The following is a 144,179-nucleotide window of genomic DNA, read 5'->3' on the forward strand; positions in this document are numbered from 1 at the left end:
CAGTGGCTCGTGTTGTGCTTTCTCGTGTCCTATAGCCACACACTGGGAGGAGGTTTGGGTGCTGGATGCACTTCCACTCCGTGCCTGGCCAAGGAGGATGCTCAGTTGCCTCAAATAAGTCATTATTGCAGAGGAGGCTCAGCTAGAGGCTTGGAAAACACACTCCCCATTTTGGCACCACTCTTCTCTGTGCTGGGACGTCTCAGCATTATGGGGAAATGAAATGAACACAAACAACACAAACTCTGAACCTTGGCCGCTGCTATCCAAAATAAACAGGGCGTGGGCACCCTGTCCCACTTGGCTTTTTTCTGCATCCTCCACTCATGGCTGGGAGGGATGAATTAACCCCACTGCTGCTAAGCTGCCCTTGCAGGGGGATGGAAGGGATGTGCTGCTGCTGGCACTGCTGCTGGTGTCCCTGCCAGCCAGGGGCACAGGGAAGGAGCTGTCTCCTGGGGCAGGTTCCCCTGCTGCCCCCATGGTGTGTGAGGTCCTGCTGGCACTGACTGCACCCCAAGGGACTGAGCTCTCTGTGTGGCCCTGAAGAGTGGGGGAGCTGCACACTGAATCCTGCTCTGACCCTGCAGAGCTCTGCAGCATCTTCTCCCTCTGCCTTGTGCTACCTGCAGGTGCTGTGGCTCCTGCCGTGCCCCACCTCTCCTTCAGCCTCCCCTGTGTCACTGGCAGAGTTGTTTGGTGATCAGAAGGTGGTAACAGCGCCCAACAATCTTTTCAGGTAGGTGTGCAACTCTCACCGTGTGTCTTTGCTGCAGTCATCCCAAGGAGTGACATCTGTCTTTGCTCTGAGTGAGCTGGGTGGCAGGTCCAAGCTGTCACCCTAAAACACTTCTCATCGGCAGTATTCTGGAGCAAGGAAGGGCATTCTGCTGTTGGATCCCCAAAACGTGCTAAGTTTGTGCATCTGCTGTTGAGTTTCCTGACCTCTGACAGTGCAGCAAGGGGAGGAGTTGCAGCTGCTCTGCCAGAGCCTCTGGGTGTCCCAAAAATCCCAGAGGTGTGCACCCAGCCTGCCTAGAGTCCCTTGGACTGAGATGTCCATGCTGAGCAGGACTATTGCTGATGCTCTCTCACAGCTGAGCTCTCCCAGGCACAAATATGACTGTGTTCTGTATCCCCCCCTTTTTTGGTTTTGCCAAGGTAGATTACTATTCTAAACAAAATGGGTTTAGGAGCTTCATTGTCCATTTTTTCTAATCTATCTGAGTTATTGCATTCTCACAGGTCCCGATAATGAAAAGCTGCTGATGGTAACAGTTCTGTGCATTGACAAGAAAGAGAAATGTGTTTAGGAGCCTAGAAGATTACATAGAAAGACAGGTAACCCTCAGTAGCTCAGACAGCAAAGTTATAATTTAGGGAAGTGTTTATTGAAGACACTCTGGGGGAAGAGGTCCATTTTGTCAGGATTTTCACAGAAGACTGGACAAATGACTAGAGAAGGTATTAAGAGTGCCAGTCTGGCATTATGTGTTGATTGATTGATTCTCATTGAAAATTAATAAATAAAATCTGTAAATAAATAATAAATAGCTGTTAGATGTGCCATGATGTCCTTCTCTGAGCTGGCTTCCAGGCCAGTGAACAAGTTGACCCAAGAGGGAGTTTCTATTTCTGTGCTTTTAATGGCTGTACCAGTGTTTGAGCTGAACTGAAGAAATCCACACTAGAATAAAAACTAGAGCCCTTGGCTTTTTGCCATCCACCTCTCTGGCTGTCTGCTTCTCTGTTCCCAGAACTTCCCTGAATTTAGGGGTTTCAGGCCCAGGCTGTGTGAGGGGAGATGTGCCAGGAGCTGGTGAGGGGATCTGCCCAGCCGGCACACGGGGCAGGGCACAGCACCAGCAAGTCCCACTGCTGGCAGCAAAGGCCCAGCGTGGGCAGATGTCCTCTTGGCCAGCTGCTGAGGTTTGAAAGAAGTGAATGGACTGTCTGTGACAAGGAGTGCTGGAAAATGCTTGTGCACAATGGCTTGCTCCAAGTATTGTGCAAGCATGAGTGCTCTGCAGCACCAAACCTAAGATCAGAGTGGATTTAGCTGTCCTGGCTTAGGGTTATGCTACTACACATGTACTGATTAACAGCAATTTTCATGCTGTTGGACTGACAGGTCCTAAGCAATCATGTTGTAGGCTTGTTATTTTTTCCAATATTCCTTTACCCATGCCTAGGATATCCAACCAGACGTATGGGAGCACATCTGGACTCTGAGTATGATTGTTGCAATTGGCCAGTTTTTATGGGCTAGAAAAACAAACTAATGATTTAGGCCTTGGTGTTAGGCAGGGTTTTTTACAATGAGGGTTGTGAGGCACTGGAACAGGTTGTCCTGAGGAGGGGTGGATGCCTCACCCCTGGAAACATTCCAGGGCTCTGAGCAACCTGTCCAGTGGATGGTGGCCCTGGATGAGATGACAAGGTGTCTTCCAAACAAAACCCTTCTGTGATTCTACATCTGCTTTCTCATTCATATCTCTGTTTAGCTCTGAGCTTTATCAGTGGTGTGTGTCCCACAATGCTTCCACAGCCCAGTATTTGTAACACCAACACACACACAAATTAGCAGTTGAGCTTCTAAAACCGATCTAAACATACATGTTTTTACAAACTCAGGTTTCACTTGCCTTTGGTTTTGATTCTTAAAAGATACCTGCTTTGAAGCAGTTCTGAGCTCCGGGAACTTAATTTTGTTTTAATGAGAGTCCAGATTGTCTTAATTGCATGATACTTGGCACTGTTAAGAAAAACAGTAACAATCACAAGACCTTTGCCAGAGGTGTGCCAGAACCTGTGGGTTATTTTTTATGTGTTTTATTCTCCAGCCCAGTTTTCAGGAGTGGCTGACTATTACTGCTTTCCATTAGTGAACACGAGCTTTAGTCATGAGTAACTTTGTTTTCTACACTGGTATGACACATGGTACCTGCAAATTCTGTTTATTTTTTAAGGGTAGCATGAAAAGCTGCTTTGTCATAGCTGACTCATAGCCTCAGTATTTATCATCGTGGTGCTAAGCCCCATCAGTTCATCTGATGTGCGTGAGCACGTGTTGTGGGTACACATCACTGCTGGCAGATTTCTCCTTCCCAACCCATGCCAATTACTCTGTCCATCAGTTCAAAGTTTGAGATGGGGAAGGTGGACATGATAATTAATCATGGACTGGAAAGCTTGTACTGTTTGAGTTGTAATAGTATGTATCAAGAAACAGGCTAATTTTTGGTTGTACCCCACTGGAGCTGGATTCAGTGCCCACTGGAGTCAGTGGATTGGTGTTGTTGGCTCCAGCAACACAGGATACAGATTGTACAGCCCACATCCAGCCCAGACAGAATGGCCCCATCTTTATTGCCACGAGTTTTTTCTGCAGGGCTGAGTCTTTCCAGGCTCTCTTTCCCACTATTCCAGTGTAATTCCCCTTTGCTGGTAAGTAACCAGCTCTTTAAAGGAACTGGGAATGACATCCAGTGGCCCACCTGGGCTTCATTGGGAGGGAGAGGGAGCAGCGGGGCTGGGGAAATTCAAAGAGGCTGGGGATTGTTACATCAATGTGCTGCAGAGAGGAGAATCACCTGTGAAGAGTTAAGGTGCCTCTTTTGGGTTATAAAAGGAAATGCATTAGTGCATTTTTATTTTCTCATCTAGAGGGATGGAATAGAGGCAGGAAGATCTGATGGGACCTGCCCCCTATGGCTGTGGCCAAGAGAGTGCTTGTATGAGTCTTATTGGCTACGTGGTGACAAAAACCTAACCCAAAAGGTATGATTATTCCTTATTTCTGTGTGTGCTCTCCAGGCAGCAAGTACCTTTTTCTTTTTCTTTGCTATGCAAAGTTTTAGTGATGCTTTACTTGTTTTTTCCTGAGTTTTTGTTAATCATTTGACTCTGCTGCAGCCTCTTTAATGCCCTTGTTTTTTTCTAATTCATCCATGAAGAGGTAAATAATTTATATCAGTGTGACTTCTAAAGAAATATTTGTTAATTAGTTCAAGCTATCTCTATTATTTGCCTGTACCCGTTGAACTGGTAGTAGCTATGGACAGACATAATGGACCTCTCTGAGCAGTTATAGTTTTATTTCCTTCTGATAAAAACCAGCCCAGTTTAAGAAGTGTCTGAGCCTGGGCCTTGGTTTTGTTACAAAAGAGAGGTACTCTTACCATGCCTTAGTTAGCATTTGGTGGGAGCCTAGGGAACACAAAGCATTTTTGTAGCTGTGACTGGATAGTGAGCTGGGCTAGTCAGTTAATTATGGACAGCAGAATGGGACTGACCCTCAAAGCCACCTTGGTTTTGTAGATTTGTTGGGTCCATAGATCTGCAAATAAATCTTTCAGGTCTAGACACCACATACAGGTGTGAAATAACTTTTTTGTGTGCTGCTTGGCTGTACTTACAAGGAAGTTCTGTCCCCTTAAGTGTGAGCAGAATGGAATTGATTTGGCTTTCCATTGCCCCGTGTCTTATGAAATGCATGTGGGACTTGCCATACATAGCTTAAGAGAACATTTTTTCAGTGTTGTGCTTACAAAGGTGTCCAGTCCTTCCTATTTCCCAAGTGCTCTTCCTCCCTTTTTCAGTGTAATCCCTCCTGCTGCTGCCTAAGGCTTTCATTATGCTGGGAATATGATCTCAGCCCGAAATCCAAACCAAGGTGTAAACAAAAGAGCAAGTGGCAGAGCTGTTGGTTTGGGGCTGTTTTGTTTTTCCTCAGCCTGTGTTTGTTTCTGGAGAAGTCACCCTTGTGTTTAGCATCTTGTTTCAATTGCTGAGGCGTTCCATGCCTTTGAAGGGTCACCCTGCACTTGCTTGTGGAGTTCTGTTCCTCATCACCCCCATTGCTGCTCACACCTCCTTGGCTCACTCTGTGTGTCTGTGCTCTGGGGAGGGGGCAGGAGGAGGAACCGTGGTGCTCTGAGCTGCCAGGAAAGGAGGATGGAGCTCTCTGAGCTGCCAGGGCAGGAGGATGGAGAGATGAACGACTTTGTGGGCTTCTAAATAAGACAGTGCTGGTGTATCTTCCAAAATTAGCCACAGAATTTTAGGTCTTCCTATCACTCCTGTTAAAGGGAGCTCCCCTCTCAGAGAGCAAATACTCAGTTCCTACAACTTGTGTCCTGCTAAGATACATTAAGAAGAGCAGCAAAATCATTAGCTGCTCCCAAGAGCTTGGTCTGAGAATTTAAAATATGCTGTCCAAGAGGATATGAAGGTTTGAAAGACAACGATATTGTGGCTCCTAGAGTGGTCTTCTAGGCAGCACAGAAATGCAAAGGACATATGTTATGAAGCTCTCTTGAAAAAGCAACTGCAATTCATAAGCTGTGCTCATGTTTCTGGTGAAATTGTCCATAATTCTTTCCATGTCAGCCTGATCAGTTTAATGAATTGCTACTGGGGATTTCTTTCAGCCTTACAACTGGCTCATCAGTGATTTAAAGTCAAGTGAAGGCTGGGATTTCAAAGTCTGGAAGACATTTTGCACTTGGGAATGTTTTCAGCCATTCTTTGAACTTGCATACTTGTCTTTTGTGATCTGGATTAATGTTTTCTTTCTTCAGTCAAACCATCATTGAAGTAATGATGTAAAATTAGTCATGATCCAGTAACTTACAGCATGGGATGTTTTGTCAGCACAGAACATTGTATGTTTTAGATTGTAGGGCAGAAGTCCACTCACTCTGTTTAATTTTTAAAAATAAATAGCACAAGTTGGGATGCTCTCTAAAACTAACAAAAATAGGGAAAGCAAAGATGATTGTTTTCAGGGTTCTAGCTCAAGGGGTCAAAGGTCAAAAGCCTGCAATAGATTGAAGTTATTAATTAACAACTACTTACTGGATTTTACCTAATTTATGGCTTCATGTATTATAACTCTTTCGGTAAAACATCATAAACCAGCCCAGTGAGTAATCATACAGTATGAATTGACAAAAAAACACTTAGAACACAGCAGCTGCAAATTAGTAGACTGGAGCAGGTCGGAATTTACTCCACCGAGCCCTTTGTTGCTAGAATGTCTTCTCAGCTGCTTTAATGCAATAGAGGGATCCCCTGGCTGCTGGACACGAGTGGCTCTGCCAGGGTGTGCTGCCCACGCCTGGGGCAGGCTCAGCTGCTGAAGGGCAGCCCCACAGCTGGCCAGAAATCAGCTGCATCCCTACCAGGGACCTTGTGTGCCTGCCTGGGACTGCTCCAGCTGTGCTGAGGGCTCTGGTGCCATGGCTGTGCTGGACTGACTCTGGAGGGCCCAGAAATTTCTGGGCAAGGTGGGGACCCTCATGGGAGACCCCCAAGAGGCTGGTGATGATGGACATTTGTCTGAGCTTTTATTTACACAGGGCTGTGCAATTTGAACAGAATATTAAACCTCAAAAGGACTTTGAGAGCATCTGCTTCTCCACTAGTCAGCAGAATTTAATATTTAATCATCCTTTCTAACCAGGGCATCATGAATATTTGTGCCCCCTCTAGCAGGAGGGGAAATGGATAGGAAGAGAGGCAAGTCTGAAAAGTGAGTGTGGAGTCAAGAAAGTGAAGACCAAAGGACTCGATGAGGCTTTTTCTTTCCCTGGCAGCTGGTGAACTTTTTTTTGTGTAGGGGCGGGACCCACAGTCCACCTTATTCTGATTTAGCCATATTGCAGTAATAAATGCAATTTCAGTGTGCGAGGCTGAAACAGGCATGGAAATCAATGGTAATTAGACAGTGGCCATTTTACTTGTGGGAGGTTTGATCTTGGACCAAATCCCCAAGGGATCAGGAGGAGTTTTCCATATCTGCCTGACTGCCTCTCTGCCTCCCATCATCATGGCCATTTGCAGTCACTAATAACCTCATAACTTGCCTGTGAGGCATTCTTTGCCTTATGGATTAGAAGCTGAAGTGCTGTACAGACAAATGACTTGCCCAGGGTCATGCAGGAAATCTCTGTGTGAGCCAAGAACTTCAAAACCAGCGTTTCTGAATCATGGCTTGAACATCTCTGTAGCGGCTCTAGCCAGGCTAAGGCTGGGTCCCTGCGCGGAAGGAAAGAGCAGAAAAACCCCAAAACACAAACCAAAGCAAACCCCACGTTCACACTCTAGTAAGAAACAGTGCCTGTAACTCAAGCTTTTCTTTCATGCTCTGACCCCTCATATTTCCCCTGCTGTTGGTTACTCTGAAGAGCCTTTCCCATTGTATTTACTTGGCCAAGCCTTTGGGGTCACAAAGCCTTCCTGCCCGCTGCCTCTTGGATTTTTCTTTGTTTTCTTCTCCTTTTGGTGCTGTGGAGGGCAGGCAGCCAAGGGTGTGAGCAGAGCCGGGTGACATAATGGCTTTGCTGACACGGGTTCTGGTAAGTGCTGCCCGTTCCTGCCCTGCCAGGAACACCCGTCAGGCGGCAGCTTTTGGAAGTCTAATCAGTCCAGACCAATAAGCTGTTGACCCATAAAGGGCTGCAGGAGAAACCCTGCTCATAAGTGTGTGTTTTCTCAGGGAACTTATTAATTAAATGTAATAAGATTTAATTATCTTGGTAATAGGTGGCTGGGAGCTACGGGAGTCTGGTGAAGCACAGGTGAGAGGCTGGGGAGGTTGTGTGCTCACCGTGCAGGAGGGAGGGCACAGGCTGAGCTCAGGGGGACGAGGGGAGCTGCTCCCAGCAGGGCCTGTCCCCAGGGGCAGGATGCTGGTGATCCCTGGTAAGCACATCTGCTCAGTAAAGGGTATGATTCGCTCTCACTTTTTCGCCTGTTTTTTGTCTACCTCCTCTTCTGTTTATTCCGGGTCTGTTGGAGATGCTCTGCAGGGGTAGAGTTGCAGGCATTTTGAAATGCCCAAGCAAATCCTCTGTGCTGGTTTGAGTTTTAAAGCCATCTGAACAGGCTGGATGCACCACTTTATGGTGTCCACAGGGTCGTAAATTTTATCTTATTTTCAGTAATTGCTTTAAACAGGATACTACCCTAAATTTTCTTCATTAAGCAGTCTGGCTCTTTAACTAACTGATGAAGCAAACCCTGATATCTCATTTCTGCATTTTTCCTGCCCACTTTGAGTTCATTAATTTAGCCACACCTCCTCCTTGTCACACTGTCAGAGAAGCAGCTCAAAGCCTAGTGCTCTGAAGGTGACTGTTCAAAGGAACAGCTTGATGGATATACTGAAATTTGGATATATTTTGAAGTCTTCTCTCAAAAAAAGACATTAGGTTCTGAAAGACAAAATATCATTATGAAAATATTTTGGAGAAAATGGTGTTTGTTCAGGGAATTTTTTTTTTTTTTTTGGAACTGTCCTATTTGTTGCGATTTGTAGTGGTCAATATCTGTGATTGAGTTGGAAATTATTTCCCTGACTGGGACTCTTTTGTAGGCACTGAGCATGTCTGTGCACTTTTCCACATCATTCTGGCAGGAATAATCAATGCTGCCTCTTAATTCTCTTGAACAGTGTCAACACATTCGTGCCTAAGAGACACATTCCTTGTGTTAACACATGGCAATCAAAACAGTTCAGTGCTGGATGAACAAACTGAGGGACCTGAACACACAAATCTGTGTGCTTGCTCAACAAGAATATGATCTGATTTTAGTTCTGGAGTGAGAACACAGATGATCTTGCCAGTCCAGGTAGCTCTAGGCAGAGCAGCTGTACTCTGTGTATGCTTGTGTTCCCTGGCACGTGGTGGCAGGAGGAACCGTGCTGGCACCTTGTGGCCTGGATATTTCTGGGAGAGATGGAGCCCTTTTAAACGTGGAGCCTCATGTAGCCAGGCTGTTTAAACCTGCCTCGTCCACGTGTTGTGTGTGTGTGTTGGTCATCAGGAGCTCACTTGATCAGGATTGGAGACTCTTCTGGGCAAGTAGGTCCAGCAGTGCCATGGTGAGCACACCTGAAGAGCTGCACCAGTTTTTCTGGACCCTGTCCTCTCTCCAGGAGTGGCCAGGTGAACAGGCAGTGTGGTGGAGGCAGAGCAAGGCAGGTGTGCATGTGAGGGGGTGTGCACAGGAACCTCCTGACAGCCACCCGTGCACTGGGGCAGGGATTTTACAATATTATGTGATCATGTGCTTTTACAGTCTTCTCTGCCTTCGTGGGGAGCTCCCCACGAGGCAAGGTCTTAGACAGCAAATAACCTCTAAGAACAATACAGGGGCTCCCCCTTCTCCCTCACTTTGTGTCCTGACCTCAGAGCTGGGTGGCAGGGACAGGAGCCCAGCTCCTGGCTCTGATGCAGGCTGGCCAGGGGCTGCCCAGGGGGTTCAGATGGTGCAGTGCCTTCAGGTGGGCTTTGGGACAGAAGAAGAGGAAACCTCTGCTCTCAGATGCTGCTGTTCTGTACCAGAGGTCTCAGACCTCGCTGTGCTAGCAGCACAAACAAATGTCCCATCTCCTGGCACGCTGTAAGCTGAGAGGATTCTGCCATGAACTCGGGTAGGAATCCAAACAGACACATCTGCATTCTCTGGCTTTGCTAGCAAAGATTTGCCAAGTCTCTTAAGGAAGCAGAGAATCCGGAGACTCTGCAAAGCTGCTCTGGCAGCTATTTTATTTTTAATATTTTATTGGGCATCTTTGTCAGGAAACTGAAGCAATGCCACGATATGGTAAAATATTTAACTCTCTTCCAATATCAACATAGTGTGAACAAATGGCCAACTGACACAGAGCTGTATGAAAAGATACACATCAAATATGTGCTTATGTGTAACAGATGACAGACACTTGTCATAACCTTAAGCATAGCAAATATGCTGCTGTCTGGACCAGAATAATTGTTAGAAAAACTCTTCAACTGCATTCTGAGTATTCTCCATTTCAATGCTGTTGAAAGCCATAATGTAGCCAAGATATGAGTATTTTAAATGATTTGGCTTTACGGATAAGAAAAATATCTCAGTAGTAAAATAAATTCTTGCTTTTCCCCCATCTTCTTGAAGTAAGAGTGGACTCCTTAGTACTGATTAGTATTTTGTCAGCTTATAAGTTTTAAGTAGCATTCAGTGAAGACTTGAAATTCTACTAGAAATTCCTATTTTAAAGGAACAGATTGGTAAATTAAAAGAAAAACAGAGGTGCAGAGCTTTATCTGCTTCAACAGTTGGTGTTAGTAAGTGGGAACAAAAAGTCACCTGAATTTTCTTGCACTATTTAATTTGCATTTCTGGGATTTTTAGAATAACCAAATATACATCTTGTAAGAGGTAACTGAATTCAGTTCATGCAAAGAACGTGTTACAATTTTTTTGTTTTGCAACTTTCAAATTTGCTTTGTCTTTCTGACAGAAGCATATAACTTTTCACATTAAGATAGGCTCTCTGCTCCCTTCATTGTCTGAATAAAAGGCAGAGGCTGACACTTGTGCATTATGATTTTTATACTGATGCACCTTTTGATGCAAAACCATTTTCTTTCCCTACATAACAGGTAGCTTCCTTTATGTGGTACTGAGAGCTAGACAATGAACCCCAAGTGATTGTAATACTCTCCAGACACTTCAATTATGTCACTTTTTTAGATTTCTGATGTGGAACAGGATCATCCAGCCTGCTTGAGCAGCCATCCTCCTCCCTTTCACAACATTTAAAAAGTTTTCTTGAAAGGTAAAGTTGTTTCAAATGCTCTAGATGTTGTACCGAAAATGTCTGGGTAAATCAAATAGCAGATGTGCCTTATTTATCAGGAAGTGAATGAAGTTATGATGGATTCTTGTATCATGAACAAACTGGTTGTCTTCCCATCATCCTGGAAGTGCCCCAGTTTCACAGCATATATCTCTGGGGCAGAAGGAATTCAGCAGGTGAAAGCTGAATGTGTTGAAAGTTCATTTGTGTTTTTAATTCTAAAAAAAATGTTTGTGGAAGAGCTGTTGGGCATACTCTGATATGAAGGAATGATGAGCAGTGGCCAAGAATGCAAAGGTCCTTTGGCTTTATTGCCTGGCTCTGGCAAAATCATGTACTGAGGCTCTCCAGGAGAGCTTGGATCTGCCTCCAGGGCAGGTGCTCTCATTTATAGGAAAGCTCACCTGCCTGTTGCAGAACTGTGGGAGTTAGGCATGCTAGCTTGTTTTTATTTTTTTTTGAGAAATAGTGGGGCTGCAGGGAAATGATGAGGCTTTCCAAAACTCTGTGTAAAGCTGAAATCAATGGGCAGTGTGGCACTGTGGCACCCAGAGCCTCCAAGGACTGTGATTCAGTCCCAGCTGCAAGCTGGCAGTGGGGTGGTGCTCAGGACATGGGCATCACTCTGTCCTCATCAGTCTGGCTGGAAGAGATGGAGCAGCTGTTTCACTATTAGGGAAAAAAAAAATCACTGAAAGAATAATAAAATACTGGAATTGTCTTCCTAGGGAGGTGGTGGAATCACCATCTCTGGATATATTTTAAAAAAAGACTGGACTTGACACTTGGTGCTATGGTCTAGTTGTGGTGTCAGGACATAGGTTGGACTTGGTGATCTTCGAGGTCTCTTCCAACCTCATTATTCTGGGATTCTGTGACTGCTGGGATGTCCAGGGGAGGCTCCTGACAATGGCAGTACCCAGGTTTGGATCTCTCCTGCCTCATGCCACTTAGCTCACTTTCCACCTCCTTGTTTGCTCAGCTTGTGGAGTCGACTCTGCACAGAGAGCTCTCTCTGAATTCATATTGATCATCCTCTAATATGGGCTTATCCCACTGTGTAGAAAGAAGAGAGATTTTTAATTGAAGAAGTAGAAAAGAATGGGGTGGTGGCATTTTCAAAGCTGTAGGAAATGTAGATGTAGTACTAGGACAAAGTGTGCTGCAACTGGTCATTGTTGGTGGCAGCACTGAATGAGATCCAGCTGGGTTAAAGCTCTGGCTTTTCCAACAAAGCAGGTGCCTTTTACCCTTGCATGACAGGCTGGGAGTGCTGCAGGTTGCTGTTGACCAGCTCTCTTTAGCACCATCCTTCTTGAAAGCACCTCTTTTGTTAAGACCCTGGGGAATATAATGAGGAAATGAAAGAGGTAAATATATCTTTACTCATCCTCCTGGTTCTGTGAAGGGAGTTTGAATGCACCTTTGAAACCTGCATTGACACAATTGCACAGAGTCTGAGCTAACAGGGATCAGTTTCTGTTGTACTAGGATGTGAGTCTTGAGATCAGCCTGGCTGTGAGCCATTGGAAATATTTTACTTGGTATGAGGAGAGGTGAATGCCAGGGTTGTATGGCCGGTCTAGCTGAAAAAAGACTCCAGGTAATCTCTGTTGAGGATTTTCAAAGGGAAGTATTTATCCTTGTGCCAAATGTCTGTACCTGATATGTCTGACCTTGGGTGTTGTGCATTTCTCCTCTAAAACGTGAGATTTGAAATGCTGCTGTTCTGATTTGCTAGTTTTTTGGGTTTTTCTTTTTTTCTTTTTTTCTTTTTTCTTTTTTTTTTTTTTTTTTTTGCCTGAGAAGAGCAGGTGTGGGTGTACTTCTGCTCTGTTTCAGGGCAGCACAGTGAGAAGTGAAGGCAAGCAAAGCAAGGTCCTGTGAGGGGTGAGAGAGGGGAGACTAGCGTGATCTGCCTGGAGTTGTTCAAGTTACAGCTTCCAGCCCTGCAGTGGCTCTATTTGGGTAGCTCAAGGTGTGTGCAATTGGCCTGCCAATCAGTGCATCTCAAATGCATTAAAAAATGCAAAATAGGACTCGTCCACCTAGAAATTGTTCTTATAAAAGTGTGGCCATATACGTAGAAGAATAAAAAGCTTTATGGGGCAAGTCTATATCTGCTGGATATCACTGTGAAAACAGAAGTGCTCAGTCTCTTTAATTTTTTTTCAAAAAATAAAAGAAGCCTCTGTTTAACAATGTCTTCAGAATTCTTTAGGTTATTGTCTCAGAGCAGAGGGACCAAATTGTGGAAACATTTAGTTTTTCTAGAAGCAGAGAGTGCAGACCTTAGGTCTTGCTAGAGCCACCTGAAAGGAGGCTGGAGCAAGGGAGAGGTTTGCCACTTCTCCCAAGCCACCAATGAGAGGATGACAGAGAATGGCCTAAATTTGCACCAGGGGATGTTTAGATTGGATATTTGGAAACATTTCTTGATGAAGAGTGTTGTCAACCACTGGAACAGGCTGCCCAGGGAAGTGGTTGAGACATCATCCCTGGAGGCATTTAAAAGATGTGTAGATGTGGCAGTAAGGGACAAGGTTTAGTGGTGGACTTGGCCGTGCTGGGCTAATGGTTGGACATGATAATGTGTAAAGGTCTTTTCCAACCTAAAAGATTCTATGATTTTAGTTCTATGCTCTTTCTGAAAGTCTTCAACATTTAAGGAAACATGATGAAAAAATCACAAAGCTGAAAGCAAGGTCTATGAGGAAGGGAGCAAGGATATACTTTGGATGTTCTCTCAAGACAATTTTGAACTGAGAAACAGTGATGAGCAGGAGGATTCTGTTTTGGAGGGGAAAAAAAAAACCATGCTTATTCTTTTATTTCCTGTAATCCAGATCAAAATTTGTAATGACCTGAATGTTCAGACTTAGGCTGAAAGCAAACCCAAGTAGTGAGGTGGAAATGCATTTTTCTGTGGGGTTTCCTTGTATGTAAAAGCAGAAAGTTTGAGGTGATGCTTGGCATGCAAAGCAGAAAGCAGAAACAAGCTGTGAAGGGGGCAAGAGTCACGAGATGCCTGAGCATGGGCTTGCTGAAACTCTAGAACTGGAAGAATAAAAAGTGGAGGTGCTTCATGCTCTGCATGGGGTGATCCCAGCAGGCTGTAAAGTCTTGATTAAAAGGTTGCTGCAAAATGAGACGTGAAAGGGTGGATCTATGCACACTAAAGAAAACTTTAAAAACCATGGTTAGAATGAAAAAGAAACGAATCCACATACTTGGATTAGGAATAGGATTTTCTGCAGTTTCCCAGACAATGCTGGCATCATGTGGCCACTTTACTTAGCTTGCCTTGTACTAAAATATTTCTGAAAAATCCTTGCTTTCTCAGCATCATTCTGATTGGGATTCCTAAAGAAAAAAAAATAAAAAAGCTCATGAACACACAGAGTTAAATGCTCAGGGACACCGGGGATGTCCCGTGCAGGGCTAAGAGCTGGGCTCACTGATCCTTCCAACTCAGAATATTCTGTGACTGGTAAACTCAGCTGCTTGCCTTGCCTGGATGTCCTGACACTATCTCCATCTTCTGGAAGACACGAGGAGTCTTCAGTTTGGGGTCTTTTACTTCCTGACCACTGAGCATGTTTTTAAAGTGATCAGCCAGCCTCTTTTAACACACAGGACAGATTTTAGTTCTGCTCGACTTTTGAATCTAAATGAGAGGAAGAAATTTCCATGTGCATGGCAGGCTGTGATGGGAGTATTTTCCAATGTGGGGACGTTTGTAAGGAGGGGGAACAATGTTAAAGGACAGAAGGTTGGCAGGGAGGGAAAGAAAATGAAACAACAATTCCAAACAGGAAGAATGGGGACAACAGGAGAAGTGAAGCTCGTTTTTGAAAGACCAGGAGCAGGAGGGATGATGCAGGGCCCAGGGCATACCTACACAAGGAAAAAGGAGTGAGAACAAGGAGGAGAGCTGCAGTGATGCTTTTCATGTGCTCTCTGCAAAGGAGCAACATCCTGTTTAAGGATCTTAGAGGAGTCTTATGTGACTGCTGGGAGAGAAAAACTGCGCATGCAATTCTGAGTTGAGCTGATTAGTTTAAAAAATCAGGCTATATGGGAGTATTTTTCCATCAATACTGCTGGTATTTTGAAGAACAGAAACTTGAGTAGAATAGCACCTAATGCTACGTGAAGTAGAATCCTCTTGCACTGCCCAGGTTCAAAAAACTTTGCAGAAGTGCTTCTGGAGCTCAAGTGAACAATGCTTGGGTAGAGTGGCTTTAATCAATGATACTAGCAGCTTATTAACATGCATCTCAAGTCAGCTGGCAGCAACAGAAGCTGGTTGGGGGAGTTCCCCTTTGAAGTTCTGTACATCCAGATAAAATGGAAAACTTGGCAAAAAGCATAAACAGTTGGCAAAGTGTTTCAGCTTGTGTAAGAGATGATACAGCAATATTGAATTTATCATAAGACAGAGCAAATTAATAATTGCACACAAGTACAAATGTATGAGGTAGTGGTGCATCCTTGTATATATTTCTGTACTTATAAACACTTGCGTGTATATATATGCACAGAGACATTCTTATGAATTTAAAAAAAAAAATCTCATAAAAAAGAAATGGAAGTATAAAATGTAAAATAAATGATAGAGCTGTCCAAGCTTGTAAAACCAAAGTCTCAGTCACAAATAAGTGCATTGAGTCTGGATGCCTGATAGCAGCAAGTGGAAAGTCAGTTCCTAGGAAACACGTGCCTCCCTCCAAAGTACACAGTGCTTGTTCTGTAAATGCAGATATTTCTTTAAATAAATATTGACTATAATTATGGTGCTGTCTTAATGGCTTTAATGCGTTTAGGTGACATGAAATCTTTAATCTGAATTGACTGAGATTTAATGTTTAATCTTCTTCAGACTTGTTGCTCTTTGTTAAGATATCTAGCTTGGATTCTGACAAAACTTCAGCTGGGAGTAGGATACAAAATTCTGTAATTCTTGCTAATAGAGTTACTTGGACATCTGCCTTGGGTAGTATAAAACAGATGGTTAAATGTTTTTGCATCTAGGTGACAATTCAAAGCAGATCGCTAAATTTCTTCCTTTATCATTTGGAATATAACTGCAGTTTCCTGGGAAAGGTTTCTTTATCTAGAGTAGACCCAGGAAAATCAGACTGATTGAATACAGTACTGCAGATCCATTAATGCAGGCTCTGCCTTTCTGTGGTAATACTTTTCTGCAGCTTCTATCCAAAAAGGAAGACACTTTTATTTATTTGGCTATATGTGGTTAAATATAAGGAGTAATATATGCACATACCTATTCTGTGTGAGGCTTGGTAGGCCATTTGTTCATAAAGACTGCTCTTCCAGCTCTTATTCTTAGAAGTTTTCATGAAAAGACGAAAAAGGTGCGTGCTGTTTTGTGCTCTTTCAGTGCAATCTTAATCAGAAGACTGTCTGCATTGTTAAAAGTTGTTGGGCTGGATAAAAATTGAACTCTCCAGCATGCAGAGGTTTTACTGTCAGGAGTATGACTTACTGGAAGCTATTAAATACATTTTCCTGAGTGTTTTGAAAGGGTACAAATGGCTGAAAAAGGAAAATTAGAAAATAAGTGTGGCTGGGGAGAAGAGAACAGGCTCTTCTGCTTAAATGTGGAGCTGGGGAAAGGGTGAGATTTTGGTAGATTATGCTTTCTCTAACTGTAGCTTTGCCTTCTCAGTCCTCCTGGTTTGAAGAATTAGAAATTAATTCCTTTATGTTTTAGAGGCTTTTGCACAGCTCTGTGGGTGAAACTGGGATGTGTCATTTACAATGACCTAAATCATTCTGGGCCACAATATTCCTGATGTCTGTGCAGTTTTAGCAGAGCCACAGAGAGCAACCCCTGGCCTGTGGAAGTGAGGTGCACCTTTCCAAGGCAAACAGGCTCACGCCTCTTCTGCCACAGAATGAAACTTCCTTTTGTGGTGAAAGAAAAATAATGAGCTGGTCGAGGGTTTTTCTAAAGTGTCACTTCCCTGTTTCACTCTGGTTCCTCAGTGGGGGCAGAGCAAGGAACAGCTTAAGATACCATCAAACACGCTAGCAAGGCATGCTTTATCTTCTCCAGAATATTGTCTGTGAGCATGCCTTGCAGGGAGACTGACATATCACATGCACTGTAAAAGCACCTGCCAGAAATGGGCAGTATTAAAATATTTGTTGTTGTTGATTTCAAATCTAAGTCTATTTTCTAGGAAAGAATGAAACCATGCTATATGTTTTAATATTTTTTCCTTTTCGAGGGGAGGAAGGAGGATACCTTCTTAGCTGATTCTGGTCACGGTTTCCTACCTAGTTTGTTAAAGATTTAAAGCCTTAGGGGGCATGCCTCCAAGTATCCTTGGTGACAGAAGTCAATAGGAAGGTTTCAGCCTTAATTTTTGAATGAGACACGTCACAAGAAGTAGAGTCCAGACTGAGTAATCAGCTCAAATGCCCCATGGAAAATTTGACTGAACTGGAAATGATGTCAGATTCCCCCATTAACTAAACTATTATTTCCTTAAACTTCTAAACAGGTCATCACCCTGGCAGTGGTAAAAAAAAAAAAAAAAAGGCAAACCAAAAAATCCCTAAGCCCTAGAGAAACCAGGATTTCTAAGACTGCATTGCTGCAGGAATTGTGGGTTTTACTTTTTGGGGAAGAGTGGATAGACGTGGTAGAAATTGGAGATCAAAGCAATCTTTAAGGATAACTTTGTGTCTGCATCCAGGCTGGATGCCCTGCTTTCCTGGCTGTATCTGTTGCCACTCAGAGCGAGGACAGGCAGGGAGGAAGGTGGTGCTTGGTGAAGCCCATGGGAAGGGAGCAGCCCTGCTGGAATCCAGGTGAGCATCAGCAGGAAGGAGAGCTGCACTGGCTCAGGCTGGCACTGCGAGTGCTGCCTGCTCAGAGGGAGACATGAACAGTGAGATAACCCCAGCTCTGGCACGTGGGGAACAAAGGGGTCTTGAGGCACCTGTGGGACCTCCAGCAGCCATTTACAGAGGCTGACGGTTTTAGCTCTCCTTTGGGAGGCAGAGGCTGCAGAAACACGATGCCTGTCTGTTTTTTGGGGGCAGAGGAGCAGGCAGGTGTGGGGCTTGGGCCAGCTGCTCCTGGCATCCCTCCTGGCATCCCTGCTGGCATCCCTCCTGCTTGCCTTGCCTGGCCTCTGTGGCACTGCAGGCTGATGGAGCAGCTTGCAGGGTTGTTGGAACTCAAAATGTCTCTCAGACATTTTTAGAGGTTCCAGGCCTTGGTCAGAAGCATTTTAGACCCTGGCAGGCAGCTGCAAACAGCTGTGATTTTGAGTTTGAGCCATAGAATGAGTTACCAACTTTGGGGGTGGAACAAGCAGTCACAAAGGGTTAGATAGGATAGTAAAAGTAGTTACAAAACAGAGGGGAAATTTTTTTAGTATTGTACAGGGGGGTTTAGCAGCTGTCCAGGGGGGTTTTTACTTTGTCCATGGGGGTCAGAAGTTCTAAGATGGAGGAAAGTGGGCTGATCCTGTTCTTCCTCCTTCTTCTTCCTTGCCTCCATGTTCTTGGTGATGCTGGCACTTATGGATTGATTTAGAGTAGAAAAGCACCTTGTAACATAGGTAGTAGGTATTGGGGGAAAACTGTAAACATATAACATGTAATGTACCATATAAAAGACAGCAGCAGCCCTGGTGGGGAGAGAAGAAGACAGCAGACAGAGAGGATGTCAGGGTGTGTGTGTGCCTCTGCCTGAGCTGTGAGCAAACCACAGCAGCCCCAGAAGAAAATCTTTTAGATAACTCACAATAAACTGCCTTGAGACCAAACAACAGAGACTGCTGAGCCTTTCTTTGGAAGCTCGGGTTGGGGAGAGACTTTTCCACCACATGGAGCCCCAGAGCAAGCCCGGGGTTCTCACAGCAGGGCTGCTCTGTAAATGTAAAATGTGTGCCAAAGCAACCTGAGGGAAAGAGTGTGGGAGCTGTGCCTCGGTGGTGAGGCTTGGGAATAAAACCAGGTCATTCCACAAAGGGCAGCAGGTGTTTTATGGAATTCTTATGGAATCCTGGCTGCAGATGGACTTGGTGCTGTTGGAAAGTAATTGGAGGGAAAGTTCAGTATCAAAAAAAAACCACCCCACCCTGTTTTTTCTGGTAGAGACACATAGGATTTTTTCTGCTAAATACATCCTTTCTCCTTTCCCTTCTCTAGCTGTGTTTCTACCTCATTCTGACCTTGCAATATCTTTAATATCTTAAAGTTTTCTTTTGTATCCTTGCCATGGCATGTGCTCTTTTGAGCAAGTCACTGTGAGCTTTGTAGGCATTGTTGCTTGTTCTCCACACAATTGCTCTGCTGCAGTGAGGCTTCTGAAACTGAATTTGTTTGCTGCTGTTCTCTTTCACAAATATTTATTATAAGATATATCAAGGCTGTAATGAGACTTTTAAATTTAAGAGGTGGAGTGGGTAATGGAACATGTGAGACATGGAGCTCTTTTAACATCTCTGAAAGAAATCTGGATATTTTGTGTCTCTAAATGTTTTGCCTTGGTATGCTTGAGCTGTCTGTAATTTATAATCAATTCAACCCTTCCAGCATTTTTAATGAGAAAAAATACCCCTAATCTATAGCAATAGCTTCAAAATAGTGTATCTTACCCTGGTAATAAAAACATTCTACAATATTTTAATCTAGTATTATGGAATACTCTTGGGTATTTTTTTAAATGAACATAAGGCCTGAATGCTGGGAGATGCTCCATGAAAACAAATTGTATTATTAATCAAACCAAAACACAGAATTCCTCACATAGTGATTTTAAAATGCCCAAGACAGTCTTTAATTGAAATGTTACAGAAAATAACAGACTGAGAAACTGTGTGCTTGTTGTTTAATTAACTTTACAATATATGTTCGGAAGCTTGTTAGATGGATCAAAATGTAACTATAGGATGTATGAGTGTGTTGGCAACATAAATTCATTTATGTGTTGTCCAATAATAAATTTCAACTTAGATTAATAAGCACCTTCTTAATTAACAGTCTTCCCTTGTTGCATGCAGAAATGGCTGATGCTAAGTGCCATTTCCATTCACTGGCTCCCATTAATGCCAGCACTTGCTCTTCCTTATGAACATTATCTATCAAACAAAGAAACAGGTTTTAAGAATCATTTTTCTCTCAGCACCTGTCATGGAGTTGATTTTTTTTTTTTTGTTCTCTTATCTAAATCCAGGCTGTATTTTAGCTTTCTGTGGCTGTGAAAAGGGTGCAGGAGATGTAAAGAACTCCCTGGAGGCAGGCACCAGAATGGCCTTCTCCACTTGGTGGTTCTGCTCTGCATCTATTTCAGAAAAGCTACAGGAGGTCATCCAGACTTTGCCAAAAGGTGCAGTAGTCTTTTGCAGTAGTGGTGGGTAGTGGGTGACTGGAGAGGAGCACAAGGACAGGAAAAACCCGTGATGATGCACTCCTGTGGTGTCCAAATCACATTGCTGTGCCTTTGTTCCAGCTGTGGATGTCCACGCTACTGCAAGCTACTTCCAGAATTGTCCTTTTGGGTCAGCAGACGTGCTCTCCCCTCTGCCATCTCAGCAGCTCCAGCCCAGCTCTGCCCTGACATTTTGGTGGTGTCCTCACCACGCCAGCACTGCCTATGGCTGCTGTGGTGGGGCCACAGGACAAGTCAGATATGAGCAGTTTCTTTGCACCTGACAAAGAAACTCTTTTTTAACTTTATAGCCAGTTGTGTGGGATGGATTGTAGTATGGTTCTGGCACCTCTCTAATACCAATATAATATATTAATATAGCATGGCCTGGGTTAGACAGAACCATAAAGTTCATCTTGTTCCAAACCCCGCACTGGACCAGGTTTTCAATCCCCCATCCAACCTGCCACTGAACACTTCTAGGGATGGAGGGTCTCCAGCTCCTCTGAGTAACCTGTTCCAGTGCCTCAGCAGGCTCATTGAAAATCAATTCTTCCTCAGCTCTAATCTAAACCTACCATTAAAGCCCTGTCCTGTCACTGCGTGCCCTTGTAGGAAGTTCCTCTCCAGGTGTCTCGTGGGCCCCTCAGATCTGAAAGTCTGTGATGAGGCCACCTCAGAGCACTGCTGAGCATTGTTAAACAAAGGAGGATTGAGCTGGAATAGATGTAAGGAAGACTTTTTTAAAATGAGGGTGGTAAACCACTGTAATGGCTTGTCAGAGAGGTGGTAAATGCCATTCCTGGAAACATCAAAGGTCAGGTTGGACAGGGCTCTGGGCACCCTCATCTAGCTGAAAAAGTCCTTGCTTCTTACTTCAGGTAGGTTGGATTAGATAGTCTTTAAAAGCTCTTTTCAACCTAAACTATTCTATGATGCACCCCAAAAAAGCAAGGGAGGATGGTGAGCAATAATCTTGCTCCTATTCAAATACCATTTGATATCTGAAGCAATGTTTAGGACCACGTCCCTGCTGCTTTATTCCAGCAGGGCCCCCCTCTAAAAAAGTGTCTTACCCACACTCACCCACAGAATTTGGGTCAGGGCTGTCCCAGAATCCCTGACAGGACACCCGTGGGGGTTGCTGGGCTGGGGGAGGGAGGTGCTCTCAGGACACAGGGTGGTGGTATCACTCACTGGTGATAACAGTGAGGGCAGGCAAAGGTTTTCCTCTCATCTCAGCCACCTGAGCCAGGTGCATAGCAGTGTTATCCTGCCATACCCAGAGCTGCCTCTGCTTTGTATCTTCTGTGAGCCATGAAGCCCTGCTTTTAGTGGGAAGGGTCCTGTCTCTGTTGGTGCCAAGGGAGCTGAGTGTGGCCCCGTGTGGGCTGCAAACATCAGCCTGAGAGCCAGGGCTGCTTTCTGCCTGCTGATCTGCCTTGCTGCTTTGTCTGCAAATCTGGGAAAGAAAACCACCAGCAGGGAGCTGGATAAATGGGCTGCTTGCTCTCGTGCACCTGGCCAGGTGAGGTCCAGCAGCACTGAGGGCATCAGGACTGCACTAACAGATGTGCCACAGCTGGATCTCACTGCCACAGCACTGGGACTTTTGTTGAATATACAGCAGAAGCTTTCAGTAACCTGAAAGCTGCAATAGATGAGAATGTTTAGACAAGGACAAAGTAAATATTAGACCACAGTAGTTGTAATTTATTAATATTTACTTCTCTAATTTGCCCAGCTCTGTTGTAAGGTCTTTGACCCTCTGAAGTTTCTTAGCAGCAGGCATCTGTTTTGGGTGTCAGAGGATGTAGTCTCAAAATCTCCAGCCCATCTCACTTAGTCTGTAGCATGTTCTGCTGTGCTCCACAAGAGAGCAGAAGCAAAACTGCTCACTCGGAGTGTATTAGGAATGAAAGGAAGCCCTAGCCCAACAGGATGCATTCCCTGAAGGACAGATTTAAATCATAAGCAATAACCATGCTACCAATCTCCTTATTTGTTTATCTGCTATCTTTCCTTTTAATCCCAAGCAGTATAAGCATCTAGCAGATAAGGCAAATCAAGTGGCATTTCCATTTTGCTTTTAGTTTCTGGGGGCTTTGTGCTTGGGGAATATGTTTCCCACCTTTCATAGCACCCTGCAACAGATGTGTTCACCTGTGCTTGCCCAAAACTTTGATGTCTTGACATTGCAGAAAGTTATTCCTAGTGCCTGTTAAGTACAAAACATTCTTTGCAGTAAGAAACTTTCACAATTCTGTACTTCTGATCTGTGGTACTGACTCACAAATATGAGCAAACTGTAAAATTGTGCTGGAGAGAAGTGAGCCTGCCCTGGACATCCATCATGCCCCTGACTCAGATGTTATTTCCCTCTGAGGTGTCTGGCCCTGCTTCAGCCGTGACTCAAACGTTTGTGGCACTGAACAGCACAAATAACAGCCTGGCCTGCTGGGGAAAGCTGCAGCTGGCACTGATTATGATATATTAGTGTGCTTAATATAAAAACAGTTTGATTTTTTTTAAATCACTTTTTTCTACTTGTCTAATAGGGACATGGATGCTCTCACTGGTGAGGTTAGGCACCCTTGGAGAAAGGTGATGTGAGAATGCTCTGAAAAAGTACAGCTTTTGCCTTTTTTTGTTTCTTCTTCCTGTTTGAGAACGCAGTAAAGGCTTCAGCTGCTTTCTCTTTAGACAGAATCTGTCTCATCTCTGCTTTTTAAAGCTGTGCCAAGAAAAAGAACTTTTTGGGGTTTGCCTGAAAAATGCAGTAGAAACCATCTTCATGTTAATATCTGCAAACTGTTATTTTTCTTTGCAATGAGACTGGGAAATGGGTGATGTCTCAGATAACCCTGGAAAGATATAGCTGGCAAAAGCTGGCTTGAGTGAAATTGCTAAGCTGCATTTCAGCCACAAAAATCTTCCCTAACTGATTCCTACAGAGCTTGTGAGGCTGACCGTGAAGAATCATGTTTTTTTCGTATGTGTAAACAGCATTTGGAATAAAAAAAGTATTCAAATGACTGACTAAAATATGTCAGTGACTGGCAAACTGGAAAAACTGCCTTCCTGTCTGGCCTCCCTGCTTTTCCTGGTGGACAGGCTGTGCCCTCAGCACCTCGTGGGAGCAAATGCAGCTCGGGAGAGGCAGGGTGGGGTCAGCTTTATCCTGCATGGATAGAGCTGGGGATCACTCTGGGGCTGGGAAAAGGATCTGTGCAAGGGACAGGATAGGAAATAGAGACAACACAGGCAAGCAGACCTTGGTTTGAGCAGTGTTTTCTAGTCTATCTGCTCCTCACAGGCATCAACTTAATATGAACTTATTTTATAGCAAGAAGCTATAGTGCCTTTGAAGTCCCTTAACTGAAGAAAGTTTTGTTACATTTGCCTTTTCTCTGCTAGCTCAGATCTTGGTTGTTCTCATCTGCTATTCTAATTTCTATATGAGTGGATGCTTCGGGGAAAGGCAAAAAAATAAAATGAGCACCTTAAAATGTAGTACAAGTGTATAAAGTGTGGAGAGCTGTGTGTGAGAAATGCTTCCTTGTCTGCAAGGGTGATCTGCCTGTGTAGTGAAGCATGAAATTTGGTTATCATCTTATTCCAAACTTTATTGTAGGCTGTGGAGCTGAAAGCATTATTAATGTAAATAAAATGATTCAGCCTTTCCTAGGTAACATAGTACTCTTTAATTTTCAGAGGCAGAGAGTCCTGCAGATTGGTTCTGTGCATCCAAGCTGGCAATTGTTATTCACCCCACAACTTGCTTTTGCAGTAGTTAAGGGATAAGGGACCCACAGAAGGTCTCATGTTCTGACCCAATGCATATAAAACTGAATGCTTTCAGAGACAGTGTTTTTGGTGTTTTTTCTTTTTTCTTTTTTTCCTTTTATATTTTTTCCTTTTTTCTTTTTTCTTCTTTATTTTCTTTTCTTTTCTTTCTTTTTTCCTTTTTTTCCTTTTTTCTTTTTTTCTTTTTTATTCTTTTTCCCCCTTTTTATCTTTTTTCTTTTTTATTCTTTTTTCCTCTTTTTTCTTTTTTTTAAATTTTTTCTTTTTTATTATTTTTTCTCATTTTTTTTCTTTTTTTTTCCAATTTTTTTTCTTTCCTCTTTTTTTTCGCTTTTTTCGCTTTTTTCGCTTTTTTCGCTTTTTTCGCTTTTTTCGCTTTTTTCGCTTTTTTCGCTTTTTTCGCTTTTTTCGCTTTTTTCGCTTTTTTCGCTTTTTTCGCTTTTTTCGCTTTTTTCGCTTTTTTCGCTTTTTTCGCTTTTTTCGCTTTTTTCGCTTTTTTCGCTTTTTTCGCCCTTTTTTTTTTCTTGTTTCTTTTCTTTCTTTTTTCTTTTTTTTTTATTTTTTCCTTTTTTATTATTTTTTTCCTTTTTTTATTCTTTTTCCCCTTTCCTCCCTTTATTTCCCTTTCCCCCCTTTTTTTCCTCTTTTTTTTCTTTTTTTTTTTTAAATTTCTTTTTTCTTTTGTTGTCTCTGTGTGCTGCTCTCTTTACAACCGAACCCCTTGCGTGCCTGGTCCGAAGCGCTCCTTCTGTCCTGGCAGAGCAGACACGACCAGTGGATGGTGGTGCGGCTGTCCGGGTGTTTCGGCGCCCGCAGCCCGGCGGCCGCGCCAGGGATGAGCGGGGAGCCGGCCCTGCAGATGGCAGCAGAAGAGCGCTGGAGGCAGAGCCCTCTGCTCAGCCATCCTCCACCGAGTCCTCTGCGAGGCTGAAAAGCGAGGCAGTGAATCCAGAAACTCAAGCCATGTGCAGAGGTGTTGGAGTGCTGTGCTTTGCTGACAAAAAATAGCACTTCGGAAGAAAGTGAACTGTAAAGAGGCAAAAATCCTTAAATGCAAAGTGCATTCTAATAATGTATTGCAAGGTGATGTCCTCTCAGCGTGTCCTGTTCTTGTCCTGAGTAAATAGTGACAAAAGAAGCTGTTGGTTCCTATCATGGGGTTCTTAATTGTGGTTCTGATGAGTGCTCTGGTTCCCAGACTGAGCTCAGGGGTGCCTTTGGCAAAGAGAAACAGAGTGCCCATACAGACTGGGAGAGACCTGCTTCCAGAATGCTCCAACTTAATATTTAACAATTTCTCCCTTGAGACACGAGACCAGGAGCCCTCAGACAGAGAAAGAAGTGAAGTCACATCATGGCTCTTTGTTGAGTAGCAGGGGCTGTTGCTGCTGCAGCTGAAGGGGAATTGCAAAAGCTGTAGGACTCTCAAAATTCCTTGTCCTCACTGCTGTTCTCCTGTATGTGTTACAAGGTGGGAGGCTTCAGCTCAGAATTTCCACCACTTCCAGGGTGAAGCTTATTCTGGGAAATCTTCAGCCAGCTGCTGGAGCTAGTTATGTGTTGCTACAGGACACGAGAAAGCACAACACGAGCCACTGCAATGGCAAGGTAAAAAAGAAGGTTTATTTCTTGATTCTAACTTTTTATACTTTTCCAAAGGTGACAGTGGATTGGAGAGTGAATGGGCCACCTCTCCAATGACATTGGACAAACCACCAGTACATCAACTTCTTCCACCCCTATGAAGGAATGCAAAACAATAGGTTGTTAATAGAAAATGTGTGGGAAAGTTTTCTAACAGAATGTAAACTCAGAAGGCTTTAGAAAATCCTAAGAATCAGGGTGACAGTTATGAGCCTGTTGTGCATGGTTAGCTTCTGTGCCAGGATCTTGCTCTGGGTGTCTGTTATGATTATTTATTATTGTGGGTGAATGTAATCATTCTAGAAGGCTGAAGAGGCCATTTACTGTATATAATAATGGCTGATTTTATTTGTTGGTATGTTTTACTGTTATTAAAAGCCCTCCCAGCAATGGATCTAGTGTTATGGTATCAATCAAAATAAGACTGCTATGAGAAAAGGTTATTGCCCATGCAACACAGCTCTTCTGCAGCAGTATTTTTATTATGTATTTTTATACACATGCAGGTGGTAGTACATAACCTCTGGAAAATGTGCAATTAAACAGAGTACTTGCACTCTTTTCAGAAATCATAGTAATATGCCAATTTTGTCTGCAGTCGTGTTTCTGGTAGTGGTTTCTTACAATCACCATAATAATTGAAAAAATGGGCAACGTTCTATATAATGGGGTTTATTGGGCATGTTGAGCAGTAATACACAGCTCAGTGAACCTGTGTGTAGCCAAGTAACTGTAAGGTGTGGCTGCAGTACCTGCTGGCTTGAAAACAAGCTAAAAATGCTTTAAGCATAAGGGTCAGCAGGATGGGTGCTTGGCTTCATGTTTATCACCTGCCCTGTTGACCTCTAAAGCACCAGACAGGCAGCTGGAAGGGTATATTCCCCCCCAAATATTTGCTTTAAATAACAAAAAGCTTCATCTAGCTCCTGACAGTTTGCAGCACTGTCAAGTCAAAATAGTCAAGTACTTCTAGCCAGATGAAATGTGGTGATCTCTGCAGTGCCATTGGCACTGGTTGCCTGATCCAAACTGGTTTGATACCCAAGGCTGTCACAGTACCAGTGTGTAGGAGCAAACAGAGTGGGTCCCAGTACAAAACTTCATCTGTGGTATGAGAAAGGTAGGGTTTAAACCTGTAGGTTTGGCTTGGATAGAAATTGGAAAAAAGAACTGTCTCAGAATAGTACCTGTTGCTTAAAGGATGTCGCCAGACGTCACCTGAAGTATTTTGTGGTTGATCTTGATCTGTGTTGCTTAAAATATGATTTTGAGAGAATTACATCTGCAGTGGTCACAGCACTTCTTGGCACAAGAAATATCTGGATTTGAAATTTAGTTCTGACAAAGGATTCCAAAATTTTGTGTTAGGGTAGCAGATCAGCAGAAAGGACAGAAGGTAGGTCCCACTGTGCATTAGCTGGAAGTCAGACACTTCTCCTGGAAGTTGACCTCGTCTCAAGGATCCATACATCCAGAGATGCTGGCTGTGTTCTGTGCTCAGTAGCTGTTCCAAGCACTGGACCACCCTAGGCCATGCAAGGGAAATCACACTGAAACCATTGCTTTGTCACAAAAAATCTTAAGATTTTAATTCTTTGAGCTCAGCTTTTTGCCTCTGTTAAAAGTGGCCATCAGTTGGTGAGGAGAGGGGAGTGGCTGACTTGTTGTGGATTGAATGGAGCATTAAGGGAGTGACCTTTGCAAGATTGTTTTCAGAAATATTTCTGAAGTAATATTCCCGTCTTTGTCCCTTTCATTTTAGACCCTGGGCTTGCAATACACTCCTTGAATGCTCTCAGGAGCTTAGTTTTCATGCTGCATGTCCCTGTAGCCTGGCATGCAATGCAAGAACTCTGTCTTAGCTGGGATTTTGTTGTTGAGGTGTGTCTGCAAGTTCAGGCACTGTTGTCTGGAAAAAACAATACTGGCAATTTCTAGCAAAGTATAGAGGCTGGCACTGAGGCAAGGAACATTGGAGTTTCTTTCTGGCCATAAAGTTTTGTAAACAATGAGACTTCCCTGTGTATTCAGTATTTCCAGAAGACCTCGGGGTGACTCCTTTGTTCTACCTCTCCCTGCACAGCATCTTTGTTCAGGACCACTGCAGGAGTGGAGGTTACAAAAGGTGGAGAAGAACTTTGAAATCGTGTGGGCCATCTTGTGAAGACAGAATGAACTCTCTGAGCCAGAGAAGTGTGTTTTAGATTAAGACAGCAATACAACAGGTACAGAGATGAATGGAAATGAAATTCACAGCATTTACAGTGGTTTGCCACCAGAATGGGAGAACTAAGTGAGCCTGGAAAGTGTGTTCTGGAGCCTATACCACTGAGAAGTTACAGAAGATAGTAATTGAGTGTACTAGTGCTGGATTTTAAATTTCCTGGGCTCAAAAGAACTGCAGGTAGCTAGGAAATAAAAAATAGCTTGAGAAACCAGGAAAATCATGTGTAATAGAGAGAAATAGCATAGAATAGAAGGGAAAGAGAAAAATATAACTCAACAGAACAAGCATGAGATACTTTGCTTAAGCAGGAACAATGAATTGCACAGAAGCAGGATGGGGGAGTAACTCAGTGGGTGTAACTCGGGGGGGGAGTAAATCTGGTCTCCCCTACAAAAGAAGAGGCGGGCAATGGTAATTTATCACAAATAGCATATGCATCAGTAGTGTTATGACACTAAGAAAAGAGGCAAATATGTTACTAAAGTGTATAACAGGCAGGATTATGGTCAATGAGATGTGCTGAGCAGACACACTGCTTCCCACTGCTGTCCTGGCCCTGCTGGAGTTGTGTGTGGAGGGTTCAGGTGTGATCTCCTGGGGAGGCCCCAGCAGAGAGCTCAGCCAGCTGGCACACATAACCTGTGGCAGGTCAGAGCAAACTGATGGTGTTTGGCTCAGAAAATGGCATTCCTCTGTAGGGTGCTGTAGAGAGGGGCAGTGATGTGTTCCCTGTCCCTGTGGTGGGTGCAGGGAGACCTGATGGAGCTGAATTGCTGCCTTTAGTTTAGGCAAAGTGTCAGGGAAAATCTGTGGTGGTTAAGATGGAAAGGATGGCAAGAGGGACTCGGAGAGCACACTCAGCATCTGGGGGTATTCAAGAACAGAGTATGCACCCCTGTCAAGAGTGACACCAGGAACCCATGATCTCCCTGTTATTTGGGTGCCTCTATAATTTGTTATTGGAGCGCTGTCTCCATCTTTCATCATTTTTAGGGCTTGTTGGATATTCCCATTTGGAAATACACCTCCACCCCGTGCAATCCATCCCTTTGGCAGCCAGCTGCCTGGAGCTGCTGGCTGCCCTTTCCCAGCCCGAGTTTGGGAGTGCCACGGAGGGAAAGCCAGGCTGCTGCCTGGCAGGGAAGAGCCAGGAGAAGCTTCCCGAGGCAGGGATGTGCTGGGCTCTGTGCTGGCAGGAGTGCTCAATCAGTAAGAGAAATGTGAAAAATGCAGATTGAATGATGGGCTCTTTGCAAATACTGAATTGGATAATAGGTGTGTTATGGAGGGTTCTTTTGTAATACTGCATTAATCGTTTTTAAGTAGTGTGTTAAATATAGTTTTAAGTTATAACAGAATGTTAAAATAGAAACTGTGCCATGTAAGATATTTTTTCCTAGCTCAAGAAAGTGATAAGATAATCAAGAAACTCTTCACACAGAGATAACAGTGACAGGACACCTAAAGAATTACAGCCTCCTTATGGGAAAAGACAAACATCCTTCCACCTTCTCTCCATCTTTATGGAACCACCAGGATTAAAGGGAAGAAGTTGACAAAACCCAGACAAATTCTTAATTTGCAAGGAATTTATGCATCATTTTTGAGATATATGAATGTGCAATAGGTTATTGCTTTTAAAGTTATTCTTTGTTCACAAGGCGTGGTTTTGGCAGCTTCGTGCCCCAAAATATCCAGATGTCCATAATTCTTTGCTTTTTATTGTCTTGTATTGTCCTAATCCTAATTGTCCAAATTTTTATTACTCTAATTTTATTACTATTTTTATAACTATTTTTTCAGTAAGAAACTTTTAAATTTTTAAAAAAACAAGTGATTGGCATTTTTCACATGAAGGTTTGCTGATTTCAATCAGTTATTGTTCACTTTCCAAGCCTTGGAAAGCAGGAGCATGATCCCCTGGTCATCCTTCACAGCCCTATTTTTTTTTTTTTTTATTTTCTTGAAGATCCAAAGTTCATTATGAATGCCAGTCCTGTTTTTCCAATTAGCTGTCCAGCCTCTGAGTATTACATAGCTGTCACTTTAGGTACTTGAGCACCTTTTCATACCTTCATGTTTTAGACTTTTTCTGTTCTCTTGAGAATGAAATTTGAAGCATCCCTTAGATTCTGAGACCTTCCCTAAGAATTTGAGAACTTAGTCACTGACAGAGTAAACTTGCCCTGTTCACTGGCCACCTCTGCTCTGAATTCTTAATACTGAGTGCTTGAGCAGCTGAGCATGTGACAATTTCAAATGCAATGTGACATGGTTAACTCTTATTGCTCAAAATTAGGAGAAGATGCACTTTTGTGTAAGCCCCTTCAAGTCCTATCACCTTCTGAGGAGCTGGGAGCAAATCCTCAGGATTTATGGTGTTTTGCTTTGTTGGGAAGAACATTTGGGATGCACTCCAGGTCTCTGAGAGCAGGATTCTGCATGGCTGAAAGACCTTTTGGTTTGACTGCAAACTGGTCCCACGCTGCCAAGAGATCTGCAAACTGTGTCATCCCTCTTGTTCCCTGCAAATGAAAGGAAGCATTTTGCTATTAATTCACTTTCAACTATACTTAAAATGAATAATAACAATCTCATTAAGGGCTGACAAACCTGTCTATTTTAGAAACTTTTTTTTAACAAGGGATGATTTGAATTTCCATAGATAAATTAGGTGCTAGCCTTGAGTAAGTACAAATTTGTAGATAATTAAAATCGGGATTAGTGAGAGAAGAGGTGAAAAATGGGGGTCAGATGCAAACCATCATGGGTCAGCACTGTCAGTTTTGCTCTTGCATTTTTGTGCTGCTCAAAAAATGGTTTTTGATTCTGCTGGTTAGAACAGGTTTTTAATAGTTTGGTGAACTGAGCTACTCATTTCTAAACAGGGCCTTATCTCGGTGACAGTGATAAATTCTCTCACTTAAGTGAAATTTGCAGACTAAAAGGTTTAAATATATACCGAGTGTCCTTCCAGCTTTATGGAAATGATCCACAGACACCTAAAATAGGTGCAAGGAGTTCAATTTAGTCTAGGAAATATATACATTTTTTTTAATAGGGGGATATATTCCTTAATAATGGATAAATTCCTTAATTTGGGATTTCCTTATGGATGGTGCTTTAAGTGTTAATGTCTGTTTCTTGTGCTCATTGCCTATCTTATCTCTTGGTAGCCATTTTGTATGGGTGATAAAATGGGGATTCAGCTCAATGTGCTTTGAAATGGAACTGTTATTCTTGGAGTATAGTAAAGTGCTTGAGGTAACATGCAAAATTCATGCAGCTTCATTGTTCAAGGAATGAGATAATCATTTATGAGGAGTGCAGGATTTAGAAGTCCTTTCAACCTCCAGCAGATTGCAGTGGTCCCCAGCTTGAGACCTTTTTGTGATATAGTTAAGGGTAAATGCTGGAAAATATGTTTGCACACTTCTGGTTTGAGCAATGAAGAGCTTTATTTCTCACTGCTGTTGGAGCACCATTCTTACAAGTCTGTACCTAATTACTGCACCATTATAATGCTACTGTCAACCTATAGGTACTAAAAATTTTAAGAGATTTAATCCTTCTTATGGATTTATTTTTGTTACATCAAAAACTATGTGACTTTGTGTTTCAGTGGGAGTTATTTAGTACCATGCAGAAGAGAAGTCTGGGGCAGAGGACTCGCCTGTAATTTAATCTAGGGGGTTTGGAAGAGAATGAGAGCTTAGAAAAAACATCTTGTGCTTTGAGTAACAGAACTTCTAAGCATTGCTGAAATTGAGCCTCGTGTATTGCTCAATACATAACCTGGAAGTAGCCTTTTAGCAGAGGCAGAATTGAAAAAAAGTAAAGACTGGTCACAAAATCTCCCAGCAGATGCGATAGAGGGAGGGGACTGATGGCAAGAAACTTGGCTGTGTTCTCTAGGCAGAAGTGAGGAATGCCTTCATTCCTTGGGGGTTACTTGGCTCTAGACCAACCTGATATTCTTTGAATTCTCTGTAATCACAGAGTCCACAGTGACTCTTCTGGTAACAAGAGATCAGTGAATTCAAGAGACATGTTCAATTTGAATTTTTACTGTTTCCCTTTATGTCATGTATCCCAGAAGTGCAGAAAGGGGCTTGTTGTAAAAGCATGGTCATGTTCCTCTGAAGACCTCAGGAGTACAGCTGGAATTTGGCTGTTTGCTGAGATTTCTTTGGTTATTTTTAGGAGGAGGACATCCATCTTCTGAGGCTTCATCCTCTAGCTTGAAGGGAGTAGGGGGCACTTAAGGTTCTGACAGAGGGTTCATGAACCCTTACAGGGGTAAAAACATGTAACTGTCCTTTGTTTCTAATAGCCACAATTTTTATGGAAAGAAGCTCATTTCTCTTCTGTTTGAAGAGCTGAACCTTTGCTTTAGTTGTCACTTAAACCCAACCAATGAAACAAAACAAAAAAAAAACCAACCAAGCTTCTGCACCCCCCCTATTGCCCCCTCAGTCTCCCCAGTAACTAAAACCCTAAAAATAGAAATGCAGTTTGCCACTGTGGTAACTTGCAGGTTGAAGATGATTGGAGTGGAGAGGGGAAAAACCCCATCACCTGCAGAGCTTCTAGCAATTCATTCATTTTCTTGGAGAAAGTGAATATTTTCCCACAAGATATAGAGGTGTTAAGGAAAGCTCAGTGCTCCACTGCATGTTTCCTAGAGGTATCAGTGACCTGGTTCCTACCTTCTGCAATAATTCAGGATTTTAGATGGGAATCTTCCCCTCTGTCCTTCAGTCCATCACTGTAATGCCTACTGTAGCTGCCAGGTTTCTGCCCCTCCTCATTACTTGGCTGCTCAAGAGGAGGAAACTGTGACTTCCATATTTACAGCTTTGGTGGAAAATAGCTAATTATGGATAGCCATTTGATGTCATTAGAAAAACTGGAATCATATGTAGATATTGCCCTTTTAAGATGTAGCTGAAAAGAAGCCAGGGTACAAAACCAGTAAATTAGGACACTTATTTTTCATCACTTGTCTGGAGTTTCCATGTATTGTGCTGTTTACAGCAGTGTGAGAAAATGAGAGTTAAAAACGGAATATATTTCTCTGTGATGGCACAGTTTGCAATAATTTAAGCATAGCTAAAGTTTCCTGCAAATAAAGAAGAGGTTGAGTCTTAGGAATTTGCTTCTTGTGTTTTAAAATTGCTCCTGCAGTTGTTGTAAGTGCTTGGAAAGCAAGATTACAACATTATTAGAAACTTGTCCCTTGGGGCACATCTTTTATAGTATTACCACTGGGAAAGAGATGGTTGGGAGGGAAACATTTATACTGAAACAGCAAGGTCAAGAGATATTTTTCTAAGTAATACAGTACTGAATGTCCAGCCTGGTGCCCCTTCACTGTCACAAAGAAATCCTTTGGTAGGCAGAGTGCCATTCATTTCCAAAGTGCCCTCTCACCTCCCTTACTTGTGCACTGGAAGTATTTTTCCTTTCTAATTTTACTTAGCCATGAGAGTCTCCAGCTGAACCTATTCAAACATGGGTGTTCTGGTGAACCTGGATGTACTTTTTTGGCTTTTCAGCATTCTCCCCCTGGCCATTTATTGTCACATGGCACCTATGGAGAACTTTCTTCATCTCCCTGACAGTCCATACAAAACAGACTTGCTCTGTTTGCAGCAGCATTCCAGCTGTGAAAGTCTCTAATGGGCTGCAGGATTGAAGAGGAAAGCAGGAAGAGCAGGCTGTGGAGAGGAAGGCAGGTGGTGGGACCTGTCCTTTGGTTTCTGTGATTCTTTGTTAACTTATTTAGGTCTTGTAGCTTTTTTTGGCTGTTGGTGTTTCATTAAATCTGCAGAAAAGGTGCTTGGGGTTCCACAGAGCTACTGTAATTTCCTACCTGCAGATATAAGGATTGGGATCTGTCTTCTCACTCCAAGTGGTTTTTGTTCTGCATCTAAGGAAAATCTGTGGGATATGTGCTGGTTTGCAGTGGACAATGTGATCCTCATTTTTTGTTTTACAGTAAAGTATTCCAGCTTTCTGAGATTAAAACCTTTCCTGACAACCTATTTTGGTTTAAATATCTTTCTACTTATTGGTCTATTTTCTTTCATGAGGGTTGAAAAATCTTTTTGAAGAATTTTTTTGATTCCTTTGCTTATTTAGTTTACTGAACCTTCTGCCCCCAGCCTAGGTGCTGTACAGAAATAGGTATTCTCTCATCAAGTTCTTTCGGGTTTTGTATCTGTGAGGGAGTGTTTTTACCTTTTCCTTGAAACTTCCTAATGCTGAGGTGGTAGAACAGATCAGCATCCCAGAAATGTCAAAACAGATGTAGAGTATCTGGGAGATCTCAGAGTTTTTTCCGCCCTTTCCTCAGTGAAAACATTTTCTAGTTTTAATTATGAGCCCTGGATGTGCATCTTGAGATTTGCAGCATCTGGAGCACGGTGCAATGATTTCTGCTCTGTGAGAGGCATGCAAATAAGCAGCAGCTTAAACTTGCTCCCTTCTGCATGCAGGCTGTCTCCTCAGCCCATACAAATACCTTTGTATATTGTGTCAGTGTAAGATGTATTTTCAGGCTCCCTTAGCTTTCAAGGCAGAGGGAGGGATTCTCTTAGGGGAAAACCTTACATGGCTTCAGTGGTTTGACTTCTTGAATTAAATGAGTATTTTCTAACTGGATAAACTCAAGTGAGTCACACAGCTACATATGAGAGGGGAGGGAAGATTGGCACTGAAATGGTTTGTTTATTGCTAAAACCCATGGCTAATATTCTTCATAGTACCAAGTTTTCACTCCCACTTCCCTGTCCTGTCCATCACTTCATATATTGCCGAGGATAGCTCTAAATGGAACAGCTGTGCCATCTGCCTCCAAGATTATTTCAGTCCTCCCTGTTTTGGGATGAATTTCATAAAGTGTATTGCACATGCAAACATTTAATTGAACAAATGGGAAGCCTCTCCATTTAAGAAAGCTTGCAAATGACAAGTAGTGTCCAATTTCCATTCTAATGGTTACTCTGGGGCTTTAAAATATGTGTGAATTCATCTAGCAGGGGCTGATGGTATATTGGAGGCAGATGGCTTGGTTCTGCAAAGAAGAAATGTAAGTGGCTTTTCCTATAAATCTTATTTTATTTTTGGCAAAGGGTTGACACAATAAAGATGTGACTATTACTGAGAGTGCTCTTTAATAATCATACTACCTTATGTTTTCCCTCAAGAATATAGTTAACTGACTAGAAAAAATGATTCTGAATTTTTATGTTTAACTCTAACAAACAGTTTGGGAACACCCTTTTCTTCCTCTAGGAACAAGACTGAAGAGTGGGCAGGTGATTAAACAAAAGGCAAACACCAGGCCTTGCAGAAACACTGCAACCTCTGGGAAGGTGTTGGACCTTGTGAGAAATTCAGCCCAACCACACTCGATGTCCTTACCTATCTGAGGACCCTAAGACCAAGCCTAGACCTCACCTTCCCTGTAGATTCTCAGATTATTAAGGTAGTTAGGAAGTGGGAAAGCAGAAAATATTTGAATTTTTTCTCTTAAAGCTGTGCTGGTGACCTTTGCTTTAAGCTTCGATGTCTTGCACATCTTCATGCTCACAAAAGCCCAGCTGAGGATTTCTCAGTGGTTTGGCTGGGTGGGCAGGGACAGGAATTGCTGAATGCAATGGAGATGAACATGCCTCTGGCATGAGTAAAGGGGGAAGGTCTTCAGAATTTTGATAGTGCTTGTCTGAATTTGCATTCAATGAATGCATGGAACTTGGATGTCTAATGTAGGTTTAGCTGTTGCCTATGGCTTTGAGACACTTAGGATGGAATAAAACATGAACAAATATAAATTTGTCAGTAAACTTAACTGCACAGATCTTGTTAGCAGGAGCAGGAAGGGTGGACACCCCAGTTTCAGTAACTGAGAATGTCTGCAGGTTTGCCATGAATTTGCTCAAAGCTGCATGGTCATCACACCTTTCTTCTCAAGGTTTACTGAGCTCCACTTCTTCCCTGATATTGGCCCTGCAAAATAAACTCTCATCATTTAGTTTCATTCTAGCTCAGGATTTGGATGTATGCATGGATTTTTTGTGGATTCTGATTGTAAAAATGTTACTCGGATAGTTTAGTGAGCTCTCTATTTGGAAAGCTGTGAACAACTGAGCTCTGGGGTTCTATCATAAAATTAAATGAGAAGAGAGAACTAAATGTGCTACCTATCCCATGGACCAGCACTTGACATTCAATACAAAGAAGACTTGAATTAAATCCTAAAGCTTGCAGTAACTGTTGAAAACCCCACAATAGCTACACACAGCCACCACATTATCCAGCATAAAGTCTAGGCTTATGTGTTTGAATTTGTATACTAATGAATACTCACATATATCTTAAATAGTAAGATATTCTTCTCAGGGCTTCTTTTATAAGAACAGACTGGATTATTGAGTTTTCAAGTGGCATTTTTTTATTTGTTACTTGAGACAAGTTTTACTAGAAAGGAAGACAGACAATGAAACCTTGACAGACTCCTTAACTGGGATAGTTTTGGCAGACACCAAACTAGAGTTCATAAGCATTTTCTGTAGTTCTTTTTCTAACTGTAATAAGCAGGTATTGACTTTGTTGTAATCAGCATCAAGATTCATTGACCAGAGAGGTAAACAGTGGTGAGAGCAAAGCCAGGGTCAATACAATCCTCAAGGGATGGTTAATCTCTGTGGGCTGAAAAGGAAGTCAGTATTGGTAGTATTACATTATTCCAGTGTAAAAATTTTTTATATGCATGCACAAAGGAAAAGAGGAAGGATAATCCAGAAATGTAATGTAGTTATTTCAATGTGTAGCATTCAGGTAATAAAAGTTGATTATTTTACAACTAATAGTATTCTACAAGTAATTTTTTCTTGTGGTGCAGTCTGAATTTGGATCAAAAGCAAATGAAGGCTCTGAGACAAGGTGACAAGCAGATGACACTGCCCAAATGTTTTCTCCATGGGGTGGGCATAACTCTGACAAGTGCTAAATACTGTCCTGTTAATGCAGCAGGCTGTAGGAGTTGCTGTCATTTCTCACTGCAGAGTTACTAAGTGCTTGCTGCTTCTCAGGCTCTAACAGCAAGGCAGGATCTACATTAAAGCTGGCTGGTAAATGGATCTGTGCAGACCAGGTCTTCTGGTCAGTCTTCCTAAACGATTTCCTGACTTTTAACTGAGCCATGGTTTTGAGCAGTGCATGGTTTTTTGACATCTTGCTCCCTGTTTGTCCCCTCCCATGGCCTCTGTTCAGCTCCTCTTCTCTGGTTTATCTCTATCTCAGCTTGGGTAGAAATCTTAGAAACTAGCTTACTTGATGACTATTCCATAGCTTTGAATGCCATGCCATTTGAAAACACTGCTGAGCTTTTGGAGAACTTATTTGGACGGGCTCTTGCAATTCATGATTTGTACAGTACAGCAGTAACACAGCACAAAAGAGCCATGGGCTCACAGGGATGCCCAATAACTGCTTATGAATGCCTGCAAAATGAGAAGTCTTGCCTTTGTCCTAGGGAGGTCATGGTCTGAAGGTGCTTCTGGGCTTCAGAAACAAAAGTAAAGGCATTTTGAGAGCCTCCCTGTAGCACTTTCCCTGCTGCCTGGGTCAGAAATGGGATTTGCCTTCTGATGCAGCACCCTGCCAGCCCTGCTGCTGTGCTTCATGGGTTGCACTTCTTGATGTGCTTTCTGTCAGCTCCTAGACAGCCAGGTAGAGATGGCTTTTCACTAGAAAACAAAGGTGGCTGTTCCTGATTTGTGGTTTGTTATTCCTCTTGTATGGATATAGCAGCTGAAAGTTTCTCTCATTCACTTGGGGAGTAGAAATAAAGTTGTGTGACTTGGGAACCTGCTCAGGCACACTGGATAACAGACAGGGAACAGGAAAAGTGAGCAAGCTCGCAGGCAAACCCTTAGGGTGAATTTCCTTAATATAAATTATTCAGTGAGCAATCTGCAAACAGCAAAGATATTTGTAGAGAATGGATTTGGTTTTGAATGACTCAATAAAGTAAAAATAAGTTTGGAAACACTGGCCCACTTAAAGTAAGTGGACTGACTCTTTTCTCTCAGGATTTCAAAATTCACATGTGTTGGAATCTTGGATGATGAGAATTTTAGACTTTCTGTGCTGAAAGGCACAGACTCTCAATAGAGCTCTGCATTTGACCTGAGGCTGTGGAGAAAACTTCCAAAATTGATTGATAGCACTGGGATTACAGGTGTATAGTTGGTTAGAAGTGTGTAATATCACAGGGTGGGAAACTTAGAGTTTAGGTTTTTAGATTATAGTAATAAATATGAAGCAAGATGGAGGTTTTGGGGCAGAGGCAGAGGCTTTCCAAAAACGAAATGTTGCATCCAATATTGAGAAGTGCAAGGAAAGAGGGTGCTGCTATTTATCTAGATGTGTGTTAGAAACAAATGTAGCTACATAAAAACCCATGAAATAATTGAACTTTTCCATCCAGAGTTAACAGAGCTAAAAAACAGGAGCTGCACAATTGTGGCTAACTTTATTAAACCTAGGGTTTCAAAGAGCTTTGTTGAAAAGAGGAAGAGAAGGAATGATACTTCTGAAAAACATTGAGGGTTTTGGTGTTGTGGTTTGTTTTTTAATATTTTTTTTTAAGAGAGGGGATTGCTTGTTTTCATGTAGCTCTTTGAAGTAGTTTCCTGATGCTCTGCAGACATGGGATTATATCCCAAAATGAAGAAAAAACCCAAAGAACCCTAACACATTTCATCTACTATCATGCTAGGGTTTCTATTGTCTGGCATCTCTATTTAATAGTAGTAATGATAACCTCTCTTACAATTTCTACAGAAATTGGACAATTCCTCTTTCCTGAGGTAGAATTAATTGTATTTTAGGCAAGGAAAAATTGAGCATAATTGTGATTTGTTAAAACACCCACTTTTAGAGAATTCCAACATTAAGGAGTAGATAGATATATTATTGACAAGAAAATATTTGAAAGAATTTGATAGAAAATATTTTAAAAGCCTTATGTAAAAAACTTCCTAGGAAGGAAACTGTACCCCAAGTATTCATTGCTGTGTGTGCATATTGTGAGTGCTATAAATTGTGAAATGTATACCCTTTTAATCTGTCATGAGAGCATTGATTTATCAAAAATTGATCGGCAGCCCATCACAGATTCTGCATCTACTTTGTGCCATGGAATTGTAACACAGTTTTGTTTGAAAGATTCCTGCACAATCCAAGTTTCTTCTTTTCAGTAATACAAATGAGACTGAGGTATGTATAACCTGGTAAAAGAGAAGAAATGCTTTTTCTAAAAGCCCAATATTTCAGTGCAAAGTGTTCATTTGTCCTGGAAGCTGCTGCTGGAGATGTTGTTGCTGTTAGCACTGAATGGATGCTCGATTTCCAGGCTCACAGCAATGAGCTAAAGAATGTTGCACCAGCATGAGTGTGTGAGTCAGACGTGGCACTGGGCTAACAAATTCATGTGCTGGGCTCAGTGTTAATCAGCTTCTGCCCTGTGAATTCCTCACATTTGCTTGTAAAGTGTGTGCTATCCATTTTTTATGTAAAGAGCAGATGTGCACTTCCAACACATGGCGCAATCAGACAAATCCAGAGGACAGCAGAGCACATATTGCCCATCTTTTATTAGATTATTTTATTATTCTGTGTGCTGATAGCACACAGAGCAGCTCTCTCAACTTGCCTGTCTGTTGCTTTGGAATGCCCCATCTCTTTTCTTGCACATTCCAGTTAGAAGTTGGTAACAGTTTCATATTACTTCCATTTGTCAGAAACTTTGTTCTTTTCAGTTTTCATCTATCTGTGTTCTTTGTGATACAAATTCAGTAGCTGTAGATCTCTCCCTGCCTGTCTCTGTTCCCTTGTTTTAACTTTGGAAACAATGCAAGACCTTTTTTTTTTTTTCCCCGTGTGAAAGCCAGAAATAGTTTCATTCTGGTAAGATCTCTTGGAAGGATGGTTTTCCCTCACTTCTGAGTTTTCTTAAGGGACTGAGGGCAGGCTAAGTGTATTGTAAGTCTTGTAAGAGCCCCGTTGCCTGAATTCAGCTTTGCTGTACTTTGGTGGCAGCAGTCAGTACCAAAATGTGTAAGATGTGTTGCCCACATTGCAGGCTGTGTTTATTGTGTGTTAAATCTAATTCTGGATCCTTTAGGCACATATACCTCCTGTTCTGCCTGCAGGCTAAAATGCTATCCAAGCCTCTATTTTTTTTTAAGGTTATCCACATCAGAGGCTGATCAGACTTTTGCCCTTGCTAGCTTGTCCTTGTGGCTTCCTCCTGTGCCCTTCACAGTGAAAAAAGCAGTGTAAATTTGTTCTCATCCTGAGGCAATATTCACCTGGGTATGCCTCGCTTCTCCTGATCCAAGATCTTGGAATAAGAAGTCTTCATTAGGACTTGGAGGTTGGAGAAGGTTTTCACTGCAGAACTCTCTCATTGATCAATCAAAACAAGTGGCCAGAAGTAAAAAAACCCCCTTAGTTAAAGTTGAAAAATAATATTTATTTATACTGAGTTTTGATTATACTACATATCTGTTCTTCACTCCAAATACCCTCCAAAGCAAATGCTGTAACTTCCAATGCTGTCTGATCAGAAAGCTTCTGAATAATGACACTGTAAACGCATGGAAACTCAGTAAAAAGATTGTTTGCAGAGTCTCACATGTGGCATTGCCAAATGCTGGGGCTAAATGAAATAACTGGCAGCTGCGTGCAGAGCTGTATCCTCATCATAAACATATGGCCAGAGCTCCCAGAGGAGAGTAGAACAGAGTTTGTCAGGGTTTGAGATGACCTTGCTGGTGTCCACTTGGGAAAGTGGATCTGGCTGGGTTTCTCTGCCCCTCTTCTACTTTGTTCCTATTTGCCCAGAGGGTTAAGGTGAGGGGACCAGAGAATTGTGTGTCATGGCTTGGTGGGACTGTGGGAGGTCCAGGGGATAGGAGTGCCTGCCAAGCTCCTCCAGAGCCCCTTGTGCCCAGGCTGTGCCTTGTGCCCAGGCTGTGCCCTGCCCTCTGGTCTGTGTGCCCCTAAAGTGGCACACAGCCACTAAAGGGCTGTGACACTGCTGGACAGCCTGGAGAGCAGCCCTGGGTAAGGGCTGGTAACCAAACTCCTGCCCTGGGGCTGCTGCTCATACAGGAGTGGAGCTGAAGAATAACAGCAGAGACTCCAGGCTCCTGTGTGCTCCCCACCCCACAACATATGCATTGTCTTTGAAAAACTGGAGAGGGATTTCTGGGGCCTTGTGTGAAACATGATTTCCCTCCTGTCCATTATATGTGTATCCATTTTCATCTTTCTTTCTGTTTTGTAAACCCCCTTTTGTCATTGGGCATTTCTGCCTGTCTCATCTTATAGGTGTGTGGTGGGAACCAGCTAGCCTTTTGTTTTCTGCAGATGGAAGGAATATGACACCAATGTAGTTTTCTGGTATTTTACCAAAATTAATATATTTCCCTCTCTGTCTCTTCCCCAGCGTTAGAAGAGTGATGGGAGTGATTTGCCTTGGTTCTTTAAATCTGTGGCAGGAGACATCAGGGAGAAGTATATAACTGCATGTTCTGCAATGGCACAAAGCTGAGAGAAAAGCTGCAAGGGTAATGTTCTGTCCTTAATCTAATAATGTTCCTTGCTCGGTATTAGTAGAAAATTACTCTTTCTGCATTCCTTCATGTTGCTCCGTAATAAACAACAGCGTAATACTGAAAATATGAAGTAATTTAGTAAGTTCAGGTTTTGTTGCAGATAATGGATAACTATGCTCAGGAGTGTAGTAAGTCTTGAATGACAGTTTGGTTTGATTACGGAGCCTGAATGCAATGTTCCGTGGCACTGCTTTGCTGTGAGGCCCTGTCAGCTGCAGGAAGTCTGACTGCCTCAGATCTGGTGGAGCAGTCCTCATTCTGTGGCCTCCTGTCTCCTCAAATCTGTGCCCCAGCAGTACTCGGGTGGAACCTCTGGAGAAAATTTATGTGGGATAGTGAGAAGCCCTGGTGGCTCAAACCCATCATCTCCACCCAGTCCAACCTGAAACAGCCTCTGAGACAGTGCTAAGGAAGTGAAGGTTTGGTGCAGTCTCCATTTTCAGGTGTGATGTGCTGCTCAGACTCATGCCAAATATTGAGCCATTAAAATAAATTCTGTGGTTTCATTTTTTTCTTTTTTTTTTTCTTTTTTTTTTTCTTTTTTTTTTCTTATTAAATTAGGGTTTTTTCAGGTATCCTTGCATTGTCTCTTGGCTTCATTGTAATGATCAGTGAAATGGTTTCTAACAGAGTAGAAAGATGGCAAAGTGCTGTTTCTGTTAGAAAGTCGAAGTTATTTAATAATTATTTCTCAGACACTGATAGGCAGATGGAATGTGTTCCTTCTCTCGTGCCAGTTTTTTCCATTCAGCCTCAAAGCCACTGTGCTACTTTGGCAGGGTGGCTTTGAGCAAAGCAAGAAGACATTTGCCAGCTTTCCAATGAAGCACTGACACTGTCCTTTAATCCTGCCCTGAGAGAAGTCATGGTATTTTGCTTTTGCTTAATAGGGGGTGGCCAAATGTTGTGACATTTTGTGATGTGTGGGAGCTGGGAATGAGATTTTGTCCTTAGGCACTAAATTAGTTAAGTGTTACATTTGTTTTGCAGTCAATAAAGTTCAGTCCAGGTTTACTGAACACCCTATGGGTGTGGAAGGGGTTGCTGTTTTCTTTGTGGAGATTGCCAATTTTAACAAAGATTGTGTTGCACATGATTACTTTGTTGGGTCTCTTCACAATTTGCTGGTTTCAATTCTTAGATTTTTTGGTACGAGGTTAGTTTTTTTTTTATTTTTACATTTACACATACTTTAAGGAGGTATAAAGTGAAATGGGTTTTCAATTATGTTTTTTGATCTTTTTTTCCTTGTACCTCTTTGACAGAGATCCTGGGACAGGAGGAACTATTTCTCAATTATAAGATAAATTGCTGGAATGCTCTGTGCTAAAGATTGAAGCTATAAAAAACTACTGTGGTGGGACACCACAAGGACATAGAACTTGCTCTTTGCTAGTGCCAGAGAGAAAGATTTGAGGCTGGAGAGGTCATTTGGATATGCTCTTAACACCACTGTCAACTCATAAGAATGCAGTAAAACCAGCATTGCATGAGGATCACATTTTCCAAAGTGTGCTGTAAATGGTCAAAATAGGGGCTTCTTTGTATCCCAACCAGTGGATATAATTTATTTTGACTTTCAAAAGGCTTTTGTTATACACATTCATAGAAGATGGCTGAGAATTTTTGGGTGAAGTGTGAGAGGAGGGGGGCCCTTTGAGAGAAGGAACAAAGGCTGAGAATAAATAGCTAATTCTCAGTGTGGAGGGAGGTTAATAGTGGGGCAGACCAGCTAAGATCTTGAAAGGAGTACTGGGAGATCAGAGAAGCTGTTTTAGAGAGTCCATCACCTAACTTTAACATCTCACCCACCACTGAAGCTAACTTACACTTCTAAGGAAACTTCTTTTGTCTCCCTAATTAGTTTGAATGTTAAAAAGCAGCTGGAACTTCTGCAGCTAAACTGAGGCCAAGTGGATGAATATTGAGGTTTCAGGGTCCTATGAAGGCAGGATAAATACCATGTGATGAGGGCACTTGTTAGGCAGAGCTCCTGCCATCTCTCCATGCAAGTTTGTAGGATTTGATTCATGTTTTATAATTCTAGAAAAGGCACTTAATGGGGAAAACCAGCTAAACTTTTTGTTTCTCTTTGAAGAAGGTGTTTCTATACTGTTAGGCCCAATAACATCTCTGACAGACACCAGCTGTTATATTGTGTGTTTTCCTGGTTGATTTATTTAGATCACACCCGTGCATTGAACAGCCAGTGAGGGCACCACTAATATGCAGCCTGTGGATACAGAATGCAGATGAGAATTTTGCTCTAAGGAGCTGTAAGTCAACATGAAAAAAGGATGAGCATCACCTTTTTTTATCCACTTCTGTGGATTTCTCTAATGAGGCTCATTTTTGCAGAATGCTGTTTGGATTATGCTTGTCATGTGTTTGAGGAGAGGAGATAAGGACTGGAATGAAGTAAGGAATAGAAGCTGATTTACTTCTGGTCCCTTTAGATTTGAATAATACTTATTAAGTCAAGTATTTGGCCCCAATTCACTTGGCAGGATGAGCTCTCTATACTAAGGCTATGTGCTATATATACACCTCAATGTCCTTACTTACAACGAGCTATTAATGCACTACAGTTGAGTAAATAATACACAATCAGTGATTTATCCTGCAAATAGAATCTTGTTTTTCTCCTTTGGAAAATCCATGAGCAGCAGCACAGTCATCTTAGCACCAAGGTCTGTTTAAGTGCAGCACTTATATTTTGCAAATAAGCACCTTAAATTCTTTTTTTCAGCTGTATCTGCTAGCATGACACAGTGGCATAAACATACTGCAAAGTGGATGCAAAAGAGGTCCATGTGGTCCAAGGAAGTTGATTGTGTATTTTGAGACTTAAATATATATATAGTTATGTATTAAAAATTTGTATGTAGCATTCACTCAGATCTCAACTCATTGCTCTTTTACTCAGGGGAGAGTTGCTGAAGATGTCATGTCTGTGAGCTGTTTGGTAATATGCTGCCTAAATTAAAACATTTGCTTTGGGAATAGCATTTTTTTTTTTTCTTTAATCTAACCTGTGTATTTTTGGTCAGAAAATGTATCCAGAATGCAGCCAATTAGAGATTTCCCTGATGATGTAATGGGCATTGGTTGCCTGAGGAGAAAGTGGGTGGAGGTGTCAGAGCACTGCAGGTCTCCACTCCATTCCCTGCATTTCATCACGGCTTTTAATCAACTCTCCCTGCCTTTTCTCTCAGAACATCAAACTGATTTTAGGAAAAAAAAAAGTGCTAAACCAGGAAAAGAAATCCATTCTTTGTTCTTGAAAAGGTGACAGTGAGCACAGACATGATCCCTGTGCGAGTGCAGGTAGAATTTCTCTAACACGGCCAGATTTGTCTGTAGCTAATAACGTGATGGGGGCAGGTCATGACTAAACTGTGTCCGTGTCTCTTCAAGGGGTTAAATTGTACCCACTGAGGCAAAATGCACAGCTTGCCCAGAGAAGGCAGGATCTGGCCCTGGGTGGTGGAGGAGCTGGTATTACACGTGAGAATGTCAGGCAGAAAGCCGCTGGAGTGTTAAGTGTTAATTTTTTTCCAGCTGGATTTAAGGAGTTAAGTCCTGTGTCTAGGACCTTCATAATGGACTCCTTTGCCTCCTTTGGGTGTTGGGTGTAAATGTGTAATGGGTACAAACAGCACTCACACAGAGGTAAAGACAGCAGGCTTGTATTTATTTGGATCCATCCTTAAGCAATGGATTGAAAGCATCCACAAGCATGGAGAGCAAAATTAGGATATTCAACAACTACTGTCCTTTCAATTAAGCAACAGGCTGAGTTTTAGCTGAATTGTTAAACTTCCTTATGACTCTGGCTTCAAGTCACCTTCTGTTACTTTGCTTTGGGTCTGTTGCATGTAGATGCAGTATCTTATGCTGGAATGGCTGAGGAGTCTGCTAAGACCATCTGACCTGCATCATAGAGAGCTGACACACATCAGAATACTAAATTGTCTTTGGTGCCAGTAATCTACACAACCCAACAGGCTGTGACTGCATTAAATTGCTATGATTTTTGACAGAAGAGACCTTGTTTGCATAAATCCCTTGAATACCGATGGGAGTGTGATTACAGCTTTAACAAAGGGAGAGGTTGAATACAAATTTGGGAGGGCCAGAGTGTTTAGTATCTCTTATTGTTTTCATCAGAATTCTAAATCTTATTCATGCTGGTGACTCTGATCTTTATATCAATGCACAAAAAGAGAAGAACAGAGGAGCAGAAAGACTCTTCTCTTTTGACTGAAACACTGATTTTGTTATCGTGTTACCAATGAGGGTCCATTTGGGATATTATTCAAGCACAGAGATCAGTGCTAGCCTTTTGTAAGAGCCCTTAAATGTTTGGAATATGTTTGCCCTTGAGGGAGATAACCTACTGCAAAAAAGTTAGATTCAAAAAAGAAGATAAAGAAGGTGGGATTTTGCTTTGCACATTAATGCTTGTTGGCAGAGAGGTTCTGCCTTAAGCTTAAAGCTACCTGCTTTCTTTTGTAGCCCTCTATACTTAATAGCTGGGGTCTGTTTTCTTTGTCAAGTTTTGTTCATGGAAAAAAAATGGCAATTAGCTACTGGCTGAGGCAACAAAGCGTATTTGTTTGGGATTAAATGTGGTGATCGGGATGTGTCTTGTTATTTGGTTTCTTTTGAGATCAAAACCACCAGGCATGTGGGCTTTTTAACCAAATGAGTGAAACAGACTGCTTATTATACTTAGGATACCCGTTCAGTTTTATTTTCTACGTCCCTTATGACCTCTTGTTGCTTCAGGGGTGGTGGGGTGCCTTGCAGACAGACCTGGACAAACCTGAGAAGAGGCTACCCACAAGAGCCAGGTGCTACATCTGGGCTGGGGCAATCTCAGACATGAGCACAGACTGGCAGGGGAATTGAGAGCAGCCCTGTGGAGAAGGACTAGGGTGTTTTCACGGATAAAATTCTGGAATGTGAGCCAACACTGTGTGCTCACAGCCTAGAGCCACATCCTGGGCAGTATGGCCAGGAGGTGCAGGAAGGTGATGCTCCCCTCTACTCTGTCATTGTGAGAACCTCAGCTGGAGAGCTGCATCCAGCTCGGGGGTCCTCTGCACAAGGAAGATTGGAGTGACCCCAGAGGAGGGCTGGGTGGGCAGAGGGGTGGAGCACTCTTCTGTGAAGAGAGGCAGAGTTGGGACTGCTCAGTCTGGAGAAGAGGTGGTTCCAAGGAGGTATCACTGTGCCCTTCTGGTACCTAGAGGGGGCTTCATTAAAAAGAAGGAGAGCAACTTTTTATGTGTACATATAGTGAGAAGACAAGGGGAAATGGTTTTAAACTAAAAGAGGAGAAATTTAAGGCTAGATGTTAGAAGTTCTTTAATCTGCTGGTCATGAGGCACTGGCAGAAGCTGCCCAAAGAACTGTTCCATGTACCATGTAGGTACAGGATTTAGATGCCCTTTTCTAGTTCTGATCATTGTTTGCTTAAAGTGGTTTAAGAACTGTCCTGACTACCTGGAATGTTCCATATGCAAAACTACTCTCCATATAGGCAGTGTAATGGTATACTTAATATTGAGTACATAAACCTATGGGCATAGATTTTGCCTACGGACTTCCACAAATGGACTGGGTCTATTTCTGTCTTTTTTCCCTGCTTATCTTCCTTCTCCACCTTTCCAAGCTAGAAAAGCTGCCAACAAAGGACATTTCTTTTTGAAGGAATAAGGTCTGAGTAATTAAAATAACCTTTTTAAGGATTGCCATGGGTCATTAAATAGCACTGTAGAGAAAAGAGACATATAAATAGCATTATTGGTTTTGTGCTTTTATCAATCAATACATACTGCCTCAGAAGTGAGCACTTTACTTTAGGCCATCAGTTTTGACAGTCCCAAAGAAACAGTTGTTAAACCAATGCTCCTAATCAATAAAGCAGGGTTTCTAGGTATGCATCTTTATTTTAGTTACCTTTATTTGTGCCAAGTGTATGGACTGCCATAGGTAGCAGCTCATATACTGCAAAGGAGATACGAATACTATTGATCTTATCCAGTTCCTCCAGTGAATGTACTGCTCTGTGCTTCCTTATTTTCTCCAGCACTGTCAGTCCCATAAATGCTACCAGGGGACCATAAGCACAGGAACAAGAATACTGGCAGTGCCAATTGCCCCTCTAACAGCAGGGTGCAGTTGTGCTATGTTGTCCAGTGTTTTTTTTGTCACAATACTGACCAAGATGGGTACTTCAGCAGTGCTCCTGTGGGCTCCAGCTGATGCAGAGGTGCCTAAATGAGCACGGGCAGTGTAAAGGACTGGAGTGTGGGTGTGGGTGATCCATGTGTGTAGCAGTGACAAAAGCCATAGGAGTTGAGGGAGCTGGGGAGAAAAACCCTGCATTTACCTGCCTTGCCAGCTCCTTAGTGTCAAAATCCTGCTGTCCTTAGGTGCTCTTGCAGCTGTGGGAGAAGCTGGAGTGCAGCACTGAGCTGTGACCCCTCTTTGTGCTTGCACAGGTTACATGAGAGCAGTTTGGCACAACAGCAGTTCCCCTCACTGGTCACAGGAAAATGACAGGTTGCTGTCCAAATATTTCACTGTATTAGCCCAAGACTACTTTAAGGGTTATTCTGTGTGATAATTCAAATCAGAGTGATCTTTGAAACTATTCTTTTTCTTATTTTTTGCTTTCCAAATAGAATGATGTTTTTAAGTAAGGAAGTGTTGGTGTCCTCTGTTATATTTAAAAAAATAAGTTAAAAAGATTAGAAATATTGAAGTACTCAATGTCTTGCTGCTCAGTTAGTGCTGTGTTTTCTCAGATTACTTCAGAGTTAAGATGATGCTGTTTCTAAATTACTTTTAGTAAAACTGGAGTTTTAGACCCATTTAAGCTGAATATCAGCTCTTTGCAAGTTCCTAGTTTTGACTTTCTTGCTATACAGTGGCATGGCTAAAAGGGAAATATCTGGGGTTCATTCTGATTCCCAGTAGAACACCTTATTCCCCTGTCACCTATTTAATATCTTGGCTCTTATCTGGGGCTCTCTAAGCAATTAATCAGGAACCACTTTAAAGGAAGTCAGTGAAAACTTGTCACACTCCTTTATCATATGTTGGCTTCAGTAGCATTCATTTGTGAAGGGAGTTCTCATCTTCACATTTTATTTGCTTTCATGGGAATTAGAGCCATGAATATTGTGTGAAGCCCAGATCCTCACACAAAGAAATGAAGGCCCCATGGCCAGCATTCATTCCTCTCTCAGCTTCTTCCATCTTCGTAGTCTGCAACATAACACCTTCCACACACTCGGTTAATACTCAGATTTTGAAAGCTGAATCTTGCAGGTTTTCAGCTCTGTACTCAACAAAAACAAAACAAACAAACAATATATATATATTAAAAAACAATCAAGCCTAATGAAGCATCTTGATATTCTAAAGCACTGCTTCCCATAACCAAAAGTAGCCAAATGATGGGTGCCAATATTTACCTTGCTAGGGAGACAGGTGTTGTCTGCAGGCAGAATGTAATTAGTGATTAAAGAATTTTTCTTGTGTGCAGAGTCTGGGACTGCCTGAATATATAGAGGTTAATCATGGGAGATATTGAAATAAATAAACAAAAAAAATGTACAGTCATCACCACTGTTTCAGAAAATGAATGGGACAAATTATGTGCTAGATTTTTTCAAATTCTAGGTTGTTGATTATTACATTTAATGGCATACTTGTTTCACCCTGTTACTGCATTTTATGGAGCAGTACTTTTAACAGGGAATAAATGTAGAGCAAACATTCTGTAACTTGAATTTGTCTAGTTTTGATTTGAAATGTTGCTTGTATAAGCCCCCGTTGATAGGCATGAAAGCAGATATTTATTTTCCATTTGTTTGATGAAATCAATGAGGAATGTGCTTCAGGCCAAAACTTGACCATCATGTCCAAGCCGAGTGTGAAGCATGAATATGGCTTGAAAATCAGCAGTGAGAGAAAACACGGCTGGGGTCCCTGCTGCATTAGTGTTTCTCACTTATTTGCTTTTTGTTTTCCATGTGAGAGCTTGCAGAGGGGCCCATCTTGCCAGCTTCTTGACAGGGCTTTTGCCTGGTCCCTCTGTGGAATGAAGATTTGCATCTGGCCCAATTCCCTTTGGCTAATGGGGAAAAAAGAGATGCTGTCTGTGGCTCAGCCCTGATAACTCAGGCTCTGAGTGCCTGTGTGAACTCAGTACTTGCCTGCCCAGTTCTGGATCTCTGGGACTAGAATCCTCCCCCAGAAGCAATCATCTGCTTTGGCTTGTACTCAGCCTGCACTGGATTGCACCAGGCCAGCAGGGAGAGTGGGAGAGCTGTGAAAACCTACCGGCACAGGAGAGAATATTTCCTTTTTCCTTGTGGCAGGAAATATTGTTCTCCCTTTGCAAGCATCTTGAAGAGCCTTGAGAAAGACCTTGCAAATGTTGGCTTTGTCTTCTGTGATGAGCAGGAAAAAGGAGGGGAAGGAAGCTGTCCTTTGCTCTGGCTGTTGGAGGGGAAGCAGTTTATAAATAACGAAGCACTGGGCACTTACGTGAGGTGTGGCATAAACACCTTTCTCTGCCCATCTTGCAGGTGAACAGCATTGTGGATTTTTGTTCTACTCTTAAAGAAAAATGGGGAAAAAGTCCTGTAGAGATGCCAAGACTATAGTACAGCCTTCACACCTTGTGGCAAAGAGTTATGGCTGTAGATACTTCAGGTTTCACAAAGGCTGTGTCATTTCTTGCTGACATGTGGCACGGCTATCATTTCTCTGCTTGGGCAGGGCTGTCTCATCAATCAGTGCTTGTGCTGCTTGCCCAGGCTGGGAAAAACATATTGTAATAATGACAATAATAATAGCAATCAAAATAAAAGGGCTGCTAGAGGAGCATGATGGGCCCTCCTGTTGAGACTGCGTTGTAAACATATTGACAAATAGAAATGTGCTTCAGTCCATTTAATGCTCTGTTTCCTTGAATACATTTTGATGATATAGGACTGCCATGTCTTGTGTGGAGTGGAGAGTTGCTTCATGTTTTGTTCCATTTATGTGTGCTGTAATTATGAAGTGGAAATGGAATTTCGAGTTGTCTCTCACCTGGGGTATGAATCTTCTGCTCAGTGCAGCTGAATGCATGCATGCTTGTTTTCCCAGCACCAGCAAATAACTACATTAAAAGAGTGTTAAGGCTGTGAAATAAGTGTGCAGAGTAAGAGCTGAGGAGTGAATCTCCAGCCCGGTGGTGTGGGCTTTAAAGGAAAATCAGGCTCCTGAACCACACCCATCTGCTACTCAGCAGAAGTTTAATACTTGGGGTATGTTTCTGTACTTATTTCATTACTTGAATTACCATTACATTCCCTGGTTTTAAAAGTCCTGTGTCAGCTGATACTGGTGGGCTGGTGTCTCTCTGGATATGATATTCTGTTTTTTCTTATTCTTGGAAATAACAGAAAGCAAAACCTGTATGAAACGACACGGGTGTGTCAGCAGTGGCTGCCGTGTAAGAAACACTTGTAAATTTATTCATGTGAGCTTGTACTAGATATGTATTTGCATTGTATAGTTATATACAGCTAATCAATTTATGTAATTGGCTATTGTCAACCATATATTTGTATGTAAAGAAATACATGCTCTTTACCGACCATGTTTTAGTTTTTTTAATAGATTCTATTGTAAAAGGAACCTGAATATGAAGAACTCGGCATTCAAAATAGCTGCTTGAAAATGTGGTGATTTTTATGCAAGAAATTTAAATTTAAAGTAACCTTTAAAGTACCTTTCTAGTTAATGCAAGTCTTGGAATTCTGTCTGGAGTTGTTGCTGTTCACTGCACGTGGTATTGTGTGTACAACTCCAATGGTATTTGGAAGATCCTGATTTAAGAAAATTGAATTAAGTATCTGCCTTCTCTTGTGAGGCTACTAGTGCAAATTGCTGAATTTCTGTTATATGGTAGCCTTTCAAGTACAGTTTCACAAATGGAAAAATAGTATAGCATTGTAAATTAGGCATGTTTTGACAACTACTTTTGGCTTTATAGAATTAATTTTGAGCCTTGGCAGGGCTTTTCTTTGCATTTTGAATGTTTATTCTTTTCATGTGTTCTGCCTGCTTGAGAGCACAGTTGTTCCTAGAAGTTAATGGAATTTAAACAGGAACAAATGCAGTAAGATTTTTCTAGTTAATTTTCCCAATTCTACTTCTAGATAAAGTGTATCAAAATTCAGGGTATTTGTTAATAATATATTTAAGTTATACTAGCTTCAAATATCTTGGTATTTCATAATGAATATTTTAATCAGGGTTTTTCATCTTGTCTTTTTAGCCTCTAGGAACATGAATTTTGCTTTCCTTTTGTAATTATTTCCTTTTTTTGTGTGTATGTCTGGACTCTTATCTCTTCCATAGAGTTGAAGCACTTAAGAGCTGGTGCCTGAAAAAGATTTGGAATAAGTGAGTGCTGCTAGATCCAGCAGTCAATGTTCTATTGCTGTAAAGACCAACCAGTTTTATGATCACTTTGTCAGCTGCTGAAAATATGATGCTGTGGTTTGCAGAGTAAATTTAAATAAGGCTGTACAATAAATTCTCTTAAATTGCTTCTGAATTAGGCAGAATTCTCAGATTCTAGGGGCAGAAGCAAAAACTGTGGGGAGACATTCCTGCTTAAGACTCTCCCTTTCACAAAGGAAAGCTGTTCCATACAGAAGTTGTACTTATTTCTGAAGTCTGAGCTTTGTTACGCTAACTTTTGCCTGAAATAAATAAAAATATCTCCTTTACATAGCATGTAAATCTTAATTGATGCCAACTGATTTTATTTATTTTGTTTTTTGGGGGGCCAGTGTCATGCTCAGTCCCTTCAAAACAGATTTCCTCTGATCAAAGAGGTTGTGTTCTACCATTTGTAACTTTGGCCACACTCAGCTTCTTTACTGTTTGGAACTTAAAACCAGAGGCATAATTAACCACTAATGAGGTATGACAAAGAGTTATGTGCCTTACCCCACTAATAATGTATGACTAAGCATTGTGAGTTTGTTAGTGTTCATCTAATTACAAATTTGATATTGATCATTGGAGTATTTGATGAATGTTTTACCATTTGGGATAGCAATTGAAGGAGGCTGTTGTTCAGAAAGCTGATTGTGAAAGATGACATGAAAGTAAGGACATTTGTTTCTGTGCTTGTGCCATTTATGTAAGGTGAATAAATTCCTAAAAGGAATGCATAGATCAAGCCTGCTTTTGGCTGTTTATCTAAAACTCTGACAACTGTTTAATTTTTTTCTGCCAGCACTAAGATTACAAAACAAAATAAAAGAGAGCAAACAACTTTTCAAGCAGGAGTTAGAACCTGAAATGCAAACAGCAGGGGAGGTGTTCTGTTGTGCAAAAGCTCAGATTAGAACATTAAAGGGGTTCCTCTGGTCTTCAATGCAGATTTGAAGTTAGAAATCAAATTTATGCTGTTCTGAGACTGAATTGCAGCCTAGAGTGGAAACATACAGATGTTTCTGATTGTGATGGAGATGCTAGTGACTGAATTCATGCTATGCAGCGTGATAGAGAGGACTCAGAACTTTGGTTTTGACATTTAGAAAATACGATGATGGTAATTTTTCTGCCTGCTATTACCTTGATGGTTCTACACTTTGGTACATTGCTGGGTTTGGAACAATACCAGTTTTCACATGAGATATTTTTGTTGGTGGTGTTTTCCCTCTGCTTCATTGGTGTTTGTTTTTCCTGGAGGTGTTTAATGACAACTCCAGCAGAGAGATTTCTCAGCAAGAACACTTGACATGGTACAATGTCCCTGTTTCACTGGTTCCTGTGAGTGCATTTCCAAGGCCCTGGCATAGGTACTTTGCAGCTGAAAAGAAATGGATGATGGAGTATTCATCTGGAGGCTGGTAACTGGGGTAATTAGTCAGTGTAACAAGGAGTCCATGCTATTGATGTGTTTATATCCTTCTGGTGTATATAAGACAAGTAAGAATATTCCTGATTATTCAATAATTTGACTTAAGAAATCAAAATAAATGAAGAGTAGCTGTTTACTAAGATGAACGCTTATGATTGATATAACCAAACACTATTCACAGTCTCAGAGATGCAATTTTATGTATTTTCTTGATGAGAGAAATAAGCATCTTTAATCTGGGAGCAGGCCAGCAGCTGTCCTGGCTCAGTCCATGGGGTGATGGGCCCCTACATCTCCCATGCATGACCAGCCAGCTGTGCAACGTGGCCATGTGAGGCCTGCTGCCTTTCAGGGGGACATGGGGGGCAGCTGCAGGAAGGGCAGCAGGAAACCAGGCTCATTTCCTTAGGTGTTACTGAAAAGGAAGCTCCAGATCTGCAGCTGATGGGTGGCACATCACCCTGTTCCACACGTGACAGCCCAGCCCCACCTCTGTGCTGAGGATGGTGGCATCACTGCCTGGCTCACAGAGAATGGGAGAGAGATCTGTGTGGTCCTGCCTGTGCCTCCCAGAGGGGCCTTGGGTCTGGATCCTTTTTTGTTTTGTCCAGGGCCACTGATGAATGCCATGGCTCAGGTCTGCCTCTTGTCCCAGAGCCTGGGAAGTGGTGCTGAGGTGTGGGAATCCAGGGCTACCCTCTGGCTGTCCTGGAGGATCTGGGACCTTGGCAGGGGTCAGGAACCCATGGACAGAGATCACAGACAGTGTCTCTGGGGGATCTGTACAGAGCCACCAGAGACACTGTCTGTGATCTCTGTCCATGGAAGAGTTTTCAATCTTACAGGATGAATTACCAGCTCTGAGGGTTTGATATAAGTAATAATTAAGTGTGGCACAGGTGCAAAAGTAAAATTTTAGGATTCTAGATGAGGGTTCCAAAGGGGACAAGATGGAGGAAATTGGGTGTGTCTTGTCCTTTTTCTCCTTCTTCATGCCCTCCATGTCTCACTGTGGTGTTGGCATTTTTCTGTTGGTTCAGGCTGGGGACACACTGTCCAACGTAGGTGACAGATATTGGCACGTTCTTGTAAATCCAGCCCAGGGAGTTTCTGGTATTTAATGTTTGTCACATCCCACTGAGGGCAGAGCCCCACACGCTGCCCTGCAGGACAGAGCTGGGCAGGGCAGCAGAACATGTGAGAGATAAACAGAATAAACAACCTGGAAACCAGCACAGACCAATTATGGCTTCTGCTTTGGCAGAAGAGACTTTCTGCAGTCTCAGAATCATCAATACCACAGATTCCAACACTGAGGGCCACCAGGGCTGCTGGTGCCTTGCCCTTTGCTGCTGCCTGGGACTGGGTGACTCAAGTGCCCTAAAATACCATGTGTCTTTGGCAGTGCTTTCCTGAGGAATCAGGTCCTGGAAACCAGTGCTTGATTTCCCTGTTTATCTAAGGTGTTAGCTCTGCAGGGGAAATAATGTTAGTATTTCTAGTAGCTTGTGACAGGAAATATCTCCTTGATATCTTGCTTGCAGAGCATAATGAAACAATGCTGTGATGGCCCAAGACCTTTAGTAGTGTAATAACTGTGGTTTTCTGCACAGTGGGATCTTAAACATGGTACATATGCCATTTCTTTTGACAGACATGCAGCACTTGAAAAAGCTGGGTTTTCAGCTACTGAATGCTTTACAAACCGGTATTGTGCTGGTGGTAAGAAAGATTTTCAGTGAGATGTTAATGAAATTTAATAATGTGGATACCAGCCAGGCCAGCCAGAAAGGTATTTGCAACAATCCAGAAAGGTATTTGCAACAGTTCTACATGTAAAACAACATGAAGCATATGCAATGCTTTCCTTTTCCTTTGTGATGGGAGGAGAGAAGGTGACAGCCATCAAGCAAGAGCTTGGCTGTAGAAGCACTGGGAACTGATTTGTCTTGGGGTCATCATGCTGCAGGACTGCAAGGCTGGATTTGTTCTGCTGTAGGAAAGCATGGAGAAATTATGATCCTGAAAAAGGTTTCGGCTGGTGGAAACTTTTTCTTTTTCCTTTTTCTATGATATTTTTAAAACCAGGGAGGAATTGTAGAAATTTTATTCACATTACCCACATTAATGCAACATGTCACCCTTCAGTGAAGTCTCCTGTATGCATCTCCTGAGTGAAGAGAAGAATGGCCATCTAAATGTTTTGCAGTAAAATAGGAAGCTAAATTGATGGAGGTCAGGGCTACAAACTTTTGTGTATCAGGGAAGTGTGAGTTCTGCAAAGAGCTCAACTTGATTCCCTTTGGGATGTCCTTCAGAGTTTGTGGATTCCTTTGTGTTCTGCCCTCGTGTGGAGGAAGGGAGATGCTTGTGGCAGTGACTAAAGCTAATGTGCCAAATGGAAAGTCTTGGAAAAGGTGAATTTGAGGAAGGTAGGCACAGCCTTGTTTACCTGCCTATACCACATTGCCTTCCTGCTTCTCTCTTTTCAGAGTACTGGATTGTGTTGCTAGCTTGTCTGTACCAGCGCTGCTTGTAGATTACATACTATTTTTCTTTTTGCCCTCTGTGCTTGCTTCCAAATGCTTATCCTTCTGCCCTGATCTACACAAGACAGATAGGCACTTCAGCTTACTGTGCTCCTACTTAGTGTTTAAAAGGCTTTAGTCTGGATCTAAGCTGAGGTAATTTTTCTCCCAGATGCAGGTAATGAAATAATCATGTTAATATAAGACACCCTAATTTAGTAGAGCTACTAAATCTACTTCATCAACTATTTACTGGTATATTAAGAATGCACCTGCATAAAAATAGGCTGAAGTCTCAGTGAAGTCTCTGCCCATGTTTTTCCTAATACAAATATTTAGATAGAAAACTCAAGGGGACTGAATTGTTAGGTTGGCTGATAACCTTTTTCTTAAGGGCATGGGAAAATTGTGTGACCTAATTGTTACTCCTATAGGTGTATTTTAGCTTCCATACTTCTTCATAAATTTACCATGCTAACTTAAGTCAATAAATGAACTCAGATGAAACTTATTAAAATCTAACTCTGTCCACATCATTAATTGCATGACATTTTATATCCCTAGAACAAGCATCTCTACTCTAAAAGAACCTGCCCACAAGGTCATCTGTGTTTGCAAAGTTATGGATTATAAATCTGGCCCAAGTATTTATGCTGATAGTAATTTTTGTTCTTCTCTTGCTCATAGTTCATAGTATGTTTTTAATAATGACATTATGGAACTTACTTTGGTCCAGTATGAGCATTTGTGTTATTTACAAGCTGAGAGCCCTCGTCTGGTACTATTAATGTAGATTTTTGAAATAAAGTAATAAAATATAGAAACAATATGAGTATAAGTAGAAGTAAGTGAATTCTGGAAGTAATTTCTTCCCAGCATTGGTATGCACACCCAGTGTATTGATCTGTGTTAATGTGATTATCTCTAGGCAGTGCCTGGGTACTGCAGCTCCCTTCTCTGGAATCTCTAAGTTTTCCTCACTGTGCAAGTGGATGAGGCTGCTCTTGTTACACTCTGTGTCTTGCTGCAGAGATGGGGGCTCTGCCTCATTGCCTGGTGGCTTTCTGAGTGTATTCATGCTCTGCTTGTACTCCTCTAGGTTTTTGCTGGCTGTGTCACTGCTGCCAGTTTGTTCACTCCTTGCTGCCTTCTCCTGCACTGACTTGTGTCTGTGTTCTTTGCAATACCCTTTGTGGCTTTAGATGTTACAGTTCCTTCCTCACTCATTGCTGATAATGTTCCCTTCTCCCCACAATCAGTAATGTGTCCTGCTTAAAACTTAAAAGATTCTCTTCCTTATTTTGCTTCCTCTCATGCCAGGTAGGAAATCCTGGCAAATGTCTCTAAATGCACTGTTCCCCTCTCCATTAAGGCCTGAACACATCTTGGCTCATGGTCTAAACCTCTTCTCTTCCATTCCCAGCAAAGAAGCTTCAGTGTGGCAGCATGGCAAGGCTGGGAGCAGGGATAAATAAATCCCTTGTGGGATTTACCTGGCCTCTTTTCCCTGCTGCCCCAAGGACCACAGCTCCTGCTGCTGCATGGGGTCTCCTGGCTTTCCTGGCTGTCCTGTCTGTGAGCCACATACTTAAATATACTGCAAATATAATTACCATGCTTTTGGGACAAAAGATGCTGTCCTCTGGGTGTTTAGGCAGTCTCTGGCACAAATGTAGCATTATTACAGTAGAAACAGTGTATAATTGTCAATGGATTTTAATAGAGTGCTTTATCTAGTTAAAGTTCTTTAACCAGAGCTTTAGCTGAAAGAAATTAGAAATACAAAGTTGAAAGAGATTTGAAAATGTTATTTATTTAAGAGAAATGAGTTTTAGTGTGGGCTTTTTTTTAACTAGTGCATTACATTGTATGTTCTTTCCATATATTATTTTGATACACACTTATAATATTTGGAATTAAACTAGACAGTAAACTCTCCAAAGCACAATTGTTTTCCCAAATGTATTTGTCTTGCAAGTAGCAGGCTTTCATCTTAAGAGAGCAGCTTCTTGCATAGAATAATAAAAAGCAATAGTAGTTACTTTTGTTTGGACGTAAAGCTGAAAATTATGTGAACTGTACAGAAGAAGTGTAAAACCAGTAGGCTTTGTTTATGATCTCCCTTCCCATGTGCTAGCTTAAGCTATAAGCTACAAGTATAGTTGTGGTCTGTGGATATACTGCTTTAAAACAGATACAAGATCACATCCTGATGCATCTGTTCAAATATTTTTATGATCATTAGTGGTTACAGTGGTAGATTATTTTAGTAAGAGTTTTAATCTACTTTACTCAGATTCCATTTTTTACTATTGATAATGTTGCCACAAACTTACATCTATTTTGGCATCACAAATGTGACTCTGTCTCTTATGTGATTGTCTCCAAGGTTGTACGTGGGCCCTGTTGAGGGGAAAATAATTTATTTATGTATAAAAAGATTTATTACATATGTGGAGTTTGTGTGTTCATGTTGGGCAGATTCTTAAAGTGTGATCTTCATTTTCTGCAGCTCTGTGACTTGATATGAGCTTTCTAGTTTTCTCCAGTATTTCTTTTAAGTTAATCATAGGTCTGCAGCTCTTCATTGCTACAAGGATGCTCTTGAAGCTGTGATTTGTATTTTATTCAGGGGTAGCATTGCTAAAGTTCTTGCTTCTTCTCTGTTTTGTGACCCATTGTTATTCATATGTTCTTTTCTCTGTTCTAATTTTAAAACTGTCTGCGTTCCAATTTAGCTGAAGTGTTCAATGTATTCCTTTTTATGTTACTTAAAAGTTTTAAATAAAAGCCACTATTTCTTAGTGGCTTGATTTCAGAAAGAGATCTGATGGAGCCAGCTGGCTGAGAAATGGATTTCTCCATTTCACAAGAGAACTTCCCTACTCTTCCCTACAAAAAATGATTTCTTTATTTCTCCAGCACCCTGATTTGAAATGGAAATGAAGTTCCAAATGTTCTGTGGAATTCAGTTTCTGAAAAAAATATTTCATATATATCAAGCTAAAAAAACCTCAAAACCCAAACTCTGATCCTGTTTTAATAATTTATTTAACATTTTACTTGTGATATTTTCAACGACCAATATGCTAATGTTGTGGGCCCTTTAATCTGATTTTGTTTTCACTGCTCAAAAAACAGACTCTCAGCCACAGTGTGAGAATACACAGAAAAAGAAATAAAACACCTGTTGAACACTGCTTTACTTTACTTAAAAAGCCATGTTTTGGTAAGATTTGCTGTCCTTGTGTAGCTGGTAACAAGCCTGAGAGTCTGTGCCTATCCCTGTGTAGTTTCAGCCCTTGCTGCTCAGCATTCAAAGGCACAAAAACACTTGTGCAGGTTTGTTGGAACTCAAAATGTCTCTCAGACATTTTTAGAGGTTCCAGGCCTTGGTCAGAAGCATTTTAGACCCTGGCAGGCAGCTGCAAACAGCTGTGATTTTGAGTTTGAGCCATGGAATGAGTTACCAACTTTGGAGGTGGAACAAGCAGTCACAAAGGGTTAGATAAGATAGTAAAAGTAGTTACAAAACAGAGGGGAAATTTTTTTAGTATTGTACAGAGGGGTTTTAGCAGCTGTCCAGGGGGGTTTTTACTTTGTACATGGGGGTCAGAAGTTCTAAGATGATGGAGGAAAGTGGGCTGATCCTGTTCTTCCTCCTTCTTCTTCCTCACCTCCATGTTCTTGGTGATGCTGGCACTTATGGATTGATTTAGAGTAGAAAAGCACTTGGTAATATAGGTAGTAGGTATTGGGGGAAACTATAAACATGTAATACGTAATATATCATATAAAAGACAGCAGCAGCCCTGGGTGGGGAGAGAAGAAGAAGACACAGACAGAGAGGATGTCAGGGTGTGTGTGTGCCTCTGCCTGAGCTGGGAGCAAACCACAGCAGCCCCAGAAGAAAATCTTTTAGATAACTCACAATAAACTGCCTGGACACTCTCATCTTGTAGGATAAACTTACAAACCACGTTTGGTGTGGTCAGTGTGGGTCCTGGAGCTGAGCAAAAGGCAGAAGGCTGTCTCTCACAACAGGACTGCTTTATCATAGAAGGATAAAAATCTCCTTTTATACCCTGAAATGCCTTTCTTGGCTGTAGCCATGCAGTGTGTCCTTAGTGCAGCGAGCTTTTTGTGCTGCCACACATAACTGTGGGCTGTAAATTCCTCTGATCTGGTACTGCTGCATTTAGCAGTAACAGTACTTTTAAATCAAATGACTTCTGAGTGGTTATCTTGATTAAAGCACTTGAATGAATAAATAATTCAGTGGACTTAATAGTAAGGAAAGAAATAGATCAAGTGGCGCTGTAATTCTTGAGAAAATATATTTTCCTCAACTTTTGATTTTATGGATTCTTTTAAAATATATTTAATCACAATTTTTTTCATGTTTTTGTTTTTTTGCAGTGTTTTTTAAGTGTGCCAAAATATACTTTGATCCGTTGCTATGGTATTTAATAGGCAATTCTGATATTTAGCCTAGAGTATCTTTCTATAATGTACAGACTAATGAAGATTTGCAAGCCTTCATTTCTTCTGTGCTTTCTCTAGAAAATGTGTGTGAAATTTAGAGCTTAAACTTTGCAGCTCTTTGTGCTGGTTTTGCATGGAGGAAGCTGAAAATTAAGATATGTAATGCTGAACCACCAGCACGTTTTAATTTCCAGTCCTGAGAAGTTGTCTTGCAGACCCCTGTACAACAGCACAGAAGGGACAAAGCCACAGGCTGGGTAAGGTTGGAAGGGGCACAGTGGGTCATTGGTCCAACTCCCTGCTCCAGCAGGGACATCCCAGAGCACAGGGCTGCATCCAGACAGGTCTGGAATATCCCCAGTGAGGGAGACTCCAGAGCCTCTCTGGGCAGCCCATTCAGTGCTTGGTCACTGCACAGTAAGGAATTCAGAGTATTTCAGAGAAGAGCAGCTCAAAGTGGGGATTAGTTTTACCAATTCAGATGGATCTACACCTTCAGCAAGTGAACAAAAGAAGGGAGCAACAGCTTCGAGTTCTCTCAATGAAAAACGTGGGGGATGTTGTTTCTTACCTTGGGAGAGACACTGTGCTACTGGAAATACATGTTCAAGCAATCAGAGAGAGAGTAACAGGTTCCTTCCCTCTCACCCACCAAAGAAATACCTGATCTTATTTACCTAAGGTAAGGGACATAATCCTCATTCTCCACTGAAATGAACAGCTTTGGGAATGTCTAACTTGTTCAGAGATGTGACAGAATGGAAAAAATAAAGAATATGTCCAAAACTTGGAGCACTCCTCCCCCTTATAATTCTGTGCCTTTTGCTAGAGCAAAAACAATTTTGAAGTACTAGTGATCGTTGGAACACCGCATTTAAACAGAAAACAACAACTCAGCAACCTATTCACTTCCCTCAAACTATACCATTTTTTAATTACTCTACTCTCTAGCAGAAGATAAATAGCTCCTGAAGATAAACAACATTTTTTTATTGAATTTTGCCCTGACAAACAAATAGCTCCCTTGGAATCCAACCAGGTCCTGGGATGAAGATAACTCCTTACAAGAGAAAATTGTGCCTGCTACACAATAAAGAGGTGATGTAATAGACAATTAATACCCAGTCTAAATTGCTGACAAGAGCAAGGTGCAATCAAATAAAATGAAAGCACTAGAGAGTGAAAAGTGAGAGGAGTTAACATAGAATTTTGTACATATAGGTCTTACTCTAAATACAAATTATAGAGGAATTAAAAGAACATAATATGTAGAGGAGTCAGATGACAAGACTGTTCCCTCTGATTCCAGCCTTTCTCCTGAAAAAATCCAGTGAGTGCTTTTATCATAGGGCATTTGTGGACTGATGATGTATGGGTGGGAGAGAAAAACAAGCCTGACTCATGGTAGAAAGAATGTAGATATGTTATATGGATTTTGTGTGTTGCCATAAATGAAGACATTAAATGTCAACTTGAATGAAAAGACTGTTTTTAACTTATATTATCCCTCTTGTGATGTTATTTGTAAAAAGGTTCGGTGGTGGTGATAGAAAGCTGCTTCTGCAGTAGCTGCTCTCTGTTAATTCAGGGATCTGGCTGCTTGATTAAGATGTTGAAGACTTAGGTTTAATTCCTCTCTTGTCTGAGAGTGTTATTTCTATTTTCTTTCTCAGGACAGTGCTTTAGGCACTGATCTAGAACATATGCTGAACTGGATTATTCTCTCACTTGCTGTAATTGACATTAGAGTCTTCATTTAACCATTTCAGAATGAGCTGGGCACAAAACTTGTTGCTGCTAACCCAGGTGTAAATTTTATGCCTTGACCTAATGGAGTGGTCCCCAAGGTGGAGCTGGAGGAGGGACATTGGCTCTGTTCTCTGGTGCACTGGGTAAATGCCCTGATAGCTCTGGGGATGGAGTGGGATGAGAACACAGTCTTGGCAAAACCAATGAGATGGCAGCACAACTGCTTTTGTCATCAACTGATTACAATTAACTCTTTGCCATATGCGTGAAGATGCCCAAGAGGGGAAGCAAATATTTATCCAACAGGGCACAAAAATGCTCTCATTCTCAGCTTTGGTAATGACCATGAAATCTCCATCTTGAGTGGATCCAAAGCCATGTCCTTTTCAGCTGATGCAACCACCAGGCTGGGAACTCCTCCTTGCACAAGGAGAGCTGTTCTGGCACAGGTCCCTGCTTGGTGGGAGCCTGGGGCAGAAAGGTGTTCTTGTGCTGGGTGCTCGCAAATGACCTGAAGATGAGTGAAAATCGATGCACCCTTGGCAAATTATGATTTGGGAGCTCATTATCTCTTTGTGAAACTCATTTTCCAGCCTACTGATTAGGCTTATAAAAGCACAGTTTTAATATGCCTCCTGCCCTGTTTTTAATTCCCTGGCTGACAGTAAAGAAAATTCTGACCAACTCTCAGGACAATTTATGCTTTTCTTTTATCTTGATGGCATATTGATCCTGCTGAATGTTCCTTCTGCAAAATAATGAACATGCATCTTAAATGCAGTTCATAGGGGTTGTGTAGTAAGCTTTTTTCCTCCTAGGGGCAGTTTGCTGCTTTTGTATTCCGAGAGCAGGTGCATCCTAGGAGGAATGGGTCAAGGCTCTTCTTTGGCAAAATCTTTCTGATCTCTTTCACTCTTTTTTTACTCCTTTATTAGAATTTCCTGACATTTATTGGCCTTATTGTTTTGAAGTTTTAATCTTGCATTAAATGCTAGAAAATTGTCCTAGTAACTACAACAGTGACTGAACCTGACTGGGAAATATCTTATTGAAAATGGTCTTAGAAATCGGCTAAACATGGGAAAATCTGCATTTATTCCACTAACACTGCACTTGATTTTTTTTTTTTTTTTTGGAAAATAAGTGGCCTAAATCCCCCCTGCCTCCAAAAATAAGAGACTTCCAAGAGAACCTTCTAGTGTAATGTAAATCAGGCTCTAAAGCTGAAAAGCCCACTTCTGCCAAAGGAGACACGGGGAACCATTTGGCATGGGGAGCTTTACTGGTGCATTAAAGTACATTAAACTCTCATCCTACCTTCCTTGGTGATTGCTTTCCTCCTTGGAGGAGCCCCGGGCTGTGGGTGCATTCGTGGTGTGCAGCAGTGCTTGGTCAGAGAGCCCCTTTGCCAGGTCACTTTGGGCTCTCCCTGAGCTGGAGCAGCAGCTGGGACTCTCTGCACGTAATTTTTCTCCATTGTGAGCAGGGCCTGACTCTCTGAAAAGGAAATAAAGGTCTCAGGATTTGTCCCAGGAATAATGACAACTTCAGGCATATTTCTTTGCAATGCAAGCTAAAGTAGCTGTATTTTTCCAACAAATAATTATTGCCTCATTCACCCTACACTCTGGAACAGGCTGGCAATCACATGAATGAGGGAATCTTTCAGCAACTTCGCACTAAACTCGAGAACAGATGAAATAAGGAAACCACTTAGGGGAAAATGACCTCTCTGTGATAGCCCTTTCTCAGAAATAGAAGATTTGCTGTTCAGCACCATCAAGTGTGTAGAGAACCAGCTGAATGGGAGAATCTGTCCACTCCTCTAAGTACTTAATGGGACACTTATTTCCCTTTTCTAAAGAAAGGCTGGTGACATCTGCATTTAGCTGAAGAAGCTAATGGCAGAGGGAGACAGGAAAAAGGCTGTGCTGTAAAGCAAGAGCACCAGGTGAATATTCCTTTCAGGTCAAAAACACCCTTTCTTTCTCATCTGAGGGATGAGGGGGCCTCTGCAGATGAAAAAATGCTTTAACTACTGAAAAATTAAGAATAATCTAGGACAGGAATAAAGACTATGGGTTTGGCTGGGAGGTGAAAATGTGTTCATAAAGGAGGGTGCCTCAGTTGTTACATTCAAGTGTGTAGGGTTTAGGATTCATCTAATGCTACTGAAGAGTGTGCATATTTGGAAATTGTAGCCTTAAAAACAAACTTGCATCTTGTGTGTGAAAAGTGTAACTCTCTATGATTGGTGATAAGATAGCAAATGGTAACATGGTGATTTTTTTTTTTTTTTAATGTGTGATAAAATAGAAATTTTCTGTATAATCCAAAAGAAAGTTGAATTCCAGATTTATTTTCACACGGAGCTGTCAAGTCTGTAATTGTCAACACGAAAACTCATTTTCAAGACAGCCATGGGTGAGCTAAGGTAATCTGTGGTGTAGATGTAGATCAGATGTAGGTTCTGCCAGTTGGGGCTTAAAAATCTAAAACTAAAAGGCAGAGCTGTGAAATAAAAAGGAATTTTCCATGAAGAAATGAGCTGGTTTTAATGTTGTTTTAAAGCAGAGGGAGTATGTACTTGTTACCACTGAGCAGGCTGGTTTACATAAATCCAGAGAAGCTGAAGGAGTCTTGTGTGTATTTTTTATTCCAATTCCCAATTTATAACCACAGCCATTTCTAATTCACATTTACCTCTGCTGACACTGAAACATGTTGCTCTTTTGATATATATAGTTGTGTGCTGGTAAAACTAACAGGGATTTGTCTATCCCAGTTTTGTGGTCTGTACCCAAATGGAACTGATACCAGGGTTATTTGCAATCTGTTCAGGTCACTTTTTTGTCTTTGGTAAAACTTTGCCTAAACTGGATTTGGGTTCTGTGGTGTTTCATTGCAGGTATATTTTCATGATAATTTTTCCCACTTGTGCTCCCTGTTCTGCTAACAGTTTGCATTGGAGAGATTTAAATTACAATTGCTATGGCAAGATAGAAAGTGAACTAGATAGTTTTGAGGTTGAATACTATTCAGTTAAAACTGGTGTGCACTTGCTCTAGATGCCAATAATGTAAACAGCCATGGCAATTTTTAAGCCATATGTTTGTATGAGTATATTTGATTATGACTAGGGAGGAATCTCTCATGCAGTATTGATTTTTTGCATTTTTTTCCCTTGTGGTTACAGCACACATTGATTAGGTACAGTAAGAATTATATAAGTTGTTAATCCAGTTTAGCTGGGGTTTGAATTAAATCTGATCTTTTAGAAAATAAACTTGGGTAATAATGTGAATTTCTTATGTCAAGGGGCTCAACATGGACTTAATACTGAGAAATGTCTAGAAAAGCAAGTGTGTGTGTGTGGGAGGGTTTAAATGAAGATGAATTGAGCTATGAGAGACACAAAACAACTGTAGATGGAGTTGGGGGCTGTTTGGAGGCTTCCAAAATTTCACTGTCAGAAAAACTGAATGTGTGTAATGATGATGATGATGATATCTTGGGAGGAAATCCATGAGAATATTCTCAAATATAAGTCTATACACAGATATATGTCCCAAAAATATGCCAAAATTTGTCAGGTTGTTTTATCAGAAAGATTTGCTTGTTTGTGTTTTGTCAGCTGAGGTTGTTCTTCTAACTATCCTTTTTTTCAGACATATTTTAAACTTTTGATGTTGACATATATGCTACAAAAATATACGGCTAGAAAAAATTACTTTCCTAATTGTACCTAAAACTTCTGTTCCTAAACAATGGAGATGTGCTTTGGCTGAATTGTTCCAAATGTCATTTAAGCTGCAGAACTAATTTCATGGACTCTCCAGCAATTAGTGTGCACATTCAGAGCTCATTTCCAAAAGATCCAGAATCCCACTTCACAGAGCAAAGCATTTCACTTTTAAACTGAGAGTGGGAATTTCATATGACTTATAACATTGAAGAATCTTTTGTCTTGAAATAGCCCCTGTGCTTCAAGCTAGCAATCTAGCTGAGGTTTGTAGAATTTGGTATTAGCAGTGAAGTTTGATGTGGTCTGTGTTTGGTAGAAGCTAGCTATCAGAGGATAATAGTAATAAAACCCAGTTTTTTTTTTTTTTTTCTGGTTAATAATAGAGGATTACCTTATCAATCTTATTTTTTTTTAAGATAATTTCAAATCTGGCAAAATATGTGGTTACATTGTGGGCAAAACAGCAGTAGAATTTGGGTTACACATGGACTGGTTAAAATCTTTGAACATAAACTTTTATTTGAAATTTGTTCTTTTCTACTGAGTTTTTCTATTCTCTTGCAGTTTCTCTGTCTCCTCACTGGTATTTAGATATGGGTAGCAAGGTGTGGAGGCTTTCTAAGTTCTGGAGAAGAGTGAAAAAGAAATGTTTTTCTTACGTGTTATACCTTTCTATATGAAAAGAGAAAGTTCTTTAGAAGCTAATTCATAAAATTAGTAATCAAACTGTATCCAAATCTCCTTTAAAATTATAGTTTAGAAGAATCAGCCTGTGTGATTTCAAATAATACATAAAATATGAGTGAGATGGGCAGAGGATTTTGTGGAATGGAGACAGATTTTTAGTTTGGAAATGAGCAAGATGTTGCCTAATGAGGTACATTTGGAAAGCTTATCGTGATCTATTCATAGAAGTGTAATCATATATTTGTTCTGGCCACAATAACTGTTGGAAATGATACCGAAAACTTTCAAAACCATTGAATATTATACAGGGTGAAAACAGTATTCCTTATGAATACACTCTTAGATTAGAGCATCAAATATTTGGGGGCACATTCTCTTGAGGGTTAATGGTGAAATAGGGTTTTTTTGGTTTTTCTTTTTTTTTTTTTTCCCTGTCAAATAATTTAGGGATTTTTTTATTTTTAATGTAAAAAATAGAGGAATAGCACATTATATAGCAGGGGAATTACTGAATTCTCCATAGAGAACTTGAAAAGGAAACTTGGATTTTTGAGTGCGTGTGGTATATCCTTTAGGTCAGTTATAGGTACAGTGTTATAGCAGTGAAGGGCTCATTTTTACTAGGAACAGAGATTTGTTGGTTGATAACTTCCTGTAAACAAGAGTAGCTAATTAGACATGAAACATGTTGGGCTGTTATTCCACCCTGCCTATGGGGTTTTAATAGATTGAGGAGAAACCAGCTGCCCTTGCAGGTGGCAGAAGCTGTTTGGGGTTGGGAGCATCCCGGAGATCCGTGTTTCCCTGGAGGGTTCAGGCGAGAGGCGCTTGCCAGCAGAGACTTTCACAGCAGTGCCCTGAGGGGTGCAGGGATGCTGGGCTGCCTTCACTGTGAGGACCCCGGGCGTGGTCTGGGGTCTCGTGTGGTGGAAAAGTCTCTCCTCCAACCCTGCTTCCAAAGAAAAACTCCACAGCCTCTTGTTGTTCGGTCTCAAGGCAGTTTATTGCGAGTTATCTAAAAGATTTTCTTCTGGGGCTGCTGTGGTTTGCTCACAGCTCAGGCAGAGGTACACACACACCCTGACATCCTCTCTGACCCCGACTGCTTCTTCTCTCCCCACCCAGGGCTGCTGCTCTCTTTTATATGGTACATTACGTGTTACATGGTTACAGTTTTTCCCAATGCCTATTACCTATATTAAATGGTGCTTTTCTATCTTTTATATGGTACATTACGTGTTACATGGTTACAGTTTTTCCCAATGCCTATTATCTATATTAAATGGTGCTTTTCTATCTTTTATATGGTACATTACGTGTTACATGGTTACAGTTTTTCCCAATGCCTATTACCTATATTAAATGGTGCTTTTCTATCTTTTATATGGTACATTACGTGTTACATGGTTACAGTTTTCCCCAATGCCTATTACCTATATTAAATGGTGCTTTTCTACTCTAAACCAATCTGTAAGTGCCAACATCACCAAGAACATGGAGGTAAGGAAAAAGGAGGAAGAACAGGATCAGCCCACATTCCTCCATCTTAGAATTTCTGACCTTCATGTACAAAGTAAAAACCCCCCTGGACAGGTGCTAAAACCCCCCTGTACAATACCAAAAAAATTTCCCCTCTGTTTTGTAACTACTTTTACTATGCTATCTAACCCTTTGTGACTGCTTGTTCCACCTCCAAAGTTGGTAACTCATTCCATGGCTCAAACTCAAAATCACAGCTGTTTGCAGCTGCCTGCCAGGGTCTAAAATGCTTCTGACCAAGGCTGGAACCTCTAAAAATGTCTGAGAAACATTTTGAGTTCCAACATTTAACCACCTCTGCTCACACACGTGGGCAGCTGGAAGTGTGCCCACCTCAGCCACGCTGCTCCTACAGCTTCTGGAGGAGCTGTGTCTGGAGGAGCCCAGCCCAGCTCCTCCGTGGATAGCTGGTGGTGAGCAGCTCCTTGAGTAAGTCTCACCTAGTAAGGACCTGTCCCGTGGTCTTGTGCTTTGCCTCCTTTATTTGTTGAAAACCAGTCTGCAGCGAGGGAAAGGTGGGATGGCACCTGTCAGGATTTCATAGTGTACATACTGCTGCAGAGGGAGGAAACCCAGATGTTGCAGAAGCTGTGATTGGTGTCAGTGGAAACAGAAATTGCACTGTGATTTATGATGATTTGATGCTTTCAATAATCTCCTCTGAAGACCAAAAGGCAAGGGATGGCTTTTGTTATTGGACATGTCATAAATAAATAAAAACATAAATAGAGATTCTCATTTTGGAAACCTACTCAAGGTTAGACTGTTCTTTAAATGCACTTGTTTGTGAAACTGATATTGCGTAGGGAAATTTCAGTTTGTACGACGCTCCAGTGTTAAGAGGAAAATCTTCTTTCCTCTGCCACTGCTCTGACACTGAGGATGATGATGAGGAGGTGAGTCAGTGCATCGTGCTGGTGCTGGTCCTGCTATGTCTGCTCTGGGTTGCCATCAATGTACACAGTGTGCTCTGCAGCACTTCGATGTTGAAGAGGAGCTGGCCAAAGTGAAGGAATGGCAGAGGCAGGGCTTTTCTCTTTTAAAAACTGCCCCACACCCCAACAAATCCAGGCACCTCAAAGCTATCTCTATGATGTAAAAGACTACAAACTACTGTTTTCTCTGGCCAGAGGTGTAACAAAAGCTTCCAGTCATAGATGGTTATGATATAAACTGAAGGGAAGGGGCAGAAGGAGGAAGAAGTCTAATGCTAGAAATGGGAGTTAAAGACCACCCCCCCCCCCAAATCCCAGAAATAGAGGAGTAGATATTGTGAAGCAGGCTTAGTTTCTAGCAGCTTGATCTTTGCCTTTGTGTGCACTTGGCTTTGTGTGCATTGATGTCCTGTTGGTAATTATCATTCTGTTGTCACCTGTATTCACCATGACACCCCGATATCACATTTTCATCACAGCGTGAAATGTCGCTCTTTTTGCTTTTGTTTTGATTAGTACTATGAGTTTAGCCCAGAGCTGAAAAAAAACACAAAAGACATTTCTCACAACACACAATGGTACATTGATAGCCTTGCAGTTTAGTTACTGATCCTATCTCAATGCTTCCATCTCTCTCCTTTCTCCCACCCCTCTTTTCAAGCAGACAAGGTTTTCCCTCAACAAGCTGATGACAGAATAATTTCTCCAGGTCGATTGTTTGTCCCACATGGTCCTCTGAATTTCTTCATACAAGTGGAGAGAAGCAGATCAAAAGCCTGCAAGGAAAAAAAAAAAAACAGGCAGAGGATTGAAAAAAGCCACCATAAAGAACCTACTCAAGTTTCATTCTGATGATGAACAGGCTTGTAAAGTATTCTGAGACCTGTCAAATTTTCCCATCTGAAATCCAGACCTATTTTAAAAAGAATTTTCATAATGAGTGTCTCTTTTCCTCCATCCACAGGCTCAGAGTATTTTCTGAAAAAGTTCTGCAGGGCAGAGGAGTTGAACAGTTGATCACATGCAGGAGCACGGGATAGATGGAGTACAGCTGACTCAACAGCTACAGGGGATTTGGGTAAGTGCCCACCATGTCAGCCAACTAGAACTTACTAAAATATTGGTTAATATCACGGTATTCATTACTTTTAAAAGGAAATTCTTGCTTTATCACCCGTCAGACAAATTTAACCTCACTAGGAAATCTCAGTGGTAGTTTGTTGGGGAAGAAGTATGCAGGGAATGGCTGGGGCAAACATGAAGGCATTAGGCTCCAGCTGGGATTGACTTTTGCAAGTTAGCTTTTACCTGGGGGTACACACACCAGACCTGTGCCATTAATGTTAGGGGAGGAGGGTTCTGAGCCCCGTGCAATGTGGAGGCTATCAGTGCATGTCAAACCCACTCGTGGTGCTTTCAGGAGGGAAACAATCAATTGCTTGAAGGAGCCAATGTTATCCAGCTTGTGGTGTCAGGCAGCCTGTTCCCACAGTCATTGCATTGATGGAGGAAAATTTTGATAAGCAGGACTCCTTATCTGGCTCCGCTGCAGTTGAATGATGAGTTTGTTGATTGGAAATGACATTGTTTCTGGTCACAAAGCTGGTAATTGCACCACCTTTGTTTATTTTTAAAGTAATGATAACAGTGATATACTCTTCAGTGAGGATCGCAGGCATTTGAAATCAAGTCTTTGGTTAAGCTGATGAACTGATACTGTCCAAATTGACATAGTTACTATAATTGCCTTGTGTACTGTGGGGGGACCCTTAAGAGCTTCAGAAGACAGGAATGCTGGCCCTGCTTGCATATTCTTGATCAAAGAACGGTTTTACCAGTGCATGATGATTTGTTTTCTTTCAGCTAGATCTTCAGCAGTACACCTTGGGCTTGTTTTACAGGTTGGCTCAAAAATTACTTCAAATCTTGTTTTAAGTCCCAAAGTGCTACAACACAGACTTGAAACATGATGAAAGAAATAGCCATGAGTGAATCTCTTCTATTTCACAATAGAAATAGTTTTTCTTTTTTAAATATAAATTTGGGAACAGAATCTCTTTGATTTCATAGTTTATGAAATCTGTGGTATTACATATTTTCTTTGACCAAGATATTGGCAGCGTTATTTACTGCTAATTTGTTTAACTTCCAAGGATTAGATAAGGTTGCACTCCACTGCAGCATTATTCTACATCTTTACTGCTTAGTTGTTGTTTCTAAAAGCGAGGAAATTGAAGTAATCATGATGGCATAATCTCTTGGTGCTTTTTGTCAGGGATGTCTAATTTTACTGGTAACTTTTCAAGCTGCAAACAGATGGCTGCAGTATAATCTACTTGCTAGTGACATCAAGCATTATTTTACTAAGATTTATATTTATATTGCTATCTTCAAAAGCATAAAAAGCGTAATTAAGTAGAATGATACTCATTTAGATCTTTATCTGCCCATGTGGTTGCAGGGCTCTGGGGTCAGGCAATGGGATTAAGAGCATTTCATCACTAGATCAGTGTTTGAATCCAGACCATGGTGAGAGGCAACTGAAGGCCAGTAGAATGTCATGACACTTCAGGGGCCTCTATCAGATGATTTGTAATTTATCTGGAAATTTGCTAGCTGGTGGAACCCCTATAATAATCAGTGGTCCAAAAAGGAAATCTGTAGACTGAATGTGCATGTGTGGAGAATGCATTTCTTAGGAAAAGCTTCTTAGTTTCAGGTTTTAGGGACAGTCTTTGTACACTACCTGTGCAGGGGACGTGACACAGCTTTCCCTTTTGTGTTTCAGTCCAAGATGATCCTGGACTTGCTTTAGTCTCAGTGATTGTCAAATTGCAGTGTCTCCACTGAAGGAGAAACACCATGTAGACCAGCTGCAATAGAGCTAAATGGTCCCATTTTTTTTCTCCCTATTGGATTAATTAGACAGTATCTTAAATACTGTAGTTCTGAGCATTACAGATACTTCTATATGTGCTTGCCAGCCTGTAAGTGAATGTGGCACAGCTGGTGTTTATCTGATGGTTCTTGTTTTGTAATCAGTTTGTTTGCAGTGTTTGGTGGCTGAAGTAAGATAAAGAAAATCCAGCATGATTTTTATTTTAGTTTTATGATGTGAGGCAGAAATGCAGTGACCTCAATGGGGAATCTATCAATGCTTAAGTTGGTTTATGTTCTTGGTGTTTCAGTTGAATCCACTTAGATTGTACTAAAGAGTTTAACTATAAACCACAAAATTTAAAAAAAGCAGAGCACAACAAGCCAAATAATGTGGATTTTATTAATTAAAAGCAGGTCTTGATTTGTCAGGAACATCCAAATTTGAGCTAAAAATGATCTTTTCAGACTAGTCATTGCAATAGTCTCCAAATCTTATACTGAGCTTAATTTCTTTTTTTCTCAGGTATCTTGCTGATGTCAAAGTTTTTCTGATGCAGTAGAAAAATATGAAGAGTGGGAAAGTGAGAGAATAATCTGTTCAAAATTGTTTAATTCAGGTCCAAGGCCTTGACAATAAATTTCTTCCTTAAGACTAGTTTTCCTCACAAATCTGCTTTCACTGGCAACATTCTGTGCTTTATATCTGCACGAACGTCCTGTGGGAAACACTGGTTAGTTCATGCAGGCTGGAAGAATAGAATAGAAATGAATCTTTTCTGTGAGGCTCAGGAAATGTAATTTTCTGCATTTCTATATGTGGAACTTAAAGCTGATTTGGGTGTTCACACTTTATTGAGGTATCTGTGAACCATGGATTTGAAAACAATTTCAAAGAGAGACTTATATTTTTTAGCTTAACTCTCAGATATATAATTATGAACTTTTGCTGTATGATATCATTAGCATGATTTGAAAAATGCTAGCATTTCCTTAGGTTATTAAAATAAATGTATGGCAGAGAGATATAAATATACTGTTGAGGCTGCTTTTGTGGGACTGCAAAGCAAGTACTCTGGCAATATTTAAACTAAAATTCAACTGTAACTAAGCAGAGCTATGGTGAAAGTAATATGGAACAGTGTAGGGGGAAGATATCACATTTTAAGAATATTATTTTACTAGTGGATACAGGAAATGCTAGAATAAATCTGTTATTTAGCACAGAATAGCAGGTAAAGAGTCTACTCCATGACCTCAACACTTGCAAGTGAATAAATTTAAATAGGCCTAGTAAGTAAAGATCTCTGGCTTGTTCAACAAATAGTTGTTTAGATTTATTTATACTTTTATGATTGTATTTTCCCAGTAGTCAGTCTCCTTGGAAGAAGGTATTATTCTGCTTTGTATAAATCTTCTGGAAATATTTCATAAAGGTATAGTATTCACTTGATCACCATTCTCTTTTCACATTGTAAATATGCAGTTAACTTAGTTTATTTTCAGACTAGATTTAAAAAAAGTGCATCCAAGGATTGGTTGTAAAAATAAAGACATACATGTATACTAAGGTACAATGTTTAAAAGTTTATTAGGAATGTTTTGAAGTGTTGGAGGGTAGGGCTTTTTTTTTAAGAGCTTATTGGCAGTACTGTACACTAATTAAATTTCCCTACTCATTAGGCAGGCAAAAAAACTGTCTCAGCTGGAATTCTGCCTATCTGAGGGTCTGAGATGAAGCTCCAGATGGACCTGTGCTAGTCCCTCTCTCTAAACACACCTCGTTTTATAGATTCAACAGCTGTAAGACTTCTGTTATTTACACAACATGCACATTTATTTCTCACTAGAGCCAAAAGAGTCACAAAAAATACTGAGCTGTGAGTTCTGGAAGCAGATGGAGGTTTTCACCCTTTTGGTGTTCAGAAGGGTTTAGAATGATTATTTCATTTCAATTCATAAATACACTATGTATTGCTTCCACATAAGTGTTTTATGATCTTGAATATGAGTTGCCCATTGTAGTGTGAAAATCTGAGCTCTTTCAAATTAAAGTCTAATGATTTTGATGTGGCTTCCTTTTGTGGAAACTTAACATCTCTTTCTTGGACCCTTTGGCTTTTTTGTTCTGTGAAAGAGATTATTGAAAAAAATATTTGAAAATAACACAAAATTATTTTAACTTATGCTACAATTTTTTTAAACTTTTGTACCAAAGCAAAATCTCTGTTTTTCAAAAACAGCAAAAATATCTTCAGTCTCATTTTCCTTGGGCACACTATGGGCACCTACTTGACTCACAAAACATTTTGGCATTTAAGACTGTAGCTATGATTTAGAATTGGTCAGGGAAAGCTCCTGTTTGGTTCTGGTTGTATTTTGATTAAGAAGTTATTCCAAGCTTTGACCTAATATTTAATTACAAATCTAATATATTACGGAGATAATTAAGGATTCCTTTTTATAAATCTCAAGAACTGAGGGCAAAAATATGACTAGAAAATATGTACAGGTCATTCTGGGGCCAGATAATTGATGCTGAGGCACGTTTGTCCAACTAAAATGTATTTTTAAATCATAGTCTTTCTCATTCAGTCCACAACTGCTGTGTTCTGAATAGCTACAAGAGAGATTAGTTTACTTATTTAAAACAAAAATATTTTCACATTTTCCGTGTGTGAACAATCAGCTGGTTTTGTACATCCTGAGGTGCACAGATTTCTGATGTTCTTAGCTTTATTATTTCCTCATATATGCCACATTATTACATTTGCTGTGAGCCCTTAAATACTGTAATTTTGGGGCTATACAGGCTGTTCATAGGTTTAGTAGGAAACCTGAACTTCAAGGCTCATGTGTGTGCTTCTGTGTGTTTGCACTTGTCATGTACATATATGTGTGTGCGTGTCTGTATATACTTATTTTTTCCATTTTGCAGGTTTTTCTAGCTGTCAGAAATGTGGTGGCACTATGGGGTCTGAAATGACAGAACACTCTAAAAAAGATATACGTGTTTCAGAACCAAAGATTATCCACAAACATAGGAAAATATTGTAGCTGAAATATATCTTAAAGTTCTTTGCACCTCAGTTACCCGTTTTTCTATTAAAAAAACTTTTAAAAAGGCAATTATCACCTTTTGATAGGCTTGTGTTTAAAAGAGTTACTGTAAAGATCTAAGTCCTGTTTTATCTGCATCACGAGACCCAAGGATATAAAGTGGAAGTGAAAATGAGCTGGATAATCTATTTCAATAGGATGTACAACTTAAAAGAAAAGTTCCACTGAAGAACTTGAGGTAGGGAGATATTCCTCTGGTTTTGCTCACTGGGTTACTTTTAAATGATGGCAAACACTCTGGTGTGTGTTTAGAAGCAAAGGGGCTCTGGAGGACCCGACAGTGGCACCATAAATGCATTTCACAACTTGGGTGCACGTGCAGAAGCTGAATGCAAGCCAGAAGGACAAGGAACTATTCTGTCACAAGATGACCAAGATGGATTAGTTGAACTGTGTACTGATAATTTGAAAATACTTTTGTGAGCAGAACTAATGTTCTTACTCCGTCACTTGTAGATACCTGATGTACATTGCTAGACAACATCTAGGCAGTTACTAGTATACTAGGCATGTATGAAAACACTTACAAATGTGCCACCAGCTTATTATGTGCTCATCACAGCTATAATTTTCTTTCAGAAATTTTTGTTATTACTGTTAACTATTCTTTTGGAAAGATGTGTCCAGTCAGAAGCCATGATGCTCACCATATTCCGCTGAACTGCCATACCCTGTGAATTAAAATTAGAAAATTAGCAGTGGACTATAGGAAGTTCTTATAAAATACAGGAAGACTATTTGAAATAATAATGTGCTTAGAAGTTGCAACTGGCTCACAAATGCAATTCAATAAAAATATAGGGCTGAATCAGTGAATGCTGTTGACAATGGAAAATTTAAGATCTTTTTAGGGAGCATGGGAGAGAAGACAAATGAATATCAGGTCATGACAGAGGAAAAAAGAGGAAATTTAAATCAAACTACAGCTTTTCAGTGGAATTAAAATCCTAAATTGACTGCAAAAGCTTGTGATGTTTAAATCATAAGCATCTTTACTTGGGAATTCTCTGCGGGTTTTTTGGCATGGTGAAGTTTATCAAAGCAGGGACAAGGGCTCTGTAAAGTGATAGCAATTAAAGAGAGGACTGCCTGCTGCAGCTCTGACCTCTGCAGTGATGTGCAGCAGAAAGGAGGGCCTGGCTCTTGGTGCCTCAGTGAAACGTGGGCTGGGTTTGTTGTTTCAGAGTTTAATGAACAGAAAGGGTCAGATTTCCTTTGCAGTAAGTGTTGACATCTGTTTAATCCTGGATAACTTTTTAAAAGCCAAATAGGTTTGTTGTAGATCAAAGAAGTCTTTTTTTTTTTTTTTTTTTTAAACCAAGAAGAGCTGCATTCAGAAAAGGCACACTAAGAATTGCATACTAAATGAAGAAAAAAAGGCAAATATCTTCCTCATGAATTTCACTCCATGATTATAAATCATCCCATTCCTGACCACTTGCTGCTGTTTTATGGTTTTGTACGTGGACTTTTAGTTTCACATTTATACGCCAGCAAGAATATCATGTTCCTGTTACTATTTTGATAAAACTTTTATGCTTCTATAATTGTGACATGGTCAGCCATATTGGTATGGTACAAAACTTTTGGTTAGGATGCCTTATACATTTTGAGGGGGCTGAAGTTCAGAAATTTCTGTTGAGCAATAGCTTGCTAGGAGCCTTTAAGACCAGACTGGAAAAGCAAGAATGCCTTAATTGTGTCTGGGGTGGGCAGATCAGTGATGTTGGCCTCTCAGGATGCTTTCTAGCCATGCAGTTCTCTTGAAAAATAAAAAATAATGCATATTCCTAGCTTATTTAACCAAAAGCAGCAGGAGTCAGCTCAGCTGGTGATGTGGATCTGCATGTTGATTCATATGCAAATGAGTCAATAGCCAAAAAGCAAGTAGGACATTATTGGTTGTGTTATAATCTGAATTGTTCTGAATACAGCTAGAGAAATAATGTTATAAATACTTAATGTCTTAATTCAGATGTCTTCCTTAGCAATCATCTATCCTTCCTCCAAAATGCAGCAGTTTAAGTTATGTTTAATAATTAAAATTTTAGAATTTATTATAAACTTCTGCTTTTCATCTAAAATAATATTTACAGCTTTATCAGTGGCATCTTTCATTTAACTCTTTTCAAACAGTTTTTTTTTTTACTAGCAGAAAACCACGGTGGATGTTAGAAAATTAAACTCAGATTTAGATCTTGGTAAATTGCCCTTGATGTATCCATTGGAATGGGCATCAGAAGCCAGCCCATATACAAGAGATCAGTAGTAGCCACTTTATGGATGTAACTGCTGTATGTGCAAGCAGAGGTAAGGCTGCAGAGCACTGGAGAAATGCCAACTTTCTGAAAGAAAAGATGTTTCTCTCAAAATAACGTATGCATTCTCATAGTAAACAAACAAGGAAAACACTGCTGTGCTTCTTCATCTGAGAGTGATGGACAGGGTGAAGAGATCATGAAAATACAGAGGTTTCATAGCAACCCAGTTGGAAATTTTATTTTCTTTCTTATGTTTTCACAATTCTTCATCAACATTAGCTGCAAATGCTGCCAATCTCCACAGGAATCTAATGGAAGAAGTGTTAAGAGTCAAAGAGTGCTTTTGTTTGGAATTTAGTACCCACCTGAAACAAAAAGGAGGTTGCATTGTTGCTGTAACTCACTTGTTGAGAAAGTTGTGAAGAGCTAGGTGGGAGAGCTGCTTTTGGATGCGATAATAGCAAAAGTTACACCTGACTTCCCAAATGTTCATGCTTTGCTGGAAGCTGCTGTTTCCAATTCTGCATTTTATTCCGTGTCCTTCCAAGCAGGATTACACAGGAAACATTGGCTGTACACTTGGACATACCTTTGACTTTTTAGAAGAATTTGGGTCAGTGTTTTCTTGAAGTCGATCTGTTCATGGACAAAGCACATGGGAGTGTCCTCTAAGGGTCTTTCAACGCAGAGCATTAAATGAGCATGGTTTGAAAAGTAGTGAAAGCTTTGCATCATTGAGGAGAAGTAGCTCAGGCTGCTGTGCAGCCTTGAAAGCTCCAGTAAGGAGCAAAGGTTTGTCTCAAATGTTCCATCCATGTGCTGTGGCCAGCTCTTCCAGCAATGCAGGACAGTCCCTTGCCATGCCAGCTATGGCTGCGTTCAGGTGTGCAACATCTCTGGAGTTTGCATGTGTTCCTCATCTGCAGGTGATCTGTAGTCTCAGAGGAAGCAATTTCCTAAGTCTTAGAACTGCTGAGTTCCTGCCTAAGCAAACATTGCCACATTTGGGGTCTACATCAGCAGCTGTATTCTCTAGAATGACAGAATCTTACACATATAAAAAACCCAAACAAAATAAACCAAACAAAAAATTAGTGCACTTGGATCCACTGACAAAAATCTCAATGTTTTGGGATACTTTTGACAGACATGCATAAAAAGCTGGGGGGTTTTATGTTGTGGTAAATACCACAGGTATTACACCTTGGAGCTTTCCTTGCAAAAGGAATCATTACTGAGAACATTAGAAATTTTTGTGTTCTGATTGCCAGATACAATCCAAGTAGATGCAAGTATCTGTACCAGCTCTTTGTGTAAGCTCAATTTAATTGCGTTTGTGCTGCAAAGAAAAAATATTTGGCAAATAGATCTGAACCAATTTTTATTCTAGGATCTTGAGCCTGAGAATTGCTGAGCATTTATTTCTATGGTTTTCTATCATTTGGAACAATAGTTTTATCTTAGCCAAGATGTTTTTCTTAAGGAGTTTTACACTGAAACATCAAGATACTGTTTGATTTTAAATATTTAAGCAATTCTACTCTATCAATATATTTTAAGGTTGTTTTTTTCCATTTTCTATTATCCTCGAGTGCCTTTTATTTTGCCACAAGTTATGATTGGAAGTTGTAGAAGTTAATAGAAATCACACATTACTCAGGAGCAGAGCCCTGCTGTCTGTGACCTCTTTCCCACAAGCTTGTGAGCTCCAGTTCCTTTGCTGGAGACCATTGCCTCCTGAGTGACAGAATGTTTGCAGTGAGCATCTTTAATGCCATGAACAGATGTCTGCAATAACCACTTAATGTTTTGCTAGGTTTTGCAATGGAACAGGTATGGTTGCTGCTCCTGTTGACAATTAAAGTGCTCCCAGTGACTGCTCAGTTCAATGGATACAACTGTGATGCTAACCTCCATAGCAGGTTTCCTGGTAAGTATTTAATAGACTTTTTTTTCTAATGGCTCCTTTATTGTCTTGGTTCAAAGCAGTGCTTATTTTTAAATACAGAGCTTTAAATCTGTCTAAGGCCTGGGGGTAGGACTCAACATTAATTGAGTGTTAGCTGTTTTTGTGAAAATGAACTTGCCTAATGCTGCACTTTGCTTTCTTCTTAATTGCACAATGGGTCAAATTCAGCCTGGTAGCAAGGCAAACAATTCCCCTCAAACCAGAGGGGCTTGACCTGCTTCTGCCAGTGCTCTGAACTGCCCAAGACATTCACCAGAGCTCATATTGTTGTTAATGTTCTCTATAGATATAGCACTCTCACACTCCTAAATGGGTTTTCTTTCATGTTAAGATTTTATAGTTTTCTTTTCCTGGGTAAGATAATATAATTATATCCTTTTAGTAAAAGAAAGGAATATGTATCTCTTTTAAGCAAAATTACCTTGATGGCAAAATTTTAGTGCCTCACTCCAACATCAAATCCTTGCCTAGGGATAGGTGAAGCAATGACTTTTGTCTATGGATGATGTATTTTCCTTCCTCTAAGAAAATGGGAATGAAGTCATTTTGGGGACATTGCATGCTCAGAGCTGTTAATACAATGAGAAATAGAAATGAAATGTCAGTCTTGGTGGCATGGTATCAGGGTTTACTCAGGCAAAGGATCCTTTTAGTTTCTATTATATTGCTGATCCTTCCTGTTTCAGTTGTATCATGGGCAGAATGATAATAATAAAAAGAAGGCAGTGAATACTGTCGCTCTCACATCTTGTTTTTCTGAGATAGCGATTGAATTGACTAGCTCAGTAATGAAAATTCAGTGTAGTATTACACTGTAATACCTCTCCTGTTGTTGCCTTCTGAATAATAAAAGTTTAGATTTTTTTTTTTTCAGGAAGGGTCAGTTCTTTTATTAAATTTAAGTCAGCAGAAGGCAGAAAGTTGGTTTATTGATTCCACTGTTACTATCACGCTGCTAGGTGTTTTGTTGACATAAGGAGCAACAGTGGGTTTGATTCTTTTCCACTTAATCAATATGAACATGAAGAAGAGAGAAATGAGACATGCAAAAAAGATCAAATCGATTGTCTCCATTCCTGAGAAAATCACAGTTTAGCTGAGTATTTTGCAAGCTACTTTATATATATATATATATATACGTATATATATATTCCTATTCTATTCATAATATATATATTCCACTTCTTAGAGTCAATTTTTACAGGCTTGCCTCTGAATTGTGAGTGAATTTTGTCCACCTGCTTCAGAGCTACCTTTTGAGTTTCTGATGTAATTGTGGTTATTTGGTCCCTGTTTGAGGCTTCTTGAGATGTTTGCAACAGAAAGAGGGAAGTTTATGTTGCTCTTTCTGTGTTTTAAAATTTTTCTCTGGTCATTTTTTGCACCTGCTCTGTACCAATGTTTGTTTGCAATGTGATACCTGCGAATTGAATTAATCTCCTGTTGAGGGTATTTAGGGGCCTCTTGCAGTTCTGCCTCATAAAAATGAGTCATATCAGATTCCATGTCTGCCAAATCTCATTGACTTGGGAGAAAATCTGTTTAGGTTGCAGGCAAACAGAATTTTTTTTAAAGTAAATTCTAATCACCCCTCACTGGCCATATGAGCTGAGAGCAGAGATTCAAAGGCCAGGATTTGATCAAGTCTTACTGTTAATTTTGAGATCTAGGAAATAGCAATAATTCTGTTTGTTGGTTGTGCACCTGAGATGGTGGTGAAAGCCAGGAACCCCTTTTACCCCAAATTTAGCAGGTGTTGTTTCAATATGCTGTTCAATGCATATTGAAATACATGTATATATATTCATATAAATATATTCAGTGTTCAGTGGGCTGGGGCTGTTCAGTGGGGCTGAGAGGTGCTGAAGATGGAGAGAGGCTCTGCAGGGAGAAGGAGCTCATTCTTCTGTGCTGGCTTCCCCAGCTCCTGGCTCAGGTGTGGTTTTGGGGATGCTGCCTCAGGGCTCTTGGGGCTCAAATGTAAGGGGAGAGGTGAGAGAGAGGTCAAAAAAGGGAATATTTAAAAACTGGTTTCTTCCAGGCTGAGATGTCACTCACAGAACCTGGCTCTGGACAGATTTTTTTTCCTGTTCCTTATTTGTTCCACACAAGGAGTCTTTATTGCTGTCAGCTGGAACTCCAAGCGTGATGTGCAGATACTGGAGAAGCCATTGGGTGTTGAAATTATCTCCTCTTTTTCTTTAAATGTTGATAAGAAACAGAAGTTCTCTACAACAAAGAGGACAAATGAAGCCTTCCTGGAGGAACCATGGAGCTCATCCATTTTTCATTTGTTTGTTCTTTTATCATTCATCGCTTAGGTGACTTTTTGCATAGGAATAGTGCTGAATAAAGAGGATGACAATCAAACAGAACTTTTGTTTCTGCACTTTGCGGGTTTATTTTAGACTGCAGGTATGCAATAGTCATCAGGAATGAAGGAAAAATAGCCCCATTTTTGGTACACAGAAAATGCAGTGATTTTTTTGTGCCAAAGCTAGATGTGCTCTAGAGAATATATAAGTAGGTTAGATCTTTCCATCATTCAGAAAGCTCACATAGAGAAAAAACTTTAGTTCTGCATTGCAGTAAAGCATAGTTTTTAGAAGGCTTCTGGGGCACAGAACCATGGCAATCTGTCTCCAGCTGGGACATGCAGTTTTGATTCTGGGGGTTCTTGTCTTGAGTTCATGTTGAGAACTTCATAGGAACTGAGGAAATGTTGCAGCTTTTCCACATACACTATGCATTTTAATTCAATATCAAAGCAGGGATTTGATCAAAGAGGAGGTTCGTGAGGAGAAACTGGTTTTGGACTACACAGATATTTTCATTCCCTTTCTGATGGAATGACTTTTATCAATGGTATTCTGTAGAAACTCTTGTCCTCTGGGTTTTTTTGCTGCCTGCTCTGTGTGGAGGGGTACCAGAGCAGAAGTGGGCAGTGGAGCTCCCAGCATTTGCCCCCATGGGTCTGCCCATAATTCAAGATGGTCCCTGTTCCTGTAGGATCTGTGCACCCCTTGGGCTTCACCCCTTGCTTTGGAGACATCCACGAGCACTTCTGGCTGTGTATAGCTTGTGTGATTTGAGTCAGAAAGAAACCAAGTGGTTTGCCTTTATGGAAACTCTGTGACAGAGAGGCCATTATAGTTAAGGCTTCATCAGTTGGGTCCCAAAACCTTCAAACCATCGCTCCTCTGACTCAGAAAACCAGAGGCTTTTAATGCAGGAATGCAAATACTTTTTGCTTGTTTGTTTCTTTTAACTTATAGGAATGATATTTACCTTCCCAAATTGTCAAGAAATGAGCTAGATATGTAACATCTAAGAGGGCATTAGATCTGTTTGGGACTGGCTGCAGATAGACTTCAGAACAAAAAAGGTTTTAATTCCAGAATGGATTAATTTGGCAGCAATATTTCCTCATGAAGTAGTGGGCAGAAAAGATTGAGTCTGGAAAGGTTGTTTATCCTCCTGTATCAAGCACAAGTTGGTTTTGTACGTTAGGGTCTCATTTCCCATAGTGTCAAATGACAATTTTGCAAGCAGTAGTGGTAGCTTAATTGGTAAAATTATTATTCTGCTTTTTGAAAAGGCTTGAAGTGAGTTATGAAATTAACTGAGCTACTTTGTTACATCCTGCAATTCATTATGAGCTGTTTGTGCATCAGTCTGAGGAAACCTAAATGAACACTTTGCCATTCCCCGTTTTGTGCTGGCCCTTCTACCTTGGTACACTCATTAAAAGGATGGTAATAGTCCTCCTGCAGTGGAAATGCTGCTTCCCGATCTTTGTGTGTTACATTAGTGGGATTATGATTGTGTACCAACCAGGAGAATTTCATGCCAAATCACTTCACCTTCTGTCTTGCCTCCAGTACCTAAATTTCTGCCCAAATTTACACCCAGTGAGTAACATTTATCATGGCATTATCTCAGGACTGAGTTTGGCCTGTTATTTTCTGCACTTGATTGTTTTGGCTTGAAAGCCACCATTAAAGCTGTCTAAATTAAACTGCTTGTGCTCCTTTACCATGAGGGAAGAGCTAGTTCATTGTAATGGAAATTTTATTTCTTCTCTGCTGTGACTACGCAGTGAAACAATTCGTTTTAGCAGGCTTAATGGTACAGTATTGACCGAAGTTGTTCTACAATTTTAATAGCCCTTAATCTTTAAGCAGATGCAATAAATTAGTTCTATAAAGGAGTAATGTCTGTGTTTAACACAGTGCAGTATGTATTTTTGTAAAGCACTAGGGGGAAACAGCCCCCCAACCTTCTGTGGGCAAAGAAGACCTTAAAGAAGAGCAATGTTAGAGCTTTAAAGCAAAACAATCTGGTGCTTGTGCCTGCATCTGAACCTGATGCTTTTCCATTCAGAACACAAAAATCTTCAGAACTTTTGAATAAAAGGTCAAATTGGCAAAGACAGTTTTTTTGCTGTTCAAAAATTGATCAGTTTTAACAGCTGCTTCTTTCTGGGCCTTTTGTGTTGTCATAATGCACAGAATGAAAGATTGCAAGATGCTTTGTGGTATTGATCATAGTCTTTCAAGAGCCAACTGATTTTTCATTAAAGCTCAAGTTGATGGTTCTTAAAAAAAAAAAGCCCCAAAGCCAAAACCCAGGGAAAACCAATTTTGGAGAGATCATAATAAATTACTCTGATATACTGTTGATTGTACTTCAAAGTCTGCACTGCCTGAGACTGTGATCTCATACACAGTGGACTCCAGACAACTCAGAAAAATGTGGCCAGTTTCCATGCCAGAATGGGTTAGGAGGCAGAGCTTGGCCTTCTCTATTTCTCAAAATTGCTGGAAATTTCTGTTCCAGAGGGGGCTGCTTAATCAGACTCCAAATATTTAACCACTTGCTGTTTTCTACTCAGTTGCAGTGTTTCATTTATGAATGTGCTACTAAAAGATTTGCTGTGGGATTAATGTATTTCTGGCTTGGTTACACTATGTTACTATATTACTTCTTGGTTTTTTCTTCAGCAATATGGTAGAGTCAAATCTGTTCTTCAGATTAATGCAATTCTTTCCTTTATATTCTAATATTTTCCTGAAACTGAAATCTAAAAATTTATTTGATTGGAAGTCACAATGCTAGACTAACTGCTACAATAGTTGTATAATGATTGCTTCAAATCTTCTGACAATGTCTTTCCCTGTATTTTTCTTGCAGCTGAGCGAGATATCAATGTTTTCTGTGGAGTACAGACAATTACTATGAAGATAAATTTTTGCACAGTTCTTTTTTCTGGCTATTCTGAGACAGATCTGGCACTGAATGGGAAACATGGGGATGCCCACTGCAGGGGCTTCATCAATAACAACACCTTTCCAGCAGTGGTCATTTTCATAATCAATCTGAGTACTTTGGAATCCTGTGGAAACACTTTAGTGGTAAGACCAAGTCAAAGCAAAATTATAGCTATGTATATATAGGATCAAGTGAATGCCCTTGGCAGCATTGTGTCTTTCATAGATAAGAGTTAATTGGTCTTTTCCAGTTGGAGATATACTGCATACATTGAATAAACGAGAGGAAGTTGGTAACTTATAAGGGACACACATCTGTCCTCTGATTAGAAAATATAATTATTATTTAAGTATTTTTTCAGTGGAAGAATGAGATTTTCCCAAGGTGTTTGTAAAACCCTTGCTGACCATGCCTTAGATTTTGCAGAAGTGGAGAGTCTGACAGTTCATGTCTATCACATTGAGTGATATCAAAATATCTATGAATAACTTTAAAAAACAAGTTTAAAAATGTATTGTTTTGAAGGCTTTTATTCTCTCCAGAATTCTTATTTGCACTTCATCCCTGTCAGTTTTTATAACAAACCCCCTGTTTTGTTGCTAATAATTTTGCTGAAATGTTTGCTATGCTCTGTGACCTCTTTGCCTTAGGCTGAGTTTTCTTTTAAAATTTCACCAAACAACCAGTTCAGCCAATTCAAGACTCTTTTTTCCAACTAGAGAACCTCTATGACTTGCAGTAGAATAATTTTCCAGGAAGCAACTTCTTCCTGCTCCTGTGTAGCTGGTCACCTTGTAAACTCCCTGAACTTGCTTGTAATTGCAAGAGCTTGATGTTTAAAACCAAACAAAAAGACCTCTCAGTCTGATAAGTCCAAATAATTGGAGCTTCCCATGAAGTCCCCACTAGGCTGCACTGAATACAAAGACAAAGTAACTGCTAAAAATATAACAAAAAATATTCCCCCATCCTCTGTTTATTCATGCTGTGCCCCCAGCTGAAGACAAAAATGGAGCAGGGAGCATTTCTTATCATGTTCCCCACACTGGAGTTTTACAGTGCCCTGCATTTCTTGGCAGTGTTTCACAGCAAAGACCTTCAAGACAATTTTCAATAAAAGAAAAGACAACAGTTCAGGCAGAACTTGTGTAAAGCCCATGTCTTTCTCTAAAACCCATGTTTTTCTGTAATACAGCAGACTCATTTTTTTACTTGATGGGGGGTAGGGTGGTGAGGAAGTTAAAAAAGCTTTAGTTAGCTCTACTAATTTAGCCTGTTTAGGCAAAAACTTAGATCCTGAACATTCTATTTTCAACATTTTTGTGCTATTAAGAAAATTATTAGGTACGCTATGGGCAAAATGCATGCCTGCTTCTGTCTTTTAGGTGTGTTTTTGTCAGACAAAGAAATCAAAATTCCTGCTGTGTGTCCTGTGCTACTTACTGCAAAATGTTACAAATCACGTGCACCTCAGGATGATTCTTCCATAATCAATTTTTTTTTTAAGAAACCATGTGTTTTAAAGCTACTGAGAACACCTGCTTTGCTAATACAGTTGTATAAAAGAAATGCTGCAGTAGAAGTCCAGTGCCATGTTAGTTTGCTCGGTTGTGTCTGTGCCTGCTGAGAGAGGAATTTGTGATGCTCTCAGCCCTCATTCAGACCACTAGCTACAGATGGAGTGGGGCTGGACTGATACCAGCAGGGAAGTTTTCCCCTGTTTTCCTCTCAGTTTTCCCCTCAGTTTTCCTGAGGGCTGTGTGTTCTTGCAGGCTCTGCACACCCTGAGCTGAGCAATACGGAATAGCACACGCCCATGGATGCAATTCAGGTTGCATTGGCATTAATTTTGTATTACTTTTCAGCCCTGTAATTTCTGACAGTTTATAGTTTATATTTAAGATTTACAAATATATAATATAAACAAAGCCACGCTCAAAGTTCAACTGTTTGGCTTGTGGCTGCTTATAAAGTCCCTTATTTTTGATGTGCCCATCCTGAAGCTCAACAGTGAGAGAGTATTTTTTCTGTAAACAAAATTGTTTGTGTATTGGGCTTTCTATTGGGTATAGAAGCTCATTGTAAGGTAATACTTTTTAACTGTAATAGGAAAGTTGCTTTAGTTTTTCCCAATAAGTTGCATTAATTCGTTGGGAATGTAGAGGAAAAAATATCTACTGAAAGTATACTTGCAAGATTCATAATTCTTTCCAAATGTTGCTCAAGTCTGTTCTAAGAACAGGGATACAGCTTGTGAATTTTAAATGCATGATTCCAGGAAGGTGAAAAACAGAAGATGGGGAAGATATTATTAAATGAAATAATTTTTGCAAACTTTAGTGGAGATGTTTCAGGGTAAATTATGGGCTAAACCATCAGCATCCTTAAGTTAACTTCAGCTAATAGCAATTTTCTCTCTTCCTCCATAGGTATCCTCAGCTCGAGGTATCAATGCTTATGGAAATACCTCAGTGGTACAGATAGGCAATGTTTCAGGCTATATTGATACACCAGACCCACCCACGATTATCAGCTATCTGCCTGGGCTCCTGTACAAATTTAGCTGTAGCTACCCACTGGAGTACCTGGTTAACAACACCCAGCTGGCCTCGTAAGTGTGCCTGATCATTTCTGCCTTTTCCTCCCCATGCTTGTGTGAGCATCTGTATGTGCATGCCATAACAGCATTGTCCATGTAGCAATCTTTGGCTGTTTAAGAGTAAAAGGAAATAAAAAAGCACCAAAAGAAGAAGCGTTGCAAGAAAAAATAAAATTCTGTAGCGTTATTATATGAGATAATATAATTCATGGAGACCTGCTGTTATGGAGAGGCCATTAGATAATGTGAAACTTCCCTTAAAATTCAGGTGTTCTTATCAAAAATTATAGCAGCAAAAAAAAAAAATTCTTCATGAAATAGTTTGTAAACTTTTAAATAGAATGCAAGAGAAAATATTTCCGTGAGTAAACCTTGTGCATCATGTGAAGCGAGTTCCTTTTTATCACTTTGCCTCTCTGCTAATTATTTTTCTGATTCGTGTTTTCAGTAGCATCCATTATTTTCTGCATAGTTAAGACTGTCAGTATTTCCACTATAAATTCCTGTTTCTGAAGTTTATAACCCAAATGCATAAATTAACTCCTTGTGATAGGACTCATTGAGGTTTTTTAATGATAAAGCCCACTGAAGTGTGCAAAAACAAAAATAAGGTATCTTTCTTCATGATGGTTTTTGGTTTCTGGTTCTGTTGTAGGTCATCAGCTGCTATTTCTGTAAGAGAGAACAATGGTACATTTATCAGCACTTTGAATTTGTTGCTTTACAATGTAAGTATAAAACACAGTATGACCTGGACTAAATGAATCTCTGCGCTATGTGGGTACAAACTGTTTCAGCAGATGAAAGTATAGATTCCTCTTCATAATTTGCTGTTTCCTTCCTGTTCCTCCCATGAGCCAAACCTTTCTTCCAGGCATCTTTCTTCTCTGAATTCCTTTTTCCTTTTTGTTGGCATGTACCTGCTGGCTGTGTTTGTATGGCTGGTCTTTGAGGACAGACACAGTCTTGTTGTCCTGCCCTTTACAGGAAATTCCTCAATTTGCAGCTCTGGCTTTCAGCTGGCAGTGCCACATGACTAATCAATTGTAGCCACAACAATCATACTCCAGAGTGCATATTTTGTTTGCATTTATTATGTTTCTCTGTGTGTGTATAGGTGCTTTGTGCTTAAACAGAGACTACTCTGAGGAATTCTGTACAATTATTCCAGACCTATTCCCACAGCAATGAACTGTAGCACTTTGGCTGTGGTATTTTTATGTTCAAGCCTCATCAGAGTGTTTCAATCATCTGTGATTGTTGTGAAAGATGCATCAGTTCCAAATCTATAGCCTGATGCATATATTGCCTTACAGTGTGGACTTTAAAGATTTTAAGGGTTAATAATTATGACAGTTTTCATCCAATGCTTCTTCCTTATGTTTTAGATAATTGGAATATCCATTATTATAAAAGCTTTTACCATGTAAATGATTTGGTGACACTGAAACATGAAAAATGCAAGGACCTCTATTTAACATTAATCCCTGAAATTATATTTTTGTGTTGATTAAAATTTTTACTCATACATTTTAAATACCTGATTTAAATATCAATTTTTCAATCTATCAAGCATCATTTTTGTAAATTATGAATCCGATTTTTTTGCATTATTATTCATGCCATCGTGTTGCTGAGTTATAATTCATGCAACTGATTTAAAAGTCAATGCTTTATGCTTTGAACATAATGAGCTATAAATATTGCAACAGGACATTTTTCAATGGCACTCTCTAAAAAATCATGTTTGTTTGAAAGAGCAGAGCTCCAAATAAAAACCTATAATCTGTTAAAATGATGATTATAGTTCTCTCATTTTTAAATAAACCCATGATCAAAAAGACGGGGCAGAATAAAAATAGGCAAATTTCTCATCAAGCCAAGTATTGACCACTGCATGTTGATGCCTTTCAGGGCCCAGGTCAGCAAACAGGCAGGAATAAATGCTGCTGATGCTCACATTGAGCACACTTTTTCCTCAGATGTCCCCAAAATCCAAAATGTGCTTTAATCTTCCCCAGCCCTGTAAGCTTGCAAGCTGAGCATGACCAGTGGTGCCTGTTCATCCTGGCAGCAGTGACACTGCTGCCCCGTGAGCTGCAATCAATGCTGCCAAGGCTGGCAGACTCCAGTGCTGGATGTGCCCTTCTCTTCCCTTCCCAGGCTGCATAAATACCTGGGCAGCCTGTGCACTGCCTGCATTTCTTCTCCCTGCTAGGAGAGCCTTGGCCACCTGCTTCTGTCTCCTGGGCTCACTTATCGCTGCTGCAGTCCTGGTTTTGGGAGCAGCCCCTGGGCTCGTGTCCACCCTTGCTATTAGAGAGTATGTGTACAGGTTTGTTTCTTGACTGCAAGCGCATTCTTCAAATTTAGCTGTAGTGTTCTTTCTTAATGTTGACTTATTTCTTAATGTTGACTTATTTCCTAATGTTCATCCCCTAAGCTCACCTCTGTCTTCTGTCACAAAGTGCTGTTGAGATTTACTTGGTGATGCTAGTACATGTCATTGGTAGGAAAGATAAGAGCTGTTGTGGTAGACTCAGAGTTTAATAGCAAAATGTTTAATGGGCTTTCACAGAGCCTAAGTGGCTATGTGCTTTTATGCCTTTTTGCAAATGTCTCTCTAAATGAATAAAAACTACTCTTAAAGAATAAAAGAGCAGCTATGGAGTGTAATAGTGAGGGTCTTGCACTTTTTAATCAGTTGCAAAATGTGGCAGAGCTAAGTGTTATAGAAATGTATAATTAACTTGAAAGAAGACAAACCTACCTGAAGTCCTCTGATACTGCATAGATTAGATTTTGGGTATGCTGTTAATTTTGGCATTTGAAAAAAATCACTTGGTCTCTGGTGTAAACCTTCTTGTTGCTGCCAGCTGCTGCTTGACATGGCCTCGATTGCCACAATGAACTGATTTAAATCCTATCTACCAGTTTTTTTTCATATGTATTGAGTGTTTTGAACTTTCACAAGAGGTTTCAACATGCTGAGACACTGTGCTATCTGCATTAGCACTGTGTTTCACATAGGTGACTTTACCAGGTAGTGCATTTTGACATTCTTGATTAATATCTGTTGCACAGATGTTTCATTGTATTGTTGCTAAAGTGATGTTAATGATTTAGATTTTGAGCAAAAAGCCCCAGTAAAACAGCTATATTTAAGTAGTATATGGGGAATTCCCAACTTTTATGTTGAATACAGCTTTCTTGAAACAGCTCTTTTGAAACAGATTTTAAATGAAAATGTTTGTTACTTCTAGTTTTCCACAAGTCAGCTTACATAGAAACCACACTTTGCATAAGAGAATGTCTTTGTTATCCCAGATTAGAGCTTAAAATATATAACATCTCATAGATAGCATTGCTATCTCCATTAGTTCAAATAACCTTAGCAACCTTTCCTGGGAAAGAGTGCAGTGTGACAACCCAGTAGAGCTCCTCTGTTAGAAAACCAGAGCAGCTCCTTGGTGTGCCTGTAGGCTCTGGGAGATTCCTGAAGTGTCGATGAATGATGTTTTCCTTAATCACCAATTCAACCACCTTATTAAATCATATATTCTCCCAGATTGTTGCATGGGGCAAAGCCAGTCTTTACAGACAAATCTGTAGGCAATTTCTCTGGCATTGCTCCTTGCTTCTTCCCTTACAGAGGACAAATTAACAATCATTCTACACAGAAGAGTCAGGAAAATTACTGAGAGCTCAGTCTGGATGCAGATGGGTTGTTAGAGTGGAATTTCTGTTACAATTGAGGCAATATTTGTTTTACAGGATTCAACCTACAGCCAGCAGCTCCTTATTCCAAGTACAGGTTTACCTTTGAAAACCAAAATATATGCAGCTGTGAGAGCAACGAACCTTGATGGCAGGTACCATGGAGGGTGTTATATCTTGTCTTGCTTGCTTTTCAGCTCTTGTTACTTATCTGATTTAGAAGCACCTGTCTTTCCTCATAGCTTTTTGTATTTCAAAATAATGGTTGGTGTTCAATAATCACTGCTCTCAGCTGGCGGATGTCAGGTCCTTGGCAGTGAATGCATATTTTGCTGCTGTTCTCGTTATGAAAGTTTTCCTGAATTATACTTTAAACCCTATATTGCTTTTACTTAAGAAAAGGCCTCTGTTGGACCAAGGGCTGGAATTCAGGACTTTAAAAAGTGGGCTGGTTTTGATTTCTAGTCCTTTGTGGCCATGATTTCTGGAGGAGGCATGCAACATGTGTTGGTGTGGTGGTTGATTTACATGAAACCAAATGATTTGATTTATAAAGTTCTGCTGCTATGTGGTGCTGTTTAATCTTCTAAGCAGAGGAAGAACCAGGATGACTGGCTTGTGACCTGTTTAATGCAGTAACTCAGCTGCACTACCTGTTGGTGTGCTTTTTGTGCTGTCCTTTCATCTCCCCTTGCTCTCACCCCCCGTGCTTGCATTGCCAGTTGCCCTCATCCATCCCATTACTCCCCGTGCAGGTGGAATGTTTTGATGGACTACTGCTACACCACACCATCTGGCAATCCCAGTGATGATCTTCGATATGACCTTTTCTTCAGGTAGGTCCTGTGCAAAACCAGTATTTTATTGGTCCTTCTTTAAAAAAAAAAACTATAAATCTCTTCAATAGTGATGCCTTAAACTGCCTGGAAAGTTTAAGCATTTAAGTAGGCAGGACTAAGGGCTAGGTTTATAGATAAAACGTCAAAGCTTTGTTTTGTGTGGACAAAAACATAGAAGTAAGTGCCAAGTCATAAGAATTATGGAGGTAGAAAAGCATATATCCAAAGTAGTTCTGCAAGAGATAACAAACATGATAACATAAGTGCTTAAAGTGAATGGCTAAACAGGCCTTCATTTACCAAAGGTGAATGTGGTGAATGGCAGTGATGTAAAACATTGGAGACTTCAGTCCAGGAAAGTAGTTAAGCAAATGATTAAATATAAATAGATGCTCCTACTTCTACTCCTGGTAATAACATTTATTTGAATTGGAACTTTGGAAAACATCTTGACAGTATCTCAGATTAAATTTTATCCGTGACACCTAATGGAGAGGCACTGTCTTCATTTGGAGTTATCTGTCTGTACTGGTTAACATACCTGATTGCTTTGTGCTTCAGGTCTCGAGTGTCTGTGACCACTGGAATTAAATGGCACTTTGGTTTAGCTGTGGTGCTGCAAAACAAATCAGTGTTTTTGCAGGAATGTGTTTCAGCACGGGAGCCTGCAGCCTGACAGGCAGATTGTCTGCAGATATTTGCACTCTGCTCTTTTCCAAGGAATGGAATGTTCATCTTGCTGCTTAAGCTATCATATTCCCAGCTAAGGGCTTCAAAATGCTAACAGAGCTGCTCATCCCAGTTTCCCTCTTCTCCACAAAAAACAGCTGTGACAAGGACCCGCAGACGACGATCATTGAGAACGGCAAGAGTCAAATGGGGCGCTTTTCCTTCGAGGTGTTTCGCTTTGTGAAGCACAAGAACCAGAAGATGTCCACGGTTTTCCTGCACTGTGTGACCAAGCTGTGCAGAGCAGATGACTGTCCCTTTCTTGTGCCAGTAAGTTGTAATTATCTGGGTATAAATCCTGGAGTTCTGCTTACAAGTGTTATGGGAGTTTGGATGGTGCAGAATCAAACTGACTGTAAAGACTGAAGTAAGAATGTTTTTTGTGTCTGAAGGAATGTGAAACTACTGATGAAGGATATGGAAATTAATGCTGGCATCTGGAATTAAAATAATACTAGTCCTGCAAAACGCAGGTTATTGAATAGATGAGAAATTACCTCTTTGCCTTGTGGTCCTTAATTTTTAAAAGTAACAACTCTGAAATGGCTTTCAGGTTGATGTTCGTAGTATAGTAGTAAGGTATCCATCATCACCGTGGGCATCTTAGAATAAGTTTAAAGAATTTCTTTTTAAGAATAAAAAGAAATATCTTAGAATATAGTTTATGGAAAAGCTAAAGCTATAGAAAGTGCTGTTATATTGAAAATTTGTGGAAGTTTCTCACAGTGAAGAAAAACCCCATTCCCCTTAAAGTATATAATCTCCTCTATCATGTGAAAACAACTCTTGTGCTAAAGTTCATGATGTTATGTGTATTTAAAATTAACTAATTTTAGGAGAATCAGGAATAGCAAATAAATTTTGGAAATGGAAACATTTAAATAAACACATAAACACAAAGTTCTGTGCTGTCTTCAGAACACTGCGTTGTTTCCTGCTGGATGACTTCCCCTTTAGAATTTTAAAGTGTGGTCAGTTCAGTATGCTCCTGAAATTTTGTATGTTATTTTATATTTTTATGTTACACATTTACATAATTAGTTTTGCATCAATTTATGTTCTGAGGTTTTTGAAGTTCTTTCACAAGAAGCTGAAACTAAGGAAATGCTTGGTGCATGCTTGAGCACTGTAGATTAAGGTAGATGGTAGGTTTAAAGGAGGATTCCAGATGAGAGTGTTGGGGGTTGTTTTGGTGTGTCATTGCTATTTAGAACTCCATGGAAGATGGGCAAACTCTCACTCGAGAAGCTTGCTAGAATGAGGATTGTCAAGCAAAACAGATTTGTTGGGAAAAACTGTAAATATAGCTTTGGGAAATTAACTACTGAAGATTTAATATACTATAAGATGGATCTTGTACACAACAGCAATGTAGTTTTGTAAACAAAGTGAGGCAAAATAAAATGGGAAGCCAGGAATTTATAAGACATGCTTCTAGGCAATATTACAGATGTCTTTATTGCAAAGTGATTTAATGCATACTAAGAAATAAAATCAAAGTTGTAGTATTGCTTTCCAAAGAGTTCACGTTACATCAAGAAGCACAAAAAGGCCACAGTTGAGTTCCACTCTGAGTGTGTGATTGCTTTGGTTGACCATGCAGATCTGCAGTAACAGAGAGAGAAGGGACACTGGTGGCAGGACGACGTGGCGCCCTCACAGCACATCTGGCAATGCTGTAATCTCTGCTGGCCCCATCATTACCAGGAGTGGTAGGAACAAAAAAATCTTTCTCTATGGGCTGCAGGAATTTCGGAAACCTGAGGAAATGTTTTGCACTTTAATGTAGATCTGCAGTGACTTTTTGCTAAGTATTCTTTTACTACTGCTGAAAATTTTTATGGCATTTTTTACTGCTTTGTTTGATAGAAATTCTGAGCTAGGTTTTTTGTTTGGCTCTCACATGCTTCCTCCTCCAATAAAATCACTGTGGGATACATTTATACATATAAGGCCATTATAAAAGTCCAGACTCAGTGGGTTGACTTCTCTTTTTGTCAGATATCACTGGAGATAATAGAATTTAAGATACTGTGTTCAGTGTTGCAATTTAATTTGGATGGATAATGAATATTCACTACCACTTTCTATTCACCATTTCTCCAGCTTCCCCCTGGTTTTTTATCTACATGATGCTTAAAATTAATGCACACTATTCTTAGATTCAGCTATAAGAAAGAAATGGGACAAAGCCATTGTAAATTTTAAATGGTGGGCCAAAATCCACTGCTTTAAATTGAGGGTTAAATTCCATGATTTCCATTTTTATTGCCAATTGTTTTAGGAAAAAAATTAAAAGGCGGCTCTAAATGCAACCTCCAGTCTCTTAAAAAAATTTATGTGAGTGCTGTTTAAATTTTACAAATTATAAATATTTATAAGTAGTTGCAGTTAACTGATTTCGGCAGTCTTAGATTTAGGATGCAGAGAGTAGGACTGAACCTAGTCTAGGAAATCTAATTTAAAACTGGAGAATAAAATCCTTCTTTAAATGCCAAGTTGTTGTACCTGTATACAAAGGGAGCAGCTGACCCTCCAGAATGGGGAAGCACCTAACAAGAGACCATGTCTGGAAGAAATAGGTTCTGTTATGAGCAGCAGATCTGCAATGAAAATTAGTGATTGTTTTTGCATTATACATGGTCCCATGTGAGTTGCTGCCTTCTGATTAGCCAAGTAAAAGTGAAAAGAACTAACTTCAAAGTTGCATACATGAGTACATATGGGAAATGAATGACAGATTTCTCAGCCAAACAAGTGTGCTGGAGTAATGCTGCCTTAGGCAAGGAATGGCAACTAGATACAACTTCTTATACAAGCAGCCCCTGGTAGGTAATATAGCTCATGATTCAAATGCTGTGGATGCTATTTTTACATTAAAAAAATTCTGATTAATTATCTTTAAATATTGCATAGCTTCAAGCAAAGTGATCTGATGGATGTTTAATGGCACCAAAGAAAGTATAAACAATTTTATAATTTCATGACAACTGTTGAAGTTGTTTAAATGAAATCATGAACAAGGCTGAAAAAGGAAAAGATTTTTTTAGGTGTACTCTAAAGTTGGGTGAGTAAAGCTTTTTTGGTTTCTCCATCTTCATAGTGTGCTTTTGGACTCGCACTGACAGAAGGATGGTTTAATGGGAACTACTTGAAAAAAAAATGGGATTAAATTCTAAGCTCTGCTACAGATTTCAGGATTGGCATTGGGCAAGTCCCTCAATCTCACTTGCATTTCCCTTTTTCTTCTGGGTCATAAAGAAGGAATTAGTCCTGCTGTCAATTCCCCTTGTGAAAATAAACTCGTAAGAATCAGGAGGTTTATGAATACTATTATTAACAAACTAAAAGCGGGAAGATCATATGAGAACTTGACCAAAATGATCTGGATGATGAATAATCTTTGGATAAATTTGGAAAAATTTGGATAATTTTTAAACAATTACATTTTGGGTCAGGAATACTAGGGTGTAGCTCTGTAGGACGGCACAGATGTGCCCTTCCCTAATTTAGGGTGGAGCTGCAGCTGTCCCAGGGGTGACCTGTGCACATCAGCACCTGCAGAGGTTCCTCAGGGCAGCCAGGTCCCCCGTGACCTGCCACCAGCTGTGCTGGCAGTGCAGCTGCTGATCCAGCTGCTTGGTGCTGCTGCAGAACAGTGATGGTCCTTCTCCTATTTCTAACACCTGGCTCTTTCCAGAGAAATGTCATTCTTTTTTGTTAATCCAAAAGAAGCCATTCCAGGAGATGTGCACAGAAGAAAATGCTTTAGTCTCTGCATGGGAACAAAGCAGGTACCTACTTGTGGAGTTGAAATTACATAGCTTTTGATGGATGTCTCACTTAAGCCTGGGAGACAGCTGCTCAAAACAAATGTATATGTGAAATGTGCTCACAGACTGCACAAAAACCCCCAAAATAGTGACAAGAAATGTAATTCTGAAATGGACACTGGTAAGTAAGTACAAACTGAAGACAAAATACAAATGTTACCCTGAATATAAAGCCACTATGTAACTGCCAAGAGGAAAATGAGCATGGTGAACAGAGCTTTTTTGTAATAATTTGATTGCTAACATATTTTTTCTTGTAAAACTCAAGTTTTTCCTATAGAGCTATTTTATAATACGTCTAAATGAAGGGACTTACATTTAACATGGTGCTTATGCTTGTGTTGTTACTGACAGAGACAACAGAACTGGCCACCTTTTTAATTAAGAGATTCCTGATTTAAGGTGGTGTTGGTTTGTTTTTCCACAAGACATTAATTTTTTTTAATTAATATTTTAATATCTCCTGATATTAAAAATGAAGCATGCAATGGAATGCATGCAATGAAATGCATGCAATGACATGCAATTAATGTTATTGTCATTAATTTAACAGAGATACTAAAAGCTGCTAGTTAATGGTGGCAAGTAGACCTGATGTATTTTTAAAATAAAGCTACAACTATTGGCTTTTGTGTTGCAAGAGGGGAGGAGGTAGGCAGAGGTATTTTAAAAATATGACACATGCCTTTTTTTTTTTTTTTTTTTTAAATATAGATGAGATGCCAACCAACAATTCACAGCTTGGTAAGTTAATCAGAATTCCAAGAAGCATCAGAGAGGGTTTATGAGGGAAGAAGCAGAAGTGAGGATGAACCATTTTGATTAATAGCTATGTACTGGGATTTTGTTTTTCCTTTTTTTTTCATTTTATTTATTTTTGTTGCTTAAATGAGTCAATACCAATATGCGCTGACAAGGAAGCAATTGGTAAGTATGGAATTCTCAGTTTAATTTGTGAGTATGGAATTCTTAGTTTAATTTGTGAGTATGGAACTCTCAGTTTAATTTGTGAGTATGGAATTCTCAGCTTAATTTGTGCACCCAGTGCCATCTACACTGATACTTTTAATTCCTGTGATGAAGTTGAAATGAAGATCTGATGCTGCAGCATATGAGGGTGAAGGGTACATTATAGCCACCAGATGCAAAACCAGAGTTGAGCAGTAAATCTTGCCCATGCCACAGAGGAGTAGAGCAGGAAAATTGTAATTCTGGTGCAGTCTAGCTTGGTTCACATCTAAAAGCCACAAGTTCAGACCTTCAGCTTCTGTTCTCCTGGTGTTTGACCTTGCAAGAGCCTGTGGAGAAACTTGGGTAGAACTTGTGCCCTGCTAGGGTGGGGAAGGAAATAGGCTGCAGGGGAGTTCAGCTCTCTAAGTTTTTGGGTGCTTTTCCTTTGGGCACTTGGAACACTTGTTTCAGCCTATCTGTTCTCTGCTGGTGACAAGGAGTGGCTGATGGCTAAAAAAAATGACCAGGTGGAACATTGGGCCATTCCACCTTGTATTTCTTCATAACAGGACTGAGTGGAACAAGGAATCCATTCTGTCCTCTGAAGTCTAAAATTTTTTGTTCCTTTCTTTACTCAATTTAGAACATATAAAAGCAGCTGCTGTTCTTGTCTGTCATGGAGGGTTCTCCCTGTAATTAATGGCTCCCTGGTGTGCTCCTACCCATGGATGTAATTAAAATAATAAAAAGCAAACTCTTTATTTGCTACACAGAGTTTGTTGTGTTGATGGCTGCTGCCTTTCCTTCCCATCCAACACAAGAAGCAGCCTCTCCATCCCAGAGCAAAAGCCTTTCCTTGCCTGTTGCTGTCTCTGTGGAGAGCAGAGGCAGAGCGAGGTGGGGTCACTGCTGCAGCAGTCAGGAAGCAGCACATCTTTGGGAAGGGGAGGGTAACCAGAGCAGCATTTCCTGCTGATTTCCTTTCAGCTTGTGGGGAGCAGAGTGGGGTTAACAGTGTTGAGGACAGCTGGCTGCTTCTGGGAGGAGCAGTCTGGTTTCTCACATGAAGGCTGTGCTGTCATTTCACCTCACTCTCCACCACTGGTAATGGCAAATGCTCATTGGTACTCAAATGCTTTTCCCCCCTCCTGCTGGAAAACACAGTCCTGGTGGTGGATGTATGTGGCCCATTATCTCAGAACTGGTCCATGAACAGCTTGCTGAACTGCAATAAGTATTAAATATGTCACCTTTTCTACCTGATAATTGATAAACATATTAAGAAGCCCTTTCTGAAGGTGTACAACAAGTTTCCTGATTGTCTGATATCTGGTACCAGACATGTCTGCTGATTTATATAGACTTTGAATTGAAATGTAGATAATGATAGTGGGGAAGAAATCCTTTCATTACCTTGATTAGGCCACAAATCCTTACACATCTACCTTGATAGTCCTTGGATCATTATAGTCTTGCCTTGAGTAATTCGCATCAAGGCTGGTCACTTGCAGATGAGGGATAATGCCTTAGAAGACACATGTCTTTATCCCCCAGCACGACTGATATTGAAAGAATTAATGACTGTTTTCAAAATATACTTAGATAAGCTTTATCCAAGTAGACAGATGCCCATGCATACAGTTATAGTTCCTTCATTGCCACTGTGCAGTATACTGGGTGTAGGAGGGGAAGGCAGAAGTGTTTGGCACCCGTGACAGATAAAACCACATCTCACCTGAGAATTTTTCTTCTCCTTGCAGCTCATCCAAACGGGGCTCCTTTCCAGATGAACCCAGTCACCAGCGCACTGATTTCAGGCATTGTGGTCCTAGGAATTTCAAGCATTTTCTTTTTTGTCTGTTCTCTGACCCTTCTGCACAGAAACTGGCCCAACAGTTCGGTCCTGAGTGGCATCCAAAACCCAGTTTTCAACTGAAAGTGATGATTTGTTTGCACTTTTTGTTTGGGGTTGCCTTTCTCGTCTGTGAAGTATGATTGCATTCAAAAGTAATATTAAGGCAACACTTCAGTGGTATCCAGCTTCTGTTCCAGCTATTCTATACTTGTAGCTTTTCTAGATGATGTTGTGTAGGCAAGCAGCAGTGATGTTGGTAACAAGGCTAGAAAATGTTGAGAATCTCAATTGTGTTTGTGGTCAGACTGCATGACATTTGCCCATGAATGTGCTGACAATAGAGCTCACATCTTCTTCAGCTCAGTAAGGTGTAAAAGCTGAAGAGGCTGCAGATGAGAACCTTTCCAAGTGTGCCACTTTAATACAAAGGCTGACATATTCAGAATAATTCATAAGTTCATAAACACCTAGTAAGATAAGAATAACTTCGCTTTTGTCATTACATTTTTCACAAAAACAAGTGTGTTTCAGGAGGAATTTGTTTTCAGCTCTCTTGGTTAAAAATAACCTAAGAGAGGCTTGTAACAAGTGACTTTTACTTATTTGTAATTTGGAGGTATTTTCTTAAATATATCTTCTATTGGCTTGTGGAGGTATCAAGTATCACCCAAATGTTCCTCACAGAAAATTATTTTTGGAGCACAGTTTGGCAACTGAGTAAAACTCTCACTAATATACTAATTGTTAAGGGCTAGCTTTGCCCTGTGAGTTTTTCAGTTCTCAGATAAAGCTTTCATTTCCACATGAAGAGTCATCAATCAGTCTATTTGTTTAGAAGATTTTTTGCACGAGTTAGACTTGTTCACTGCATAGATGAGGGGAAGAAGGCAACAAAAAGGATAACAGGCTACAAGAAGTACTGTACTGTTGCCTCTAGTTAATCTGATGAACATCAGACTTAACCTGAAGTGAGTGTGAGTGGCAGTGTGTGCTCAAACAGGAGCACAAGGCAGTGGCTCAGCTGTGTAGAGTAGACAAAGATGCTGGCACTAGAGAGGCCACCATAGACACAGCATATTAAGCTGGACTGGATAGACAGTTGGGATTCTGGTCACACATACAGCAGTTAAATTTCATTTTTCATGTACTGTACATATTGGCCTAGAAACACCTCATTGATATTTATCATCATCTTGTGTTAACTGTGTCTGTGTCTTCACTGATGTGACAGAACTGGCTAATGATCAGGGCTTTTTGGCTCTCAAGGCTAAAAACAAATACAGTCTTGTTCTCAGTTTTCTCTGATCCTGCAAATGCTGTATAAAGGCCTGTTGTTTGCAAATTCCACCCTGCTGTAGGGCAGTATCCCTAACAACCAATACTGTGCCTGTTTTCCTCCAGTCTTAATACCTCAGAAACATTTTTGCACTTCAGGGGTTAGGTCTGATGACATGTAAAACACGATTGTCTAATAAAATTATTTTAAACGTTTCAGACTGGATGTTTTGTTTGTACTGTTCCCCCCCACCCCTGTCCAGTTGTTACTTTTGTACATTCTTCCAGGGACCTCATTCTACAAAGAGGAAAACTGGACCTGCGTTTTTAAGTTGGTTTGGTAAGAGCTTTCATTATACAGGATAAATTAATATCTTTATAGATTTACTGACCTTTAAAGGAGTATGGTAAACACTGGAGATTTATATTCCAGCCTGGGGATAAATAAATTCAGATAATCTATTTTAATTTACTAATAAAGACAACCACAAGAATCCCATTAATGTAATTACTACTTAGTAAGGAGCAGATTTAGCTGAAAGTTTCCAGTGATGGAGATAGCCATTATCATCCTTAGAAAGTTGTTTCAGCAGTTAATTGTTAATTCACTAATGTGAATATGCCCATCTTAACTTAGCAGCCTTTAAAAAATGTCAGGCTTATGTCTACTGGAGAGAGGGAGAGACCCTTTTTCTAACACAAATCCCATACATTTTGGCCAAGACCACAGAAAAAGTAAGTAAATGGTGCTGGAAGCAAAAAAAGTTGCTGATATAATATCATACTTGTCCTGTTTGATTTCTCTGTGTTTCTGGAAGACTCTTGCTTTTCTATAAGGAAATGTATTTCATAGTAATTAACAAAGTCTTGTTGACCACCTCTTTTGAGGCTCAGGTAACCTATTGCAAAAATGGAGTTGCTACTCAATAATGTAATATGCAGAATGTTATTCTTCTATTTGTTAAAATTTCTGGAGTGGTTTGTTTTTTGTGAAGAACCAGGTAAGATATTTGTGTAACTTTTCATTGTGTGGAAATTGTTAGGTACCAAAGGGTGATCTCCCTCTAGCTAAATTAGTGACAGAGTTCCAACAGCCATCTGTAGGAGTCATTACTGAACTTGCTACGGATTGTGAATATATTTGTCTCCATCATTCATTAAAAGAGATAAATATGTGTTCCTCCTTGGTAAAGAAACATAGAGATCTACAGCTGGAAAATGATGCCTAAACCAAGGCTTATCCATTTACAGATCTGACATGGGAATGATTTATGAATTGTAGGGGAGCTGAAAACTTGAGCCAGGCTGGCAAAATATTTCTAGGAAGGTGAAGACTGAATTTGTAAAAACACCCCCATTCTGTTTTGTTTGAAAGCAGTGTACAGGTATTAAGGACCACGTGGTATCCATAATTTGTGACCTCACAAATTTCACATAACAGATGAGGCAGAAGTTGAGTGGATGTACCTGAAGGTTACAGCCTACCTTTTGAAAGCCGAATGTCAGGCGAGAGGGAATGGGGAATAGATTGAAAACAGAAATTACCTGTAGTGGGCACTTGAAAGATCAAGTTTCAAATGCGCTGAAGCACTCAAACTAAGAAGACACTTTGTACTTGTATGAAGGAGCTCTGGTCTGATACAAAATGGGAGTTTTGCAAGTGTTAAGTGAAACAGAATTGCTAAAAGAATAGTGAGTCTGATGATGCAAGCACTTCCTTCCTTTAGAGGTGCCTTTATGTGTGTTTTAATGTTTATTTTGCCCAGAGGTCAGGTTTCTACAGGGAAGCACAGTGTATTGAAATATTCTCAAATCTGTCACCCAGATTGTGGAGCAGACTAAAAAAGAGACTGAAATTTGAAGCTCAGTTCTAAATCCAGTAGAATTTAATAAACCTATAAAAGGGTGAAAACACTTCCAGGCTTGCCCCGTGGAAGAGAGAAAAGGCATATCCTACTGGAGCTGTGTACACCAGTGCTTGGGATAAATTCAGTTGATGTTTGAGAAACTGGCCTTGGCCAAGGAACCTGGAAGTAAATCACATTTCCTGCTTCATTCAGCAGACAGTATTTCTCACTCTTGATATCTGTTAGGCTCCACAAAGGTGCCAGAAGAAGCAGATTTGCCCTGATTAAGCTACTCATCTCTTCATCTGGAGGAGGCATAGGTAGGAGTATTGTGGTAAGCTAGGAAATGTTCCAAATGCTGCAAATTGGTCCTTCCTCAGGTTACCCCCATGTTTTATTTCAATGCCACCTGGACCTTCCACCATGCCTTTCAGGAAGAAGGAGGTAGGATGGATGGGAAGAGACATCAGAAAACAGCTCTGCACAGTCTAGACCTGTGGTTGCAGTACTCTCATGGCTGTTTGACATAATATCTCTTTTGAAATGTTTTGTTAATTTTTCTGCTATTAGTTCATTAACTCTTTCCTGGTCTTTTAAAGAGAATGTTTGTATAATTAGGAAGCACACCCTTGAGATTAGAGAAATAGAAAATATATAGTTGCAAAGTTGTTAAGTGACTTATTTTGTGAAGAAGGTAAACTAGTCACATTTGGTAAACCGAGGAACATGCTGGCCAGCCAGATTTACATGCTGCTATTGCACTTGTAACCTCTGCTTTTGGACTTCAGGGTGTAGCATGAAAAGTACTTTGTGCTAAAATGGGATCTGCTCCTGTCTTTGCAACCAAAAAAATAACCATTCAGCCATAGCTGAAAAGTTTGCTGCAATCCCCTGGGAAAAGGGGAAATCGTCACTCTTTTGAACTCCTAAGATGGTGCTGGTTATAGACATTCACTGTCCTCACCTGAATAGGCATAAAATGCTCTGCTTGCATCTGTTGTGTACAGACTCCAGTCTCTGAAGTGTGTTTATTGAACTTGCTTGTTTTGCATAAATAAAACAAAAAATAAAAATAGCTTTGCATCAGTATGTTTTAAACCCATTTTCTGGACTGAGGATTGAGTCAAGAGAGGCCCGGTGCTCCTGCCAGCAGTCTGCTATATTCCTCATCAAGCCAGAGATGCTGAATGACATCCAGCACAGACACTCTTCTAAGTGGGTAAAGAAGAATCTGTTCTTGTGACAGTTTTCTCCTCAGTGTTGTAATCCTTTGTCTCTTGATTCAAGCTGAGCTTGAATCAAGCTCTATTCAGGCAATTTTATTACTTTTATCAGGTAGTAATATCTCTCCGCTCAGCAGCTGGTTTGAGGGATAGGCCTCATTTTAGTGTAGTTTTTAAAACTACTTTTAAATTCTTTTGTTTTTACTTTATGAGAAGGAATTAGTGAACTGGGCCAGTCAGTACATTACATGTTACATATTTACAGTTTTTCCCCAATGCCTATCACCTATATGAAATGGTGTTTTTCTATCTTTTATATGGTACATTACGTGTTACATGTTTGCAGTTTTCCCCCAATGCCTATTAGCTATATCAAATGGGGATTTTCTATCTTTTATATGGCACATTATGTGTTACATGTTTACAGTTTTTCCCAATACCTACTACCTATATTAAATGGTGCTTTTCTATCTTTTATATGGTACATTACGTGTTACATGTTCACAGTTTTTCCCCAATGCCTATTACCTTTATTAAATGGTGCTTTTCTATCTTTTATATGGTACATTACGTGTTACATGGTTACAGTTTTTCCCCAATGTCTATTACCTATATTAAATGGTGCCTTTCTACTCTAAACCAATCTGTGAGTGCCAACATCACCAAGAACATGGAGGTGAGGAAGGAGAAAGAGGAGGGACAGGACAGGCCCAGATCTCTCCATCTTAAAACCTCTGACCCCCACGTACAAAACCAAAACCCCCCTGTACAGCACTCAAAAATTCTTCCCTCTACTTTGTGACTACTTCTACTCTAATATCTAAACTTTTGTGACTTCTTGGACTTTCTGCAAGGTTGGTAAATCATCCCATGGTTCAAATCCAAAATCACAGCTGTTTCCAGCTGCCTGCCAGGGTCTCAAATGCTTCTGACCTGGGCCCGGAACATCAAAAAATGTCTGAGGGACATTTTGAGTTCCAGCACGTGACATGTCAGGAGGTGAGTAGAGTATCTCACTTCAGAGTCAGCCCCTGGTTCTGGATGTTGGGGCTGCACAACTGAGTCAATGCTGTGTGATGGAGTGATGCCTGGGTCTTCCCTGTCTCCCCCCAAAACGCTGAGCACTGGTTGCATTGGAGGCACAGCACTGCAGTTAGTGTGGGCAGCACCAGGGGATGGGTGGGCAGGACAGGGCTCCCTGTCATCCTCCTCAGGGTGTCCTGGTGCTCCCCAGGTGCAGGGCCAGCCCTGGAGAGCTCTGTGTGTGTGTGCTGTGACTTGGCAAAGGGTGAGCAGAGCCCTGGCACTGCTCGTGCTGCTTGTTTGTGCTGCTGCTCCTGCAGGGTGCTGAGCAGCACGTGAGCTCCACGCAGACTTGCTCTGCTGGGACTCTGATTAAATACAGAAACAGGAGTGTGAGTTAGTGGGGAAGCACTGAGAAAGCCTCTGCGTGGATAATTGTGGTTTTTTTCCCAAATAAAGGCAGGGCAGGAGATGGGAGGTGTCAGGACTGTGGCCTCAGGTGCAAGGGCAGCAGCCCCTGCAGAATTGGCTGCCGAGATGTCAGGCCACAGGAAGAGAAGCAGCTTTATTCCATGTGTTATGTGGCAGGAATTTTTAATGTTTATGGTGGCTGTGGGGCAAGCAAATATCTGTGGTTGGCCAGGTACACTCCAGGGCAGTTAATGCATAATGTAAGCTCTGGGGTATAAGCTTGGGAGGACTGAGTCATCCTGGGCAAATGCTTACATCAAGAGCATAGATGTTCAGATTGAAACCTTAAGCACTCATCTGTTTTTTTTTTTTTTTTTGTGCACAGGTCACTTCTACAGCAGCAATATGTGCTTTGCTTCAGTGGCATTTGAGTGCTCTCAATTCTGTCAGCTTTTTTATCAGTGCTTACAGAACACTGCACAGGTACAGTGCTCAGATAGAATCCTCTTCCTGGGAGCCACTATTAAATTAATTTCACTTAATAAAAGTGTTTCTGGTCTGTCAGGCCTAAAACATCACTGTGATTTGTGCTTTCACAGCTAATGTGAAACTTAGACATGCTTTGAGTATGGCCCTGTTTCAGTTGCTACCCTAATTTTAATCCTTAGAGTGGAAATTGCCAATAGCTTATGATGGTGCTTTGTATTTTCTTAGCATTTTTTAAATCTTCAAATTCTTTAAGCCTATTAGATTCTTCATTCCCTCTGCAGGCGTTACATCCACTGACTTTCTTGTTGGCCCTCCACCAGACTTCTTCCAGTTTACTGACGTTTTCCTTCTAATGTGGGGATTAGAAAATGACATAGATTATCTAGCTTGTGCAAAAAGGGATGAGTAGTGGAGGGTGGGAATTACTTCCCTCAATCTCCTGGCCATGCTCCTGTTCAAACAGCCCTGGGCACTGCTGACCTGCCTTGCTGCCAGGACCCACTGCAGGCTCCTGAGCAGCCTTCTGCCCACCAAGATCCCCACTGCTTTTCAGCAGGCTTGTAACATTCAAATGAATGTTCCTTGTCCTAGCACGACAGTTCCTGATGAATTTAGTTACAATAATTTAATTTTATTATACATAATTGAAAGACAAAATAGAGGGAACCAATTAAATTATAATAGACCAGAAATATTTTGGGGTTTGAAACAATTGCAAAAGCTCAGATGTTCCACAACAATCCAAATGAGTTTGTCTTGGGTATCTAATAATTCCCAGCCTGTGGCACTGCATGACACTCCCATGCAGATCCAGGACTCAGTTGTACTTGTTGAATTTCATTATGTCCCTGTCAGCCCATTCCTCCAGGGTGGTGAGGCCCCTCTGCATGGCAGCCCCACTCTCAAGAGTATTGGGTGGTGATCCCAGTTTGTGGCACCTGAGAACCTGACTATGCTCTGCTCTGTCCTTCTCCAGATCCTTGCTAAAGGTATTAAAGAGGACAATCTGGAGCAGGCTTCCACAGTACTCCATTTGTTGCTGATACCAGGCAGGCAGTGCCTGCTGCCTGCTGACCTAAATCATTCCTCATTTATCCAGCTGAGAGAGATTGTTGCTGTCAGTTCAAGGTTCATGTTCTGCTGATCTTGTGTGATGGGGACAATGACAATGCTACACAGCAGAGGTGGCTATATTGTTTATTTTTAATCAGGAAATGACATCAGAAATCCAATGCTGACAGAAAGCTAATGGTACAAAGCACTATGCTCAGGCACGGTGTATTTTCTTGCAAGGGCACTTATTTTCCTTGAAGCCTTGCTTTGCCTTCTGGGTACAGGCTGAACAGTGAGCCAGGGTATTTCAAGCAATGTTTGAAAGGGAGTTTTCTGCTGAGTGCAGCCCTATCTCCTTTGCTAAAGAAGTTAAGTTTCCAGTGAATAAGGCAGGGAAATGGTCTAAAAGCCCATGGCTGTATGGGGAAAGCAGCTGATTCTGGTTTTCCCAGCTGGACAGTGCTTCTGGGTCAGCCTCTTGCTGGATGTGGCTGGGATGGCAGGTTAAACTTCTCTCTTGCCCTCTTTTGAAAGATAGGAATCTTCTGTCCCGTGGCTTCTGATGACAGCTCAGTCCCTCTTTCCTGTTGCTGCTGGCTCATGCCACGAATGGTGGCAGGACTCAGAGCCCTGCAGCTCATATAATCCATCCTGATGGTTTGTATCAGGTCTGTCAATCACTACAGCACTGTACAAGGCTATTTCACTCACCCCTATGAGCTCTGAGGAAATGGCTTTGTGCTGGGGTGTAATATCATGTTTTGCTTTTATAGTGCTCTATGTTGCACTGCAATATGAGGAGATTGTTTTTTCTTATCATCTGGTGCCATTATTTTCTTGTTCCATGGACAAAGGCCATACAGATGCCCTTTGTATGTGTAATAAACTCCTTGGCAGCAAGAAGGAATAAACTGGGTTTTTCAGGAGCATTGACGGAGCAATTAAAAAGCCAGGTGTTTATAAATAGGTGTCTATTCTCTTAAAGGTGTTATTCTCTTCTATGAATAAATAGGTGTTTATTCTCTTCTATGAAAAACTTTTATTCTCTGTGGGAATGCATGCTGGTTTTGCACAAAAAAAAAGGATGAATTCAAGAAGCAGTTTGCAGTTTTGAAGACTACAGCACTGTTTTGAATAAAAATCCTTATGTGTCTGTGGCAAGATAGTCCTCATGTTAAGGCCTGTTCTTCCAAAATCAGCCCTAGAGTAAGCTGTTTTCAAGGTGGGGATCCCCTGGCTCTGTGGAAAGGCAGCAAAGCCCCTGCTGGAGCCAAGGTTGTTGAAAAGAATTGTCAAATACCAGTACGTGACAGGAAAAGAAAAAAAGAATCACTTTTTCCACAGTGAAGCAGGTGGATCTTCCTGTCATCCCTCTTCTGGAACCTCAGGCCTGGCCATGGATTTTCAGGTGAGACATCCTACCTGGGTGCAAGTGGGGTGCAGCACCACCATTAGCTTGGTGTTATTTCAAGGTTGCTGCTGTGCTGTGGGTTAAAACCAAAACTGCTGGAAGCCCTGTAGATATGGGGCCTTTTGACCATTCTGTTTCAGATTGAGTCCCTGTAAATACCTTTTGCCTCTGCTTTTCTGATTTATTTTCTTGGAGCTCAGAGTGTGTGAAGGTATCAAAAAAGTGAGTTTCTTACATTTTAAAAAGGCAGCAGTTCTGTATCTATTAAAAAGTTCAGTTAACTGTTTATAGAACAGGTTTAGGCAGTCTTTCTCACCACTGGCCTGATTTTTCAAATTATTTACTAAGCATCCAAGATCCTTCAAATTTAGAATAAATGGGAGATAGTTCATTGCCAAGCAGTGAAAACATGAAAAAGAAAGAAGAGCATTCCTTGCTATCCTCTCTCATATTTAATGATTTCAGGCCAAATAGATTGCCTTTATCCTCTTTAACCTGCACATCTGTAGTGTGTTGTAGAGCACCTCCAGAGTGAGCAGAAACTTAAAGCAGAGCAGAGAGGAAGTACCAGCTGATAAAGTGTCACAGGAAGCTCACAGAAAGCTGAGCACTCTCTATCAGGTGTGATTGTAGCAGAGGAATTTTTGGGACCCATCACTGAGTAACTGCTGAACCCTGAGCTCCTCAGAGCACGAGCAGAGAGCCCCAGGGACCTTGGCTCTCTGGTTTGGTTTGGTTTCTGGTGTTAGCCTGCCCCAGCTAGAGAGGCAGTGGATGACACACACACAAGCTTATTCTAGTTCATGTTTTTCTTGTATTCTTGGTGTCCTGTGTGAGAATGGCAGGAGGGAAACAGTGTGCAAAGACCTGTTAATATCATAGATGCTCTATAAAGCAGGCACCAACCTCCCTCTCCACACTAGAGAAGACAGGAGTATTTTTTATTTGTGAAATTGTGGGGAGTGGAGTAAAGGAGAACAAAAGGCCTCAGCATGGTAGCAATCTATGCCTAGGAATAAACATAGAAATATTGTACAACGAGAAAGAAAAAAACATCCTAGGGAGAGGTTACTCAAGCCAACAAAACTCCTTCAACATTAAATGATGTATGAGAAACTCAGAAGTGTAATTTGAAGACAGATGTCTTGCCAGTCACACTTCTTTGACTTCTTACAACAATTTCTGTCAGCAGATACTGCAAAGTCAGTACCATTTCATGAGCTGCTATTGCTGTTGCTTCGCTCTGTTTTTTTTTTTCCTTTGCTGAAGATTTGCCTTTTATTACCCAAGACTGATTCTTGGAAGAGTGACATTTGAATAGCTGAAGCTGCAGTGACCTGCTTCTTGTAACAGTTTGATAAGAAGCTCCACAATGGGTCATGCCTCTAAACAGCTGTATCTTGCAAAAACATTTGCTTTGTGGGAATTTTAATCTCATCTCTGCCCCTTTGTATCTAACTAAACATGTGAAAATAGAAAGATTTTCCAATGAGTGAGCTTGCAAAACTGAGTTTGTAATGAGTTAAATGGTGCAGAAAGTGAGCCCTGACTGATATCTCAAAATATGAGAAATGCTGTAAAGTCACAGCAAGTTAATTCCTCCTTGGAGCAGGGTGTAGGGGTGGTGGCAGTGTGTGTCTGGGCTTGGCATGCTGGTTTTGCTCACACTGCTTGCTTACCTCCATCTGCTGCCTCTGATTTGGAAAAGATCCTTCTCTGCTTGCACTGCTCTCTACATTTCCCCCCCATCCTCACACCTTTCCTCCCACTCCCTAATTTCCTTCCTTTATTTCTCTCATAATCATTATGCCTTCCCTGCTTCTTCAAACCCAAAGTAAAGACGAATCTATAAACCTCTACTGATAGTTTAAAATCAGTTTCTTGATTTTTAGATGAAAACTGGATTCTAGCACTTGCTCCTCTTCAACATGACAAAGCAGAGAAATAATGCATAGTTTATGGAGAAATCAAAAATGGAAAGATAAGTATATAATACTTTGACTCTCCCTTAATTATTATTAACTTTCTTTTTTTTTTTTTTTTTTTTTGTCAAATAATGCTTAATAGTTCTTCCTAGAGTTAACTTTTTGGTTGGTTAATATTGAGGTTGTTTACATCAATAACTTACTGCTATGTAAAGTAACAAATTTGGAAAGGTTCAGGACAATGATCTTTTGGCTGTTTTTCAAATCAATAGGAATAAATGAGGCATTTCCATTGAAATTACATTTCATTCAGGAATAATTTCATGAAAATAGGCTGCTACAATTAAAAGTAACTTAGATTACTGATGATCCATTCCACAAAATCTTTCCCCAAAAGAGAACGGACAAAAATGTCTCTCCCCAATAAAAATACATCCTCAAAAAAGATCTTTCTCATTGTGCTTGTTCATTTGAATAGAGAAAAAAATCAATTTGATGTTAAAGCTTTTCTGTTTACAAAAGAAGTCCCCCCTCAACACAATCAAGTTAACTAATGGCAAAGCTATTTTTCTGCTAAGAGGCTGCATCATTAAACTGGGAATTAGACAAATGAGATCCTAATGTCTTTTAATAAAAACAATACATTTCTCCCTTCACTCTAAACCCCTGCAGTCTTGCATATTTTTTGTACTTATGCCACTGGCTATGTGGAGCTCAGTTATAATTGCTCACCTTATAACTCCTTCTGACACTTATACCTAGAGCAGATTGCATTACAAAGATGTAGATGTATTCTGATTGCATGGAATATTTTTTAGTTATTCTAGAAATGTTTTCAGGAGAAATTAAGGTCATTTTGAATGGCTTTTCAACCACTGAAAATGTGAATCTGTTATGGATTTTATGCATATTATGCACATCTCGCTATTCCGCATTGTTCCATTAAAAATGTGCATTTTGGAAAGAAATGGCAATGTGTAGGAATAGCATTTATCTATGCAACAGTTCTGTTCCTTGGGCATACTGAGACATACTTATATCCTTTTGTGAGTAAAACTAAATGTTGTGACTTTTATTTCTTTTCCTTGCAGCTAATGTTACAGAAAACTCCCCCATGCATGTGGAGCCAGATTCCTGTCTCATCCCTGAGCTGGGTTTGGTGCCTGCCAGGGGGAGGCTGTGAAAGACAGGGAAACTGGGTAAAGGGGGTTCTCTCATCTTGCAAGTCATGATTAATTTGTGAATCATGTTTAGACATTAATGCCTTGTTCATAAATCTCATAGAGGTGCTAAGCTATGCTTCCTAACTCTACAAACCCATGTTCATCATCTCTTCCACCTGTTTGAAATTTCCTTCCATTTGTCTTCTGTTGCTTAAGCAAATCAGTTGTTTGATATCCCTGCTGGATTTTTGGCTTGTCTTTTCCGTGTGGTTTGTTTTTTCTTTTTTTCCCCTAATATGCAGGGCTCCTGTAAACTCCTTGGGATTTGTTTCCTCCTGTAAACTTACTGGTGTTTCACACAGAAAATCAGAAGGTTTCAAAGACAAACAAGTTCACATGTTGGCAGAGTAATCACAGAATCATGAAGGGTGGAAGAGACAGTCACAATCACTTAGTCTAACATGGGTCTTCAACACTGTTGGAGAAATGCTAGGGATTTCTTTTATTTCCTTTGTGTGCAGTTCTTTTTCCAGTGGGAGAAAGGATTTAAATGCTGTTCCTGAGTGTGAAGTGAGCAAACATTCAGCAGGGAAAGCGCTGGCATTGCTCTTTCCCATTTCTAGCTCTGGTTTTCACCTTCAGAGTGCTTTAAGCACTAGATCAAACACTGCAGTTCCTTGTCCTATAGCTTTCCCTGCTTTCCCTGCCTGCAGTGGCATCTGTCAGCTCCTGGCTGTCAGGGCATCTCTCCAGGATCTGCTGAGGTGAATGAGTGTGGCCTGGTGTTCTCAGCAGCCTTGCTCTTTTCTGGTTGTTCTGAGGGAAAATATTGAGATGGTGCCTTCCAAAATTGCTGTTCCTCCCCAGCCAGGAGCACTCGGGTAAAGGAGCCTGGTCTGTGTGTGGAGCACGGTGCTCCTCATCACAAGTATGGCCAGAGTTTGGGCCACAAAGGTGGGCAAAGGGTGCCAGTGGAGTGCATGTTGAGTGGATGGATGGGTCCTGCTTGGTCATGAAGAGGAGGATAATGACTGTGGTGCTGCTCTTTTAAATGCTTCTCTGAGCTTTCCATTTTAAAATTTTTATTTTACTCTCTTTGGTGAGAAAAGCAGACTGAGCAGAACTGGAAGGAAAAACAAAACCCTGACATAGTTCTTGTGGTCCTTCTGGTGGTACTCATGGATTTGAGTTCAGCTAGATTGCTGTAGGGAAGGCAATGTATGAGTTCAGCAAAGGGAATTATTTGCCTTTGAGCATTCGAAGGCAAACCCCAAGGGTAAAATGTGTGCCCAAACCACTGCCTGCCAGTGTGATAAAGGCTCTGAGCAGAGTCAGCACAGCACCCAGGCGTCCTGCACACGTGCAGGCAGAAAGCAAATGCCAACTTTAAACCTGAATTTGCCCCTCTCTTAGGGGTGGTGACGTTCAGAACCAACTTCAAACTTCAGGTGATGTTGCTGGGGAGCTGCTCACTCTTTTCTTACTCATCCAGACAACAAGTGCTGCAGAATTTATTACATCACTGCTAAAAAACGGGTGAGGCTTCGTGTCTATCAATGCCCTACTAGGTGGCATTGGGCAGGCAGACTTACTCGTCTTTGTTCTTTGCAGTTTCTGTGATTCTTTTAGAATCTTTGTTACCTTACTCTCCAAAGCTGCTGGGTTGTATAAAATACAAAAGCATGCTCTGCACAGTGAATTGTAGAAATCTGTCTCTGCTTACCCTGAGTCAGAGGTGAAACTCATGACTTGCTTTGTCTGTCATGCTTCATCAGTCACAATAGGAACAAAAAAATGCTTCATTATTTTGATTAAAACCAAATAAGCATGAAAATTGCCCACTAATTACCATCCATGTCAAGTAATTTTCTCCTACGCAGTAGTTATATTTGTTTATTATGCATGTTTATTGCAGTCTTCTGACCAGTGCTTATGATCAATACCCATTAAGGAAGAGGATACAGAAAATTCAGGGTCTGACCTGCAAAGCCCAGTCAGAAATATACAGTTAAGTTCAGACTGAGAAATATAACATGGTAGTATTGTGAGTTTTGTCATCCTCTCCTAGGTTCTCAGATACAAAACTCTCTTGGCTTTCTGAAAAGCCTTTTCTTTTGTGAAATAGTGTAAGTCCATAAAATTGGTATAGTTCTTTGGATAGTCTTGTAATTCATATCTCACTCACTGTCCTCTGGTGCAGCTCTGAACATGAGTCTCACTGTTCATTCCTAGTCTTTTCCTATGGACAGTCTTGCCAGCTCTGTGTTACTGTATGCCCATTGATTATTTTTTCTGTAAAAAGGTTTCCTTTTCTGGAGTTGCATGGTTAGGTGAGATTCTCAGGCTTTGTTCAGAAAGTTCCTGATCTCTCTTAGTGGTGGAAAGGATTTTAAAAATGTGATCTCTAAGGGCTCAAAGGATGAAAGAGTGAATGCCAGAGGTATTATTTTTAAATTTTATGCCTTCTGACATCTGATGTGGCTTTTCATGGCTTGAAGAAGGCATTACACCCTTAAAGCACCTGACACAATTCCCTTATGATGGAAAGGCAATAATTTTGCTGCTTTAGCAAAAAGGCTTGGCACTTAGGCACCTGAATCTGCATTTTTAATGCCAAATGGGTGTATGCTGCTTTTGTGGAAGCAAAGAAGCCTGTGTCAGTGTGAAAGAGTTTCCCTCTGCATTCTGCTGATTGCTTTGCATGGGCTGCACTGGCTCTGGGAAATGGTGCCACACAGGAGAGCCCTAGCATTGAGGCAAGGAACCTTCTGTTCTACTTAAGACCTCATGCTGTAATAGCTGTGGTGAGGTAGATTCATTTAATTGTTAGTATGGTGAATCTTGATTATATTTTCCTCATTTCAGTAACCCAGTGATTTCTCTCCCTGTTGTCTCCCAGGGAGACTGTCCAGGAAAATGTTCCAGAACAGATGAATTCTGACCTTCAGTCATCAAACTGAAGAACAGCTTTTGTGGCATCTGACTGGTGTGAGCAGAAGCAATTCTGGGTCCTGCATGAGCCTTTGGGAGAAGGCTTGGTTTGGGAAGAGGTCTTTGTGGGCTTTTTCTTTTTAGTCACGTGTGTAATGGGGTCAGCTGTAGTTCCCAGCAGTTTGATGTGTGTTTCAGACTCTCTTCCATGGGATGGATCTTCTGGGACCAGAGACCAGTTCCTTTAAAAAGATTTTATGTGCCCAGTAGTTCCCAGCCTGAGTTGCTTTAATCTGTGATTTCAGAAAAGTTTTACTGGCACCCCCTCAGACTTAAGACTTTGAGTCCTTACTGAGAGTAAATTCACAGAATCACAGAATGATGAGGTTGGAAGAGACCTCTAAGATCACCAAGTCCAACCTGTGCCCTAACACCACAACCAGACCATAGCACCAAGTGCTAAGTCCAGTCTTTTTTTAAACATATCCAGAGATGGTGATTCCACCACCTCCCTAGGAAGACAATTCCAGTATTTTATTATTCTTTCTGTGAAAATTTTTTCCTAATATCCAGCCTAAACCTTCCCTGACGTAGCTTGAGGTTGTGTCCTCTTGTTCTGCCAGTTGCTGCCTACTTACTCCATTGACAGCTGGCTAAAATTGCCCCTCGAGGTGGTAGGAAGGGAGGTGGTCCAGAAGCCATTTTGGCAGAGGGGTATAACAAATAAGTTCTGTTTAAGGACTTCTCACTGGGACACAATTGCACAACAAAGCATCTAAACAGTTTCCAGATCACAGTGTCATGCTGCAGCCTTGGAGCCCAGGCAAAGCCCCTCAAGGCACCGTGCAGCTCCTGCAGTAGGTGTGCACTCCAGTTCCTTTGAAATTCTGATTTTCATCTCTGTACATCCCTTGGCAATACTTGTAACAAAATGCCTGTGTCAGAGAAATGCATTGCTACTACTGACACGTTAATACAGGGGGAAGTCAGACATTGCTTAGAAATTTGAATTTCTGTTATAAAACTGCCTCTGTCAGGGCTGTGCATTACACAGTACCTGCGTTTTCTCATTTAAAGTAGTATGTCATCTTCAGCTCTACTGTTGGCTTTCAGCTATTCTTTCCCCCCCCCCCAATTAATAATTGGCAAATGATGGGATGTGATTACATGGCCATTTACAGTACTTATTAGCATTTCATTTATAACATTATCATATAAAACTGACTTAATTGCCCTCTGGGTGTAAACATTTAAATTTTGTACATGGCAGCTCCATTCACTTCTCTGCCACTGAGGAATACAGTATATTACTTCTCAGAAAAGAAAACACAAATTTGTCACGGATGGCTGCATCCACTGTACATGGAGAAGAAAGGGCTTAAAAGATGCTATGGCTCCTTGGGAGTATACACAAGGATAACAACATCATTTGCATTCAGGCATTTGCATATATGGTACAGTAATTTGGCACGGCTCCTTTGGTTTTTATCTCAAAGGAGGGAAGGATTGTCATTTTTCCAGTTAGTATCCTAAAAATCACATACCCTAATGCTGAAAAAAGCCTCTGCAAAAGCATCTATAGCTTTGTCACTGTAGAATTGTTCTCAATAGAGTACTTATTGGTGCTTTGTCAAATCTGCATTTAAATATAGCAATTGATAGCTTGGCCTTATTTTCTGTTGGAGGGTATTCCAGAAGCTAAGCAGAAGTCTGTCTGGGGACTTTTTCCTTGGTGCTTGGTCTGAAATTTCATTGCATTTCTCCTTCTGTTCTTATCTGGTCTGTCGCCTGCGTGCTCATCCAGCCAAGCTGGGCATATTTTTAGCCACGCATCTCCTTGCAAGGGACTTCTGAACCACTTCAGGGAGCTGCTGTTTCCCACCTCATGGTGCTTTTCAAACGCCAATCTCTTCCATAACACTCTGCCCTTGCCTCCAAATGTTATTGGCCATTTTCTTCTGAGCTCTCTTTGGACAGCAGCTCGCTCAGAGCAGCCATCAGTGTGCCAGATGCTGCTGTGCAGGGCTGCCAGCCTGATCTGAAAGTGCTGAGGCCAGGGGAAAGCCTCTGCTGATTTTGGATCAGTACCATAATGAGGAACCAGGGGATAAAATAATGGCCCATAACTTAAAGCACTGAAATGTGGGCCCGCATCACAAAGATTGAGTAGCTGAAGGGTAAAGGTCTTCCACAACTGTAACCAAGAGGCAACAGCAATTAGCTAATAAACCTAAAAAAATAAATAAAAATAAATGGCCAGAGTAATGTTTTGTGTCTGGAGGAGGCTGTAGGTGTTTTGGCAAGCTGGGCAGAGCTCAAGCTGGCAGGGGTGGGCTAGGAGCAGTGCAGACCCTCTGGGGTCTGGGGTATGAGGAGAGCTGTGAGGGCTGGGGGCAGGATGGGGCTCCCTGAGACTGGGGGGTTTGGGCACAGGCTGGTGTGGGATCTTTAGGCTTGCTTTGGGGTTTTATATGGTGGTGAAATTTCTTTTCGAACTTGTGTTTCTAAAGAAAAACTGTGCAGGCTTTTGCTGTTTGGTTTCAAGGCAGTTTATTGTGAGTTATCTGAAAGATTGTCCTCTCTGGCTGTGGCTGCTTGGTCAGCGGCCTGGGCAGAGGCACACACACACCCTGACATCCTCTCTGTCTGCTGTCTTCTTCTTTTCTCCCCCCACCCAGGGCTGCTGCTCTCTTTTATATGATGTATTACGTATTACATGTTTATAATTTTCTCCCAATACCTACTACTTATGTTACAAAGTGCTTTTCTACTCTAAACCAATCTGTGAGTGCCAACATCACCAAGAACATGGAGGCAAGGAAGAAGAAGGAGGAAGAACAGGATCAGCCCACTTTCCTCCATCTTAGAACTTCTGACCCCCATGTGCAAAGTAAAAACCCCCCTGTACAATACTAAAACAATTTCCCCTCTGTTTAGTAACTACTTTTACTATGCTATCTAACCTTTTGTGACTGCTTGTTCCACCCCCAAAGTTGGTAACTCATTCCATGGCTCAAACTCAAAATCACAGCTGTTTCCAGCTGCCTGTTAGGGTTTAAAATGCTTCTGACCAAGGCCTGGAACCTCAAAAAATGTCTGAGGGACATTTTGAGTTCCAACAGGCTGGCACAGGGTGACAGCAGTTGGCTTGGGTTGGAGTTTGGGAGCAAGAAAAGAGGTCTGCAGGGCTGGCAGGAGCTTTAGGAGGCTTGTGACCGTGATGAGGGGTTGGTGTGGGGGCTTCTCTGCTCCTGAAGCCAGCCAGTCTCCACTCCTGCCCTGAGTCTGGGGAGGCAGCAGCTGTGTCTGCAAAAGCAGGTGATGGGGCCAGGCCAGTGGTGGCACATTCCTGACAAACAAGGGGTTTTGCTTGTGTGGTGCTGGGGACACGAGTCACTCCTGTGAGCCTCTTTCAGCAAAAGCCTGTGAGGATGAGAGATGGGAAGAGACTGCCTGCAGGACAGAACCACGAGTCAGTGTCCTGCCTTTTCCTCCCACTGTGCTGCATTTCAGACAGTGCTAACTTGTGTGCCCATGGGTCTGGCACTCACAGGAGGGGCTGACATCTTTCTCAGGACTCCCTGGTCCCACCTCTCCTTCTGGATGTGCCTCTGCTTTTGCCACATAGCCGTATGCCTTTTGTTTGTGCCTTTCTTATTTCCAGCATCTTCCTGCTTGGGCATGATCCTACTGGTTCCTCCATTGCCAGAAAGCCACCCTCGTGCTGTCCTGTCCCAAAAGTGCTGCCCCACATCCTTTTGCTCTTGTCCCTCCAGTGCCAGCCCAGCGCTGCAGCAGAGGCTTCATACACTAAAGCCAGACTGGGGAGGATGAAGAGCAAGGTGATTTAAACCTGAATAAGGAACTTCTTGGAACTCCACTCAGGTAAGCTGGGGGCAGTGTCTGAGCTGCTCAGTGCCCTGCTGTCCCCTGGGCTGGGCTGAGGGCAGCAGGGGCTCCCCTGCTCTACAGCCCTGCCCAAAGAGTGCCTTTCAGGTGACAGCCTGGTGAGCTCTCCCTGTCCCAGCACTGGAGCAGAGCCTGTAGTGCAGGGGAGTGGTCTTTGCTTCAGGAGATGCTGCTGGGACATCCCACTGCTCTCCCTGAGATGTTCTTTATGCTACCTGGAACACAAAGGGCCTCTCTGCCTGAGGTGAGACAACACACAAGTGGCATCAGTGTTGTTTTCCCTCTTCCTCTGCAGTGTTTTCAGTCTCATCTGGGCTTCCTGTAGAAACCAGATAAGTTTTTGATCTTTTATCAAAGACCAGCAATGCATATTTCCATGTCAGACTGAGCTAGCTGGCTGATATCCTTTGCATCAACAAGGTTGTTATTTCAGATTTTCTTCTCCTCAAAAGAGCTTGATTCATTTCAGTCTCTTTCTGACTGACCTTGCAGGTTAACGTTTTTAGAATGTGAGTCCATGAGAACAGAGGACCTTTAGGAATAAACCAAAAATGTTGTCATACCTGAGCACGCACAGAGAGGATGTGAAGCAAATTGCGTTAAATGGTCTTCCACTCAGGAATGGGGAGAGCAATTATTGGAGATAAAGAAGGAAAATAAATATGAAAAAGAAGAAATGTGAAATGAAAGAGGAAGGAGAAAAGAAAAAGACCACCCCACGCAAAAAAGTAACAAATGATAAATGACAATTGCAGTGACCACGTTCCCATGGCTAATTCCTAAGGATGCACTGCCACCTGCCAGCCTTTGAGCAAAAAGCACGGATACAAAAAGTGGATTTCATTCCTAATTGTGCTGTTCCTTGAGTGCCTAAATTGCTACGTGGCAGGTATATCCATTTAGAAAGGGAAGTGCAGTCCAGGATTTACCCAGGGATTTGTGCCCTTGCAGTGCACATCTGCAGAGGGGCAGAAGGCATTTCAAGGGGCAATCCAGGATTTGCACAGGGATTTGTGCCCTTGCTGTGCACATCTGGAGAGAGGCAGAAGGCATTTCAAGGGGCAATCCAGGATTTGCACAGGGATTTGTGCCCTTGCTGTGCACATCTGCAGAGGGGCAGAAGGCATTTCAAGGGGCAGTCCAGGATTTACCCAGGGATTTGTGCCCTTGCAGTGCACATCTGGAGAGGGGCAGAAGGCATTTCAAGGGGCAGCACCCCGAGCCCAGCCCAGGCTGGCTGTGGCTGTGAGTCAGGGTTGAGGAGCTTGCAGCCAAGGCTCCACAGAGCCCCTCTGGTCCTCAGCTGAAGGTGTGGAACATTGAGGGGAAGGCACAAGGCAGGGGTGCTGATGATGGTGATTGATGCTCTTAGAAGAGATTAAATCTGCTGCTCTTACGGGATTGTTAAATGGGAGCAAAAGGGGTGCACTGCTGAAACTTGAAGGTGACAAATAATGGAAGGAAAAGAAATATTGATTTAGGGTGGGTGCCCAGGAGTAATGGGATGAAATTTCAAAGGGAAGCATGAGTGTTGTGTATTAGGAGATGTTTCCACATACTGAGATCTATCAAGCTGTGAATATCTCAGGGGAAGCTTCTTCACCCCAGGCGCTTTAAACTAGAATAGAATAAATGGTATGAAATGATTACAGAGTGAAGTCTTATAGTGGTAAGGGGATGAAATAAACAATCTAATAGGTTTTTATTTCCTCTCTGAGCTGGCTCTCCATTGTCTTTCATTATGCAGCACAAGCTGTTCAACACCAGTGCTGCTATGCACAGATGTGTCGTACAATGCCCGTAAAGGATGCGTGCAGTACAGCTCTGCCTTGAACCTGCTGCAAGGCAATGGAAATTGCATTTCTGATCTCTCAGCCTCTTAGTCCTGGCTCAGATTTTGCTTTTCTTTAGCACTGTGCAGGGTGCATTACCGTGAAGAAACTCATACGTGTTTTGTTCAATATATTTCTCAGATAAAAATACTTGTGTAATTTGAGGCAGTACATCACCTTAAGACCTGATTGAGTCAAAACCAATTTAGCAAGGACAATCCAGTTGCCTCCTCCTTTTGTGACACTGTCTTCTCTTGGTAGGGTTGTGTCAGATGTAAAAATTCAGAAATGCCTCCAGAAATTAAACAAACCTTCCATTTCCCTTTTAAACTTTGAATGTTCTTTGGGATTGAAATAAAAGTATCTGTCTTGTGTTCATGACTGAATGAACATTCTTAAAAGACACCTTGTGAGAAATGGCAGACAACTAAAGAAGTGGCTACTTGTGAGAATTTTTCTTTTTGCATACAAATGTGAAAATTAGTGAAAATGATGGAAATGCACAGTTGGAAAAACATGTTGAGAGCAGAATCAAACCATGACTTTTATCACCTCGTTAAATGAGTTCACTCCAAAAATACTGGCTACCAAGAATTCTTTTTTCTTCTGTGTATTTATTCTGAAATACAGTTTTAAAAGAACCTCTCTAACTTTGTCATAAAGGCACCAGACCAGTTGACTGTGGCCTTACAAGCTTCATGCATTAGCTGCCATCCTAACACTGTGAGTTTAACTTTCCTCTTCCCTTGTGAAACTGACTGTATTTTTTTCCTTTTTCTTTGCTCTGGGAATCATTTTAAAACAATATCCACTTATAGATGTAGAGAATCTTCATTTAAGGATGCAATTAACATATGGTTGAAACTAGGCATATACTGAGCCCTATTTACCTTAAATGAATATTAATAACATGTGCTTGTTTCTCAAAAGCAGTTCTTGTCTGTCACTGAGCTTTGGGAACTGAGTTTATGGATTTATTCATGGGAAATTCAACCTGTAGTGAATGCAAGAATAAAAATAGTTGCTATTACCTACAGAGTGATGGCCAAAGCTTCCTCACTCTGAAGACCAAAGTTGGCTGACTGCATGTGGTAGCACCTGAACTGCTACATTATCTCTGGTGACAACAGAAAAATATTCACAGCCTCAGCTCTTGCTCCTGTGGCTGAACCAGAGGTTGTCATGTGGTGGTATTTTCCACCAGAAGGTCTCTCGAGTCTGGTTTTTCTCAAACACAGCTTGGAGATCTCACGTGTGGTGGAGTCCCAGTGACAGATAGATTGAGCCAGCTGTGAAAGTCAGAAGAGAACCAGCATTCAGTGTGTGGGAGCTCACACTTCTCCTTGCAGTTCACACATGGTCAGTGATCAAACCAGAGGGCAGCTCTAGGGTACAACAATGCCAGCGTAGCACCAAGGAAAGTGCCATGGCAGAGCACATGAACATTCAAGCTGGGCCTGGGCAGTAATTCCTTATTTGAGGAGCTTATTTGACATTGAGACAGTTGGGAAATGAGGTGGTCCTTGCTGCAAAACCAATGTCTGTCAGCTTTCTCTCAGGACAGGGGAACTGAGTGACAACTGCTTTGGCAGGGAAAGGCAGAGTTAGTGCCTTGTGGGCAAGGGACCAAGTGCTGGAAGGTGTGTGGGAAGGAGGAGTTGGGTGAAAAGCAAAGCAGCTGTAGGGTTGGATGACACACTAGAAGAAAGAATAAATTATATGGACTGTATTGTGTTCATTGTTTTGCCTTCTGGATGGAGTATGCTGTGAGTGGGGACACAGGGATAAGTGAATGCTTGATTACAGAGTATTTGTTAGGACTTCTTCTGGCTTGGTTAGGCTAGTGACAACTTGTGCAGGAGGTTCTTTGATTTGTATTCTCTGCAGGAGAGGAATAAAAATGAATACCCACCTCATTAATCCCTTTTAAAATGATGTGTGGATGGGCTAAACAAACTTCTGTGTTCTATTTCCTAATAAACAAGGAAATCATTGCAAAAAGTTTATCAGCTTTACTTTGGTTAATCACCTCTATTGTTTCACTTCTATTGTGTAGTCTTCAAGAATAAATTAAACTAAATGAGCTTTTATGAAAGCCTTTTTTAACATTTTTGTTTAGAGTTTACCTACCAGCTCTGTAAAACTCTTTACATTTCCAGGTTTCCAGATGGATCTTACAACGTCTATTGTGCTTGCCTAAATGTAGAATAAAAAGGAAACCCTAGTTCTCTTAGATCTACCCTCTGGGACTAATTATACTCATTTGACTAGAGTAGCAGTTAGATCTGAATTATAGTCATGAATAAGTTAGATCTTAATTAAAGTCATGTTTGGGTGCAAAAGGCAATGTCATACATGCAAAGAAGCTACTTTGTAATATGCAGAAATTAGTGCTAATAATAATTTGTGCATGAGATTTGGATTCCAATTTATTCTTCATATTGCTCTCTCTGGCACTTTACCCATTTCATAGTGCATCCTGCTCCCGTTTCCATGTTTGAGTACTCAAAGTAATAGCAGGTAAAATATTGCTAATCCAAAAAATAAAATTACTCACTCAATTCACATCAATATTTAAGGAGCTTTGTAATTGTCAAGGCCTTACCAAGTGTTTGACAATGTCTTGCTTCTATTTGGAATATGTTGAAAAATTAACAATATTGTGGTGCACTGTAACATCTTTCTTCTGACGACTTTCAGAGTTTCCCGGGAGTACAGCTTAATCTCATTTTTTATTCCCTGTTCTGATCTGTTCTTATCTCTCATAAAATTGCCAATAACATATAGATTAAACTGTAGGAGGCTAGGTTTAGATTAGATATCAGAAAAAATTTCTTTATTGCAAGTGGGTGAGGCACCGAGAGAATTTGCAGAGTGGTTGTGGATGCCCCATACCTGGGAGTGTTCTGGGCCAGGTTGGATGGGGCTTGGAGCAAGGAAGGGAAGGGATCCTTGGCATGGCAAGGGCTTGGAACCAGATGAGCTTTGAGGTCTCTTCCAACACAAACTGCTCTGTTTTGGCTATAAATAGCACAATCCAAAACACTGCTGCATTTGGGCGCCCATCAAGCCTTGCTTTGCTTTGGATGATGGTTAAAACTTCTTAGGGGAATATCAACATGGGAATGCCACCTAGACCAAGGGACAACCAAAACACCCCAGTGCAGCAGTGGCTGTGGCTGGTAAGTGACTGTGTCTTTGGGATAAGTTCCTCTTGCTGCTCTAGGCTTTCTACAGAGAATTGCCTCCTGCTTACCATGAGTAGGCAGCCTGAGCCACGGTGTGAAAGCTTGGCAGACTTCTTTCCTATGGCATGTCTTCTGCCAAATGCTGCATCTGAATATGTTGGGTGACAAAGGATTTGCCACATTTTTGTGACCATTCTGTCATATGTTTTTATTTCTGAAGAAAACTTTGAGAAAGTCCAATTAATTTCTTTTGATATTCTCTAAGGAACATGTTGTTTCTTGAAACAAGATGTTATCTTTTAATCCCAAGCAATTTCTTTTTTGACACTTTGATATATTTATTTAGAAAAATAAGGAGGAGTTGAAGAGACAGAAAACTTAAAATAGAATAAACCTATTTGACACCATCCTGAGAGAATTATTATTGCCTTGTGTTAATTTTTTCCCCCATTAGAGGCACTATATATACACACACATATGTATCTGTATATCTATAAATATATATATGTTGAGAACAATTCAGGCAAGCATGGTACTCTTGTATTTGTTTCACTGCTCTGGTGATTTCTGGCTCTGGCTTTCCCCTGAAGAGCCTGGGTTTAGCCCTCACAGTGTCCAGGGGGTGTGGATCTCTGGAGATATCTTGGAAGATGGATCTGGTGCACCAAATTGCACTTGGATGTAGGTCAGATCATTGTGCATATTTAATTCTGTAGCCATGGCATCCCTGCCAACATTGTGCCCGTGGACATTGCAATTCTCTCTCTGTACTGCTCACTCCACTTGTAAGGGTCATTTGAAACTACTCAATAGCCAAAATACTCAGGAAAAGGATGTCTAAGGCAAGCTGGTTTAGGAGGAGTTGTTTGCACTACAGGTATGTAATGACACACAAACAGGGAAAATCTGGATGGGTTTGAATTGCAGCAAGGGAAATTTAGGCCAAACATTATGACAGGATTTCCAGCAGTTCAGCACCAGAATTGTCTATTCATAGACCTCATCACATTCTGCTTCATAGAGAGCTTAGGAACAAATAAACAGAGTGGTTTTGGCTAACTTGGTCTGTACTTGGCTAGAAGATAGATTGGAGGGTTTCCTGAGGTCTTGATGCTTAGTTAAATTGTTCAAGGAAATTACCCACAAGATATCAAGGCTAGCTCTTTACAGCGGCTTGCATTTAAGATGTAAAATAGCTTAAGGAAATAGTAGAAATTTTAGGACTTGATCAAATGAATTGTAATGAAAAATAAAAGTCTATAAAGAAATACTTAAAGGTATAATTTAGGCCTTTTTTTGTACCGTTTATTGATATTTCAGAGATTAGGATAACTTGATAAAATGGAGGATGGTACTCTGAATTTGTATGATTTTTCCTTTTTTGCTCCTTTTTTTTTTTTTTTTTTTAGTTATGAAACTCACTCTTTTGAACACTATTAATGACGTTTTGAATCTGACTTCAGAGGATTCCACTCGAGTGAATGTCTATAGCTGTTGTAGCTGGGATGAAGTAAGTTATTAAGGATTTGAGCCCTTCTGCTTCAAGACGTTAACTAGTCTTAAGCACCTTGGTTTTAAGAGAAGCATTCTCTATGGGAACATTACTGCATGACTGTCTATGAGGATTTGAAGCACCTGCTGTTGGTACCTGTCAGATAGGAGCAAACAGACTGACTGTGTGATTCAGCCCTGCAATTAATTTCCTTTGTAGGAATCCAGTAAAGCACAGAGCAGAGCAAAGCCCTGCCACTTCTCCTTTGTCTTAGTCACTGCTTCTTTTCTTCTAAGAGAAAAGTAATTATTGCAACTGGAGAATGTGAATTGCAAATACAGGTAACATTCCTGTGAGTCTGAGAACAATTCAAATATATAAAAATCTCCAAAATTTAGACACTAAGTATAGGGTATGGATGTTCTAAGATGCAAAAGAAGTCTTGAGTGTTTTGCAAGGATGCATTTTGCCATGAGGGAAATGCAGCTGACACTCTTCTTTGGCCTTGCATGTGATGATGTTTACATGAGTTACTCAAATTTATTTCAAATTCTTTTTCTTTTTTTTTCATATATTGTGGATTACCAACAGTCAGTGTCAGTGATATATCTACTTTTATTTAATTACATATATCCATGCCTATTTCAAGGTGCTTTTTTCCTGTTGGCAAAGGCAGAATTGCTGTAGCTCCCATTCATGTGAATAAACCTAAAACAAAACTCAGGGGCTGATATAATTAGAACACATTTATGCTTGTTTTCCAGTCTTGGTCTGCTGAACAGCAATTACTTTGAAAGATAGTTCCTGTGCCTTTGTAAAATTTCTTTTTCTTTTCCAGTGTTCCTTTTATTCAGTCATGGGCTTGCAGTGGAAAGATGGATGAAGTGGAGAGGTACACTCTGCATATTCCTCAGAGCAATGAAAAAGAATACAGTGTACCATATACAATAATCTGCACATATACAGAGACTGCTGCAAAGAGTAAGGGCCTTGGATGGAAAAAATTATTGATGAAAGAAAACTAGAAATAATGGGCATGTACTTCCCCAAGGGGATTTGAGATTGGATGTTAGATAACCTCATATGAAATACAAACTAATGCTTCTTTAACAAGACATGGGCTTCTATAACTTCCTGTCCTTAAAACAGATTAGATGAGCTGTTTGGGAAATGCTGAGAAGTTCTTCACCCTGCTCTGTGCAGAATAATGGACAAGGTTGCCTCTCCACATCTCCTTTAGTTTCATTAGTTGATGTACAACTTTGGTGTGTCATGTTTCAGCCATATAGGCACAATATTCTTCAAAATGGAGTTACACAGCTACAACAGTGATGACAGCAGTCTAAGTATGTGCCACCAAGATACAGCTGCTCCCGTGAAAATGCCAGTCCCTACCAAGCATTGTCAAGAGCAGAAGTGGTGATTCTTAACCAATTACAACAGCACTGACAGCAGGGTTCACACACAGACGAGTCTACCAAATGCCATCTGCTCCACTGATGAAGGCAAAAATGCTTTGCACTGGGACAGAGCTTTCATTTGAGGATCTCAAAGCGTGTTACGAAGTGGAAATATAAAGTGACATTATCTTAATTGCACAGTTACATGAGCAGGATTGCCACCTTGCTTAATTGCATGCTGATAGCATAGCCTGGCATCTTCCTGAGGAAGGATTAAGAACGTGAACAGAGGGGCTTTTGCTTAACTCTTCTGGGGATACTTGGAGGTTAAATTGTTCTGTTGAGCCACAGGCCGTATGCAAGGGTGTGTGTGTGTAAGCAAAAGTTTCTTTCACCAACAGAAGTTCTTTACATAGAGGTTGTGATGGGATTTTGATCTTGTGAGGTATCTTTACAGAAGAACACGTGCACCCAACACAGCTCTTCTCGTATGTCTGCGCCACCGGCAGCGTCACTGAGCTAACATGTTTGCATTGGAACAGGGCAGTTTATGTCCTTGAGAAGGAGTTTAACAGAGGCAGCAGTACCTGGAGACACTGAGGTGAACACCACCATTACTGAATTGGTGCATTTCCTCTCCTCTGGCAGGGAAGCAAAGGACTGCTGATGCTGGGAATGCAGTGACAGGCCCTCTCCTTCGCAGCATGCTTTCTACCAACACACACGTATGCACCTCCTCCCTGCTGCAAATATCCATAGAAATAATTTACTAGCCTTTTTGCTGCACATTTAGGATCCTAATCAGGAGAGAAGTTACCATTTTACCTGGTGGTGAGTCACAACAGAGACGTCACGACAGAATGTGTGTCAGTGATGAACTTCTATCTGCTCCAGTTCCTTTTCAATATCTGTCTAAGCCAAAGTGCATGAAAGATATCAGAGCACAGCATGGGAGCTACATAAATCTGTTTTTGGACCCTAATAATGTCCTCCAAAACTTCCTTTCAGCAAGTCATTTCTCTTCCTGCTCTCATTTTTTAAATCCACTCTGCAGGTGAGATAAGAGGATTCTTTTTGCCCTTAAATTATGGCAGTTACAAGTAATCCTTGCTGTCTCTGTACAATATGGGGCTTTTTGTTGTTTTTTTTTTTTGTCTTTATTATTTTTTTCCCCAAGGAAAACAACTATTTCATGCTCATGGAGAAAAATAGAGATTAGCTACACCAGAACAAAATATATGAGTTAACCTGAGGCAAAGCACAGCTGAACAGCAGTAATACAAACTTCTTTGTTTTTGGCTCTGGTGCCAAATGTCTCCAATGATAAACCTTTGCAGGCCATTAACTGGAAATGAAGTGTCCTTTATCAAGTTTCATTTTTATTAAAATCAGTAAATATAACTGAACATCTGATAGTAAATAATCTCTCTCCATCCACCTACAGATAAAGGAAGGATCCGAGAGGCAGCAAGAACTTGCTCAGAAGAAACAGTTCTGAGATGGTTTAAGGCAGCAGCTGCACTTGTGATCAGACAGGTCAGTGACATTAATATAGATTCAATGCATATTTAAAGACTCTCTGACCTACATACGAGTATTTCCAGGACATGCACATTCTTATTCTAGCTGGCATCTTTTACGTGACTTGAGTGGCCCACACCTTTCTTGGTGGACAGAGGTGTCACCTCCCCTGTTTCTTGGCTATGGGGAGGATTTGGAAGCTGCTTGGATGAGTTATTTTTGGGTGGATTTTAGCTGGGAAACACCTGTTAAATTGTATAGAAGCTAGGAAAAAAAGTCACATTCATCAAATACAAGAATCTTTATTTTAAAAGAGATTGTCTTAGGAGAGAGATGCTGTTCAGAGAAGGGCAATAATAGTGGCAGAGTGTGCTCTTATTTCACCAGAGTAGGCAGAGACACTTGGGGACACAGAAGAGAGGTTGTATCACATTTGCCTGGTTGAGATTAGAGGCTACAGGGCAGTCTGGAAGAAACATCCCTGTTGCAGCTGTGCTGCTTTGTATGGATGCCAGAGAAAGAAGAGCAGCAATTAGGTTCTTCACCAGGACAACTTTGTCAGAGCCTGTACCTTGCATTAAGCAGAGAGAAGCTGCTGAGACATCTTCAAGTGTCAATTATTAAGCTATGTGGGCAGGGCCCTAGACCTGTTTTCTCAGGTGATCTGTGCCACTCAAGCCTTTGTCTTGTTAAAACTGTTGTGATTTGTTAAAAAAAAGAGAAGTTTTAAAACCTAAGAGACTTATTTTCCTTCCTCAGGAGAATAGTATTTTGACTGTGATGGGAGAATTTGGGTTTGTCTTGAACTTGTAGCATGTTGGGGAGAATCAGGATCTTGCCAGCCTCTGGGACTAATCAGCAGTGTGGTAAGTGACCACCCTCCTCCAGGTGTTTGGGGACATACGAGTTTCAGATGAAATGGGAACTTCTCCTCAAAGTACCTCTGAATAATGTCATTGTCCATGTTTTCCCAGAGTCACTGTCCCTTGCTGGAGCAGGGCCAGTGTGGCTCTGCTAGGGGACTGATAGAGGTTTCAAATTTGAACAGGGACTTTTGAAGCTGGCATGCTGCACCACAAGGCAACATCTGCACAACGAGAATAAGTTGAGAATAAATCTGAGAAAAAGTGGCATGGACATTTTGGTTGCCTTTCAGGACTTGTAGGTAGGAGAATTTTTGAGCTGCTCTGGCAGTTGTCTTGCTAATAATGAAAACAAGACGTGGCCAAGAATAAGAGTAAGGAAGTGCAGAAGGGCTGACCTCTGTTTTAGGACAGAGCTAAGAGTGAGAACAGGTGGTCACAGACTCACTTATTCATAAGAAAACTGGAGACAAGCATATGATGGGAGAACTTGAAAAACAATAAAGGGAAGATAGACAACTTTAAGGGTATGCAGAAAAAGATTAAGAGAAGACAAGCAGTTTCTTACTTTTTGTTGCTTGACTCCTAATACTCCAGTGAGTATTACTTATTTGTGCAAAGCAGAATGATGCAGGGTCCTCAGGCAGGTGCAAAGGAGAGCTTCTTTATTGCAAAAACCAGGCCTTTTAAGCAGCCAGGCCTTTCTAAGTTCCATAGCTTTAAATCACAACAAAAACTATTCAACCAACCAGCATACACCACGATGCTGTGATGGCTATAGAACTTGTTTTTCTGCCTCTAATTCATCTGCCTCACTTTCCCATAGTCCTTTTCTACTTACCAGAGTAACTGGCCTGAGCCGTGGTTTTACAGGGCCTTCCTTTTGTAAGATTTTACTTATATGCAGCACTTATTGTTTATTTATAGGGCTATTGATAAGACATGGCTGAAAATGACAAGACACTGGTTTCATCCCCTAGAAGGAAGGATTAAATCATTACTGTCATTCACAGTTCAAGAAAAAGAGAAATTATTCTTCTGATGCTCACTCAAGGGAAGCTGGCAGTCAGAAGGACAGGGGATTGTGCTCCCCTGTTACTCTGAAATGTGTAATGAGATTGCCCTGCAAAATAGCCGTGGAAATGTTAATTCTGAAGTATGTGGTGTGCTGTGGAAAGAGCAAGTGAGAAATGATAAATGAGCAACATCGATCAAATATCAGCATGGGCTGTGATTGCCAAGGGCTTAGGCAGATCTCTGCTCCTTAGGGAAGTTCTTCTCCCTAAGAATCACATGAGAGACTACTCTGTCGGGCAGAAATAATACTGCAGAAATTTGTGAAGTGTTCATTAAGTACAGTAAGAGCAGGAACTTTCTAAATGAATGAGTGTCACTTTGATGGATAGACTACAGTAGGTTATACTCAATAAATCTTCATGATCTCTGTGTGCATTGTCATTCAAAAGGCATTGCTATTCCTAACTAAATAGTCACTGAAAGTCTAAGAGGTCTGCATGCTCTGCACTGCCATGTCCTGAGTGACTGGGCTGTGGAACACAAACTGGTGTGGAGATAAGAGAACTGGCACGCTCTTGGACCCTCAGGGATGGGCAGAGGGAAGTGCCCTCCCTGTGTTTGTTGTCCAGACACAGCTGGATGGCTGTGAATCACATCTCACCTCTAGGGCTTCTTAAGATCTAGACACTTTCTTCTAGACCAATGTGCAGTCATTTCAATATGTGTGAAGGGAAGAGGGGAAAAAATAGAGATAAATGATATGTTTTGTAAAAATGGATTGAAAATGCTGTGGGTCTAAAGCAGAGCCCAGTTCAAATTTGTAAAATTCCCTTGACTTTCACCATATTAAAGCCTGGGAGCAATTTCAAGACTTTGAAGAACTGCTGGGGAGTTCTTCAGCAGGTGAGAAAGGCTAGGAGGATAACGAGGCAAACATGTTAGTGGAACAGAACTTCTTTAGATGGGTGATGTCTGAGAACAAAGCTAACTTTATTCATCTTTTGACCAAGTTATTGGGAGTCATATAGGATCTCATTTAAACTTCATCATTAGATTCCATACCTCATCTGTGTCCACGGACATGACTAGCATGGGAATAGGCTTACTCATTTTCTAATTGCATTCATTGGACCATGGGTAGAAAGCAAGCATGAAGGATGTGGGTGCAGTATTCCAGGGCCAGAACAGGGCATTTGTTGATCGTGTCATTGTAAAATGTCACATCACATAAAGGCATACAGTATTGAAAAATATAGCCACATAATTTCCTGGCATCAGTACTAATTAAAAAGCAAATTGGAGTGGGAAGCAGCTGAAGAAAATCCAACTATTTCTACTATCATATTTTTTTTCAGGAAAAGACAGATGAGTAAATGCTGTGTTTGAATTGGAGAACATTAATTGTGCAGCTTCAAGGCTGTTGAGAAAATGGAATTTGCCTATTTTTTTTATACAAAGATGTGTTTATTCATCTTCCTGCTATTTAGTACACAACAGTCTTAATAAATACAATACAACAATAGAGCTGCTGGATCAGGTCCAAATAAACCCTAAAATGTCCAGGTGCTATAATGAGAATAATCAGAGTTTGACATTTTAGTTCCCTAAATTGTCCTCCTTGTTCCTTTTTCCAGCATCTACAAACAGTGCACCTAAAAAATGGCCCCATTTAGAATGTCACCAGCACAAGGTGGGGAAGGAGAACTCTTGGCTGTGGAGAGGCTGGGTTGTCTCCAGTGTGGCACATCCTGCCTCCAATGACCACACTGGGCCACAGGAGGTTTGTGGAGGGGTGCAGTGGAAGGGTTACAAGCAGTGTGCTGACACTGTGGGATGTGCTTACTCTAAAACGAGTGTTTTTCTGACATCACCCCCTGCTTCAATTGATGCCGAACCTGTGTGGAAAAGTATTATGCACCTCTTAATATTTCCTACCCTCGCTGAGGTGAGCAGTGATGGAGAGTATGCACCACAATGGCTGTTGAACCTGGATCTTTGTCTGTAGCTCTGCAGAACTAGATATGTTGTGTTCCTTGATCTGCCTCAATTTATTTTTAGGTTGTGACTGTGAAAAAGCTAGCGCTTTGCTGGAGTCAATTTTCACAAGAAGCCAGTGACAGAGTAAGAATTTCTGCCAGTCTTCTTAACTTGCACTGAAAGCCTACAGTTTCTCAGGCTGCAAGGGCACAACATTGAGAAAAAAAAGATGGCAACCATCAAAGCATGCTCAGAACAGAAATATTCATTTTTTCACACAGAAATGCCTAGATTTAGAAGACATGACTTGGGCATAGTCCTATATTTTGTCAATCTAACCCCCTCCTCTCCCCCTCAGTCTCTTGTCCCAGTCACTGACATAGTGAAGAGTATTTTAATTTTGGTGGGTCTCTTGGCATGGCTCTTCCCTTGGTAGTGCTGCTTGTTGCTCCTTATTCCTGAAGAGGTGTAGAACTGACTGATCATCACAGCTGGGCTTCATGAAGGAGGTCATCCTCTAGATTTAACATGCAGATGGAACACATTGGAAGAAAAATGTACTTTTGATAGCTTTTTCCTAAAAGAAAGTGAGGAAAGATCTAGATTTCTTTACTGAAACTTCATTTTATCCATAGCTGTCTACAGAAGTACAGGATTGTGCTGGCCTATGACCATAGAAATTTTTTTCCAGGAAAGCAAGTTTCCCAGAGGTTCCAGAGCACTTTCTTGCTTTGCTAGGAGTTTGTGTAAGGTGTGAATGGTAAGCAAAGGATGGTGCTGCTGTGCCCCTTACATGCCCTGTGTTTAGGTACTTGTTACAGGAATGGCATGGATTTATTGGTGAGGGTCAGGAGCCTCTGTGTAAGAAGTACCAGCTCTTCAGTAGGGTCACAGAATCACAGAATCACAGAATAATGAGGTTGGAAGAGACCTCTAAGATCACCAAGTCCAACCTGTGCCCTGACACCACAACCAGACCATAGCACCAAGTGCCAAGTCCAGTCTTTTTTTAAACATATCCAGAGGTGGTGATTCCACCACCTCCCTAGGAAGACAATTCCAGTATTTTATTATTCTTTCAGTAAAAAATGTTTTTCCTAATATCCAGCCTAAACCTTCCCTGACGTAGCTGAGGCTGTGTCCTCTTGTTCTGTCAGTGCTGCAGGTGGAAGAGACTGACCCCACCTGTCTGAACCTCCCTTCAGGAGCTGTGGAGAGCAATGAGGGCACCTCTGAGCCTCCTCTTCTCCAGCCTGAACAACCCCAACTCCCTCAAACCTTCCTCACAGGGCTTGTGTTCCAAACCAGCCTCGTTGCCTCCTCTGGACACGCTCAAGCATCTCAATGTCCTTCCTGAACTGAGGAGCCAGAACTGGACACAGCACTCAAGGCGTGGTCTCATCAGTGCTGAGTATAGGGGAAGAATCACCTCCCTACTCCTGCTGGAACCTCCCTGCTCCTGCTGGAACCTCCCTACTCCTGCTGGAACTTCCCTGCTCCTGCTGGAACCTCCCTACTCCTGCTGGAGCCTCCCTGCTCCTGCTGGAGCCTCCCTACTCCTGCTGGAACCTCCCTGCTCCTTCTGGAACCTCCCTACTCCTGCTGGTCACACAATTCCTAATGCAGGCCAGGATGCCATTGGCCATTGGATGTGGCAGAGAGGGGCCAGGCTTTGCCTTCTCTTACAGAATCATTACTGAAATCCTCATGGGCTGACAATTGTTGGAATGGGCATTGTTGGTGCTGGGAATTGTCCTGGGCTAGCAAGGAGGCTGGAATGACCCCAGTGCCACAGGGATTTAGACCTCTAGTAGCAGCACATGGCCCAGGGCTCTGTGCTGGGAGGTTCCTGCATAGTGCATGTGCTGCTGGCCTTGGAAAAGCTCACTTGGTAACTCAGGACTTGCTTCTCAGGTTGCTGTGACTTCCACAAGAATTTCCCTGCAGTGTACACAGCCTTCATGGTCAAAACATAAAAAATTGGCTGCCATTTTACCTGATTCCAGTTGGTTTTGGTGCTGTGGAAATGAGATGCTTAGAGATAAATAAGCTGGCTGATAACAGTGTTTTTATTTGGTTTTAATGGTTTGTACTAATTAACTGGGTCCTGTCTAGTTTCACTTGAGTGGGAGTGACACGAGCACAAAGATTACAGGTTGGCATTTACATTAGTCTTTTTCATTAAACAGGAAAAGATTCCGTTTAGCAAGAGAAACATCCAAGGAAAACAATGCCAGAGGGAACAAAACTATTTCTGTGCTTGAAGAGAGCCGAGCTTCAATACAGTAGTCTAATTAAGATGGTTATCTGCTGGTAAACAAACATAGCTGACTCCTGTACAGTGGACAGGGGAATTTAAAGAGAAAAATTATTGATTGAGTCTGGAAAAAGAGTTAGAGCTCAACAATGCAACGGATAAATACATATGCTTTCTCTGTCTCATTCTTTCACATTGAACAGATCTGATGGTGTTGAGGAAACTTTTTTTTATAATTTGTGTTTTTCTTTTTTTCCCAACAGACTTTTCTGTGTAAGACTCTGCAGGGATGGATGGGTAACATGTGTCAACCAATTCATCTCCTTTGTTTAATTCCTTATTCTTTGATTCTGCCTGCTCTGAGAACACACTGTTGGTGACACTTTGGTTGAAATTCCTCTGCAAATCCCTCCTGTATGAGTTAAGGCTTGTGCAGATGGTGGCAGTGCTGATGAAAATGATACTAAAGAGATGTTTTCTCTTTTCTAAAGCCAAGCAAGAGCATTTTAAATAGGAAATAGGCAGCTATTATGATTTTGGTGGCTTTTATCACTTCTCTGTAAAAAGGTATAAAAGCCCTTTGGCTGTCTCTTCCACTTTGCTAATTTGAAAAAATAAGAAATAAAACGTCCCCAGAAAGTGGTGATATGCTGGTTGCTTCTCCTCCAAATCTTTTAGAAATCCTAGCTTTATGAAGGGACAGATGCTTTAGTTTTGATGTGAAACTCTATTTGTCCCAGAGGCAGTCAGGAGTCTGAGTGCTGGGGAGGCTGACAGAGCAGAGCCCAGGGAGCCCTGAAGATGGGCTGGACAGGAATGATGCAGAGGGCACCAACTGGAGCCAGCCTGGCACCCTGCACTGGGAAAATCTCCCTGGTGACTTCACTTTGTCTTGGTAAGTTCATTGCCTGCTCTGTTGTAAATGAACAAAACCCTGCTGCTGTCTTTTTCTCCTTTTTGGAATACACTGAAGTTATGTCTGCATCATCCATATGGAAATATCCAAGCTACATCCAAACAAGGTGAAGCAGACTACAAAGAAAGAGAGCAGTGGGGTAAAAAGCAATCAACCTCTGTTTAGTCAAGTCTTCCTCTACAGGTAATTTTGTTACTGACTTGTAAGATATGCAAGAAATCATCTGGGAAGCTGTGGGAAATACCTCTGGTCCCTAGTAAGGCGGGGAATTGGGTTAGGCACAAGCCATGAACTGGGTAACAAGAACAACCCTCCCTTTCTACTGCTCTGGTTTCTGTGTGTGTCTTATCATGATAACCCAGACCTGAAGAGTGTTCAGTGAGAAGTGTCAGATAAAGCTGGATGGTGTTTCTCAGAAAGTCTTGAGAGCTTGGTGAAAACATCCAGCCAGGGCATGGGAATGCCATGTTGTTCAATTGACGACTCACAGGCCAGAAATAATAGTTAGTCAAAGAGCTAAAGAAGTGACTCACCCACAGACAGAATCCATATGTTGAAATATGTTTGCATCAATTTTTGCTGAAGGGCCTTGAATAATGAGGAGATTAGTAAAAATCAAAGTCTTTTTTGGATAATATATGAACAGGAACAAAACAAGGTAAGTTATGAACTGCAAAGGGTTCTCCTAATTGTAGTCATTTGCTTGTGGCATTCAATCAATGCCTACTAATTTAGATCTTTAATGATATTCTTTTAAATTGCCTTTTTTTTTTTTTAATCTGGCATAGAGGACAAGTTCAAAGAGACCAGATGGTTAAAGAAGTGCTATGAAATAGGTGGGCTAAGGGATCTAGTTGGTGCATGATAGTGCTTTTTGATTGTGCTTTTTTGTGCATCTGGTATCTCTTTTCTGCAGAATCTTTGGGACATTATCCAGTGAGCATAAAGGATTGCCATGAGGACAAGGACTGCCCATAATTGTGACAAGACTGGCAGATCAGACTATGTGAAAGAGATACAGCCAGAAACTTCATCACATCTCACAGAGAAACCTGAAGTGTCAAGAGTTTAAAAACAGCTGTTTAAAAACCTGTCTGAGAATTGAAAGTGGGGAGGGAAAAGGAAGTTCCAGCTAAAAAGGGTTTAAAAGATGTGTTTTTGAGCACACTTGTTAAATGTGTTTTTCCCCAAGGCAGCCATCCTGGTGGATTGGAGAAAGTCAACATGCAAAGCTGTGCCTCTCTATGTGTGAGCAGGGAGCAATAACTGTCCTGATTTTTTCCCTGAGCCCCCTCCAGCAGCTTTTCTCCCTCCCTGCTGCTTCAGCTCAGGCTTCTCATGTCCCTGGTGCATGTGCCAAGCAATCTGCCAGCCTCATGTTCTCTCTCCCTCCGCTCATCACGAGCACTGACCTCCAGCACCAGCACTAACAAAACTTCTCCTGCAGCTAAGATCATTAGATTAAGCATGAAGTGCTCAAAAACATTGATGATTATTGGCAAGCATGTTACAGGAGCAAAGAATATCCACTTTGAGTTCCTAAGGGCCAGAATTTTTAAAGGGCTTACAAACCTGCTCTTGTGAAGGATTCTTTCAGCATTTTCTCAGCAGTGATGAAGTAATTTCTGAAGTACTGAAATCTGCTACGTGAGGGCAATGAGTGATTTTCTAATGTTACTTAAATATCTTGTGTGAATTTCTTTCTTTGCTTTCTTGGCTTTGCCATACAGAAAATTTGTTGAAGTCTCTTTTCTCCTCATTTCATGGCTTCTCACTCTGCCTTCTCCTTCCCAAATCAAGCTGCACCAGACACAAAACCTCCTGCTGTAATATGCTGGCATGGCATAGATTTCAGGTAAGAAATACATGCCTTTTTACAGATGATGCAACACAGCTTTCAAGTATGAAGGATTTCTTGCAAAGAGTATCTTCAGGCATTTTAGTGTTTTGGTACTTTATAACAATTTTAAATTGACCTGAATATATCCTAACCCTTTTTCCATCAAATGGCAAACATACAGTGCTGCAGGCCTTGAAACCTCCTGCTTTTCTCTGAATTATGGAGGGGGCTGGAAAGCCCATTTTTCTTTAGCTGCCAGGTGTGCAATCCCTGCCTCTCAGTCCATCCCTGAGCAGAGCTGCACCATTAGCTCACTCTCTCTGTAGCAGCACACGTGGGTGAAGCACAGACAGTTTAATGTGGCTGCCTGGCATTAGCAGTTGCTCAGAACTGGTAATTTATAAATATATCGAAATAAATATAGAAATAAACTTGGCATGCTGGTAATTTCTTGGTAACACCACTTCAGCTGGAGAAGGGATAGAACAAAAAGACTGCCTCTGAAAAATGATCAGAAGTCTCTTCAACCTTGGTTTAAGCAAGAACATGCAACTCCATCATTCCTAAGCCTTATTGGAAATGCTGAGAAAAGACATATTTAGGAGTGTGCAATCACTTTTGTGCTTCGGAAAAAGCCATATTGTAAATACAATTTCTCTTTTGTGTTCTCTTAGAACTTTTCCTTTTATCCATTGCCAGTAGAGCTTCCCACTCCAAGCCTTTATTGATGCTGTAGTGCCACCCCACTATTCTGATTTGTCTTTGCTTTTGCCCCGTGGCAGTGGCTAAGAGCTCAGGCAGTGGTGCTGTGGCATGGGGACCTTTAGGGACCTTTGGTGACCACAGCTCTGCTCTAAGCAAACCCCAGCACTGCTGCACTCTGCATTCTGCTCCTGGAAGGCAGCTCTGTCCACAGGGTTCACAGATTTCCTGCCATGTTTTGCAGATGGTGGCGGTGTCTCTGGGGAAATAATCATCCTTCCTCAAGCTTCCAGGAGAGTGATACATGCATAAAAGGAAAAGAGACTACTAGACAAATACAGGACCTCCTTTTAATATCTCCCTAAGCATATTGTGCACTTTCGTGTGTGCTGTGCTCCAGGCTGTATTGTTCTGGCACTCTGATGAAAAGCAGTTTCTTTGATTCATCTTAGCTTTCTTCTCAATAATACCTGAGTAACACTAATTTGTAGTGGAACAAATCAGTATGAATCCAGGAGCAAGTCCTCCTAAATGGCTTCAGCATCTGCTTTATAAAGAGAAAATATATGTATGTTCTCTTAATATATGCTTGCCTCTTAATTCAGTGCTGGTTACTCTGAGAGAATTCAGCTGCTCTGGGAGCTGGCACTGAGTCTGAAAGCTTTGGGATATGCACTGGCCTCCTTCACTGACCTTCTGCTAACTCCTCACACCAGCAGCAGGCATGCATTTATTGTCCATCCCAGTCTGAAAGGAAAGCACAGATGGTGCAGAACAATGTCCAGCCCTGTGACCTTTCTCGTGGCACTGCATTGTCTCCTTTGGAAAGAGAGAGAAACAGTGAGCTGTGACAGACAGTGACATTTACACATGTCAGCTTGCAAAAGTAAATATATTTATATGTAGTCATTTGAGAAAAGCCAAATGTGATGTGTTTCGGGAAGATAGGCACATGGGTGAATTGCAGGGTAAAAGACAGGCTAAAAAAAATAGGGATGCATGCAAGAAGGCAAAAAAAATGCTATTTGAAAGTTTGCATCCCTTGAATTTGCATTCTTCACCTCTGAATGCCAGTGCCTGGAGCACAGTGTGGCTTGCACTGCATGCCCAGTTTTGTCTGGTCCTGAGTATGGTGTGGGGAATCATCAGGATCTGCTGTGTGTTTCATTTGCAGCTGTGTGCCTAAAATAATCTGAAATTTCATCGAGTGCTTGTCTTCCAGTCACAGGCTACTCACAGGAAATAAATTCACAGGTATTCAAAGCAATGTTGAATGGGTAAAATCAGGCTTGGATAGCTTCCTCTGAGGTGCTGTATAGTTCATATGTATAGTATATATGGTTCAGGGAGGTCCTCTGTGGGAGCTGGGTCCAGTTTTGGGGTGCCTGGTTTGGGGTGGAGGCAGAAGGGGGTCAGGGTTGGGCTGGGTTCTCTCTGCCCTCCCTGCTGGGGTGGAGATGGCTGCATATGGAGCAGGGCAAAACCAGAGCCAAGGTCTGCTGGCCTCTGCAACACCATGAGATAATGATAATTTTGAATTTCAGAGGAAATCCTATGCTGCTCTCGAAGCCTGGGAAAAGGGATGAGAGAGGAGAAGGAAAGGTTTCAAGATAAGGAATGGGAATTGCTCCTCCAGACCCTGCTGGAAATCAGTTTCCGTGTGAGTGACACTGGTGGGTCGAGTCAAATACAAAAAAATAGGAAATGGATCACTTCCATACAAAATGCTCATGCTCTTACAATAGAGCAGGAGGGAAAGGCAAGGGCAAGGTTAGCTGATCACAGAGACTGAGACCTTGCTATAGCCACCAGGGCTCTGTGTCACAGGGTGGGGTGTGATGGAAACATGTCTCAAAGGGGCTCTTCAGCCCTGCCAGACAGTAATTTATTTTTTAATTCCTCTCCTTGTCCTGGAATGCCCCATGGAAATTTCAGAACCAGTTTAGTTGAAACTGTGTGTGAGAGAATAGCCAGATCTGTTCTCAGTTCCACGAAGACAGAGCAGTGCCAATGTGTCTGTTGGGGAAATGGGAAAACCCTCATCCAGTATTTGCAAGGGGAGAGGGAATGTTACCTTCAGTCATGTTTAAACAATCGAGAACAGGCAAAAATCCCCAAAGATGGCTCTTTGGGTTCAGTTCTGACAGGTTGACTGAACACTGTTTGATGCAGTATCTCTGAATTGGTTTCTTGAAGTACGGGCACTTAGAAGCATTTCTTTCTTATACATCAAATGGGGGGAAAAAACAATGGGGAAAGTTAAATGGGATAGTCTTAATGTAAACTTTCATGGAAAGAAGGAAGAAACAAACAGATTTGGGTGGGAATGCCAGCCTCTGAGAAGAAAAAAGAGGATAAACACAGCAACCCCTTAAATTTTGCTAAGGCAAAGAAATGGGTTTTTCCACTAGCTGCTGGTTTTCATTTGATAAAGTCTCTTATTGTAAAGAACTGAACAAAAGAAGAGCAGCTTTGTTGTATCTGACCAGTGGCAGGACTGTGGACAAAGATAAATTTTTGCTATTTTAAAGCAGTATGAACTCTGAAGAAGTTGGGATAAACAAAAGCAAGGGACAGGAAAGTGTAAGAGACAGCTGAGGGCCTGGAATGCAAACTCAGAGCATTGACAGAATTGCAGGGCTGTCCTTTCACAGCAAGCAGTTGTCAACTCAGATGATGTGACAGCATTGAATGTAGGAGATCCCAACAGAAAGGCTGAATAGGTGCCTAGAATCAAGTGTCTCCACATTTCCAGTCAACCCATAAATATCTGAGGTCTTAAGCATCTAATGGGTCTCATGTGGCAGCTCTTGGACACATCCTTTGTTAGCACTTCTTTTTCCTTATCCCTTCAGTGAAATTGCTGGTGGTTTCTTCTAAAATATAGCATATACAAAGATCTATTTTATTTTAATTTTTCATATTTCTAAGAAGAGTCTGCATCATTATAAGAGAAGGAAACTTTGCTGCTGCTTTATATTGCTGCATACTGCCATGAGTAAAAGTCTTTTTCTCAGTGCCTCAGGGGAACAGCCAGCTCAGTAGGAGCTGAGGGACTTTCCTCTGCATCAGTTTCAGCTTCCTTTCCTTTTTTCCAAGTGTCAGCTAGTTTATTCTAAGTCAAACACTGAGAAGGAAGCACATATCATAGTTAAAAAAGAAAATCTGTAAATGATCTAAATGTTTTCTTCTTAAAATGTGCTCCATTAACATGCATCATTATAGATAGCTCAAACTAATTTTTGAGTGAGTAAATGAAAAGAAGTCTCATTCTGATAAATGCACTGCACTAATTCTGTGCTATAGCAGACTGGCATGTTACATACAGGAAAAAGATTGACAGCTTCATAGTGAAAGAAAATTGTCTGCAACTATTAGACTGAGTTAATGAAAGGGGAAAAAAGAGGGAAGAATGCTTGTATTAAGCACGATATGATCATTAAACTAATGAGAGGAACATTATTTTGCCATTAGCTTAAAGACTAGGAATTTATAGCAATCTAATGTTAGAATTACACTGAGCTTTGTTTCCATTTCCTGGTGAAGTAGGAAAAATAAACCCTACTTGCAGGAGCTGGAATGTTGTGTGCATACTCATGCATTCATATGCTACATGACACTTTACAGGTGCAATATATACCTTTTTCTAGGGAAGGAATTGGGATTTTTCTTTTTTTTTTTTGCATGTTCTGAATTGTTTAAACATGCCTGAAGGTAACATCCACCTGACAGAGTGAATGTTTAAACCTCACAGTGGTTATCTTCATCTGAGCTCCCCACACTGGTCCCTCCAACGTGGGCAGTGGGGACTGGAAGCTTTAGGACATGGTCTGTTTGATTGAATTTGTTCATGCATAAAATTAAAATTAGGGGCCTCTACAAATACCATTTCTTTCTCCATTGACCACAAATGGTGTTCATGCTGTCTGCCTTGGGTTTGAATGTAAACATATTCAATCAGATAAATGCTCTATTAGTGTTTGAATTCAGTGCATGGGTGATACTCAGGTGTCAGGATCTGAGTGTAAAAGGAGTGTTTAAGCTTCCATTATAGCTGATAAAGAATCTATTCCAAAAAATCTATTTAAGATGTGATACCTGCCTCAGATATCAAGTCTAAACCATGAATTTTGTATTATCAGGAGAGGGAGAAAAATATTATTATGGTATTAGATAAAAGTAGAGATTCAAACACCCAAATCCTGATAATCAAGGTTAAGCAAGGTTAGCCATTTACACCCTCAAAAAGTATGAATTACTATTTTCCTTGTTGTTTTGTCTCAGCTTCTGGCAGTTATATAAGCACTCTTTAAACCAGAGCCTGCATTAGAAATATCATTCAAATAGTCACTTAATAGTCACTTAGCCTTTGGAAGCTTAGCTAGTCTCTATAAATTTATTTAACCACTCTGGTATCCTACTGCTTTGAGTTCTACCATACATTAACACACTGTCCCCCAAAATCAAACAGTTCCTTTATTTAAAACTGGTGGCTTTCCAATCTTCAGAACACTTGGTATTATGGAGAATGATTGTTCCTTATGCATCTTTGTGGGCAACAGTCAGTACCAACTTATTCTTGCCCTCTGTCATATTCCCTCAAACAAACACATCTTTTCCGTGCCAAAATTTCATCTGTGTGTGCTCCCTTCCAGCTGAACAGGTTTCATGCCTTTCTCTGTCATCCTTCTGTCTATGCTGTTGTGGTTTCTCTTTTGTTGGGCATGGTCTGATTGCAGCACCATGGAAGAACTTAGGGAAATGGCAAAACACTTTTTCCTCTCGAGGCCTTTTGCAGACAGTGCTGATATATGGGTTTGCTTGTGTGGCCTCAGAGCACTCTGTTGGCATTTTCTGAAAGGTATCCACAATGACTGAATTTTTGTTCGTGGCTAATGCAAACCCATTCATTATCTACATACGGATACATCAGATTATTTCATCTTAAGTACCTTACTTTGATTTTCAGAACCCTGAACTTCACCTGCCACTTTATCTTTGGTGTCACTTGAGTATTGTGAGATTCTTCCAGAACTACTCACTACTGGTTTTAAGCTATACTGCCAATAATTGCTTGCTGTTACTGGCAAATATAAGCACTGTTACATTTCCTGCCCCTGGATTGTTTATGGATGAGTTCAGTTACATGGAACACACCTTGGAGATGGTGCAGGGTCTTGGTGGTGGGGAGCCTCAGGATTCCTCACCTGCTCTACCAAGAAATATGACAAAATATTTGAATAGAAGCACTGTTAAAAAAGATACAAGAACTTGGAAGTGTTCTTTATGTAAATGTTAGCCCTTAGACCTTGTAAGCAACTGTTCATGTTGAAGAGACTGTTCTCCTGAGGCTCTTACTCAGTTCTGCTTAAACCAGGCAGAGAGCTACAAGAGCTTTAGGTTCTGCCAACATAAATATCTCACTGAAGCGTTGGGTACAAGATCAAATAAAATAATAGATGCTATCTACCATCCTAATTAGATGAATTTCAGAAATAATGATCGGGTATTGATAGTACAAGATTCCTGATGGAATTAATGAGTGTCTGTAGATCCTCAGATAAATCCCTGCTGCAGTGCTGCCCTGATGAGGAAAAGGCTTTTGACAAGATTAGGTTGATTTGGCCCTTTAAGCAAATTTGGCTTGTGTTATTATTTCTCACCTTGATTTTAGTGTTGCTTTATTTTAGTCCACAATCACTTTGACTTCAAAGGAGGTTAATTGCTTAATTCTTAAAAGCTATGCAAAAGAGCAGGGCATCCCCTTTCACTCCTTTTATTTATCACTGTTCTTGAATGGTTGGAAATGCAAAATAGGGCTGATCACAAACTGCAGTGTATGAGATCAGGAATGTGTCAGGTTAAACCATTACTGTATGCTGATGAAATGCTTTTATTTATATCAGTTTGACAAAAATATTTTCCTTGTGCATGGGACATGGTATTCAACTTTAGGAAATGTTCCTGGCATAAATCAATTGGACTGAATTTGGGTTGATGGCAACCTCCCAAAGTGTAAGAAAGACAAAACTAATCAATAGCACTTTTCAATGGCATTAGACTAGTTTTAAATAGTCAGATGTTCAGTTTCCTAGGAAAAGTAATGAAATTGTTAGAGCTAATCTTAATCCTTTAATTATGGAACTGACTAATGACTTAAACAGATGGTAGGCTTCCCCCCCACCTCATTATGGGGGAAGGTTAATACAATTAGAACGAATGTATTACCCAGCCTTCTTTCCACCCAGAGTACATTACCAGTTTCTGTTCTATTTTTCTTACTTTTTTGAAATTTAATATGTTTCAAGTTCTTGGGGATTAAGAAACAAACAAACAAAAAAAAAGTCATTAAGGAAATTTAGGAGCCTTATACTACCCAACATTATGTTGCATTATATGCCTGCTATCATGGGGGCAGGTGGCTTGATTGCTAAATGATTATTTTTAAGGTCCTCAGTGTGGTAATAGAGAGAAAATGACTATCTTCTCTGCATTTATGGGGTATTTTGCATTCTGATAACTTGCCTCCTCCAGGACATTTGCCATGGTTGGAGGCAGCTGGAAATGTCCTCTCTCACAGGCAGAATTTTCAGCTTGGTTAAACTGCAAATTTCTGATGCTCAACCACCTCTGCTATGGGAAAACTGGCACAGAAAGTCCTAGACGCCTTATGGAAATTGGTGAGTGTGTGGCTTTTGTACATCTTGAGGAGAAACCTGCACTAAAGTCCCACAGGAAATTGATGCATGAGAGAGAAACTCAAGCACACAGTGACACTTTGGGACCCAGTATTGCCACTGTGATGAATCTTCCAGAATCCTTTTTACTGGAGTGCTGTGGCCTCGTTCAGCAGGATGAGAAGTGCCAGACAGAATCTACACAAAAAGCCAGCCACCAGTGGAGCTACCAACTGCTGGCAACTCAATTATTCAGTCTGAAACCCCATGATATAGCTCGTATGGCTTAGTCATCTGATTGCCTTCACATAAGTATGCATTAGACCCATGTAAATAATTTTAATTTGATTCTGTATGTAGCCTTGATCATTGACATTGTCTGTGAGGATACAGGAATAGCTTGTGGGAAGTGCTGTGAATCTTTCTCTCAGGGATCCCTCTTCCTCTGGTAGTTTGTTTCCCCCTGCTTCATCTCCTCTCCATTTTTATTACTCTTTCTGCCAGCTAAATTTTATGTGATGTGTTTAAGTTAGTATGATTGGTAGTTTTATGTTTTGTATGGTAATATCTGTGGCCATAAAAGAAATCTGAGAAAAACTAGAGGAACTGAAAATGATACTGGACTTATTTCTCAAAATGTTTGCATGATGCAGAGAACAATTTGGGAAAAAGACAGCAGTGTCAGCAAACTGCCAAATGACTGCCTTCATACTGTATTTCTGTCTTCCTGTCAGGAGATTATGCAGTATCTTTTTATTACAGACCACATTTTAAT

At 41.0% G+C, this 144,179-nt stretch overlaps 1 protein-coding gene across 9 annotated transcripts; it reads left to right on the forward strand.

Annotated features, from left to right (window-relative positions):
* The first annotated feature begins 578 nt into the window (after positions 1-578).
* ZPLD1 (zona pellucida like domain containing 1) lies at positions 579-100,556 on the forward strand. Of its 9 annotated transcripts, XM_085576116.1 has the most exons (15): positions 579-3,780; positions 25,364-25,463; positions 27,583-27,724; positions 41,252-41,372; positions 70,006-70,119; positions 79,116-79,229; positions 84,462-84,682; positions 86,969-87,150; positions 87,794-87,866; positions 90,913-91,010; positions 91,611-91,691; positions 92,522-92,693; positions 94,027-94,135; positions 96,971-97,000; positions 98,968-100,556. In XM_085576116.1, exons 6-15 carry the CDS (start codon positions 79,124-79,126, stop codon positions 99,141-99,143), a joined length of 1,248 nt encoding a protein of 415 aa, XP_085432242.1. In that variant the 5' UTR covers positions 579-3,780; positions 25,364-25,463; positions 27,583-27,724; positions 41,252-41,372; positions 70,006-70,119; positions 79,116-79,123; the 3' UTR covers positions 99,144-100,556. The 9 variants fall into 9 exon arrangements, 8 of the variants coding, with proteins under 8 accessions (XP_085432242.1, XP_085432295.1, XP_085432338.1 ...); XM_085576169.1 differs by lacking the exon at positions 41,252-41,372; XM_085576212.1 differs by lacking the exon at positions 25,364-25,463.
* The last annotated feature ends 43,623 nt before the right edge of the window (positions 100,557-144,179 follow it).

This window comes from Lonchura striata, chromosome 1, assembly GCF_050655825.1.
Source record: "Lonchura striata isolate lonStrDom1 chromosome 1, ASM5065582v1, whole genome shotgun sequence".
NCBI classification, from domain to species: domain Eukaryota; kingdom Metazoa; phylum Chordata; class Aves; order Passeriformes; family Estrildidae; genus Lonchura; species Lonchura striata.

Coding starts and splice junctions, on each gene's coding strand:
- ZPLD1 (XM_085576081.1), top strand. CDS start 77,318: ATGGATGTAACTGCTGTATGTGCAAGCAGAG. Junction 91,011..91,610: donor GCAACGAACCTTGATGGCAG/GTACCATGGAGG, acceptor CTCCCCGTGCAG/GTGGAATGTTTTGATGGACT. Junction 97,001..98,967: donor AACCAACAATTCACAGCTTG/GTAAGTTAATCA, acceptor TTCTCCTTGCAG/CTCATCCAAACGGGGCTCCT.